Source organism: Glycine soja, chromosome 6 (genome assembly GCF_004193775.1).
Source record: "Glycine soja cultivar W05 chromosome 6, ASM419377v2, whole genome shotgun sequence".
NCBI classification, from domain to species: domain Eukaryota; kingdom Viridiplantae; phylum Streptophyta; class Magnoliopsida; order Fabales; family Fabaceae; genus Glycine; species Glycine soja.
The window spans coordinates 15,262,174-15,378,067 of record NC_041007.1 but is presented as its reverse complement, the minus strand read 5'-3'; the positions used below and the strand labels follow the sequence as shown (position 1 = coordinate 15,378,067).

General features: G+C 32.0%; 8 protein-coding genes, 3 long non-coding RNA genes, 4 other non-coding genes and 2 pseudogenes across 31 annotated transcripts; 14 read left to right on the top strand and 3 right to left on the bottom strand.

Annotated features, from left to right (window-relative positions):
- The first annotated feature begins 5,973 nt into the window (after nt 1-5,973).
- On the top strand, nt 5,974-11,893 carry LOC114416433. The gene is made up of 7 exons (XM_028381292.1): nt 5,974-6,726; nt 6,867-6,953; nt 7,115-7,333; nt 8,015-8,179; nt 8,478-8,531; nt 8,610-8,756; nt 11,308-11,893. Exons 1-7 carry the CDS (start codon nt 6,337-6,339, stop codon nt 11,683-11,685), a joined length of 1,440 nt encoding a protein of 479 aa, XP_028237093.1. The 5' UTR covers nt 5,974-6,336; the 3' UTR covers nt 11,686-11,893.
- Nucleotides 11,894-13,930: 2,037 nt separating this feature from the next.
- LOC114416432 lies at nt 13,931-17,463 on the bottom strand. Of its 2 annotated transcripts, none has more exons than XR_003667472.1 (4): nt 17,155-17,463; nt 16,281-16,979; nt 15,858-16,015; nt 13,931-15,735 (listed from the first exon to the last, which is right to left on the bottom strand). It is a non-coding gene; the product is annotated as an uncharacterized LOC114416432 (long non-coding RNA). The 2 variants fall into 2 exon arrangements; XR_003667471.1 differs by having other exon boundaries at nt 16,879-16,979.
- Nucleotides 17,464-23,187: 5,724 nt separating this feature from the next.
- LOC114416429 (cell division cycle protein 48 homolog) lies at nt 23,188-28,086 on the top strand. Its single transcript, XM_028381288.1, has 9 exons — nt 23,188-23,373; nt 24,173-24,338; nt 24,409-24,637; nt 24,717-25,483; nt 25,582-25,803; nt 26,034-26,105; nt 26,196-26,477; nt 26,743-27,102; nt 27,538-28,086. Exons 1-9 carry the CDS (start codon nt 23,321-23,323, stop codon nt 27,829-27,831), a joined length of 2,445 nt encoding a protein of 814 aa, XP_028237089.1. The 5' UTR covers nt 23,188-23,320; the 3' UTR covers nt 27,832-28,086.
- A 3,414-nt stretch (nt 28,087-31,500) lies between these two features.
- Nucleotides 31,501-36,791, top strand: LOC114416431 (kinetochore protein SPC25 homolog). 4 transcript variants are annotated; one of them, XR_003667470.1, is made up of 9 exons: nt 31,501-31,861; nt 31,952-32,001; nt 32,148-32,294; nt 33,256-33,369; nt 33,449-33,538; nt 33,624-33,746; nt 34,553-34,761; nt 35,480-35,842; nt 36,472-36,791. XR_003667470.1 is itself a non-coding variant. In XM_028381291.1 (8 exons), exons 1-8 carry the CDS (start codon nt 31,738-31,740, stop codon nt 36,481-36,483), a joined length of 885 nt encoding a protein of 294 aa, XP_028237092.1. In that variant the 5' UTR covers nt 31,501-31,737; the 3' UTR covers nt 36,484-36,791. The 4 variants fall into 4 exon arrangements, 1 of the variants encoding a protein (XP_028237092.1); XR_003667469.1 differs by having other exon boundaries at nt 31,952-32,017; nt 33,265-33,369; XR_003667468.1 differs by having other exon boundaries at nt 31,952-32,017.
- A 280-nt stretch (nt 36,792-37,071) lies between these two features.
- On the bottom strand, nt 37,072-41,078 carry LOC114416430 (short-chain dehydrogenase TIC 32, chloroplastic-like). 2 transcript variants are annotated; one of them, XM_028381289.1, is made up of 8 exons: nt 40,898-41,078; nt 39,828-40,059; nt 39,588-39,667; nt 38,284-38,437; nt 38,105-38,183; nt 37,897-37,984; nt 37,763-37,809; nt 37,072-37,535 (listed from the first exon to the last, which is right to left on the bottom strand). In XM_028381289.1, the coding sequence occupies exons 1-8, from the start codon at nt 41,025-41,027 to the stop codon at nt 37,353-37,355; spliced, it is 993 nt and encodes a 330-aa protein (XP_028237090.1). In that variant the 5' UTR covers nt 41,028-41,078; the 3' UTR covers nt 37,072-37,352. The 2 variants fall into 2 exon arrangements, with proteins under 2 accessions (XP_028237090.1, XP_028237091.1); XM_028381290.1 differs by having other exon boundaries at nt 37,394-37,603.
- A 5,898-nt stretch (nt 41,079-46,976) lies between these two features.
- LOC114416428 lies at nt 46,977-49,155 on the top strand. Its single transcript, XR_003667467.1, has 2 exons — nt 46,977-47,689; nt 48,704-49,155. It is a non-coding gene; the product is annotated as an uncharacterized LOC114416428 (long non-coding RNA).
- Nucleotides 49,156-53,568: 4,413 nt separating this feature from the next.
- LOC114416427 lies at nt 53,569-55,686 on the top strand. Of its 2 annotated transcripts, none has more exons than XR_003667466.1 (2): nt 53,569-53,697; nt 55,329-55,686. It is a non-coding gene; the product is annotated as an uncharacterized LOC114416427 (long non-coding RNA). The 2 variants fall into 2 exon arrangements; XR_003667465.1 differs by having other exon boundaries at nt 53,572-53,726.
- On the top strand, nt 53,788-53,946 carry LOC114417541. The gene has a single exon (XR_003667803.1). It is a non-coding gene; the product is annotated as a small nucleolar RNA Z112 (small nucleolar RNA).
- LOC114417560 lies at nt 54,000-54,159 on the top strand. The gene has a single exon (XR_003667821.1). It is a non-coding gene; the product is annotated as a small nucleolar RNA snoR2/U65 (small nucleolar RNA).
- Nucleotides 54,240-54,316, top strand: LOC114417550. The gene has a single exon (XR_003667812.1). It is a non-coding gene; the product is annotated as a small nucleolar RNA snoR77Y (small nucleolar RNA).
- Nucleotides 54,994-55,077, top strand: LOC114417528. The gene has a single exon (XR_003667792.1). It is a non-coding gene; the product is annotated as a small nucleolar RNA Z159/U59 (small nucleolar RNA).
- LOC114417529 lies at nt 55,346-55,422 on the top strand (annotated as a pseudogene).
- A 3,721-nt stretch (nt 55,687-59,407) lies between the features above and the next one.
- Nucleotides 59,408-67,463, top strand: LOC114416426 (FKBP12-interacting protein of 37 kDa-like). The gene is made up of 14 exons (XM_028381287.1): nt 59,408-59,691; nt 59,775-59,814; nt 59,902-59,969; nt 60,103-60,167; nt 60,269-60,305; nt 61,065-61,152; nt 61,280-61,344; nt 61,443-61,520; nt 62,128-62,175; nt 64,588-64,641; nt 65,351-65,512; nt 65,654-65,723; nt 65,900-65,955; nt 67,092-67,463. The coding sequence occupies exons 1-14, from the start codon at nt 59,665-59,667 to the stop codon at nt 67,263-67,265; spliced, it is 1,032 nt and encodes a 343-aa protein (XP_028237088.1). The 5' UTR covers nt 59,408-59,664; the 3' UTR covers nt 67,266-67,463.
- On the bottom strand, nt 67,332-70,117 carry LOC114416425 (annotated as a pseudogene). Its single transcript, XR_003667464.1, has 6 exons — nt 69,783-70,117; nt 69,498-69,693; nt 68,872-69,144; nt 68,374-68,592; nt 67,798-68,016; nt 67,332-67,653 (listed from the first exon to the last, which is right to left on the bottom strand). The product of XR_003667464.1 is annotated as an uncharacterized LOC114416425 (transcript).
- A 6,535-nt stretch (nt 70,118-76,652) lies between these two features.
- On the top strand, nt 76,653-83,001 carry LOC114416423 (galactinol--sucrose galactosyltransferase-like). The gene is made up of 5 exons (XM_028381286.1): nt 76,653-77,431; nt 78,046-78,638; nt 80,852-81,029; nt 81,416-81,783; nt 82,355-83,001. The coding sequence occupies exons 1-5, from the start codon at nt 76,702-76,704 to the stop codon at nt 82,916-82,918; spliced, it is 2,433 nt and encodes an 810-aa protein (XP_028237087.1). The 5' UTR covers nt 76,653-76,701; the 3' UTR covers nt 82,919-83,001.
- Nucleotides 83,002-85,922: 2,921 nt separating this feature from the next.
- LOC114416422 (tryptophan aminotransferase-related protein 2-like) lies at nt 85,923-94,677 on the top strand. The gene is made up of 5 exons (XM_028381285.1): nt 85,923-86,420; nt 89,555-89,858; nt 91,448-91,728; nt 93,428-93,729; nt 94,284-94,677. Exons 1-5 carry the CDS (start codon nt 86,173-86,175, stop codon nt 94,466-94,468), a joined length of 1,320 nt encoding a protein of 439 aa, XP_028237086.1. The 5' UTR covers nt 85,923-86,172; the 3' UTR covers nt 94,469-94,677.
- A 1,174-nt stretch (nt 94,678-95,851) lies between these two features.
- Nucleotides 95,852-105,292, top strand: LOC114416421 (putative pentatricopeptide repeat-containing protein At1g64310). 10 transcript variants are annotated; one of them, XR_003667461.1, is made up of 4 exons: nt 95,852-97,685; nt 103,812-103,936; nt 104,863-104,932; nt 105,028-105,292. XR_003667461.1 is itself a non-coding variant. In XM_028381284.1 (2 exons), exon 1 carries the CDS (start codon nt 95,990-95,992, stop codon nt 97,643-97,645), a length of 1,656 nt encoding a protein of 551 aa, XP_028237085.1. In that variant the 5' UTR covers nt 95,852-95,989; the 3' UTR covers nt 97,646-97,685; nt 103,812-105,292. The 10 variants fall into 10 exon arrangements, 1 of the variants encoding a protein (XP_028237085.1); XR_003667460.1 differs by having other exon boundaries at nt 104,863-104,956; XR_003667456.1 differs by adding an exon at nt 104,188-104,400 and having other exon boundaries at nt 104,863-105,292.
- The last annotated feature ends 10,602 nt before the right edge of the window (nt 105,293-115,894 follow it).

Here is a 115,894-nt window from a genome sequence, read left to right as displayed (position 1 = left end):
AGAGCTTTTGTTGAAAGTACAAAACGCGTTTCTGTGTGGCTATACACAACACATTTGGTTTGGGTTGATCATTCATTCAATTTTGCATTAAATGTAGATCAATATGCTTGGGCAGGTTTTGGGAAAAACAAGAACTGAAAGGTGAACAATCAAAGTAAAGCCACCACTTTAAGAGCCCAATGCATGCAGCACCCATTGCCATCAATATCAACAACCCCACATAAAATTCAGAAGTTCCAATTACACTGTGTCTCTTCCTTGTCTAATTAAATTTCATCATCAGACGCGTTCAAAACCATGCTCAGCTATGTCACAGCCTTTATTTAATCAAAACCAAGCAAACTGTTAAACCCTGAAAAAACAAAAGAAACTTATTACATATTTCTGAACTATATCTAATGTCTGCCAATATGCCTTAAAACTTTTTAAAAAAAATCATCTTGCCTTTTTTATATAAAAAGTACTGGGAATGCAGATATTCAAATCCATTTCAATTAATAACTCCTTCTTGGATTGTATTTACCGGTACCTACTTTTTGAAGGGGCATGGTTTCAGTATATATTTATAGAAAAATTTAATAAATCCCTTTAAATTTGGTAGGTTTTATTTTGAAAGTGACTCGGTAGTACGTGTGTCAATAATAGTTGTAGTGATTGCAACAGTTTTTCTCAGGGGCAGACCTAGCTAGAGAATTTTCTTTAAGGGGCAATATAAAAATTAAAATTGAATTATAATTTTAAAATTAATATATTAAATTTAATTAACAACTACGAAATTCAGAACAATCGGCTATATGTGACGAAAATTACAATTATCTAAATTAAACAAAATATACAAAACTATAATGTTCTAGTAGGAGAAAAGACATTCGATTTTTAAAATCCAAGTAAGTAATTCTAATGATAAAAGATCTTTATTATATTTTATTATCATGTTTAAAATTTTAAAGAACATAATTGGTCCTCGAATTTTGAAATAATAAGAATAATACATCCATGTTTAAAAAAAAAAGAAAAATACCACAATGAAATAAATTTTTTTAAAAAAATTTATTGGTGTGAAGTAATTTTTCATTATTTTAAAGTGATTATCATAAGTTATGATTAGATGACAGTATAGAGTTGTTTTACAGTGTTGATGTATGATTATTTTTTTCTTCTTTTAATTTTGTTTTTGGTCTTGATCATATAAATGTTTTAGTGAAAATAGTCTTATTTGAGCTTAATGAAATCACCATAGACAACAAAGTCTTTCTTTTGAATATTCATTTAATTTATTTTTCATTAAAAAACATTTACGGGGGAAATGGTGAGGCCTTACAAAATTATGGAAAATAATTATATATATTTTTTGGGAGGTATACCTATCTTGATTATTGAGTAACAAAAGAGATAGAAAAGTAGAGATAAATTTTGAGTTGTGATAAGAGAGGGAAGTAGAGAAACTATAAGAAATAGTAGTGTAAATATATATATATATATATTATATTTCTTTTTTGATAGCTTTGTAAATAGATATTTATGTGTGTAAATTTTCTTTGGGAGGGCCAAGGCCACCCCATTGATACAATTAACAAGAGGCTCCGCCACTGGTTTTTCTACTAATATTCTTCTGCCCAACGTACGAGTAAAAAAGATGAGAAAAGAGAGGAAGCCGCCTAAATAGGAAGCATCACCCTTGCACTCTCACAAACAACCCTAAAAAAGACAAGTAGTGCAAGGGCCCATGTTTTTGTGGTTCAAAACTTCACGCAGCTTAGTTATTTTGTGACTCGAAAGAACTTTTCATATTATGGTTCAATCCAACCTTTTTTTTTTTCAATAACACACCTGATAAAAGTTAATATTAAAAATTAACGTGAATTACTAAAATGGAACTCTAATTAGTAAAATAAGTTTCTTATCTCTTTGACACTGGGTTGTGAATTGTGATAGACAAAAATATATATGTAAATTACAATTCACACAATTAAAATTAAGTTTTATGCTTCAATTTATGAAAAGGTTAAACAAAGAAACTTTTGAAAATGTTAAAATGTATTAAGTAACTTTAACTTATAACAGAAAATTCTCAGTAATTCTTATTTTTTTTCTCCTTTCATGTATATATATATATATATCAAATTTTGTCCTAATTAATATGAGATAAAAATTAATTTCAAGTTACCACTAATAACACCATCAGATCTCTAATGATGGCGTTAGCTAAATTGTTGACACCGAGAGGTTAATGACTCATTTGACCATCCGTTGACATCAATTATATCTGATATACGCCTATTTTAGTTTGTCGGAGAAAGAGATAAGTCTAAAGAGGAGTTAAATTGAATGTTGTTATATCATCATGCAACATTCATATTATTATTATTATGTTATAAAGACAAAAGCTAATTTGATTCTTTTTGAAGATTTTAAAAATATTGATTTTTTTAGAATAATAATAATAATAATAATAATAATAATAATTTTAAGTTAATTTTCAAAAAAAATTATATTTTAATATATAAAATCATTATTTAATAACCAAATAATATCTAATAATTTTTCAGTAAGAAACTTTTGTATTGTTTATAATAAACACACTTGACTCATACAAAATTGTTTCTAATAAAAAAAAACCCATGTTCTATATATACCCAAAAATATACATACATATAGTATAATACATGTTCTAAACTTGACTTACTCAGATACAACCAATACCTAAATCAATCATAGACATACACAATTAACCTGGTTTAGTAGGCCTAAGCCGAATAAAATTGAAAACAACTAGCAAAGGGATATAAGCCCCTTAATGGATTGGGGATAATTCAAAAGTTCCTACTAACCTTATCATATCAATACCTTAAATGGACAACACATATAAGATATGACTTATATCCTAGTTATCACACCTTTAACTGACTTGAATATAAAAAATTTACTGGTAGCTCTTCTCATTTAACGGAAAGCCTAGATCACGAAAAAGATAATACATAATTATTTATTTTATTTAAAAATTTATAGTTTTAAAATTATTTATCTTTCATAATTTTAAGTGTTCTTGAGCTCTTGAACACAAAAAAATCCAAACTAGTAGTAAGATTTATTTATATATTTATTGGGGTGGAGGAGTAGTAAGAGTTTGTGATTGATAAATGTTTGGTCATCATCATGGCGTAGTGGAAATAATTATTAGGCATGGCCCATAACATTTTTTCGCTATCTTTATTATGTAAAAATTTCTTGGGCCGTATGCTGCATTTAATAAATAAGAACAGAACAAAAAGTAAAAGCTGATATAAGCAGGCGAGACCGAGACAACATTCCGCGAGCCGGAATAGGATGACAGCACAAAATGATGAGTTAGACAAGACCTTCAATTTATATATATGGACCCAAAAAATAAGATATCCAAGTTAAAGAAAAATTCACACATTATGTTGATATAATGATATTACCAACCTTTGCACACACATTAATTCATAATTGTACAACATTTATATTTATATGCAAGAGTTTATATCCATAGAATATATTGGATGAAATTAGTTGGAAGTTAAAAATTAATTGATAATGGAAAATTAGAAGTTAATAACTAAAAAGTTAATTTATTAAAAATTTAATTTATTAAATTATAAGTATTTGATAAAATTAATAAATATTTAAAAAGTGTAAAATAAAAAAAATAATAAAATTATGATTTATCTTAAAAAATAACAAGAAGAATGATAAATATATTAAGAATAAAAATATAAAAAATATAAAAAACTAATAACTAAAAGTTAACGTTTTAAAAAATATTATTTTAAGTAATGCGTTAAAAAATATTAGAAGCTATTAAAAAAATTTATTTATTAAATAATTAAATAAATTTTTCAATTAGTAAAAAAAATTAGAAAGTTGTTGAAATATGTTCAAAACGTACTCTTATATTATTGAATTTGATGTTTTAAAGCATTTAATATCAAGAAGATGTCAATCCATTGGCAAAGTTAATTGTAAGAATTAAAAAGTAAATTTTAAGATTAATTAAATTTTTATTTTCTTAATTTTTTTATATTCTAATTTTTAGTCCTTCTAAATTTATTTTATAAATTTTAATTATTTATTAATTTTCTATCAGTATTTTTAGTCTCTCATTTTTTTTTCTATTTTTAATCATTTATTTATTTTTATTATTAAAATTAGTTCAAAAAAATATAAAATAATGGACTAAAAATAAACAAAACAATGATTAATCTTGAGAAATAAAAATAAATGAGAAACTAAAAATAGATTAAAAATTTGTTAAATATGACTAAAATTTGTTAAAAAAATTTGAAGAACTAAAATTAAAATTTAAAAAAATTAAGAGAATAAAAACTTACTTAACCCTAAATTTTACTTTTGTTTATTTCCTCTTCGGTGTGTGCGCAAGTACAAAGTATTTATTGCTTGCAAATTATTTTTTTCCCCAAATAAACTCTTTAAGACAAATATAAAGGCCTTTGATGTTTAATCATGTGAGAATGTAGATTCCTTTAAGGGGCCTTTAAGGAAAAATTTTCCCATGAAACCATTTAATTCCACGTAAAATCATTCCATACAATGTTTCAGAAGCTCAATTCAGAGAAAATAACTATGAGCAATAAATTAAAGAGTGAACCCACAAACACGTATTTTTTAAAAAAAAAACGTATTAATAGTTATATGAATAAAAAAAATATGAACATTAAAATATATTACATTCGATAATGTTTGATTATTAAGGTGGGTCAATAAATAGTGTTATTGAGTTAACTTAAAATGAAGATATAACGTATTAGTAGATATATGCACATTTGCGTTAAATAAAAAATGTACACTTATAATAAAGAGAAAAAGTTATACAAATGAAAGTATAAATTTTTTTAACAGTTATTCAATCATATATAATAAATTTATTGATTTTTAAAATAATCATTTTAAATAATGATTAATAATTAGATAGTTGTGTAAAATAATTTTAGACGGTAAGTATATAAACATTAAACTTTATAATAAATGAGTATAATTTTCATCTACCGTCATTATAAACATTTTTATATTATTAATTAAATATAAATAGCTTCAAATATGAGATCTAAAATAATTATTATAAACTTTGATAATTTTAATCTTATCATATCATCCATAATAATTTATAATTAAACAATTATATAAAAATATTTACATGGTCAATCCATTTAAATTATGTGTTTATTAAAGGTTATAAATTACTTTATGAAACAAATTTGCTTACACACAAAGAAGAATTTTAGTTAGTAAAATAAGCTTTCAATTAGATGAAAAGTGTTACGACACACTAAATATTTTATTTAGTTTTTAAAATAATAGAGTGCCTTGATATTTTTTTTAATATGTAATCATTAAATAAGTTCATAATAATTAAAAAATAATGATTCATAGATAGTCTTTTATTTTTCATGATTAGTTCTCTGGCATAAAAAATGAAATTAGTCTTCTTCTATTTTCATTTTAATGTCATGTGTATACTATTCATTTTTTGGACGAATAGTTAGAGCAAAAGATTAATTTCTCAAAATATAGTGTTTTTCTTTTTAAAACAATATATCTCAAAAGCTCATTTTCATTTTAATGTCATATTTATACAAATACGTAGCAAAAAACCAATAACAAAGCTACAAAAAGTCGGTGTTTTAATGTAAGACCACTAGTATCTTTCGGGGAGGCCATTCTATTCCAATTGAAACACATGATAAAAACCAATTCTAGTGAGCATTTTTTTCCCATCCAATCCAAGAATCGAATTTGATAATACTTTTAGTTAAAATAAATAAGACAGAAAATCGGTTATGTTGTATCTCAAGTTATGAAAATAATAAATTTAATTTTATATGTGTTTAACCTACAAAGTAAATATAAATTGTACTTTATTTTCTAATTCTATATTACTGGTGTGCATAGCACGTACGAGTTGGAAGAGAACACCAAACATGGAAGTACAACCCCACCATGGGGATCTATTTTATAAACCAGTTTATGAATGTTCTTGGTGTGGGCATGGAATCATAAATGCAGACCACAACACTTTCTCTCTCTCTCTCTCTCTCTCTCTCTCTCTCTAGGAAGCTGTTGAAGACTTGAAGTAGTAGTTAGTTGTTGACAATTTTGAAAACGAGAAGGCAGTGAACAAACTTTGAGTTCTTCTCTTCATTTGTTTTCGATAAGTGTTAATTGTTAATTTGTTAGTTTTCTTTATCAGCAAGAGAGATTGAACCCACGACCTTTCATTCCTTCCCTTCTTTCTTAACCCTTCAACCAATCTTATATCTCTTCTTCTCTTCATAGTCATAAAATTCTGTTTTGGTTATGGGCATCATGAAAAGACATTCACAACACAGCAGCAATGATCCATTTTGTGAAGCTCACAACAGAACAAGACAACAACACCAATGCATGATGATGATACAACAACCAAACAATGATGTTGTTGTTGTCCCAGAACACACATGTGCACAACAACACCAAAACCAATCTCCAAAATTGGCTTCTTCTTCTTTCACTTCCCAAAATGCTACACCTGTGCTACCTGCTTTTGTTGCCTTGCTGCTCCTTGTTACTTCAATTGCCCCAACAGCATTGTGCCACCCCTTGCAGGGCACTAACCACACTTTTAGGCCAAATCATGAGTTGCTCAAGTTGAGGAGAGTCAGAGCTCACTTGAAGAAAATCAACAAGCCTCCCGTCAAGACAATTCAGGCATCTTCATTTTATTTTTTTCTTTCTCTACAACCTATGGTGACTGATGACAGTGACACACACTGTTATTTATGTATTTATTCTTTTCTGTTTGTTTCTTGTGGTTTAGTGATGTTGGGGGTTTTGTTATTTTGTTGCAGAGTCCAGATGGTGATTTGATAGATTGTGTTTTATCTCACCAGCAACCTGCTTTTGACAATCCTAAGCTTAGAGGCCACAAAATATTGGTAATTTCAGCAACTCATTCATGCCAAACCAAATGGCCTTGCCTTTTAATTTTGTTTGAGTTAGGTAGGAATATTGCAAGCAATTTTTTTTTTTTTTTGAATATTTAACGCATTGGAACTTGAATTCAAGACTACTTTAATTTAGGCATTGGATTTTACAGGATCCCCCAGAGAGGCCAAAGGGAAACCACACCAATGGTGAAGCTGAAAGGGTAATTGAGAGCTTTCAGCTGTGGAGTGATTCTGGTGAAGCATGCCCAGAAGGAACTGTTCCAATCAGAAGAACTACAGAGGAGGATATTCTCAGAGCAAGCTCTATCCAAAGATTTGGAAGAAAACCAAGACCTGTACGGAGAGACTCTACTGGCAGTGGTCATGAGGTTTGTGATTTGACAAAAAAAAAATTGACATTTCCTTTTACAGACCAATTTTAGATATAGATTTTTAGGTGTTATCTGTATTTTAATCAAAATTAGAGTTTTACTTTGATAATTTACATAATAGAAATTTGTATTAAAGATTATATGAATTATTGAAGTGAAATTTCAAATCTAACTCCATAGAAAAAGAAACATAAAAGAATTTGTACCTGGGTTTTTTTTCCTTGCATTTACTTTCAAAGGAATCTTTTTTTTCTTTTTTCTCTTCATGTGATTTTTTTTCCATATCTTATTTGATAGTGCTTTGATTCATCTGATAGGTTTCTTTCATTTCCCGCTATTTTCCACCTCATAAAGAAAAAAGAGAGACACTGCTTTTCCGTATTTATCTACAGTTTCAACATGAGTTCCAAAAACAGCAGGAACAGACAGTGAATGGACACCACTAGTAAAAGTTTGCCTCTTGTTTGCACCGAAAAGTAAAATCAAAATCATGACATTATAGATGAGGAGTCTCTCCTTTGTATCTATGTTCCTTAGTTGATATCAAAACATTTACAATTCTCCAGCAAAATAAAATAAAATAAACAAATTAATTGCCCTATGTTTTTTGCATATTGAATTGAAGAATTTCTGTATTTATTTATTGACAAATTGACATGCACCTTAATGTTATTGCAGCATGCAGTTGTTTTTGTAAATGGGGATCAATACTATGGAGCAAAAGCTAGCATAAACGTGTGGGCACCCCGTGTAACTGATGAATTTGAATTCAGCTTGTCACAAATGTGGGTTATTGCTGGCTCCTTTGGTAAAGATCTCAACACCATAGAAGCTGGTTGGCAGGCATGTCCCTACTTTCTTAATTATCCCACTATATATGCAAATATCTCACTTCATAGTTATCTCATTTATAAATTTTCAATCTTTTTTTTTTATCGACAAATATTAATTGTTAGTATTATAAATTTTTTTATTAGCAGGGAGATCTGAACCTTCGATTTCTTCCTTTCACCATAAGACTAACTTTATATCTCCTATATATATAGATAGTAGTAACACTTATGGCAAATGCATTTCTTCTTTCTTATTTCCTATAACTTTATGGCTAATAAGTATCCAATGTTCTTTTATTTTCCTTCAGGTAAGTCCACAGCTATATGGAGACAACTATCCAAGGTTCTTCACTTATTGGACTGTAAGTATTACACATTTTCTTACATGCCTCTTTTTTAATTCTCTCATGCATCTGACTGATATATATGTTGTTTAACAGACTGATGCATATCAAACAACTGGGTGCTACAACTTACTCTGTTCAGGCTTTATTCAAACCAACAATAGGATAGCAATAGGTGCTGCAATTTCCCCAAGATCCGCTTTCAACAGAAGACAATTTGATATTGGCCTAATGATTTGGAAGGTGAGTGTTATTATTTTTTAACAAACCATCAATTTTGTCCTTAAACTTGGATATTAAAAAATTTACAATAAATCACACACTATTCAACCAACCCAATTAGATTATCTTAATAATTTCATCCTCTAATTATTATTCTCTTTCTTAAAAAGTCTCTAGAATAATAAATTTATTTAAATAATTTCTAAAATGTTAAATATTTATCCCATATTAAAATTCAAAGATCAATTTGAAGAGTTTTATACTTGAAAGAGTACCTAGTGTGATTTTTAATACTTTCAATATTACTAAAGTGATTGATTTTACTTTTTAAGGGGCTATCTAACAGAGATATTAATACTTCAATAATGAAATTGACTATTTACTCTATTATTTTTCTCTATTCAATTCAACAACAATTAAGGACAAAAGAAACCGGCATCACTTTTCTTTGCTTAACTCACAAGTCACAAGGTTTAATTAATTTATGGTTTGAAAGTTTGTTTTTTTTTTTAAAGTTGAGCTTTCTGTTAGGAACTAAAGTATGGTCAAACAATAATTTAATTGGTTTGCTTTTTCTTATTCTCCTTTATGAGTTTTTTCTACATATCACTGTTATTGCTGTTTAAAATGGAAGATTCCGTTAGTTACCTTCATGGGGTCTACTTTATGTATGTCTTTTCCTTTCCTTTTATAAAGCTATAGTTTCACGCCTAATTTGCTTTTGTTCCAGTCTTACCGAGAACCAAAAGCTACACTTGACCCTTTTGACCATGATGTTTCTTTTTCTCGTTTCTACTTTTATCTAATAAACTAGAAGTTTTAACGTGTGACTATTAGTAACCAGCACTTCAATTTCTTGTTACTATTTAATTAAATTGGATTGATTTTGAAGAAAAAAATTATTTGATGTAATCATTTTGGTTTTATTAATTTATTATTTGTTAAATTTAATTTAAATTTTTAATTCGATTTGATCTAATATAATTTAAAGTGGTTTGAATTAAATTAATTTTTAATTTTAATCTTTATTTTTTTTTATTTTTTTTGGAAATACTAACTAAAAAGGTAAGATGTATAATAATATAATAACAAATAATTTCAAATATCAAATAGTTTATTTATGTCATTATATAATTAATAATAAAATATTTATGAACTCAAATAATTAGTAAAAATATCTTTAATTAAGTATATTTTTCATAAATACATATAAGTTATACAATAATTTTATAAATATATATAAAAAATATAAATATAAATAAGTGATATTATAAATTTATGAATATATATATATATATATATATATATAAAAGTTGAATTTGGATTGATCAAATTTAATTTGAAAAGTTTCATTTTTTTAATTTTTTATCCGTTTGATTTTCAGTTTATTTTTTTGATTTTTTTTAATTCACATTAGATTTGATGGGTTTATGAACAATTCTAATCGTGGTGGCTACTCCACGTAGCGTGGGTATTCGTGAATGTGTCCCTCTTAGGGAAACACAAATGGTTGCTTAAAGCTAAAGTCGTGTATAACTAGGACGAATATGTTCTGTAGTTGAATGATAAAGACATATATGAGTGTGTAATACTGGGAAAAAAAATATCAATAACATTTTTTAATTCTGAAATAAGTTTATTCGGGCATATTTGTCCTAATTAGACTTTCGTATCTTAACATCTTTCATATTCTGAAATATATGAAAGTGTTGTTTTTTTTAAAATGTAATTTTCGTGAATCTATTTTTTTAAATTTGTAATTTTAATTCTTTTATTTTTTAATTGAAACATTTCATCTCTTACTTTTAAAAAATTTATAATTTTAGTTTTCTATTTTCTAATTGAGACATTTTATCTTATATTTTTTTAAAAATCAATAATTTTAATTCTTGTAATCACTCAATTAAAAAATAAGAAAACTAAAATTGTATATTTAGAAAAATTAGGAGACAAAAATTACATTTTAACCTTTTTTTACTCAAAAAATATATATGAAAGTGTTAAGATAAATATAGTTGGCTTAAAATAATTATTAGTACTCCTAAACTATTATAGATGAAAAAATGGAAATTTAACGACGTATTTACTTTGAAAAAATGTTATGTTTTCAATTCATTTCTTATATTTGGTTTTAATTAAAAAAAATTACATTTTTATTTTGTTTTTTTAAAAGATTTATATAAGAAATAATGGAAATTGGTTGGGGGTGGAGTTTAGGAGTTTCAATTGCCTCCATGGGAGTTGGTTTCTTAAGATTCTAGATTTTATGTCTGATATATAAGATTCTAGTTTTTCTTTTATATATTAGGTATTTTGAAAAAAAAACCCTTAAATTTTATAATTTACACAAAAAATAATGCTTAATTATATGTATCTATATGTCAGAAGGGACTATGATGTTCTCAGATTACTTAATAATTTGTTCTTTTTTTTCCTTGTACCAATATATATATATATATATATTAAAGCATGACAACTCATTCATGAAAATTAGACACAATTATATTATCTGTATCCCATTTCCTTTCAAAGATCCCCATATACTAAATATGTTGAAATTCTTTGTGTATAGGATCCAAAGCATGGGCACTGGTGGCTGGAATTCGGGTCAGGACTACTAGTAGGGTATTGGCCAGCAAACATGTTCAGTCACTTGAGGAACCATGCAAGCATGGTGCAATTTGGAGGAGAAATTGTGAACACTCGTTCAAGGGGTTACCACACTGGCACCCAAATGGGGAGTGGCAATTTTGCTGAAGAAGGGTTTAGAAAAGCAGCATATTTTAGAAACTTACAAGTGGTTGATTGGGACAATAGCTTGCTTCCTCTTAGAAATATTCACCAGTTGGCTGATCATTCCAATTGCTATAACATAAGGCAGGGAACCAACAGTGTTTGGGGCACTTACTTTTACTATGGAGGGCCTGGAAGGAATGTGAGATGCCCATGAAGAAAATATAGCACCCCAATAGAGATTATAGAGGTTTTTCCCTATTACATGAATGTCCACTTTGTTCCATTTTTTTGTTGTTGTTGAATTATTAATTTGGTTCTTATATTTGTCTGTATTTATTGTTTTGGTTCTATACGTAAAAATTGTAACTTTTTAGTCTTTAGATGAGTAAATTTAATGTAGGAAAAAATTTATTTTTGGTTCCTGTATTTTTTGTTAAACTTTGTTTTGACTCTGAACTTTTAAATTGATGAATTTAGTTTTCTAACTTAAAAAAAAAATATGTAAATTTAGTTTCTCTTCCAATTTTGTGACAGCTAAAAACTGTTTCTAAATGTTAAGTTTAACAAAAAAAGGGACTAATTAAGTTCATATGTTTTTAAAAGTTAAAAAAATTAAATTCATCCATTTGAAAATATAAATTAAAATTAATTTTAAGCAAAAATATAAGAACTAAGAACACATTATTTTCCTTTAATGTATTTTTATTTCTGCCACTAATTATCTTTTAACTTTGTTAACTGTGGCATTTCTGTTTTCCCTTTGTAACAAAAAAAAAAAAAAAACTATGACATTATAGTGTAAAAATTCAACAAATTTTCTTAAAGTTTTAAATGATCAGAAAATTTATAGTAGTCTTTATAATACAGTTAGTAATGATGTTAATAGTAAGATCAAAGTGCATTAAATTTACTCTTTAGACATTAGTAAAACTTATAATTTTTCCGTAGAAAATCAAAACAATAAGGTAAACAAGTAAGTATAGAGAATAAACTAATGCAGTAATTAAACTCTCTTATTTTAACTTTAGGGGTTTTACTTTCTTTACAAGCTCCACGTGCTTTGCTAATATAAAATATTTTTTTCCATAAATAATACTTTAATTTTTACTATGACAAATTAGAGAGTTTACTTTGACTTTAGGACGATGTAAATCTAAGAGGGGGTGCAGTGTCTCTTACTGTTCCTATTCCTATCCCCTGTGGAATTCAAAACATATTCTGCATAGAGTACTATACTTTGATTTTCGGGATGATGTAACTCTACGAGGGGGGGTGCAGAATCTCTTTCCCTTGTGAAAATCGAAAAGATTTTAATTAAACATTGTAAATTCGTAAAAATGTAAGTTGACTTTGACCAATAAGCCTGGCATGCATATTGCCTCGCATTGGTGCATGATGAATTTTCCATTCTTATTAAACAAAACCCAATGCGAACTACTGCTTATTTTGCTGCCATTATCCATCATTTGTGGCTTTGCATGTGGGGGGAACATGAACAAGCAAGCATGGTAGTATTAAACAAATCTTCAAGACTTGCAACTGAAGCTTCTATTCTTTGTTACAAGAATTTCAACCCTAAAAAAGAAAAACCAAATTAAAAGAATAATTTAACGGGCCGGCTAGGATAATCATTGAAGTTTTGGTAGAGAACAACGTTGGTAGTTCTTCTTGGTACACATGGATGTTAGATTTGATGTCCAATTGTCCACAGTCCACCCTCTTTGTGTCCCGGTATATCTTCTTAAAATAGAAAACTTAAAATTCTAATTTAGGAAATACAATCGTCAGAATAATAAAGAATTTGTCTTATTTTGAATATGGGCTTACTGATAGTCTAAGCATTTAATAATTTAACATTAAACTCTCAAGGGATATGATAAAATTAAAATGTATAATTTTTAGTTTGAATTACTTGAACTCGTGATAATTTTTACATCAATTATGCATATAATAATTTATGTAAATATGATGTTTTTTAACATTAAGTATATATATAATTGATGCAAAAAAATATATGTAAATTTAAATATTTAAATCTTGCTCTAAACTTAAAAATGACATTTTAATTTTATAAAAATGAAAAATATATTAAAAATTTTGCAAGGATAAATTTCAGATTTTTTTATATTTATGAGAATAAAGAATATATTTTAATCTATTTTTTATTGACTAATATTAATTATTAATTTTTGTTAATAAAAAAATTTGAATTTAGGATCTCTCTCTTCTCTTTCAATTCTTTTGCCATCAAGTTATTTATAATAGTTATTTTAAAACTCAACAAATTTATCATGTAAAAACAATTCTAATTGATTTACTCTGATAATCCTTTTACATTGTCATAAAAATTCATCCCTGTTTTAAGAGTAAAGTCAGTTTTAACTTATATAACCAGCTAAAGCATTCTCAATAGTTTAATTTATTTTCTGCGTGGTTAGGCCAATCAAGTGAAATTAATATTAAAAAGAATACCATGATCCTTTCTTTATTCATAGTTGATCATCAGAAAATTCCTTAACAATTAACAAATCAACCTAGGATGACCACTGATTTTTATACTATTGAGTTAGATCTTTAATTTAAGATGTCCACAATAGTTTGCCCCAACAGAATATGAAAAATTCAATCATCACATATATCCTTGATGTCTTCTATATATTCCTTGGCCTCATTGTAGTCCCTTAAAACTAAATTCCGCTGTTATAGAATGAAAATTCATGAGATAAACTTAGTTCAATTATATTTATTGTAGAGCTTGAGTCTCAAATATGTAGTTCATTGCATTTCTCAATTTACCACCCAAGAAAGGTTATAGGCATTGAACCAATTGTGGTTTATAGATATCGTATCCTCCTGAAAGAGGTAGACACCATCAAATGATTAGATCATATCAAATATCATGGACAAAATCATCTGATGATAAAGCTGATGTAGACAGAAATCTATTTGTTCTGAAAATAAATGTTTTCAAAAGCTACATCAGTTTCTATCCGAATAGTTTTATTGTTATGCTTATAGACTCTAGCGTGTGCAGTTCACCTTATTTTTGGAGAAATAGTCACTTATTTTGTCAGTTTCCTAAAAAAAATTGCAAACAACCATTTCAAATAATTGTTTCTGAACATAAACCTAATCCAATCAATCAACTAACCATGAATTTTTTAGGCTCAGTGGGAAGTTTTCACTATATGTCAATGATCCTAATAGAGAATTCATGGAAACCACATCTTTTCATCACTAGTTCCCATGGGTTTTCTAGCTTCCTTGAGAACATTAGATTTATCAGAGATGCAATAAATCAAACATATGTTCCATTTGGAACACAGCAAAATATAAACAGCAAGGGAAGGCTCTTGTAGTCTGCACAATCTAAGAAGCTAATAGTGTCAATACAATTTTCTGGGGCCAAACCAAGTGGAAATGTAAGTATTACACGGTCATTACTTATTTGGTATATCAAAATGTTCCTTGTTGGCTTGTTTAAAGGGACTGCAGGACAGACTTCCAAAATCAAGCAGAAATATAACAGCAATTCAGATAGTGAACCAGAACATACCAAATTATGAAATTGATGATACCATCCACTGGGAACAAATATAATTTCACCTGCATCTTCTGTGCATTCTAACCAGATAGCCAGCACACACATACAAACCAACTGAAGGCTGAAGCAGAAAAGTCTAATCGAAAACAATAAGATTGATGAAAAAATGGAAACTAGAAATTTACCTTCCTAAAACCAGGAAACTTTGAGTTAGATACTTCATCAAAGATATTGTATACACAATTTTTCATATTCCTGAATCAAAGTTGCCAAGAACTTAGTTTTGACAACTAAGCAAAAAGACAACACATCAAAGCAATCCAAACCCACCTTCCAAGAAAAACCAACAAAAAAAAGAAGCAACAATGATTCCTTTTATGCAGAGCGAACCCAAACAAAGAAAGAATGTGAGAGGAATAAGGGAATGTCATCTTCTAAGAATAAGAAGTTTGGCAAAGATGGGGGGTAAATAGTAAATCATAGCTGATAGGTAATTTGGAAAAAGACTAAGTATTGATGGATCCAAATAGATTTTTTTATCCGTGCCCAAATTCTTATTTGGAAAAGATGCCATTTATTTCTATTTGGTAATGCATTCATGCCTGTCAAATACAAGATGACACTGGGAAGGATCTAGAAAAAGCCATCAATTCTTTCCACAGACATTTGCTTACTAGCTATAGGACCTAAAAACATCAGCATGAAGAGGAGTCCAAGATCCTGCCAGAATAATTGAAAGAAAGACGTTACTGGTGGGTTTTTCATCTCTCTGTAAAGGGAAGTACAGAATAATCTGATATGCATTGCTCTACTAGAAGAATTTATGAAACCTATAATCACACCTTTCACCCCCATGAAAACAAATTGATAGTCAGAGCAACATATTTCCTCATTTGGTTGGTGTGCGTCAGAAGAATCCCTGAAGTTGTCAAGATACAGGGTTGAGCCAGTCATCAGAAGAGAACATTGGAGTGACGTATGCTACATATTCAGGGTACTCCTGCCAGAGTGAGTAAAGAGAAAATCACTAAGCAAAATCATCATCCTTATGACAGCTCTCGCATAAGAAGAAGATTCTCAATGCATAAGAACCAAACATCCTAGTCATTTATTAAATTCCATTTGCTCTTGCTGCTGGTGAGCATATTTATCTAAATAAGCCACATGCTCACAAAGTGATTACACAATACAAAAGGAGCTATCCCTAGCAAAATGAACACCTAAAAATTATATTTACAATTGGGTTTCAGGTAAAGCAACAATACCAATGGAAAATAACTTAAAAAGCCTTGATTAAGAACCAAATGTGAATGGGAATGTTAAGTGGTCAACTTTTGTTATCCACAAAGCACAACCAGCCCTGCTTCCCAAGTCCAAGCATCATTCAGATTGACAATATGAACCATGACACTTTTGAAAAGAAGAGATAATGTAAAAGTAAAAAACTTAACTTTTACAGTAAGTTTGGTACCTCCTTAAAAAATTGAATTGGATCCTTGCATTCAGGCATCGGAAGTCAGACCCATCAGATGAAGATCAGATGGTTCACATTTCAGATATATATTTTAAGTTAGATTTTTTTAGATAAAATATGAGTCTTTCATCCTACAATTCTGATTAGCTAAAATGCGAGAATGCAGGGAAAATGAGTTAAAAAAAAAGGACGGGTGGTTTTCCATCTCTAAATTTGTGGCGGGACACCAAATTGACCCATCAAAGATTACAAAACTCAGGAAAGATAGGATAAATATGAGGAACATTAATCAATAGAGAAGTGACAAAAAGCTAAAAGACACACATTTACAAAATGCCAATCCTTCTAATACGGTATAGGCACAGAGGCAGCATTACTTGAACGATTACCATCATTACACAGAAGGCAACGTGCTACAAAATCTGAGACCAACATCTCCTCTCTTTTCTGATCAGTGAATTCTCTGGTGTCACAATCAGCAACCTTCCTCCTGCAAAAAAAATTAATCAGCATTCAATCATTTTCCTTTATAATCATATTAAACTTTGAACACAAATAATCACTATCCAACAATAGAAATTAGACATTCCAAAATGAAGAGTAGTACTAGTATGTAAAAATTAAAACATTACAACTAATGAATGTCCTTAAATTAAACATTATACCCGTATTGTATGGATGGATATATAAACCTGAACTTTAGAAGCACCAAAATGAGTGGAGAAAAATTGAAAGTTGCGTTGGGAATTATGTGTGACCCAATCAGTAGAAGCCCTCCAATGAAGAGGGTCCATTAGGCCCATTAGGCCAGTGAGCACCACAGGCTGGTTCTTCTCCATATATCTCTCCACAAATTCACTGTAACTCAGTTCCTTCCCAATCAACTCTCTATTTCACCCCTTATGTTGATGGGACCCATACTCCTCTCACACTTCACAACCTGCTTCTGCCCCAAGAGAACCACGAAGAAAGAAGAAGAAGAAGAAGGAGAGAACTTCAAGATCTTGCATAAAACTGGGCCTCGTTTCTGTCACTGGGCTTTAACCAGAACTATGATTGCTAACTCTGGCTGAGTGCAGGGGCATTGCTTTGTGCACCCAGCAAACACAACGAAATTCCATTTTTACCCTTCCGTAAAGCTGATTCTATGTTAGAAGCCTCTGGCTACTCTCGATACCCTTACTCCGGAATAGTCACACTTCCCAGTCTCTCAGCGAGTTCGAAGGCGATTGAGGAGCTTTTTAATCAATATCCGCTATTCTGCATCTGATCTTTCCATAAGCCCTCCTAATCCCTAAAATTGGCCTTCTTGTAGGGATTTTGTCACTTTTGTCCCCTTTGGTGTGCCCCGCCCGCGTGGAGCTCTTGCATTGCTCCAGGTATAACCAGGACTAGTTTGCTTTCAAGTCGTCGAAAGATTGAGAAAGCAGCTAATTTATGGAAGAACAAAAATGGAATTTTACTGTATTTGGCTAGGTGTACCAGCAATTGGACTGGGTGCACAAAGAAATTCCCTGGGTGCAGCTATCAGGATTCGGCTAATGATTTGGGCTGCATCAAACCAAATAATGAGAGGCTTTAGAGTGTTGCTAGGTGCACTCAGCATTATTGCTGGTGCACCCAGCATTCTAAAAAAATGACAAAATTACCCTTGTTTGGTTTTCCTCTTCCGGATCAACTTGATCCGTAAGAGGAAAAATAAAAATTTTGTTAATTATACAAGATATTTATTTCATTAATTATAATATAATTAAATATATTTATTTATTTTATTAATTATAATATATTTATAAATATTGATTTATTATAAATAATTCATGTTAATCAATCATAATCATAATTCATGTTAATCAATCAATCATAATCATAATTCATGCTAATCAATCATAATTCCCTAAAAGAGGATATAAATAATTTCAGAGTTAGCAATTTTCAGAATCAATCAATCATGCTAATCAATCAATCATAATCATAATTCATGTTAATCAATCAATTATGCTAATCAATCATAATTCCCTAAAAGAGGATATAAATAATTTCAGAGTTAGCAATTTCCAAAACTGCATTATGATTGCTAACTCTGAAATTATTTATATCCTCTTTTAGGAAATTATGATTGATTAACATGAATTATGATTATGATTGATTAACATTAATTATTTATAATAAATTAATATTTATAAATATATTATAATTAATAAAATAAAAAAATATATTTAATTATATTATAATTAATGAAATAAATATCTTTAAATATCTTGTATAATTAACAAAAATTTTATTTTTCCTCGTACAGATCAAGTTGATCCGAAAGAGGAAAACCAAACAAGGGCAATTTCATCATTTTCTTAGAATGCTGGGTGCACCAGCAATAATGCTGGGTGCACCTAGCAACACTCGAGGCTTTAAGTAACATCCCACGGCCCACACTTAGGCTGCTTGGAAGTTCATTCCCAGCCGAGTTCTGTTATTCTCCCACTCCTTATTCATTAAGTTCACACCCTTATTCATGTTGACAAAATTATTGACACAAACGAACTTTTATAGGCTTAAATATGTGTTTAGTCTCTCAAATTTAGATAATTATCTTTTTAATCCTTAAAAAAAAATTGTTCATATTAGTCCATCAAAATTTAAAAAAAAAACTATTTTTTAGTCTCTCTTTTTCATTGTATTAAGGGTGTCATAGTTTGTGCTGATTTTTAATGTTAGAATTTATTTTTGAATTTAATCTTTAAAAAAAGTTTATATAAAACTTAATTTTATCTTTTGATAAATTTATGGAGTTAACGTAGTTCAATATGTTTAATATTCTTTAAAAAAAAATACTAGTACTTCCTCCGTTTTTTTTATGTGTTTTAAGATTTGTATGTAGAAACAAAGAAATGCGATCATTTTTTTAAAATAGGTGCAAAGTTTTCTATTTTATCCTTATTTTCATTTCTATCGTTTCACAGTAAATATATGTACAAATTAATTAAAGATTAGATAAAAAATAAAAGTATAATTGATAAAAAGAGTAATTAATATAATATTAAACTTAGAAAATGATAAATAAATATAAATAAAAATTTACTAAAAATTGAAAATTTAAAAGGAATGAAAATAGTAATACATTCTCTCATTTTTTGAGGAGGGTCACTATAACAGTGATGTCAACACGAAGTGTCCATTAATTTTTTTTTTTTGGTAAATAACTACTTTTGTTCCTTAATGTGTAATTGGTTGACAAATGCACCCCTGAAAGATGAAAATACAAAATTTAATTTTTGAAAGTGTAAAAAGTGCGATAAATATATCATGCCGTTAACTTTCATCCATCACCGTTAATATTTGTCATAATATTTTCATTCACCAACGTGGATTGCCAGCATAAGGGCATGTTTGTCATAATATTTTTTTTTTACTTTTCATCTTTTCACTATGATGCATTCCTGGAAGATGACAATACAAAATTCAGTCCCCGAAAGTATAAAAGTGCGACAAATATATCTGAGTGTTAATAATAGATTGTGACTTATTATTATTATTATTATTATGTGTTTATAATTTAATACTCATATTTGTTTAGCACTTATGTAATATTTTTTTTAAATTACCTTTTAATATATATATTATTTTGATTTCCTTGTCAAACCTTAATCTTTACCGTTAAAAAAAACTTTATCTTATATCCTATAATTTTATCAAATTTCTACTAAATTTTTCATTTTTAATCTTTAAAATTATTCCATATCCTAATTTCAACTTAATTAACCTTATATTTATATTGAAAATAATATGTCAAGAGTTTTGAGTAAAAAAAACACAATCGGTTACGAGACCAAATTTATTTATTTTAGAAAAAAAATTTAATCAACTATTTTTTTTATAAAAAAAGTCTCACAAAATTTAAACTAGATAAAACTAAAGTGGAGTTTTTTTAAAAAAAAAGTCTCACAAAATTTAATGAATTGAGTTATCATTTTAAAAAATAAAAGTATTTTATTTCTTGAAATTTTTTGTTTTTTCAATTAATTATTAATCTTTATTATGTGTTCTTCCATGATATGTCAAATAGAATGTAAGGTCGTTGCAGCCTCTAAATCAGCGAGAGATACAACTCTACATTTCGCAAGTAATAAACCTCTGTACTAGTTTTCTTTTTTAAGTTAACCTCTGTATTTGTTTGAGCATTATTGTATTTTTTATTTAAATTTATTTGGGTTCTTTATTTGTTAGTAACTATTTTTTTCATTTCATTTATATTATGTATAATAAGTGTTATCTTGAGTGGAAACACATCAGGTTTATCCATGGGATTTTATTGATTAAGGAAAAAGACTTATAATTTCACTTTAGTTCTATCTAGTTTAAATTTTTTGAAACTTTTTTTAAAAAAATAGTTGATTACATTATTTTTTAAAAATAAATAAATAAATAAATTTGGTCATGCAGCTCGTTGTATTTTCTCTACTCAAAACACTTGACATATTAATTTTAATATAAATATTAGAGTACTTAAGTTAGAATTGAGATATAGAATAATTTTAAAGATTAAAAGTGAGAAATTTAGTAGAAATTTGATAAAATTATAAAATATAAGATAAAGTTTCTTTAATAGTAAAGATTAAGGTTTGACGAGGAAATCAAAATAATAATAATATATATATTAAAAGACAATTCAAAATATATTGCATAAGTACTAAACGAATAACAATAAATTATAAACACATAATAATAATAATAATAATAATAATAATAATAATAATAATAATAATCTATTATTAACGTTCGGATATATTTGTCATACTTTTTATATTTTCAGGAACTAAATTTTGTATTTTTATTTTTCAGGGACGCATTGTCAGCAAAGTCAGAAGACGAAAAGTAAAAAAAAAATATTATGACAAATATGCCCCTATGCTGGCAATCCACCTTGACAATTATTTCAGTGACAAATTTGTTCTTCTGTGTCACGTAGACGACTTTATTAATGTTGATGGACAGAAGTTAATGACAAGATATATTTGTCGCACTTTTTACACTTTCAGGGACTAAATTTTGTATTTTCATCTTTCAGGGGCGCATTTGTCAGCGAATTACACATTGATGGACAAAAGTGGCTATTTATCAATTTTTTTATGTGTAATTTTTAATAAAAAAAACCTAACTTGCCACCTTTTATAAGATATCCTGTCTTAACCAAAAATCTTGCTTAAAAAATCAAAATTTGTTCTTCCTACTACCCTCTTTCTTATCACAAAAAAGAACTACAATTTTTTTAACTTAGTTGTTATTTAACATGTTCATTTTCTTCTAAATTTATAATTCTTAATAAAATTTAATGAATAATAAAAATATATAACAAAGTCCGTTTGGAACTCAATAAAGAAAAAAGAAAGTGCATTGTTATTTTTTTTATCTTAACTAGATTAGTACCCGTGCGGAAGCACGGGTAAATTGTAAAATTTGATGTGTATATACATTTAGTTATACTGTTGTATAATTTAGTAAATGAGAATTAAAATTAATATAAGATTATCAAAAAATGTTAAAACTAAAATCTCTAAAATGTAAAACAAAGATACAAACATTACACATGTTATTAAATATTTATGACCAAGTTGAAAACCAACTCTAATCATACATAACACAACTTATCATTCAAAGTTGTAAAAACTCTAAAAATAAAACATAAGTCATCCTTGAAAAGAAATAAATGAAAACTAAATATAATAAGATTGGAATACACAATATATTTTATATAATAAACTGTTTGTTTACAAAATGATAAGTCATCATTGAAAATAATAATTGAATATAATAAGATTGGAATACTCATTATATTTTATATAATAAACTGTTTATTTATAAAATGATAAGTTTATAAAAAGATTGTTAACAGAAGCATTTCTAACATCATTCCTCATAAAATACACTACCAAGAGTTGTAAACAAAAATGTAAAGATATTAATATAGTATAATGTAATTAAATTATAAACATATCTATAATAAAACAAAGTTAGATGCTATATAATTTGCATTCCAACTTCCAAATTTTGTGATTATACAAAAGACCTTTATCCACAACCAATTTTTATAAACTTCCTCTTGTAAATAATATTTCATTCTCTAATCCGTTTCAAATTCAAATAAGTGAATCTGTGCGGATATACGGATAATTACAAAATTAAATGGGTAAAACTTATTTAATGAAAATCAAAATTAATATGATTGAAATATATAATATGTTTTATAAAATAATAATGTTTATTTAGTTTCGATTATATTCATAATTATTCATATTTTAATATTTTATAAACAATGAAATATATATTTATTTTATATAGATTATTATTGTTAAATATATTATTAGTATATTATTTATAAAATACTAAATTATGAAGGAAAAATCTAAAGCTATTAATATATTGAAATGCATGATAAATAAATTCGTCCTAGTAGGAGACAGTGAGGGAGTGCCACTGCATGCGGTGCTGGTAATAAAAACTACGAAAGAGACACGAAAGCATAGCAAAGTGTAAGAACAAGGTGATGCGTGGCCACTCCCAATAACCTTAATGGACACTCGGACGGACTTCATTGGAGTTGCCAATTAACATCATGCATGTCAGTCATGTCCCAAAACTCCAAACATGATCTCTTGTTTTTCTTTTTCATTTTTCCATTTATGTCCCATGCCCATAAAGCTATAAGCTAAGAGCTTATAACACTTCCCTTTAGACACTGTCAGTTTGGACTATACTAGAAGAGCATCATATACCTTTTGCACACAAACTAAAAGAATAATCATCACCACTAAGTAAAAGCTTTCACTCAACTGAACCATGGCGGATCCAACCTCATCTAACCCTGATAAGGATCAATCCTCTTCGGACTCGTGCGTTTCTCTCACTCTCTAATTTACTCTTATTATTATTTATTTTGAAAACAACTGAAGTATGCTCTTTTCTTTGAGACACGTACGGCAAAGAAATAAGAATTTTCTTTGATCTTGCAGCATGAAGTTTCTGCAGTTAATTGTAGAGTTGTAGCTGAATTGAATGGTGTTATTTGTGTCTGATTTTCTGGTTTTTACTTTTTTTTTTGTGTGTGTCAGTGTATTTTCCCAGCTGATATGTTCCTCACAAACAATCAAATTCTATTATGGTGGTGGCTGATGAGTGTTGACAGAATAATGGTTTGGAACAAGGATTACATATAGTTTGAAACGAGAAATTAGATTGTGTAAACATTCGAGAGTTGCTATGGTACCCTTAGAAATCTACTAATCTAAGGGTTTTGGTACTGGCCAATAATTGAATGAGTTGAGCACACCAAATGAGAGAGGACAGAGGAGTGGAGAAAGAGTTTCTGAATAACAAAACCAAAACCATTGAATTTTCACGGGTATCATAGAATTTCTGTAAACATAATTCTATTCATTGGAAGCATACGCAATAGCCGTATTGTTTTATATTTAAGATGTTGATATTATTCTGCTGGTGCATGATTTGGCAGTGGAGAAGCACTTTTCCATGTCATTATAGTTTTTAAGAATGCTAACTATACACATCAATAGTAAGTGTAATATATAGCTGTCAAAGTGGTGTTGATTTGGTTTAAAATTACATTTGCAAATTTTAATTGATAACCAACAGTGGTCTGATTATGCTGTTGAAAATGTATGCTTGGTTCAGGAAATGTGAAAAGAAGGATTATTCCACATCAATATTAGAACGCAAGAAGTCTCCTAACCGACTTGTTGTTGATGAAGCAATTAATGATGATAATTCCGTGGTTACTTTGCACCCTGAAACAATGGAGAAGCTTCATTTTTTCCGGGGGGACACTGTTCTGATAAAGGTACCTAGAATCTTCAAAATTTTATGCTAATGCAAATAGAATGCGATTCTAAGAATATCTTTTATTGCAGGGAAAGAAGCGAAGGGACACAATTTGTGTTGTTCTTGCTGATGAACAATGTGATGAACCAAAAATAAGGATGAACAAGGTTGTTCGGGCTAATCTTAGAGTGCGACTTGGCGATGTTGTCTCTGTCCATCAATGTCCAGATGTGAAGTACGGGAAACGAGTTCACATCCTTCCAATCGATGACACCATTGAGGGTGTAACTGGCAACTTGTTTGATGCATATTTGAAGCGTAAGTAAATTTATTTTTTAATAGCATCACTTTCCTTTCTGCCTTTCTAATGAATGTGACTTGTGTTCTGGCTTCATAGCATACTTTATGGAGTCATACCGGCCAGTGAGGAAAGGGGACTTGTTCCTTGTTCGGGGTGGGATGCGCAGTGTTGAATTCAAGGTAATAGAGACTGATCCTGGTGAATACTGTGTTGTGGCACCTGATGCTGAAATCTTCTGTGAGGGAGAGCCAATCAAGCGGGAAGATGAAGAGAGACTAAATGAAATTGGCTATGATGATGTCGGTGGTGTTAGGAAACAAATGGCTCAAATTCGTGAGCTGGTAGAACTTCCACTTAGACATCCGCAGCTCTTCAAATCAATTGGAGTTAAGCCCCCAAAAGGAATCTTGCTTTATGGACCACCTGGTTCAGGAAAGACTCTGATTGTAAGAGCAGTTGCTAATGAGACTGGTGCATTCTTTTTTTCGATTAATGGACCAGAAATCATGTCGAAGCTGGCCGGTGAGAGTGAAAGCAATCTGAGGAAGGCATTTGAAGAAGCTGAAAAGAATTCCCCTTCTATCATTTTTATTGATGAATTAGACTCGATTGCTCCAAAGAGAGAAAAGACACATGGTGAAGTGGAGAGGCGTATCGTTTCACAACTTTTGACTCTTATGGATGGCCTCAAGAGCCGATCACACGTTGTCGTTATTGGAGCCACAAATAGGCCAAATAGTATTGATCCCGCTTTGAGAAGGTTTGGAAGGTTTGATCGGGAGATTGACATTGGTGTACCAGATGAAGTTGGAAGGTTGGAGGTTCTTAGAATTCATACAAAGAACATGAAACTTTCAGACAATGTAAGATTCTATTCATTTGTCTAGCCATAAAACTGTTATCATATTATGAAGGCAATATATCTTGCACTTCCCAATTCCAATTTTATGGTGTATTTCAGGTTGATCTTGAAAAAGTTGGCAGAGATACTCATGGTTATGTTGGATCAGATCTTGCTGCTCTTTGCACAGAGGCTGCACTACAGTGTATCCGGGAGAAAATGGATGTGATTGACTTAGAGGATGAAACAATTGATGCTGAGGTGTTGAATTCCATGGCTGTGACCAATGAACACTTTCAAACTGCCTTAAGTTCTTCAAACCCATCTGCCCTGCGTGAAACGGTGAGTTTGGCTTCTTTACTCTTAACCAAGAAAATTCTGAGCTTCATTAATATTATTGGGTTTCATAAGCTTTAAGACAGAAAAGACCATAGTTTTCCAAATGAACACCTGCTTTCATTTAGCTTATCCAATGTGTTCAAAAAGCTCATGCAATCATTTCAATTACAATTGTTAACTTTTCTGAAGCAATTGTTTGCAAGAACCATAACGTGAGTTATTGCTATTGGCAGGTTGTGGAGGTTCCAAATGTTTCCTGGGATGATATTGGAGGCTTAGAGAATGTCAAGAGGGAGCTTCAGGAGGTTCAAACTTGCTTTTGATATTCTGTACAGTTTAATTTAGTTACTTTTCTTATTTGCAAACTACTGTAAGAAATCTTTTGCTGCTTGTAGACTGTTCAATACCCAGTGGAACATCCTGAGAAGTTTGAGAAATTTGGCATGTCACCTTCCAAAGGTGTTCTCTTTTATGGACCTCCTGGCTGTGGTAAAACCCTGCTTGCAAAAGCAATTGCTAATGAGTGCCAAGCCAACTTTATAAGTGTTAAGGGACCTGAGTTGCTGACAATGTGGTTTGGTGAAAGTGAGGCAAATGTTCGCGAGATATTTGACAAGGCTCGGCAGTCAGCTCCATGCGTGCTTTTCTTTGATGAACTTGACTCTATTGCAACTCAGGTATAAAACTTCATTTGCATATTCATGGTTAAAGCAATTTATTCATGACTTGTTTCTCATTGTTAATTTTATAAGAGATATGCTAGAAGCACATTCTGTATTATTGGTCCATTCTTTATAAGGTTGATACTTGTTTTAAAAGGTGGTATATGTACCAGATAACTAAATTGACTTTTTAGAAAATAAACTAAAGATAGAGAATGTGTGAAAGAGTGTGTTGCTAACATTGATTATTTCTAATTCTTTGAAAATTTCCGATCTTCAGCGAGGCAGTTCTGCAGGGGATGCTGGTGGTGCTGCAGATAGGGTGTTGAACCAACTGTTAACAGAAATGGATGGTATGACAGCTAAGAAAACAGTTTTCATCATTGGGGCAACAAACAGACCAGACATTATAGACCCTGCATTGCTCAGGCCGGGACGTCTGGATCAATTGATTTACATCCCTTTACCGGACGAAAGTTCACGTCTTCAAATCTTCAAGGCATGCTTGAGGAAGTCACCGATCTCAAAGGATGTTGACCTTGCAGCTCTTGCCCGTTTTACTCATGGATTCAGTGGTGCAGACATCACAGAAATTTGTCAACGAGCGTGCAAATATGCCATTAGGGAAGATATTGAAAAGGTATGATGGGATGCATATGTTCAAATACTATGTTGTAACTACTAAGGGTTTTGCCTTGTGTTTGCCATGGATCATAAACTCATAATTATTATAAAGTCTTGGATATTGCTCTTTAAATTTTCTTAAGTCCAAGTCATTAGATTTTCTGACCCTAAACTAAACCATCGATAACATTCATATCTTTTTTCCTTTGAGTATATTTTCTTAAAATATGTCTGCAAAAAAAAAAAAATTCAATTTCTGCGACTGCTGTAAAAAGAAAGTTTCATATGTCAAATTAACATGTATACTTTAATGTAATATTTGTAGGGTAACATTTTATTTGTTGTTGACATATATAATTTTTTTCTTAAAAAAAATGTCTCTAACTTTTAGTACAAGTTAAGAGACTCCTTTGTGTAATTTCTATATATACTTAATCCTCTGCAATAACAGGATATTGAGAAGGAGAGAAGAAAAAGAGAAAACCCTGAAGCCATGGAAGAAGATGACACTGATGAGGTCCCTGAGATAAAGCCTGCCCACTTTGAAGAGTCTATGAAGTTTGCTCGCCGGAGTGTCAGCGACGCTGACATCAGGAAATACCAGCTCTTTGCTCAGACCTTGCAACAGTCTCGGGGATTCGGATCCGAGTTTCGGTTTCCAGATCGAAACGAGAACACTGCAGCAGATGCCTCAGACCCTTTCTCATCTGTTACAGCTGAGGGAGATGATGATTTGTACAGTTAGTAGCCATGTGAGTTGAGTAATGCGGTTGTTTTGCACTTTTTCTGCCATGACTTGTAGCAAATATCATGGTAGCTTTGGTTTTGCATAGGGTCAATAATGTTTCTGTTTCATGTTAAACGAGCAGTCTATGATGCTTTTTTTGGTAAGTTAAGACTGATATATGTAACATAGTCAAACCTGTATGTTTGGGTGTAAATAATTTGACTCTTGTGATCTAATCTCAATAAAAATAAAATAAAGGAAATCATAGTAAAAGTGGAGGTTATGGACTAATAATTGGTTCTATCAATGTAGAATGTTGGATGCCAAATAATATAAATTTTATGGATGTTAGTTGGCTTTTGATGATGTTAACGTTTATTATGCCCAAAGCTCCTGTTATTTGAAAATTTATATTTTCAATCTTTACTTTGCGGATTGCTTTTACACTTTAATATCCTTGTTTGTGTGAGAAGCTAGTTGACAATCTCTGTCCCATTGTAAATAACAAAATATCAGAGGCAAATGTAATGATCAGACAAGAGGTATGAATGTGACAGTGCTAAATTCATAAAGTTGTTTCTCCCATAACCTTACAAGATATAAGGGTGACATGGCAACATTGGGACGGATTTGGCATTTGCAACTTGGTGCTGAGTCACTTGAGACTAATCTGTCAATGTCTTTTTATTCTCCATTAAGATACAAAGGTTACATTTTTTTCACTCACCTTCATTAGAGCGAGAGAAAACTTGTGTCTTTTCTTATTTTCGTCATCTTAGAGTGAGAGACACGATTCTGACGACCTTCATAGCCACCGTGATGAAGCTTTTTCATTGCATCATTTGAAGACGAAGACAAACCTGTGTCGTCTACGCCACATCGCAAGGTAAAGTAACGAATCTGGTACCCCTGTGTCGTCTACGCCACATCGCAAGGTAAAGTAACGAATCTGGTACCCCTAAAATACAACTCGCTAACAAATAAGTCCTTCAATAATAATACTTAAAAATGTTGTGCTTGAACAATACCTCTATAACTGTCAATATAGTCCACAAAATTAATTCAACCAAAACCCACAATATGGAACCAGTTGCAATATCCACCAAATAACAACTTACATTACAATTTTAACAAATCACCACCGACATACATAACAAAGAAAAAAGTGAGTATTTTATAATTTTCAGCTCTTTGTGCAACCAGTCAATCTGCACTCTAATCTCTTCTTTCCACTTCTTTACTATAGGATTCACCCAATCAAAAAAATCAAAGCTTCCAACATGCTGCACATCAAATCACAACTTCCAGACTCAGTCACTGCATAAATTTTTCATGACACAAAACAGAGCTACAACAAATAAAATCTTATGACATAAATGGAACCAACTTTTCACGAAGGGTGCCTTCCTCCTACATTTACATTCCACATAACACTCATTGCATCCACTATTGTTGGAAGACTCAAAATCACCATAGCTGCCATAACCATGCAATTTCATTTTGCTTCCAATAAACCCAAATGCTGACTCTCCAATCATTTGATATCAACCAGAAAGTTTGATACAAGCCACTAATCAACTGAAAAGAAAAAAATAATTGTTTGAGAGAAGATGTGTGCAGATTGATTCGTTAGGAAAAACAGAAAAAAGATTATATAAAGAGAAGAAGGAAGTAGCTATTGACAATCAAAATTGACAAAATAGTCCATAAAAAATTAGTTCATCTTATTCATCCATTGACGAGGTCAACATTTGTAAACATAAACTATCACATAACTAGTTAAAATGTCATATGTGTGTTCATGTTAAGGTTATGTGGTCATTTTTTCACATTCGAGGACTAAAAAATATTTTTTAATTTTTCAGAGATGAGATTGTCGGCGCTTGACACTTTCAATTTATAATGAATTTTACTTCAAAATTAATTCTAACAAAAATCATTTAAATATAAATCATATTACTTTAAAATCAATTCTAACCGAAATCAATTATGTTTATAATCAATTCTACATTATATATGTTTGGAAATGCTTTGAGAGGCGCATTTGATGTGAAAAGTCACGTCTTAAATGTTCCCAAATCCCTTCCAAACACACGCTTGAATCTGCACCACGGCGTGAACGCCATTAGCTACTGACTTGTGTAAAGCTGAGGGATGGAAAATTGGTAAACAAAATTAATGGTCAATAGAAAGAAACAAAAGCAGTACTGCAATAACCTCGTATCGTGTTTATTGGTGATTAGTTGATTTTATGTTTAACTGATATTTCTAACCAAATTAACGAACCAATTTTTATCAATAAAAAAAAACTAGTTATTTGAGCTTTGCTTATTGCTTTCCCATTTTAGTGTTACTTGATTCATACAGAATGCAACTACTTTAAAATGGAGCGGAAGATGGTTAGTTGAACAAAAGACAGTCCCTGTTGCCCTCTTTTGAAGAATTGATGGAAGCCACGTATATATAAGTTCTCCCTCAAACATGCAAGCTAGCATGCACACATATAATGTAAATATGTAATGTTAAGAGAATAAAGTACACCACCTTCACGAGAGGCGAATATCAAATGAGAATGAATGTGAGAGAGAATGAAGAGATTGGAGCAATTCATGAGAAAAAAAAAGTTTATCCACAAAAATTGTGTAAAAGTTATCTAATTAAAATTGATCGTTTATTAACTTTTTAAATTAATTATTTTAAAGTAATTTAAATGATAAATTATAATTGAATGATATTTTAATAGATATTAAGCTTTAATTATATTTAATGTTATTAAATATTTAAAAATTAATAATTTTATTTATGTATAACAATATAAACTACCTGCTTAAGATAAATCTTTTTGATTTATTATATATATACCTTTTATTGATTATATAAATTTATTTTTATATCTTTTTTCTTGTAAAATATCTCAATAATCTAGTTTAGGTCTTTATGTCAGTGTGACACGTAAAGAAACGACCAATCATTATTTTAATATCCTTTACAATCAAGCGTGAGAACAATCCTAAATGTTTTTACAAAAAAAACTTTTTAAATTAAAAAAGCCAAAATTTAAATATCTTTGTAGTTATTTGATATTTATTTATAAGCAATTAAAAATGTTTAATGAAATTTATATTCTCAATTTACTTCTAACATTATATACATGTATTTACATACTCAAAATATTATTGAGTATTTACATTCTCAATAATATTTTTTTACATATATAAATTTTAAATAAAAATAATAGATTTAATAAAAATTTATATATCTAAAAATATGTATTATTAGATCAAAATTAATTATTATGAAATTTATTATGTGAATTTATATGTGTATTAAATATACATTATAAACTTTAGTATTATATATATTTATATTAATTATTTTTTAATATAATTGGTCTATTAAATCAGTTGATTGAAGTGTTGTGTTAACAATTTGAAGCTCACAAATTCAAAACCTGTATGAATTATTACTTTTAAATTATTTTATAAAATATAAGTGTAAAATAAATTTGAGTGTTGAAAGAATGAATAGGACATGAATTTCACATTTTAGGCCCAAATTAAATTCAGGCTATTTTTGGCCCGACCCGCTCTAGTTTGCAACCTGTATTGTTCCGGATAGTCCGTTTTATCACCTATAACCAGAACTGTACTGTAGCAACCGTGGATGTAGTTACTGTAATTATGCCGTTGCACTCGAAAATTCAGTTTTCTCCCGCTCCAACAAAATCAAATTAATAAAGCGACTGCGACATAAATAAATAAATCATGAATCCTTCAAAGTTAAACCCCAAACCTTGCTGCTGCGTAAGTTGTTGAAATCCCGGTATCTGTCTTCGATTCCAAGTATCAAAAACCTTCGCATTTTCTCTCTGCACTCTGCAGTGTCGAAGGCAAAGTGAAACGGAGAGAGTGCGAACGAACGAAGATGGCGTCAATCTGCGACACCTATATCCCTCTTCGACTACAGAACATCGACGCTTTCACCGCTTCTTACAGAAACTCTCTCCAATCACTGAGAACCACCGCACTCGAAACCGCGCGATCTCAATGTCACACTTTCCACTCCGCACTTTCCAATCAGTAACTTAGGGTTTACACTCTCCAACGTTCTTCTTAATCTTTCTCTTTTTCTTTTGCAGCCGAACTAACAGAGATTCAAGCTAAACTCAGAGAGGCTGAGGATGATTTGGTAAAGGCACTTGCAGGCACTCACACTTACATCTCTCTCTTTTTTCACTTAAATTCTGTTTTGTTTGCTTTTTATTTTTTTTTTTTAATTTGAATTTTTCTTTTTACAGTGTTTTGGTTTGGTGTTGTGTTTTACTTTTCGTGCAGTTAAAACTCGGAGAGAGGCGAAGCGAATGGCGTTGAAAGCCGCGATTGATTCTGTGAAGGGAAGAATTGAAGATCTGAAGACGAGTATTCCGCAGCAGAGAACAAAAAACAAGGAATGTGCTACCGTTGTATCGCAGCACCGGCTTGGTAACAGCCTGTTTCTCGGCAATTGCAATTTTTTGTAGCTATCTACAGTTACTATTGTTCAATAGCAGTTTCTGCGATTTTTGTTTATTTATTTATTAACTTTTTCATTGACATTGCAAAACTAGTCTAATTAATTAATCTGTAACTGAACTAGGCAAACGCTAACAAGTAACAACACTTGAACTATGGTAATAGTATAATTAACTCTCATACTCCATACGGGCGCCGGTTTGATTCCCTTGATGCCACTAAAATCCCACTTAGTGGCAACCATCTTCACTCTTCAGGGAGATCCCCTAGCATCAAGGGGCTAGTTGAGCAGCTACGAGTAGGTAAAACTACTTGCTGTTTAGGCCTGTGCAGTAATCCTCTGGATGGATCTCTGCAGGCAACCTCAGCATGCCATTGGTGCTCTGCCCGGTAGCCTGAGGTGTCTCCCCATTCTACCAATTTTATTCAGAAAAAAGAAAAAAAAAGTGTGCAAGTCATGTATTTTAATATGTGTGCTTTCATATTTATTTAGATACTTTGACATGCACCCGATATGAAGGGTACCGAGTTGTCCTTAATCATATATTTTTCTGAAGATTGAAATAAAACATATTCTGGATAACTATAATCTGATAAAGATTAAACTTACTCAAGGCTAAAACAATTGGTCCGGTTTCAGCATTGAAATGACATTTTAAATCATAATTCATGTTCAGTTTCCTTTATCGTGGATTAAAGAACGGACTTCTTCCAGGAGAGGGATTAGCGAGGCCTGAACATTTAATCTGTATATCTAGTTCTGCACTTGTTTTTACAAGACCATATTTTGGACATCTTTTCCTGTCTCTTTTTCTCTTTCCTTTATTTGCATTTCTGTGCTTACTAAATTTGAAATTTTGCATTATGAGAAATATTGTGAACTATTCTAAGCACCTCTACTTTTCCCCTATTCTTTTTTTCCATAAAAAAGTTTTGGCAGTGTCTGAACAGGAATCAAATGAAAGCAGTGAGCATAGAGATGAAGTCCAGGAGGCCATATCTTGGTACAATAGGATCCTTGGTTTTCATGTTGAAGGTGGACGTGGTAATTGAAGTTAATTGTTTTTTGTCCTTGTATTGCTCTTTCCAAATTTGATATCCTTACAAGATCTTCTTCTTGTTAGGGGTAAAATTCACCTTCAAGAATATTAATGTGGACAACCCAAATGAGGAGTTCTTTTTTACCATCCGCCTTGAAGATGACATTTATACATGTGAGCATCATATATGATTTGGTCTATAATCTTAAAAGTAGACTATTTTGCATCATGAAATCTGAAATTAGTCTTTATATTTCAGTGCTAAATTGTAAACCATCTGTCAAAGATACTGACGAGGTGATCCATGAATTAAACAAGACAAATGGTCTATTTAAATTTGTCAGAACAATGAGGAAAAAGTTTCAAGAAGCAGTGGCACAAGGTACAATTTTAGCTCTTTCGAATGATTCCATGCATGATTGGGGGGGCGGGGGGTCTGGCCCTTTGTCCATTCCGATCATTATTTGAAGCTGTGACTTCTGAAAGCCAGGGCTGAATCAGCTGGTTTTTGTCAAACTGGTAAACTATTTCCAATTCAACAGGTAGAAGTTAGTGATGTTGCAGAGTAGCAGGCTATGTCAGGGGAAAGGATCCAACCTGGCTCTTAGTTCATGGCTATAAGTTGTTGTGGCTACCATTAAGTGTAATGGCACCTATGGTGGTGCCATAGTGTGATAATTGAAAAACAAATCAATTTACTTTATCATTCATTAGCTTTCTAGATTGCAGAATACCTTTTTTTTTTTAAAAAAAACTTACTAGAAAAGTACTAAGTTATTATCATGACCACATTTCTAGAATTTATATCCAATCAATTTAACATATTTTTTTACAAAAAACATTAATTAAAAAAATCCATTTATATAATTTAACATAAATAATTTCAAATAAAATGTTATAATGAGATTTTTTTTTTATTTTCATTAACTGGGGGAAATTAATGTATTGATTGCTTATTATATGTATCATGAAATTATTTGAGCATGTTTTTAATAATTTTTTGATAACTTCCATATTTCTTCATCATTGGTTATTTCTTTATGTATTTTATTTAAGATAAAAATATATTCAAACCTGGACCTCGACTGAGCTTGTATCCCTTCTCTGGTTTGACGATCCTCTAGTTTTGAAACATTTAAGAAAGTGGGGCTTATAACTAATGTCAGTTTCTAAATTACAACTAATCAGGCAGTCTATCTATGACAACAAATGAACATCAAGAATCTGCCTTTATGTCTGCATCTGCTCCAGTTTTATCAATATCAACCATTACTGAAGGAAATGAGAATCAAGATGAACCCATCAAAGGCAATGCACATCTCCAGAAACAAGTCAATCGAAGAAGGGTAAAATCTCCTGGATCTGCATCATCTGTTTGTCAATCTCCTCGTTTGAAGGTAAGAATCAAATTGGTCTTATATTTATTGAGTTTAATTTTATGTTTCTGCACAAGGTGTTATCACAATAGCAGGATTCTCCTTATGAGAATATATTTTTCAGTTGCTGTGTTGTCTATTATTCTTTCAACACGAATGTATGATTGTGGAGTTCCTTCATCGGTTCATAGCATTTTTTCTAATCTTCTCTTGGTATGACTTAGCTATGTAATAGCTGAGAGAAAGATGGTTTTGGTTAGGCTTATTGCTTGACTTGGGCTTCTGCTTCCATTTAAGATTTCTGCCAACTGCCATAGGCAATTTGTGAAGGGAGGCCTGCTATGGTGGCGCCATAGACTGTAATGGCTCATTTATATGATAGAATTTTGGCCTTCCACCATTATGTGTGACATTCTCTGTAGTATGGCATGTTCTTTTATTGTTACTTCCGAGTCGCATTCTTCTTGTCTCTTGTTAAAAGTTTCAATGCATATATTCAGTCTTCCGCTTACTTGAATGAAATAGAGACTCAAATGGAATGGGATGAAATATGACCAGCATATGAAAGATTTAAATTGATAATCAACGTTTATATATTCTTATATATTTGTCTTTCTCTTATGATAACAATTCTCACAAAGAGGCATTATTTTTTAAATATTTTATATTATATTTTAGGTGAACTTTTCTGAAAGTTAAAAAAATTAAATAATATTAGTGCGCATCTATCCATATGTAGGTGTCAACTCAAATACTCAAGCTGTATCAGAAAGTGAGTTTAGGTAACTCAAACGTTTAAAATCGGCTTGTAAGATGAGAATTGTTCCCGACTTATATAATTTATCTCAGCACTATCTTTAGTCAATGTGGTACTTCAACATGTCCTCTTTCACCCGTAGGTATCTGCCATATGGGACTTTCAACACACCTCTATCTAAGGGTGACCACAATTTAGGTGGCTTTTTCCAACATTTCCCCTCATTCTCAAGGTCACCTGCCTATAGCGTGACAAACACAATGACCAATCTAGGATAGGCTCTGATACACCATATCATAAAGTGAATTATGAGTCTAACTCAATCCTACAAAATCGATTTTTAAGGTGAGGATTGTTCCCCACTTGTATAGTTTATCTTGACACTATCTTTAGTCAATGTGGGACTTCAACATATTCCCTTTTCTCCTCATTGGGACTTTCAACACACCTCCACTATCTAAGGGTGACCACAATTTAGGCGACTTTTTCCAACAAGGAGGCATCAATGTTGTAAATATGTTTGATGTCGTGACACTTCAAACAAGAAGTGTTTGTGCTTCAGAGGCTTTAACCGGTTTTGTGTTGCTAAAGCACTCACGTGACGCTACTGACTTGGTTTGTGCTGTATAGTACTTGGCAAATTTTAACCACTTTGTTATCTAGCTTAGCTTTCCTTCTTTTCGATCTACACTGGATCATCCATTACCTGATTTGGAGGCAGGATCGCTTACAGGAACAGACTTGATAAACTTTATGTTGATTCTGCCCTTAATACTACTCATCCTTTTCAATTTTTCATCAGATGCATGGGATCATCACCACTAATATTTTTCCTGGCATAATTTAATCATAAAAAAACTTGTGTGGCGGAATTTCTAGATGAGGAAATCAAGAAAATTGTATGTGATTATTGCACATATATAGTATTTAATGTGTATATAAGATCAATTTTGCTGAGGTTTAATATATGGCAGGTCAGGAAATGAAGCGGTGTGGGGGATGCTCACCTGCTCGGTACCTCATTTTGATGAGACATGCTGGTTCGTGTAGGGCATTAATTGCTAACAAATTGACATGTAAATTAAGACATACCCAGGTTCTGGATGTCTGAACCTGTATATAATAGACCAGAAGATCCCTACGTTTTTCGTTTATGGTCCATTTGATATTTGTGTGTGTATTTTAATTTTTTTTTCCCATTGTTGATATACTCGTATTGTTCAATAAAACATCAGTCATTCTAGTGATGATAGTTGTTTTGGCATTGTAAATAAAGTATTGATCCTTTTATTTATTTTATCTTCCCGTATGTTCTAAAAATCTGCATTTCGACCATGTGGATGAAGTCTGAAGTGCTGGACACACATCTATTTAGTGGGTGGATGGTTTTTCCTTTTCCTTTTCTGTCATGTGGGTTTGGCTAGTAACTTGTTAATATCTATATTCCTGATCACTGGGAAGCACCTTACCTGACTTGAAAATTTTGAGTTGCTGGAAGGAGGGTCACCTATCACGCCGCAGTCTTGATCAGTCATATAGATGCTTTTACCAACAATAAATAATATCAGTTCTCCTTTGAGTTTGAGACTTGGATAGTAATTGATTATTGTGAAAGTAGCCTTGGCTTTCATTTGCTTTATAGAGCATATCAACTATCGCTTTGTTATTGTAGAGAGATTTTATGTTTCATTGCTCTCTTATTTGTACAATCAACATGGAACTACACAGGAAATGGGGTTACTAGCAGGAAAGCGCCATGATTATGTTGTTTTAAGACTCAAATCTTGAGTTGAGCCTGCAGGTTAACGCAAATGAATAACCTAATATACATGGTGTCTTGAAAAGGAGAAATGCTTCAAATTGTTGCTTGACGCAGTCGTTTTTGAAGCAAGGCATGGGTGTTGTTCCATAGCGTTTGAGCTTCCGATTCGTCGTTTGCAAGGCTCGAGCATTTACTCTCATTGCAATCTGCAAAGTATTTTCCACTTATCCCTTCTGTTTTGGGGCTCAGTGCAACATAACACGTAGTTGATGCACCCTGCGCACACGCATTGACATTGTTACCTCCCTCATAATGCAAAATTATTGCATTACTAGTTCAGTCCACTACAATTTTACACAGCACGTTATTTGATATCCATTATAAAGTAACTTTGCCTAATTGTTGTGATTGTTTTCCATTGATATCTACGTCAATAATTCTACACCAATGCAGCATTCAAAATCACTGCAAGTGTACTGAACTGAATGTGTTTGTTTACACACCTGCGATGTCGTTTTGAGTAACTTTGATGCGATAAAAAATAGGGAATCTGCATGGAAATTTTACCAATTCTTAGTGATGTTGATCAAATGAAATTAAGACGCGAATTATAAAACTTATGAAACTTTTTACCTACCTGTTATTAAGCCCTTATGAGCTCTAATAATTCCTGTCTTCACAATGCCTGGATGCACTGCATTGATTGTTACTCTTTCATTCCTTGCCTGTAATTAATTATATTCCAATTTTCATGAATATTTTAGTGGGTTATTCAGAAGCATGAAAATCACTATTCACAAGGTATGAGAAGTACTAAAAAGTTTAGAGTTATTTCTCATTGCAACCTTCAGTTGCTTGGCTATTTCCTTTGCATGCAAAATATTTGCCAATTTTGACTGAGCATAAGCGCGTGTGCCATTATATCTGCGATGGTTACCAGATAGAAATAGGGAAATACTATAAGTATCCAAAATGTAAGGCAATCAGAATTGTTATAATTTTGAAGAGACCAAAGTAGCTGTACTTTTTTCCACTGAGTATGTCGTTGAAACGAAAACCATCTTTCTTCACCCAGCTATGTATGACAGAAGAAACGTTTATTATTCTTCCTTGAATACCTGTCTTCTCTGCCGTCTCTATCATTTTGTCTAATAATATTTCTGTTAACAAGAAATGACCTGCAATTGAAAAGAAAAGAAAAAAGTTCAATATGTTGGGAATTTTGAAGAGGTTAAAGACTAAAGAGATTTTCACCTATGAGTTAACCACATAAGTAAATTTAACTGTACACATTAATCTAAAACATTAAGATTCAGGTTTATGATTCTTCTAATAACTTAAATGATGGTACTCAACCACTTTAACACAATAAAACAGTTTAAAGTGAATATTTTCTCCCTAAATTATGGATCACTTGATTAACGGACACAAGTTACCACCATTTGTGTGAATGGTTGTTGTCAATTTTTAAATATCTTCATTCTTCCATTCTCTTCTGCCATTTATTTTGTTAATTTATCGAAGGACAAAAATGGAAACAGAAAATTTGATTCCAAAAATAAAAGCGTTGTTGCACTTTAGAAACGGGCCACTAAGGGCTTTGGACTTTGAGCCCATAAAGAATAACGCATGCCTAGTGCTCAGTGTTTGTGGACCAAAATGAAGCCTCAGAGTGATGTATAAGCTTTCTCCATGTTGTGGTCGTGGACCCTTAAATATGGACGATTGTGTATTTTATGTTTTTGGGGGGACCTTAACAAACCAAGTTACTTTTTAGATATGTGATAATGTAAACTTTTTATCATCAAATAAAATAATATTAAAGGGAATAAAAAAAATGAAAAGAATCTTGTCTCTGGTGTAGATAACAGTAATGAGCACTTAGTTCAATTAATTTTTAACCAAGTTTTGGGTATCTCACTTAAACTTTATTTTAGGTTAAATTAAATTATAAATAAATAAAACCAACCTATACAATTTTAGGATTGAATAGAAGAATTATGATAACATGGTACCTTAAAAATCAGAGTGACGACAAATTTTAAAAAAAAATTGGAATGATTTATTTATTTTATTGATATCATAATATCGTTCTGAATCTGCTCAGTGTCGCCTAATCTAAATTAAGGTGGTCTCCAAGGTTATCTTAAATTTGTTTCATTTCTTTGTGCAATTGTCCTGTATTAAGGAACTCGATCAGAATATTAAATAGTACCATCCACATTATCTATGCTGAACGATGATGAGTACTTATCAAAGAATATTTAACAACAATGATTTCAATCTTAATGTAAACCCTAAGAAAAGATCAAGAATCAGAAAAAGTACCTAAGTAATTTGTAGCAAATGTCATCTCAATTTTATCCTCAGAGAACTCCAAGTTTTGAGAAAACATCCCTGCATTGTTTCTGCAAAATTAATTCATTCTAACTATTAGTATTAGTATATATACATCATGTATGTAAAACATGAATGACTTTGATTGTCCTTGTTCTTTCACAATGATAACCATCATTACTATGAAATGAAAAAAGGTGGAACGATATGATTGTAGATCAACAAACTTACATGAGAATGTTAAGGGGAAGTTCTAAAGCCAAAAACTCGGAACAAAATCTCTGCACAGAACCAAAAGAGCCAAGATCAATCTCCAACAGAATAACCTCAGCTTTTGGAGTCTCCTTTTGTATGTTCTTTTTCACTTCCTTTGCCTTCTTCAAGTCCCTTGCAGCAATCACAACTCTCACTCCTCTCTTTGCTAACACTCTTGCTGTTTCAGCTCCAATACCAGAACTCGCCCCTTCAATTAAAATTAAAAATTCAATAACAATAACAATAACAGAATTAATTAAATTAAATTAAATTAATTCCACATATGTATCACGTGCTCTAGTTTTAACCGATATAATATAAAGTATTTAAAGATTATGGCATTCTTAAATGAGGGTAGATTAGAAAATGAGGGAAGGATTTTCTTAATTTTTATTTTTTAAAAGGATATATATATATATATGATAAAAATTATTATGAGTTTGTGCCTTTGTGGTGTACGTAGTGTAGTGTAGGTAAGGGATCATGTTTGAACTTGATGAAAGAAGGGTGCACACAAAAGAGACAAAAGTCACAAAACCACATCTTGCTGCGGCTAAAAACAACCACACCACATCTTAAGTGGCACAGTACTCATGTGATGTGAGAGAACTCGCATGTTTGAAACTTAGTCTCTCATCTTCCCTCAATGAAGCAAAAACAATCAGAAAGAAAGCACCATATATACAATTACTATCGAATTTGGCTAAAAATTGGATAAAGATATTAAAGTAAATTTTCTATTTTTCCTTGACAAAAAAAGATGGAAAATTAAGTAGAAATGAAATAACAAGATATGGTGCTTCAAGAATCACCAAAACCAAGTAGCACAGCCATGCATACTCAAGCACTCAGCTTCCTAGAGAACAGACTCATCGCTCAAACAAGTTTTGAAAGACCACGAGGTAAAAAAATAAAAAATAAAAAGGGCAACCTTGTTTAATTATAAATTTTTGGTGAAGAGGAAGTGGAGGATGAAAATTAGTTAAGCTTAATTTTCATGGTTATTTTCACCCCCTAGCTTTTAGAAGCTGTGTTTTGAGACTTACCGGTGATCAGAGCGGTTAGAGCAGAAGGAAGGAAGCAAGAACAATCTTCAGTGACTTGTTCAGCTGTTGAATTTGAGCCAAAACCACTAGGGCCTGCCATTCCTGCTAAGTATCTTAGTGTTGCCTTCATGGCTTTAGAGTGTTGCAAGGACAAATGGCGTTTGAAGGTGAGACTGCAAACACATGCAGCTATTTTTATAAACAGCATATAATATATGTTTAAGTATATTTTTACTTCAGTTTAAGTTTTTTTAATTTTGGTCTGTAAGTTTTATTTATTCATTTTTGTTCTCTATAAATTTATATTTTTCAATTTTTATCTCTATAAGATTTTTTTTTTCATTTTTAGATAATAAAGAAATGCATGTTAATTAAAGTTTTGAATTTCAACCTTGGGCATCGAAATAATCTTTCTCTAAAATAACTTATCATAAATTAATGTTTGTAGCTTGAATAAAATTTCATATAATCTTAGAAAAAATTAACAATAATTAAAATCGTACTTTATCATTTTATAATGTATACTAAAAAAACAAAAAAAATCATTTTATAATTTATTAATCTCCTCTGAATTTATTCCTAGGACCAACCTAGCTAAGCTACCTAATAAGTTGTTTCTCAGAACGACAATGTTCAACAAAATCATTGGTCGAGACACCTAGCCGGGATGGTCCACAAACTACGTGATTAGAACCTACTAAAATGGTTTAGCATATCAATTTTATTATTGCCCTTTATTTTTGGCTTTTCAGTTTTTTTTTTCCTTCCTCATAATTAATGTTTGTTCTTATTAAGTGGCTTGCATTTTTCAGTGGTCTTCTTCGGTCACTGATTTGATATTTTCTGGTAAAATTTGCGAGAGCATAATTAAGCTTTTGTCCTAATAAAAAAGTGCATAATAACACTTAATTAAGGTAATTCCACAAATCATTACGTGAAGATTACCACTAAAGTAAAACTAAATGCCCTTGTTTGTTTTTTCCTTTCACCTTTTATCGTGGTAATCAATTTGTGTGGATCCAATTTGCTGTACTTTCTAATTTCCTTTTAAAATATCATCTTATCATCTTTGTCATCTTTTCATGGAATTGAAGTCAAGCTCATGACCTTATCCCTTTGTCATATTTCCATAGATTTGAAGCTAAGACTTCATTTTTTTTTTCCCTTTTTTTTAGAAAAGGGTGGAGGAACAAAAATTATTACACTAGTTGCACAAGAAATGTAAGGAGAAATAAAGCCTGAGTGCCAAAAGTTTAAATTGTCTTAGATTTGGGGACAAAGTAACAACTCTCAAACGCAATTCCACAAAAAGTAGTAGATCACTTATTCTACCACATTAATTCAAAACTTAGATATGGACCCCTCGATAAATTCAATACCTGAAGGAAGAAAAAAAAACTTAGTGAGAATGACCCACCTAAACAAATATTATTCTAGACTTGTGAGAAAGACCCACCCAAACAACACATGAATCACAGTGAGAAGACCTACATAAATGTTCCTGATTTAGAAAGAAAGGAAAAAGACTTAATTAGATAGTTGTTGCATAGCCTTGTGGTCCTAGAATATACTTATTGAGAAAAATCAAGACAAATATGTTGCAAACTTATTACCTTATAATAAAAAAAGAGAAGAAAGATCCAAACAAATTTTGCAAACCTCAAGTTTAGGAAAAAGTATGCACGTTCAAGACTAATGGCCAGTGTGGCCACCCCATCACATTTTTCAAAAAGGGGGATTGAAATTAAGGTTTTAACCCACTAATAAAAATGTAGTTGCGGCATCATATCACCACCAGAAAATGGGTTGTTATCTTATAGTGACAGAAATTAAAGTCACCTATGAGAACCTTTAGCCATAACTATTGATTAAAAAGACAAAGCAAGAAAAAAGTCTCCGTTATTTTAGAACGTGCCACATCCATCTACAGTGTGTATAACTATGTGAAAATAACTCACCAAGATTAACACCAGTAATAATGATTTATGTCATTTAATCAAGTAATTAAGAGTTTGGTTAACAAAAAAAACTATCTAAAAATAAACAGTCATTCGTATACGTATCAGTTGAAATTTTAGAATAATAAAACCTACCACCAATGTGATCGAATACTTTCAACATATACGAAGAAATGCCCTAGCTAAAAACCCTGTTGTTTGTCATAACTGGAATGGCAAAGATAAATAGACCAGATTCTCTATTGATCGTAGTTACTGCTACTCCCTGATTAAGATACGTGATCTGCTTTGCCTAACTTCTTGTTGAAAAGGCCGTTTGACGTTTTACTCTTAACAAAAGTAGTTTTACACTCAACAAAATTAAAATGCATTTTCTGTCACATCTACTCTCAATAATTTTATTTTATTTTCTATCGTGGGTTACAATTGTTATTTTAAAATTAAAAAATCTAAATTTTCCTACTATGTTCTCTTACTAATTATTTTTCCTACTTCATTCATATGGTAAGTATTGAACGTCTTTTATACTTTCATGGTATCATAAAAATTAATTCTTCATTTAGTACTTTTATAATTAGTAGGAAGATATATACTAGCAAGGATCATTAAAAAAAATACTATAAAGGAGTTTGTCACGAGTAAGTTGTGTAAATGGTTGTAAACTCAATTCTTATGGATAAAAAATAAATATATATTAATATTTTTAAAAATTTCAGCAAAAAGAAAATAGTAATATTTTTTGAAATTTTAAGGATTTTTTGTACTGTTATAAAAAAAAGTGGTTGTTAACTTATCCCAAATAAAAAAGAAGTTAATTGCAACCACGTCTTAAATGATCTAAAAATCCTCATTAGAAAACTCATTCAAATTTGCATTAAAATCCTTAAATTTTTCTTGTATGTGGAAAATGACCCCTTTATTTTGTTTTCCCTGAAGATGCATGCATGCACACTACTGATACATATATGCAGGAATATGATATGAATGCTCCCTTAACACGTGTGCATATAGAAAAACCAATGATAACATGTAGCATGCAATTTAAGTTTTGATAATTGAAAATTTGCACATACTATACGAGTGAGAAAGGAATCAAAGCTAGCACGGACACAGACAAAGACACACATAGGAGTTGCAGAGACAACTAAACATGCTTTTGCTGCGTGCACACCGTTGCCATTCTCTTCTCTTTTGTCCATATGGCGCTCTGAGAAAATGATGGGGGCGGTGTTGGAGCCTTGAAGGGTAAAAAGATAGGCACTGAGGTTGACCCTTCAACAAGGGAAGTGGTGGGAATAGCAACTATGTGTTGTGTATTGGGCCCCATTGTGTTTCCCAACTCACCAACACCATCTCATCAACCTGCCACACCTCTTACCAAGCACTACTCATTCTCTTGTTGTTTCACATGTGGCATCTTCTTCATTCTTCATATGCATCATGGCTAGTGCCAAGAGAAAAAGTGTGTGTGTGCGTGTGTTTTTATTTATCATTTAATCATGAGGTATCTCACCATCTAAGGTTTTTTTATTTAATATTCAATTAATCTTTGATCCTTCTCACCGACTTTTTCTATTTTGTAATAAAAAAATATAAAAAAAATTATTAACTTTTTCACGGTGTATTTCATGGTGTATTTCACTAAAAATATATAAAAAAAATTCTTTGGAATTTTGTTTTCAACGACCTTTTAATTTTTGTACTATGTATTAATGTAAAGTGTATATTAGGAAATTGATTAACTTTTTTATTAAGATTATCAAAATTAAATAATGTTAATTAATTTTTTTATGATTGTGATTTGTCCTTTTTTTTATATTTTAGTCCGGAAACTATCTCTAATTGGAACTTTATACCTAAATGGAGGATCTAACATCAGATCTTGAATAAGAGACCTAATATTTAACTACTTTTCCCAATAACATTTAGTTAAAGTTAAATGGCAATGGCATGATCATATATACTACATACATATCCAGAACTAGCTAGATGCTTGTAGGACACAAAGCTCCTTCATCAATTAATTACCATCATTCAAAAGCGAAAGTCATGGGCTTGCTTCCACTCATACCCTTCATTTCCCCCTAAAATTTATATATATAAAAGCTAATAAGCGGACAATTATGACTAGTAGATTCTGATTGTGCCAAGTGAACTGGACTGGAGCAATTGTTGTGGTGTTTCGGTAAGTAAAGGTTGAAACAGCCAAAAAATGAAAAAGTTGAAATATAAACTAAATTATTATCTTTGTGGAAAATTCTTCTTATTAACGTATTAAAACACATATTATATAATATAGGGACATTGATCATATAGATTGATTAATTATGTCTTGTGTGAAAGTGTAAACAGTAAAAGAATACTGTCTTTCTTTCTTGTTTAAAGCCTTTAATAAGTCACTTTAAACATTGATTAACTCGAGTTAAATCAATTAGGTAGAACCAATTAACTTGACTCAAGATAAAATGTCTTAATTAAAAAATAAAATAACTAAAATTACATATTTAAAAAAATAAAAAGACAAAAATTATATTTTATTCAAAATATAGAATCACATACAGTCAAGGTGTTTTTCAAATTAATCTCCCATGTTAAAAGTTATATATATATATATATATATATATATATATATATATATATATATATATATATATAAAATTTATCATGATATTAATATGAAATATTTATTATAAAAAAATAATGATTATTTTTAGTCAAAGATCATAACATAATATTTCTATTTTTACATACAAAATAAGTATTTCTATTTTAACATAATTTATTTCATTATCAGGATTCAAATCTTAAACAATTTCATTAAATAATACAAATCGTTATCTTTGGATCAGTTACTTACTGTTGGTTAAAAATAATATATTTATTTATGCCGAGAATAAAATATTTTGTGAAAAATGAGTAGCCACTCGAGTTAGTCTTATCAAAATTTAAGTTATTGCCACCTGAATGTAGTCAAACATCATGATGTTACACTCGACTAAATAATAAGAGAGAGATTAATAATGTCAACTAGTAAAATAATAACTAAAGTGGTTTTAAATTCAGTTCCTAAATGCTGCTGTCTTTGATTTGATCAGCTATGGCTTAATCTCCAACCAAGCCTTAAAATCATGCCATCTACAAAGGTGTTGGTAGATTCGCAACATAGTTTAGCTTGGAAATTGATTTACAACCAAACCAGCATTCTCATTTGTTAGAAAGGCATAATTGTCAAAATGTTAACGAAACCCCATGCAGAATTCAAAGAAAATTGGTAATGTTTCACTTTCTAATATTTTCCTGTTATTTATAATGTCTCACATGCAGGAGTATAACAATAACCAACTTGTTACCTTTTTTTTATACGATATATGTATAACAACCTACTTGTTATTTATTAAATAATTGTAAGTAGTAAATTTATTAATTAATCTACTAAAATTTCTAACACAAATGGGGGCATAGCGCTAATCTTGGATATACATGGTTGGATGTACAAAATTACCTATATACAAGAAAACAAATTAAGAATCATGGTGTATAGCAAAGTTAGATGTCTTATGTAATATTTTTAGCAATAATTGTTAGAGAACTTGTCTTTCTTCCACGCATACCAAATAAATATCAATGAATAATAATAATAAAAAAACATTTTGGGAAGATGCAAATATGGTATTAGATTATAGGTATTTCAATGCTTTTATTTCATTGGATATTACATATTGCACCGATTGGGTAAATAAGACACTTTGTTTCCTGTTTAAGCCATCATATAAGGGTGCAATTATTTTCTGTTGAAAAATATCAGTACTATTTTCTTATTTATAAACTTAAAATAAGCACTAAATGGAAACGAATAAAAATCACTAAACCAAACTAATAAATATTTTCATTATACTCTCTTAGTATAAGAGAATATCTCTCAATCTCACCCAACAAGGATGAGTTACAATATGGAAATTAGAACTCTCTTTCTGACCATCATTCTTAAGATGGATACTTCAACTCTTCACAAGAGCCTCCCTATTTGGATGAGAGGGGTGTGACTTCCTTCAAGAATGAGTGTTGGATACCAATAAATGAGTTACATTCACAAAATTTCTTATAACTCCAATCTTCAATTTCCTAAATGGAGTGTGTAAGTCTCAAGATCAAAGAAATCAATTTCAAGCCCTTGGAAAGTGTTCCACAACTTCCTTTGCTTGCTTTGAAATGTGTTTTTCAATTTTTCATGTATTTGAATTAGCATGTTTACTTGAATGTGAATCAATCTTAATTATGGAGAAATTTCCAACATTTTCAAAGTAATGTTGTCACTTGTGGTATGATGATACAATTGAACCATTTAAATATTTATTTTAGGCATTCTTAATTACAATATACAGCAACAAAAACTCATACTATATGTATGAAGTCGAATCTGGATATTATTTAATTTTTCAAATACTTTGAATGAGTTGTTGAGGACTAAGAAATGCAATTAGTTGAGTTGTGAGTATGATACTTGTCATAAACTTGCCGTTGAGATATAACTTGTCACCAATATTAATACGTATGGCAAAAGTATACACACAATGTTTTTTTACTTATTCAGAATGAGTTAAGTTTTTCTTAGCTTCGTGCATATATGAGATAGATGAATCTTAATCTCTATGCCAATATGTTATTACTAGGGATCAACCATGAAGGAGCTCGAAGAGTATCATTTGATCGTGCTTCAACCTACGTGCATCAAGTCAATCATGAGAAGCTTAGAGTTGCTATTGGAATTAAAAGTCAATTTTCTTAAAAGTTGCTTGGGAGGAGGAATTGGAGTGGATTCTCACCTTGTTCATAGGTATGCTCACTTGTTAAATTGTTCAGTTATGTCCATGCCGTTTACATATCTTGGGATTCCCATTGGGGCTAACCAAAGAAGAGTGAGTGTGTGGGAAAATATCTCGGGTAAGTGTAGGAATAGACATAATAGTTGGAACCGTAAAACACTTTCTTGGGGGAGAGGGTTACTTTGATTAATTCAATTTTTTCTTTTCTTCCACTTTTTTTTTGATCTTTTTTTAAGGTTCCAGTTGAGGTGGCTCATAAAATCACTAGACTACAAAGGGATTTCTTATGGGGAGAGGAGGAGGGTAGGAGAAAAATAGCATGGGGGAATTGGGAGGTGGTTTCCACCAGGCCGAGGGAGAGTAGAGGCCTAGGAATTAAAAATATTGAACGATTTAATGTTGCTTTAATTGGAAATGGAGATGGAGAAGGAGTCTTTGTGGTATTTAGTGCTAAAATCAAAATATGGATCCTTGGGTGACTTGCCATGTAGGAGAGTTTCACACTTGGATTCCATATGGTGGAGGGATTTGGTGGAATATTGTGGGGGAAAAGAGGGAACCTTCATGGTTTGGTAAAAATGTTAGGTGGAAGGTAGGGGATGGAAAGAAGATACAACTTTGGCATATTGATGTGACAACGAAAAGTTGGCCTCTAAAAATGAGAGGTTGTTTTTAAATATTTGCCAAAAGGAGGAATTAGTGAGTGATGCTGGTGTGTGGGAAGATGGTAATTGGTGTTGGAGGTTGAGCTGGAGAAGGCAATGGTTCACATGGGAGTTACCTTTTGGTGGAGGCATTCATGAAGGATTTAGAAGGGTATAAATTGAGATATGATAGGGAGGATAATGTTTTATGGAAAAGTGGTTCAACAGGAATATATTCGGTTAGAAGTGCAAATCAGTATTTCTCTTTTAACTACGATTTTGTTGAAAACCTTTTCTATAAGAACCTTTGGAAATTATTCATTCCTAAAAATATTGCCAACCATAGAGAATCTCTTATGGCGTGGAATTGAGTTTTTACAGATAGGAGTTACTTCTACAAAGAAGAAAATGTGGAAATCAGTGTGGTGTGCTTGGGTGTGGGCTCTATGGTGTCACAGGAACAACATCATATTCAAGCAACAAATCATTGATTTGGATTCGGTGGTGGGAAACATTAATTATAAATCATGGATATGGTTGAAAGCTAATGTGAAGGAATTTCATTTCTCTTTTATTGAGGGGTACTCTAACCCGGCTACATGCTTACAATGCTTAAGGTTGTGAATGTATATCATGAATCTGCTAACCTTTTTTGGGAGGGCAGTTTCGTGTTTTTGGAAACTCAAAACATATTAGAATTGTAGTGGATATAACTGGTGTACAAGAAGGGATATGTCATTTAGCTTCTCTGTAATAATATACTTTGTAAGGGATATGTTTTCCTGCTTTTTTGTCATTTTGCTGGTTGTAATGATAATTATGTAATTATCACAGGTACTTCTGGTACCCAGTAATACAATCCTTTTTGCTAATCCAAAAAAAAAAGTGAATGACATTAAAGCTAGCTTTCAGAGTATATTTCAAAAAGGTAGACAAGAGAAACTCGTAATAGCATTGTGCATAATGTAAAGGGATAGAAGGTTGAAAGAGATCCAAAATTATTCAACACAAGGTGATTTTTTTCGTCACAAAATTTCATCTCAATTGATTTTTTTTTTCTTTCAGTAATTTGACAATTAGTTTGAAATTAAAATTTTTAATAAAAAAGTATTTTTGCACATATAAATTATATTTTATATATATGAGAAACAATTTATACCTTGATACAAGATTAGTTTTAGCTATTTATTTTCAAAAAAAATATTGAAATTAATTTCAGAAATAAAAAAAAAATGAAAAGGATAGATTCAAACAGATAACAAGTTTAAAAAAAATTCAAAAAACTCTCTGGTTGAAGAAAAACTCCTAAAAACGTTCTTAATAATTCCAAAAGATGTTCAAGTTTAAAATAACTATTCTAATTTATATAAAGAGAGGATATTATTTTTGGAGAAAAATTAACTTTAATTTTATTTAAGTTCATTCTACTAATATTTGTACCATGCATATTTTTAAACGAGAATGGTTGGAATAGTGAGAAAAGAATGATAACTTGATAATGCATCTCCAAAGTCCAATGTAACTGTTTTTTTTTTTTCTTTTAAAGAAAGATAAAGCTTAAAAGTAATGTGCAATTTTGCCTTTGACGGGAAGAACTATAAAAATGACAGGACCTTTGGGCCCGAGTGTCAAAACAATGTTCCCTTTGGTATTAGTCAAATTTTTGTAGCTGAATTGATGCATTCAACGGGGCTAAAATCTAACTGACAATTCCTAATTAATGCATTATCCATAGCATTAATTAAAGATCACTAGAAAAAAAATACAGTATGATTTTTATTTGTGCTTAGCCCACGTGCCATATGCCAATTACATGGTGACAAATGGCCCCCAAAATAGAAAATTCATATCAAACGAGCCAATCACGGAAGACATGGAAGTGGCACACATCAATGTTAGTTTTCCCTCCTTTTAATTATACCTCCACACATATACTACCATTAAGAATAAGATATTATTATCTTAGACTAGATAATCTAGATTAAGCAATGACGAGAGAATTGTAGCTAGATTATTTTTCTGTAGTTGGGGCCCTTGTATACGAAGATTTGAAGAAAAAGTTGTTTGTCTTTATGTTAATGAGCAAATGTAACCAAAAAGATGATTATGTATGCATAATCCAAGGTCAGAAATCTAATCCTTCATGTGTGGTAGCTAGGAGGACTTGATTAGTGATGATGGGCATACCTCCTCCTCAGCAACACCACAATAAAATAATAATAATAATAATTAAATAATAACAAAGTTGTTCTTTAAACGTGATTATTATGCGAGTTGTCCCTTCAAAACACCAAGAGTGGTGGCCAAGGGAGACACGAAATTAGAGAACAAAATTATTCAAAGACAATAATATGTGTTTGCCATTGTTGGAGAGTGGATTATTCTGTGCAGAATGTATAAAGCAAGCAACATGAAGTAGAGCTATGTGGATGAGAATTGGGCTTTATACTACTAAGTTTGCTTCCATTGGACATTTTGACACGGGATATGAGCTAGAGTTTTCAAAAGGCTTTTCCCATTTCTCAGTGTTGTTAACATTTGTGTCCCCAGTGAAGAAAAAAAGCCTATATATAATAATAAATCTATATTAAATACTTTTTAACTTTTTTGTTTATCCGCTTGTGCTATAATATGCTTTAAATAAATCAATGTTTCTAGTTTTTAGCGAGTGGATTTTTCCAGTAAAAAAAACCGATATTTTCTTGGTATGTTTTCTGAATCAGGGGGAAATATTTAGCATGAAATATAACATCAATTTTTTATTCCAGCATGGGTATGATTGAGTTGGATTAAAGAGATATTTAATCATTCGTGGAATTACAATACTTCTTCATCAGATTCAGTTTTGATAAAGAAAATCATTCAAATAAGGGACTTTATTATCTCCAAAGAACTAAGTACGGAAGAGGCCAAAAAGAATATTCAATCTTGGAGCACCAATGAACAATTGCTTGTTGGCAAAGTCTATGAATACATTAGAGGTGTCAAACCTATTGTTAGTTGGTGTTCTGTTATATGAAACCTAGCAATTTCCCCTAAGATGTTTTTCATTCTGTGGCTTGCTAAAAGGAATCGGCTGCTTACTCTTGACAAAGTTGCTTTTTTGAACAAGGGTTCCCTCTGCCCTTTATGTTCAAATGAGGCTAAGTCAAATGCTCATTTGTTCTTTTCTTGCAGGAAATCTCTCCAAGTTTGGGCTCACATTCGTGATTTGACTCCTTTCCGCAGGCGTTTCACTTCTTTATAGCGCATTACTGACTCTTTAATTAGGGGTAGATCCACATCAGGTGTTCAAGGAAAATTACGTTGTCTGGCTATAGCAATTACAATCTACTGTATCTGGCTGTCTAGGAACAAGCTAATTTTTGAAGATTATCAATTTTTTGTAATAGAAGTTATTAGCAAGATTAAGTTTACAAGCGCACCTGTTGCATTTGTTTTAGCATCTTGATATAGACCTTCTTATATTAGGGAGACTTTTGATTTTCTCTAGCTGTGGAGTATGCCTCGTTTATTGTTGTATCATTTTAGATTTAATATAATTTACATTTTTCCCAGAAAGAGATATTTAAATCTAAATAAATCAATATTAATTGGTTTAGGTTGATTTACTTTTTGTTATTAAAAAATTAACAACTTAAACTGAACTAATTCAATCATATTTATTTTGGTTTAGGTTGGCACATTGAGTCTATTAAGGAAATAATAACATAATAGAGGATTAAAATATATTAAAAAGTAGTAAAATAAAATAGAGAAAAAAAAGGAAATCATGATAAAGAAAAAAAAAGGTTAATGAATAGTCACAAAAGTAATAATTATAGAATTACATAACTTAAAAATTATAGAATTATGAAATTATATAACATTTTTTAAAGAAAATTTAAATTAGTGTCAGTTCAAATCCAATAAGATCATGTTTTATATGCCAAAATACAATTAGGAACGACAAGGTGGAGTAGGCATGGGTAGTAGCCCCCCACCTCGTAAACAAAAATTCACGTTGTATCTATCCATATTCGTGCAAGTATCTAATAAGTGAATACTCATAAATTTGTATCAATATCAACAGGTTTTCATGATCATCCATAGATTTTACTTAAAGAATTAAAAAAAAAACAATAATTGCACCATTCAACACTTCACTCATAGTAATTAAAAGTAAATCAATTGATCAATACAAATAATGAAGTACTAGTGAGGCAAATTTTAGGAGTATTTTAACTTTTAAGTAATCTTATAACAATGGATACCTACTGACACAAGTATTTTGATACTTGTGGTGCCTTATTAATAGACGGGTAGGAAAAAATATGTTCAAATTACTTGTATGTACCTGTCTAACTATCTAAATTGTATTTATTATGGATTTTACCCGAATAATGATGGATGCACATTGGTGGGTGTGGGACAATTGTTCCCACAAGATTTTTTTTACATAATATATATACTACATTTATTTTCTGCCTCATAAAACATTTTTTCTTTAAATGAATGTCAAAAATTATAAGAGATAAAAGAGAAAATAAATAAATATTAATTTTATCACTTTACCTTTCCAAAAGTATTGACAATAAAAAAATATATAATATTTTTAAAATATCAAAATGTGTATAAACATAGGTATTTAAGATTTTTTAGCTTACACATTGTGTATTTTGTAAATTTTTATAATATTTTTTTAAAAATATTATAACTTTTTGCCCCCAACTTTTGAAAAAATATGAATTCATCACTCACTGTTCACAAATATTCGTGAACATAAGGATTTTTGTCATCTTAAGGTCCAATATCTAAGTTGATGTTATTGGGTTTGTAGTTTTAAAATTTGAACTGAATTAAAAGGTTTGAAGTTTGAACCAACTCAAATTTATTTTAGTTTGGTTTGCATTAACTTTGAGCTATCGGGTCGACCCAGACCCAGACCCAGACCCAGACCCAGACCCAGCCCAATTTTCATTCCACGAGTTCTTCTGTATTATTTTTATTTTGTTCCAGAAAACCGTGATAGAGTCCACCCTCCGTCTCTTTTTATTTTTGGATGTAGGAAATTACTTCCTGCACTCTCTTTTTCTTTTTCACCTCCAAATGTTTTAAGAGTCCCATTTTAGCCTCCCAGATATAAATAAATGCCTAAACGGCCTCCTCCTAACACAAAGCCCAAAATCTGAAAAATCCTTCTTTATACATCTTCGTTTGGGCCTCGTCGGGTCATACTCCAACACTTGAAGAACAGAAAACCCCACGCTCCAACCCTAACGGCCCGCGCAAATAAGCATGCCTATAAATATCATCTCCAAAACCCTATTCTCTCATGCCTTCACTTCACAGAATCACAGTGTTTCTGTTAGCCGGCTAGGATTGGCATGCCTCGTGTTAGTGTCTTGGTTCTGATTCTGCTATTGTATGTTGTTTGATTCAGTTCATTATGTTTTAGTATTTGTTATTTGTTGTATGGATGAACACACCCTATGAGGAAAGAACTCCCAAAAATTGATAGGAAGTGCCGTATGACACTCTAAACACAGCGCCAATTTTAAGAACGCTCTCATCCACCGATGTCATCGGTCGAGAGCGTTCTTTGTGGTGCTGTGTGTGTGATTTGAAACGGGTCTCTGAGGGTTTTCTTTTCTTTTTAATTCTTTTACTTTTAGTTTTGTTTGTTATTTTAGGGTTAGGTCCGATGCCACGTCGCTGATAGCCATATGTGAGCATTGACCAGCGATGCTATGATTGGACCAAAAACAAGAGTGAAATCCATTTGTTTCGCATCTTGATAGGAACCTGCGGATCTCATACTTTCATGATCTGCGGAGCCGTTTTATGCGATTACATCTCTAATGCTGTCTTATCAAAACTTTCTGATGTTTTGTTTTAATTATGTTGCTGTCATGTGTGTTTGGAGTTGGTGTCTGTGAAGCCGATGAGGATTAGATTTAAATTGGAATTACCGTCTGATCTTTGATGAGAATTTCTGGCTGACTGAGGCTTCGTGGTTGGCTCATGATATAATGGCATGCTCGTGTTTTGTAGTTTTTGGATTTTCACATTTTTCATTCTAGGTTACGATTTTCAGGATGGTTTTGTTTACATTCTGGTTGTTTTAGGGACTCAGGAGGTATCATTGATTTGTATTATTTAATTGTAGTATGCGCAAAATCTATAATATTTAGAAGAGCAGTCTCAAGATGTTGATTGTGTGCTTGTTAATCCCTTGGCATTTGTATGGAAATGTTAATCCAAAATGTAACATAGTTTTGTATTAAGCCAAGGATTAGTGGGGCATTGGCTCAAACTCTAATTGTCCTTAGGGTGGAAGAGAGTACTGTAATGCATATGATGTATTGGTAATGAAAGCCGAAAGATGAGCAAACCACGGTTTTACCCAAGAGGCAGATGTTAAAAATAGTAACATTTGAGCTGAAGCTAACGATATTATTTTTTAAGTATCCATGTCTGATGTTTTATCAAGCAGGAAATCGTTTTTTTTATTCTGTCATGAAAACTTAGTCAAAGCAAACCTTTTCTGGCTATTAAATTTTCGTGGCATCAAAACCAAATCTCTCGAACACGTTCACCGTTAAATTTGTTAGTTTAGCTTGGATTTAAAATTTGTATGATTAGGTGCTTTGAATTTTGTTATTATGTAAATAGCACAGACCAACAAGTTAGCCTCTGATGATGATGAAAAATATAACTTTCGTTCTTCCGATATTTCCATGAGGAAAACGTTTGGAGACCTGAACTGAAGAGGCTTTCTTATGCTTGACTTCGTATTCCTTCTGCCCAAAGAGGGTGAACTGTTATTTGTCACAATATTCAAGTGTTTTATGTTTTGTTGTATAGATATTTTCTTGTTTGCTCGTAGCTTTATCTACATATTTCCACTTTTATTTGGCATCAAGTCTTATATGTTTTCTTGTATAGATACTATGAACGTCAAAGCTAGTTCTAGCTTAAGTATCAAATAGCCTTTTAATGTGAATTTTTGGGGTGGAAGATGCAGTTCCAATCATGCACTTAGCCTCTGAGGATGATCAGAAAAATACCTTTCCGAATTGTTTATGAGGAAAATACATGGAGACCTGAACTGAAGAGGCAATGGCTATGTAGTGGCTTCTTATACGTAGGCATTCTGGCTTCAAAATATTAACATGTACGTCTAGTGTTTGTATGGAATAGTTTCAAAATGTGTAGTTCTTTATGTTCTTGTTCTTTTGTCCTTGTGTAATTACGCTGGATTATTTATTATTGTAGAATATAGATTTGGTCCATCCAAATTAGATGATTATTGGAGACTATCAATGTTGTACACTTTGGAAGTGAAGAAAGCAGGCCCCTATGGTTTGCCCGTGCTGCTCCAATGTCCTTCTCAGTCATTCCCTATTTTGCAAAATAGAATTACCAATTTATTATACTATATATAGAATTAATGGACAAAAAAGCTCACGTCATTAATATAGAATTACCAATATATACATCCCCTCCCCAAATTTTTTTTCAATATACACTAGTTTGACTCTTATTTTGCAAAGTGCATCATTTGTATGTAGTGTGTCAACTCGACTTCTACTTCTAGATGATGCTTTTATTTTTTTTTTAATATAAACTTTATTTTTAAATTTGTTTTAGTTTAAATTATTAAAAATATTTTAAATCTTGAGTTTCGTATTTTTTACTTGAAATATTATATTATATAAAAAAATTTAGTTGATTTTGAAAATATTTTTTTATTAAAATAATTTTTATTTGTTTAAGAAAATGATGTTATTAAATATAATTTTTTTTATATTTAATTTTTAAAAGTTGATAATAGACTTTGTTTCTTATGCAAGACTTTTTTTAGTTAACGTTAAATATCATTTTTGCATTAATAAAAAATTAGAACTTCTAATATTATTTTATTAAATATAATTTGTTTGTTTATGTCACTAATTTTTTTTTAAAATGATAACATTTTTTTGTTTAACCATTTATTTATAAATGGATATTACATTGTAAATAAAATATTTAAACAATAATATTTGTTGAAGGAAAGAATGAAGATGAAGGGATGAAGGGACAATTGGTTATCTTTAACATTATTTGCTTTGCTAATCATGTTTTTTTTTTAGGATGAAATATAATTCATGAATGTTTTGATACTTGTAACATTTTATATTGTTGGGTTTGTTTTGACACCCTGGTTATTGATGTGATCAAAGAATTATTAATCCTCATTAGTAATGTGATCAAAGTCATTTATGTTTTTTTTCTTCATGAAATCGTATAATGAAATTTTCATTAGTAATGTGATGTTTATTTTGGTTTGATATTTGTGTTTGTGGTTGTTGTGAGGGTGATGTAAAATATTATGATTGAGGATGATTTTATTGATCAAAAAAGGTTTGTTGGACATCATAAAAGACATTTTGATATAATAGTTGTGTGTATGAAGTATAAATTTCAAAGGCATCTTGTGTTTCAATGTTGTTGTATGAAGACATTGGATCATTGAGGTCCAAGTTGTACATTAATTGTTGTGGATGCGGTAGTTCTAGTTGTGGACACGAGGAGGGTTGTGGAGATGATGATTGTAGTTGAGGGTAATAAGGTCAGTAACAACATATAATTTGGTGCATTGTTCTGCATCGTGCACCGAGCCCACATGGATTATTTAGAACCATATTAATGTGGTAAACGTATGCATGTGAGATAAGAGTGTGCAATACCGCACATCAAAGGCGACAGTCTATTCACTGAATCATGATTGTTGACCGCATTATTCTGTATTGTGCACTGGTCCCACACAAATTATTTAGACCCACATTAATGGGGTTCCCGGTGCATGTGAGTGAACAATGTGCAATAGGGCACATTAAAGGTGATAGATTGTTTGTTGCATCATGAGTGTTGACTGTAGTGTTTTGCATCGCGTGCCAAGTCCACTTGGATTATTAAGAACCATGTTAATGCAGTAAACGTACGCATGTGGGCGAACAATGTGTTGTAGCATACATTAAAGGCGATAAATTATACACTGTTCACTCACATGCGTACGTTTCAGATCGTTGTATTTTGCATCGCGCGCCTAACCCATGCTGATTATTGAGAGCCACGTTAATGCGGTAAACGTACGCATGTGAGTGAACAATGTATAATAACACACATTTAAGGTGACAGTTTGTTTGTTGCATCATAAGTGTTGTCCGTAGTGTTTTGCATCGTACGCCGAGCCCATACAGATTATTGAGAACCAGGTTTCAGATGGAGTGGTGATAGATTATAATATTGGACCACACTTCATGGTGACTTGGTTGGGTATAGATCTCATATAGATCATATGAAGAGCCATGAGGTATAATACTATCATGAATTGAACCATCAATATGTATATATTAACATTTACTAATGTTGCATTGTTAGCATATATTTCAATTTTATTGGGTTTCATATAGAGGATTTGAAGAACACCTACCGAGACATGCATACAAAGACAGAGAGATTTGGTATACATGTATTGTAATTATTTGTTTTCTGATTGTAGAATGACATCAAACAAATCGGGTCAAACTACAATTTGGACTAAAATAAGATATCCTTGTTGATCTCATGAATCTTGATCGACTTCACCAAATTGGCATGCAAGGCAATCATTATAGTGATTGGATGAAATATCATGCAGAGTGAATTAATATATGGAAAAACAAACACAATGATGTTTTGATTAGACAATGGGTTGAAGGAATAGTGACACATACATCGGAGTATATGGAATGGTATATGGAAAAATTTAAGATGGAGATATTTTAGGACAATTGTTTCTGTTATGATCATATTGTCGACAAATTCCACATATTTTTTTTACTTTCTTCTTCGTCCATCTTAATCGGAATGCGAGTTGAAACGGGACGACCCTTTGCAGTCCTCTTTCTCCTTGGATTAGGACCCCATTGATCTCGTTCATATTCTTGTCACATTGATTCGGGTGGCAGTAAATCAAAGGAGTTATTGTGGACGTGCAAAATGTATTGTAAAGTGAATAGCATTGACACATAGTTCATGAGATCAACATTGACAGATCTACAAGCAGCCATGACATGAGAACATGGTAAGTGTTTAGCTTGATATTCACCACAATCATACTTTTGGTATTGTAACATTACTCTAAACCTTCTAGGTAGTCTAGGTGTTTGAAGTGGGGATTGAGTCTCTGTTATAACAGAAGTGTGATTGTGTCTGTCGAATTCATGTACAATGTGTGTATTAGATTCTTGTTGACCGTTATTCATTGCATCACGACTTCAGGAGTCGGAGTTGATCATTGCCTGAGTTTGTTGACCTCTAATAGCAAAAAGTTGTACGATTTTGAAATACGTCTTCTCAACCAATGATGACACCGGTAAATGTCGTGTGTCTTTTGGATATTTTAATCTTTTTCTTTTCATATTTGTAAGCCATAAATAATAAAAATATCAATTTTTATCACTTAAACAAAAAATAACTGCTAAATAAATATTTTTAAATATATTTTTAATATAACAGTTACTATTCTTTGAAATTTTATGTCTATTGTATAAGATAGATGTATCAATTATATTTTTACTGTGTTTTTTAAATTAGTTTAATACTACTAACTAATTTTTATATTTTTTTAATTAACGAACATAACAAAAGAAATATTAACAACACATAAATTTAGCTACAAAAGTACATATAAAGTAACTGAAAAATTATACTCTAATTTTATCCAATTATTTTTTATTTATCTATATATTTTTTCTTTTAAAAAATAAAAAACAAAATTATAAAATTTAATTTAATAAATAAGTAATTTTAAAATCAATTACAAAAATTATATAATATAAAATTTATATTTTATAATATTTTACATTAAAAAAACAAAAAAGAAGAGAGAAAATTCTAAATAGTATATATTAAAAATTAAATTGTAAAATAATGTATATTGAAAAAAAAAGGAAAGAGAAAATATATTTACCAAAAAAAAAAAACTTGGTTTGCCGCTCACTTAACTTATGTGAAAAAAATAGTCCAATGTTATTATAGGAAAACAGCACAAACGCTACATAAGTTACTGTTTATAAGTTTTGCCCATATCAAATATGGGATGTGTAATTTTCATAGTGTGTAGGCTTCTAAGAGGATGAAGCTGCACCAAAAATCACGTACTCGCTGCATCTCCGTTCAGCACTGAATCACTGATCAGAGATCGCTTACGAACTCGAAAAGGTTAATGAACGAGCACGTCATTGCGCTTCTACTACTCTTCCACTTTACCTTCCTTCGCAGATAAACCGTGTTGCATATTCGCGCTGCTTCCTCTCTAGGGTTTCTTCAACCTCATGGCTTCCCCTACTCATTTCGACGATGTAAGTGCCAATATCCCTCGCCATTTCCTCTCCTTCGCTCTCGCAATTTTCCTTAACCTCCGTTTCGCTTCTGCCTAACGCAGGACTTCGATTTCGGTGACGGATTTGGCGGAAGGCATTCAGGTTTTGATTTATTTTGTCGCCAAACGCTGTTTGAGTTTGACTTCTTGTTGTGTTGAGTTTGCTTGTTTCGTTTGCTCGGAAGTTTAGGTAATAAGAGGTCATCTCCTGATTACGACGATGAGGATTATGACAACGATCCTTTTGCACCGAAGAAGGTAATGTATTTAGGTGCAGATTATTGTGTAATGTGTTTTGTTTTCCTTCAATTTTTTAGATTGAGGTTGTTTAAGAAGTGTTTAGATTGAGGAAAGTTAGATAGATAGCTTGAATGATGTTATTGTGTTGCAGTCTAAAACAAAGGCTGAAGAAGCTTCTGGTGTAACAACAGGAATGATCTTGTCACTTCGTGAGAGGTATTTCACAATATAGATGATGTGGGATATATTGTACTTTGCCGAGATTGCAGTAAATTATTTGAGTCTAAAATATTTGCTTCAACTTTGTATTTTTGCAGTCTCCAGAACTGTAAGGAAACACTTGCGACATACCAAGTACGTTTTCTTTAAAGAATTGACATTGTTTGCTCCCTAGTTCTGTTACTGGTATCTTTTTCGTTTTTCTTTATCATTTTGAGTTTTTCTTTATGAAAGAAACTGAACTTTTGTTATTGAAGTAAGGGAACTTTAGTTATAATTGATATGATTTAAGACTTGGATTCATGAATGATTTGCAATGAAAAGGCTTTGATGTTCATATATAATGTTTGGATGGTAATGATTAGGATCCAAATGTTCTTGCAGCATTCCCTTCAATCCTCCATTTTCATAGCTCACTCTAATCTGTTAGAAACTTAGATTTGAGGTTTGTTGATAGGAACCCAAGTTCTATTGGTCTCAACCAGTGGCCCAATACAGAGAAGCCTATTAAGGTGTGCACCCGAAGGCCCAAACACCCAGACATTAACTCTCGCCTTAGGCAAGAAGTGGAATGGGAGGGAAAAGTTAGTTGCGGGAGAGAGAAGATAGTAAAATCTATTATATAGGGGAATAATGGAATATTGGGGATAGGGGCTTTTATTTGAATTGTAAATGGAGCTCAGAGTTTCTCTTGCTTGGGAGCTTAGCCCTTTCTTCTTGTATTGCCTATTTTCATTGCATAATATACTGAACTCAATAGGAATATCATTGGTGCTATCAGTTGTCTTGCTTTTTGTACAAATTTCCACATATGATAGTCATATTCTCATATCATAGGTTTAGTTGTACTTTTTCCTTGCTTCTAAACATTGACCAGATCATTGCATTTTCCAGAATGAACTTGAGGCTGCAAAATCTGAGATTCAGAGTTGGCATTCTACACTTAAAAATGAGCCGTCCATATCTGCTGGGATCACTCCAGGTTTGCTTGTACTGTGTTTTACAAGTGACATATACTGCATTAATTGTTCAAGAACTAAATATTTTTACAATTATTTTGTGTTCTAAATGTATGCCTAAACAACTATTTAATCTTTTTTTCTTTCTAGAGCCCAAGATGTTGATTAATTATCTTCAGACCTTGAAATTCTCTGAAGAGTCTTTAAGAGAGCAGGTTTAGAATCTAATTTCCCATTTTTTTCCTTTGAAAATAATTCATCATCCATTGATCTGGTTGCATTGATCCTTTATCATTTTCCTATTGGATATCAGCTTGAAAAGGCAAAGAAAAAGGAAGCTGCGTTCATTGTAACATTTGCAAAACGAGAACAAGAGATAGCAGAGTTGAAGGTAATTACCTCAAAATAAGGCTCTTGTCTGTTATTGCATTAGCATAATTTGTATGTATGTGTTTCTTTTCGGCATCAACCATGACCACCTCAGTAAATTCTATCTTTCTTCTTCAAGAAAGTATATTATGAAGGGAGTAGGAAGAAATGTGAAGTTCAGTCTTTCTTTCTCTCACCCTTTATCATTTACATCTAACAACAAAGAACATCAAATAATTGTCTGTATGAGGTTTCACTATATTCCGCTTTACACCTGCAATGCTCTTCAAATGAAGGTGCTGTAAGTTTTGTAGTCTTGAATGTTATATCTCTTATTGACCTAGTCGGGAGTTGGAAAACATTTATTGTGGTCAAATTGGACATTTCAGTAGGAATTTACCTCTCTTTTATTCTGTTCAATTGTAGCGTGTTTGGGTACACCTAATAAATGGTCGCTTAATAATTTTCAACTGCGTGGCCATCTCCATCCTATCAATATGCTGTTGGCTGCTCAATCACTAGAGATGAACATACTTCCTAGTCTATTGTTTTTGTTTGCTGTTGTTCTTTTTACTTTTGTTATTATTAATTTTTCTTTTTTGTTTATGTTTGTCTGTAAACTTCTCCAGTCTGCTGTGCGAGATCTGAAAGTGCAACTCAAGCCACCATCAATGCAGGTGAGTTTATAACATGAGGTTTAAGTGGATCTATGGAATCAATTTTTTGCTGATGGTTCTTCTTTACGCATTTATCTTAGAACCCCACTGGTTTTCCAGCTTCTTTTGAGGCATTGTACAGATTGCTCTTGATTCCTTTCTCACTTGCTTGTACTGCATCTAGCTTAGAATATATGTACATGTAATTAGTATTAAAGAGCATGGGTGATGAACTACTGCATCATTTATTTGATTATTTTCATATTGTTTATAACCTAATTGACTTGTTTAAAACTTCAGCATATGTAAGGAAAATGTTGTATTTTTTTCTACCTTACCAACGATGATGACATTCCTAATATATTCACCATCGTTAGGCTAGATGCAATATTTGACAGTTTTTTTTTTTAATTATAATATTATAGTAATTATAAAATCAATTCAAAATGTCCATGTCTACTAGTGGCTGATCTAGGACCTTAGATTAGTGGGGCCAATTTAATAAAAAAAAATTGACAAAAATTATTATAATATGAAGATAAATGTATACATATTAAAATCATATAAATTTAATATATAATTTAAAAAATTACATAACTGACAAGTTACAGTTAAACTCTGCATGATTTTATATTTTGAAATTGTTGAACCATTTACTCATTGTTAATGTTGGGGAAAATCTCTCTCCCTTTTTTTGGAACTCTTGTTTTTTGAAGCTTGCAGCTCCCCCTATTCCTTCTTCTTTCTAGTGTCCGTATCCTTTTATCGACTTTCATATGTTCTTCATTTTATCTCTCTTTTGAAAATCTGAATTCTTTTATAGACAATCTTCACTGTTGATATAAATTAAATAGATTACCATCTTTTCTTCCTTGGATTTAATACCTTATCACCATTACTTTGATCCAATAACACTCAAATTTTAAAATCCTTGTATAGCTCCACATGTTGATAAAAATTGAGCAGATTAACATCCTTTTGTATCCATTAGATCAAATTCCATATGATTTATCACTTTTGTTCATTTTTTAAAATATTGAATCTTGTTATTTTTCTATTTTTCCTTTTTCTTTTCAATGCTATGAACCTGTACAAATTTGGATATCAACACACACATTCACATTTATATAACAGAAATGTATAAAACATCAACACCACCACCAACAAAGTTTTATCCCACTAGGTGATGTGGGCTACATGAATCATGTGATGCCATTTGGCACAGTTCGAAACCAAAGCTTCAAGAATATTATTTATTATAAGATCTCCCTTCAGAAAAGAAGAAAACCTCATGATATTTTTTTTATTATAAATTATCAAAATTTGAATTTAATGGGTTCAAGATCTTAAATTTATTGGGGCAAGCCCTCAAGTAAAAGTACTAATGCGTGAAGATTTTTTTTTTATGTCAAATATCATGCGTTTAGGCATAATAGGTTCAAGATTATGAGTAAATAACAATAGCATTATGCCACTTGGTAGGTCAATTACATGGATTACACAACGCCATTAGGCTCAGTTAAAAAACTATTTTTTCAGGGATATTATTCACCATGAGATCAGAGAAAAACATAAAAACTTGTAATATCCATTTACAATTTTTCCCAAGTTGAGGGGGGTGCTTTTACCCACCCTCATCAGGGTTGACAAACTATGAAATTTTATAGGTGTCCTCCAATTTTAAATCTAAAACACTGAGCAGGTAGGTAGGTATGATGCTTCAAACAATAAACCTTTAGAAACAAGATTTCTGCATTTTACAAGTTTTTCATGTCATGGACGCTGCACACAGCAGAAAATGTGCTACCAAGGGCAATAAACACCCACATCACAACAGTGGGGCTCTTATCTCGTTGGTGTTGCCCTGTGCTAATGTGCCATACTCCACCATTAACATCATTGAACATGCTAGTGTTTTTCTTCTTACTTTAATTTAATTCATTGTAGCATGTACCATTGTACCTATGTATTGACTCTAGGGATAGAAGATGTCGGGATATTACTTCTTCAGGTCAATATTGGGTGGTCCACTTGAGTTTTGGACCACCAATGGTCCACTCTGTATAATAGGTTACTGTATTATTGTAATATAATTTTTTTGCATGATCATATATTCATATCCAATGGCTATCAATGTAGGATCACTGGTGGTCCAGGGCCACCTTATATGTTTACAACTTCACTAAACATTGACAAATAAGGAATGGTAATGAATTTTTGTCCTTATAGTGGTACCTCTGTACTTTCACAGCATGGTTAGGTGCTATTTTTATGTTTGTGGCGTCTTTGTTTATATCATCTCACATGTTTGTTGAAAGTTAGTCCTGCTGTACAACTTCCCATCAAGTTGGTTGTATCTTGTATTCTATTTTTGTTCTTTTGGTTCTCCTCATAATGATAATGCCTTGATATCCTTTGGAATATAATTTTCAGTCTAGGAGGTTGTTACTAGATCCAGCTGTTCATGAAGAGTTCACACGTTTAAAGGTTTGTTATTCAACTTGATGCTTACTTTTATTGAATAAAGTTTAATCTCCTTCTCTGTCAGACACACGGAGGTGTGAAAAATTGAGTGTGATAACTCATGTGGCAATAGGAAAAGGTCAGTTAGTCCAAGTAGTCTACTCAGGTTTTTTACCAAGAGATATAGTGAAGAAACATGTTACTGTGTTTGATGAACAGTGTTCTCACATAATAGCAGTTGCATCCCTTGTTCACTGGGGTAAGAGTAAGATATTTTTGTATTTTAGAGGTCACAAAATGAAATGAAACAGAATTAACACAAGATGGAAAAGGATAGCCAAGCTTTGTGCTATGGGTATGTGATGCCAGACAGTTCTTGTAACATGAGGTAAAGTGGGGGATAACTTTGATGGTAGAGGGTGGTTATAAATGTGATTTTCAGATGGCATGTTAGGCAAATTTCAGAGACGAATCCAGAGCTGGCTTCCTTCTGAGATGTGTTTGGCTCATTATACAGATGCTTATAGCCGAGCTCGTACATGTTGTCTTGATTGTGTTTTCTTTTGGCACAAGATACTTGTTTTAGTTACATGTTTCTTTTCTTTCATATACATCACATATCCTCACTTCCTACGTATATTAACAATTTCTTTCAGTTGTTATGGGACATTTTATTTGCATTCATGGTTGCCCCTTATTATTAGTTCTTACAAGATTTCTCATCTGATAATAGAACTTAGTTGAGGAAAAGGATAAAAAAGTAAAGGAGTTGCAAGATAACATTGCCGCTGTAAGTTTTACTCCCCAAAGCAAGATGGGGAAGATGCTGATGGCTAAATGTAGAACCCTGCAAGAGGAAAATGAGGAGATTGGAAATCAAGCTTCTGAGGGGAAGGTACTTCCATCTTTGCTTATGCCTCTAATTGTCACTTTTCCCCTTATTTGTGTTGTATTAGTAACAGGAAGTAATGTTACACTTGCATGCAACCCCTCATTTGTCTTCATTTTCCTTTTTTATTTCCCTCTTGGTATGCAGATGCATGAATTAGGGATGAAACTTGCATTGCAGAAGTCCCAAAATTCACAACTTAGAAGTCAATTTGAAGGTTTGTAGTTGAATGGAATTCTTTTAATGTTGTTCTGCCTCTTTAATCCCTTGATTTACACCAGCTACTCAGTAACTGCAGTTTCACCTTTCTTTTAGATTCATATAAGTGCATTATCTATAGACCTTTATACATTAGCAACTTATTTAAACACTAGTTGTTGATATTGACTACAGGGTTGCAGAAGCACATGGAAGGACTGACAAATGATGTGGAGAGATCCAATGAAATGGTGTTCACTTCTTTCTCCTTTACTATTTTTTTTGTTATTTAAAGATTTCTGTTCATGTTCTGTTATAAAAATGCCTCATGGGTCATTAGAAACAGATGGTGATTTTTTTTTTGTTTGCGGATCCTGCAACTCAGGTGAAAACATTTAAGGAACTCGACTATTGTGTTGGGAAAAAGGCTGACTAAAATAAATGACTGCTGATATGACTTTAAATGATTTTACAGATTAAAAAACTCTACCACAAGTTTCTAGAAACTGTTTATATATTTTCCTTAAGTATAGAGTTTTGAATATAAAATTTTGAGAGGATGATATTTTTTTATTACTATGTAAAAGAAAAGATAAATTAGTATTTATGTTGAAATTTTTATGACATGTAAGTCCTTTGATTGATAGAAATGGAGAGCTGATTTGAAATGGAAACTTTTTGTATACTTAGAATCTGTTTATATCCGACTCAAGCAAACTTTTTATACCATCTTATCACTGATATCATTTGGTTCTGTATCATTTTGGTGCTGTGTGTGTAATGGTAGTTTTTTTTTTTAAAGCTCAGACTACCATTTCTTGGGTTTTTTGGGTACTTATGGAAGATTTTACTGGACATATTTATTTAGGAAATTGAGTGGCTTACAAATTAACAAATTGTAAATCTTAAATTATACATTTGAAATACGAATATTGTGTAGATTTTAATCTCTTTGTACTTGTTCATGGAAGATTTTACTTTGAAATGTTTTTTAGGAAATTGAGTGACTTAGAGATTCAAATATTAACACATGATATATATCAAAATATTGTAATTCAATTATAAATATGAATCTTGCGTAAATGTTTCTCTCTCTCTGCGTACGTGTTTTTTCCATAAAAATTTATTATATCTTAATTTTTGTTTAGCTCAGTTCGTTTAAATTTTATTGTCATTGTCTGGGCTTCATAGGTGCCAATTCAATACCGCATTTTCTGAAACTAACATTGCCCCCTAGAGCATGGTTTTCTGTATGAATGCGTTAAAAAATTGACAATTATCCGAACGTGGTATTTTAAATTTAAAACCAAGAATAAACAGTAGTTTTCTTAGCAGATACATGCAAATTGATATTTGAGAATCCAACCTAAAATGGATTTAATTGCAGGTTCTTATGTTACAAGAGAAATTAGAAGATAGGGATCGGGAGATCCAAAGACTAAAACATGAGCTTCAACAGAAAAACTTGGAGGATCAAAGACTAAAACATAAGCTTCAACAGAAGAACTTGGAGGATGGAAATGACAATAATGAGACGATAGCCGGGGAGGCTGCTAACTAATTTGAAATTAATTTTTTGTTTTGTCTTGTAGTAAACAATTTATTCATTTTTTCCCTCTTTTTAATGTCTTTTACTGTTGTATATTGTATTAATTGTTTTTGCGAAACTGTGGATATTTATGAGGAACGATTATGCTTCTGCAGTATAGTCCAGATGGAGCTACTTTTTAATACAACTCATGAGCATGGTTGGATAGCGTGTACTTGCGTACTGTATTGACTATTGAGCATGGTTTTCTCTGTATGAATGCGTTAAAAAATTGACAATTATCCGAACGTGGTAGACCAATTTGGCAATGTGACGCCACTGCCAAGTTCAACGAGACCATCCCAAACCAGAAGTACCAACGTTTCCAACTGGTTGAATAGGTTCCACCAAGCCCTTCCCCCTGTACATTGATATGAAACGATTATTATATAATGATAATTTCTTGTAAAAATAAATGTGCTAGGAGTTGAAATTATATTAACAATTCTTAAGAAATTTCAATTAAAACAAAAAGGAATAATTTGATGAAAAGAAACTAAGATACCTCCTTCCAACCCATGCTTTTTAGAAGTTTTCTGGCACAACTACCTGCTCCAAATGACACCTCCAAGGCCTCTGCCGTAGCTTCTTGTAGACAATCATCAACAGGTGAAGATGGTGTATTATAAATGTCCGGCAGATTCTTCTGTCCTGGACCCATGCCAAAGCCACCGTGCGATATTCTTCTTTCAGCAGTCCTATCTCTGTATTGATGTTTTATTTTCTGCTAGAGGAAACAGCAAATGAGTTGTTGAAGACCAACAGATTCTGGAGATATCCTTATGTGTAGTCAATTATTCTATAAAAAGGTTGATCATGTGTAGAAGAGAAATACAAGCTTAGAATCCTTCTCCATATTGTTATATTCTTTCAACTTCCCTAACCGGCAACTCTGATTGAAGTAATCACTTTTCATGCAGTTACGAGTAACGAAAATTTAATAAGCCTAAGCAGTCAGTTACTATAGATATCTACGAACTTCTATCATTCTATGTGGTTTCTCAAGAAGTTGGATATCCATTTATTATAATATATGAAGAAAATGCAGCAACTTGTTTGATTTCTAAATCAGAATACACACCTTAGATGCAGAGAGCTGACTTGTCGATGCAGACAAATCCTTCTCAATAAGGGTTTCAACCGAAGCTGAAGCAGAGCTTTCGCTGGACTTAGAGTGATGTGTGATTTTTCTATAAGGTGATAGCTGGGGAAAATCCCAATGTTCTGTTGGATTCGAAGAATCATAAGTTGATAATGAAGTCACATTTTGCGCTAGGATTTCGCAATCTGTACACTCGTCCTGATAAAAGAACATGACAAGCAGCCATATTCAGTCCGGGGAGTACTTCTAGCACTACAATTTTTCTGAAAATCCCAACACTGCTTCATTTTAAAACTTACTCATCCATGATTTCAAAATGAAATTTACGACAGGTTCTATGGGAAAGACATACAACATACAAGCATGAAATTTTTTAAATTACATATGCTTACATCTCTCTAGTATCACTTCATAATAGCTACATCTCATGACATGGAAAAAGACATTTACTAACAAAAACGAGAGTAAAATGCAAACCTGTTTTAACTCGTACCAGATCGAGATGTGCTTCACAGATGGGAGCAGATCTTAATTTCCCTCCTCTAGAAGGGATAGATGGAAGTTGTTTTGCAGATGGTTTCGCCAGTCTACCAACCAACCTTGCCACCTTATCTTTTCCATCTCTTTTGGATCCCGTAACCATTTCCCAATCCCACAAGTCCACAACTGGAACCTCCGAAACCAGATCTTTCCCTGATTCAGCAACTTGACCATATTGAGCTCGCCATTTCTCTTCATCCAACAAGATAGCTGTAAAGGTATACATCAAGTATATTAATAAAAGTGGCATGCAATTTCATAAATGGTATGGAAACGTATGATAATGTCCATGCAGAGAAAGAAAAGCAGGAAACAGGAATCTCAAAGCAAATAATTGCAGAATTAAAACAGACAGGGAAACAAGCCCGTGTTAGATTATTTGGGCTTTTAAGGAAACATTACATTGATTCTGGCACTATATTCAAGGTGTGCATCATAATGATTTTTCTACAAAACACAATTTATAAGTGTATAGAGTATATAGACCTAAATCGTTATTTATGGACACAAGCTGTCTGATTAATACATATGAAGCAGACAAACATGCAAATCAGTGGTAATACCTTCATCTATGGAAACTTCTATCAGCTATGCCATATTCGTCCTCCATGTCTGGGATCCACTCACCTTCTTCCAGTTCATAAGTGTTGCTGTAAGGTATACCTTCATCCACAGTGCTTCTAATATCATCAGCTAAGCCATTTTCATCCCCTGGTTCTGGGATCCACTCGCCTTCCACTTCATAAGTTTTGCTGTAAGCTATACATTCAGAAAACAAATTCATTTAGGAGCTGTATAAGATATCACATCAAAACAAAAACTATAGATGTTGTGTACAAAATACAAACCATCAGCTGCTAATGAGTTATATCTATCATCTGTCTCAAATGGCACTGTCACTGCATCAGCTTCACTAACTTCTACGTTCTTGTAGCCAGATAAGTAAAGATCGATGACTAATTTACATGGGTTAACTTTGAAGGTAAAGATCATCAATGGAATAAGGATGTGTAAGGTGGATACCATTCTGACGGTGGTGGAGGGTTTTCACAAGTTGGACTACTCAAGGAATTTGTGGCATCTATTACAAAGACAGCCGCTTGGATAACTGAAGTTACTCATATTACCTACTGCTGCATCTCTGAAACAGCAAAACGTTGAAGCTCCAAAAGTAGTAGAAAATCAATTGCGTATTACATTAATACAAATAAAGTGTAAATATTGGGGGACATGACAAGGCAGCACTTGCCATTAAGGTTCGGCACGGCTTGTTTACTATAAAGGTTAAACTCAAATTTTTTAAAAAGTCTTTTTATTTAAAAAGATTAAGCTCAAACTATAAAAAAAGTTTGTTAAGGTTGATAAGCTGACGTGTTTAACTAATAATAATAATAATAATAATAATAATAACTTTATTCTATCAAATCTTATATTTTATTTCATCTAAATTTTATTTTATCCAGATTTTATTTCGTCTAGATTTTATTTCATTCAATCTTATCTTATTTTTTCCAGATTTTATTTTATTTCATTTATGGACTTGGACTTAAAATATATTTGTAAACTTTGAGGTTGGGGCTGAGGACTTAATCCATACATTTTTTAATATTATATATTTTTTTTTATTTTCTTTTGATATGCTTTGTGTTTTAACGTCTTGAATTCAATATGATTTTGTTTATCCAATTATTTTTGGATTTGTACATTACTTATACTAAATTTTATAAGTTTTTTTTAGTTAATATTTTATTAGGTTTTAAAATAATTAATTAATCAAAGACGTCTTTAAGCAAGTTTTTAAATAGGCTCGTGGGTCAAGTCAGACTCTTATGTAAGCCGAGCCGAACTTTAAAAAGAACTTATGACAGGTAATGAGTCAAACTCAAGCCTTACTTATTCAACTCAAATCGAAATTAAATTTAATAAAACTTGTCTTGACTTGACTCATTTTCACCCTTACTTGACAGCAACCCCCTGTCCCTTGCTACAAGTTGTTGTTTCCTATCATCATCGTACTGTAATATTGTTGACAAGACTATTTTTGATAGCATGGTCATCGGGAATTAATGCAAATACAGTTAAGAGGTTAATATTACTCACTAGCAGGTGCTTCATCAACCAGGGTTCCTGCCTGTTGGTGAGTTCCATATTTACTTTCAAGGAAGGAAGGGTGATCCTCATCATTGTTACCATCATATATTTGTTGAGGATTTTCTGTTGTAGTTTCGTCGCACGGATACGTTTCTACGTTATCATCCTGAGATAGCAATGCAACAAAACTTAAGTTTCCAACATGTGATGATAGTGATTTAAGAGTTAAGCTCTGAAAAATCAATGCAGTATAGATTAGTTAGAAGTCCAAACCTACCTTATTGGAACCTAAAAGTACATAATTCCCATCCTCAAATTTGCAACCATCTTTGCTGCTATAGTACCAGCCAGCATTAGGGTCATGGTAGAATCCACTACTGCACAAAGTCAAATACATTTTCCCCAACAAATAAAGAGAGGAGACAAAGTTAGTGGCTACAAAGTTTTTTTTTTTTTTTAAAAAAAAACAAGCATTTTAACATATTCATGATTTACATGCAATCTACAAACTATCACATATATTTTTTTTAAAGGTCAATGTAAGTAGTTAATTTTTGTTAGTAGGAGAGATTCCAACCCACGACCTCTCCCTCTCTCCTTCTCCCTTCAGCCACCTAACCATCCTTATAACTCCTGCACACTATCACATATAGCTCGTAGTCATTCTCATACATCCGAACCCAGAGCAAACCAAAGGAAGGATCTGTTTGGTTGGAGGGTGTGGAATTAGATAAGTCATTCTCATGATTGATTGGGTTGTTGGAAAGAAATAGTTCCTTCGCAATCCGGCAATTCCCATTTAATTTCATAAAAAAAAACAGAAATTATTTTCCAACATATTTTCTTTTGATCAATTCTAATTTCTAACACACCATACTATAATGTAGAGTAATCATTCCATCCATACTCATATCAAAGAAAAAGAAGGGAGGTGAACATTCCATTCCCATTCCATCCCCATCAAGCATTACAAGTTAAACTGAATAATGAATAAGAGCAAACAGAATAATCATTCATTCATTCATCCGTGAGATGTTTCGAAATGGGGGGAAAGGAAAATCTGGCGTGGAAGTAAAGTTGTGATTTCTCATCTCAAACAAATGTAGAATCACTATTTTGACGATACTCAGAATCTGCGTCCACGGGTTCTGTTTCTTTCTGAACTTCATTCAATTGCTGAATCTCTCTCCCTTGTTGTCGTTGGAATCTTCTAAACAAAGCAAATATTTCCCATCATGCTTCTTGGCCCAGCCCAATATTTCCCTTTCCCAAATTCCATAAAACAAAATTCTTCTCCATTATCATATTTTTTTTACTAGCAATAATTGTATGGAATTTAATCGTGTATTATGAGTGTAAAAAAAAAAATAGATATAAAGAATTTACAGTTTACGCCGTCAGTTAATTAAATAATTTTTTTGAACTTAATAGCTACGCACTACCAAAGTAATTTTTTTATACTAAAAACTAATAAAAAAATATAAATATATTTTAAGATAATTATTGTAAATGTTAATAAATTCAAGATGTTTGCTTGTCCATCATTTTTCATCGTTTTCTTCTCAAGATCTTTATTTCCTATGTACTAATAGGTATTCAACCCAAGATGTCGAACTCTTGTAAATAAATGAAACACATTAGAGAAGTTAAATAGTTTATTAATTAGTTAGATGTTAAAACTTTTTCGAAAAAATATTTTGCAAGAAGTTCATAAAACAAGTTTGTAAAGCAATTGTCCAATGATGAGTTCAAAAAGATTTTTTTTTTTTGAAAAATAAGGTTTTCAAGAACTTGTACCTATAGAAAAAACAAATGAAAAACACAAGAATACAAGAATCCAGAAGTAAGAACAGTTATTTTTATATTGATTTATTCAATCTTGAATTACATCTAATTTTCGTTTAATATTGGTGAAAATCTAACTTTTTCGAATTAAAAAAAAGTTTTACTACGAGAAAAAAACCATATAATTCTTTTAGTAGATTATTTAATTTGGTAAATAATTACAATTTTTGGTAAAAATATAACTTGCTATTTGATTTTCAAGAGATTTATATAAATATTTTTTACCAACGAAATAAATTTTGATTATTCTTAAAAATCATAATTATCGGAAAAAAATTCTTTCGTACCGAACACTCTAAAAAATATTGTAGGATAAAATGTAGGCACACCATTTATTCACACTACCATGAGTTATAGACCAAGGATGAAAAGGAAAAATAAAAGAGGATAAAAGGCAAGTATTCATTTCATAATTTACTTAATCGCTAATTTGATTGTTGGTGTCTTTACAAGTAGGATTCTTAATACCAAAATTGGATCAGGAGTTAAAAATACATGGCCATTTTTAACTCCACACCTTACTAAAGAAACAAATAAGACTACTATTATTGGTTCCTATCATAATTATTCTCAGTCCTTGTCAAATTTTAAAAATCCTAAAAAGATCATTTTGTTTTTCAGTTCAAACATTTCACCCCTCATTCTTTCACCCTTTATCTTAGAGTGTCTTCCTTCTCCTTATTCCTGGTTAAATATACAACAAAAACATGATCGATGATGTTATGATATTTGTTGAGATACATATGGAATTACATTTTCATTTTATATTTTTAAAACAAAAAAATAAATATACAATAGAAATATTTTATTATGATCTTCGTTGAAACACACGATAAAATTGTATTTCTGTTGTGTATTCTTTTAAACAAAAAAATACAACTAGAATTATCTTTCCGTTATTTTTTTATCATTTTTTATTAATTATAAATGTAAGTTACCTTTTAAAATAATCAAATTAATTTTGATATAATTTATCATTTTTAATAATACTCCATCTTTTTTTAATTAAAATTAAATTAATTGAATACAAGTTATCATTTATAAATATAGTCAATTTAATTATTATAATAATTACCTTTATTAATCATAATTAAATCAATTCATGATATTATTTTAATTACAATTAAAAAGAGTAATTTATGTAATCATTAATTTAAATTTAAATAAAAATATAATTTATGTAACAAATTTTTTGATTATTGTTAAAAAAAGATAATGTGTGTTGTCATTAATATAATTTCTATCAAAATTACTTCAAGTAAAAAAAAAATCACTTAATTCTGAAATTAATTTTTCGTGAAAAATACTTAATAGAAACACATTTTTATTGTATAAAAAGAAAGTACAAAGAATTATCCAACAAAAATATATTTCTATCGCAGAAACATATTTTCATTGTATAATTTTTCACACTCCTTGTTATATAATAAAATTGTATTTTCGTTATTATAATTGAGTGAAATATATATATATATATATATATATATATATATATATATATATATATATATATATATATATATATAATTGAATCACAAGTCCGTTATAATAAGATGCATCTATAAAAATTGTATAATAACAAAATCATTTTGTTATGTATTTTATTTAATAAAATTATGATTATGTGAAAAGAATAATTTAAAAATAAACAAAAATTCATTTTCTTAATAGGAGGCCAGAATAAATTGCATGATGCCAATTAGGCCAATAGTAACTCCCAACCGTTAAACTTGGGCAAACTGTTTTCCAATTCAGTTTGGTTTAAGGGAGAATTGTTTTTCAATTGGCTTTAATTCGATTTTTTGTGTTGAACTGAATTGTGAACAAGCCTAACCAAAGGTAATGACCCTTTTCTCATTCCTAGTTCGGTTCAATTTAGAGAGGAAAAATTGAATTCAATTGTCCCAAACTAATTTGATTCGAATTTTAGAATATAGTGCATCGAGCCAAAAAAATAATTCAATTCGGTTGAACTATTTTCTAATTCAGTTTGGTTCGATCTTCTCTACTGAATCAAAACCATGTACATACTTATTTACAAGTAGTAGCCCCCCACATCTAAACACAAAGGATACATCAAGCTTAATTTTAACCACACATGAAGAATCATTTCCTAAATTAACGCACACTATTGTCAGAGAAATCACAAAAAAAAAAAAAAACACCATTGCAGAGTTGTTAGATATATAAAATTATCGTTTTAGATGAGACTATATACAGAGAGAAAATATTTTTTTAAAACCTGAAGAATCCTCTAATAAAGAGCAATGTCTCTGAGTATTGAATTTATTTAATGGTCCAAACTCATTTAACATATGTTTTTTTTCATATAAATAGATCATTTATGAAATCATATTTATCTTTAAAAAAATAATATTTATCTTAAATTTTCAATAGAAAATGTTCTGATAAATATTAAATTAAAAGCAAAATACATTTTACTTTTTATTTAAGAATAGAGCTACTTTAAAAAGATTCTTTTCCTTTTACGAATAAATCATTCGATATGACTACACTTTTGTGTTTTGTTTTCTTTCTTTCTTTTTACTATGAAGTTTTTCTGGAACTAGAGATCTCTAGAGTTTTCTAGTGGGACAAAACAGTGCTGCCGTGCGGGTTATCCATTATAAAACTATTGTTCGATGAACCAAAAAGACTATTAAAATATGTTTTAGTATTCATTTTAATATGCTTTACATTTAAATTTATAAACAAACTCTTGTATAATAGTTTTTTCATGAAATAAATGTTTAATCAACTTTTTTTTTTACATTTTTTTTACGGAATAATACTTATCTCATTTATTATAAATTAAATATTCAATAAAAAAATTATAGGATCGATAGAATAGAGACTAATGAAGAATGAAATCACCCTTACTAACATATTTATTATTTTTCTTCATCACTTTACTTATTGCATCTTTTATTTTCCCCGTTTCTCTCTATATATATATATATGCAGGAAATGAGTGTAACAAACTAAGAATCGTCCTTGAAGAAAACATACTTAGCATATCTAAACACGACAAACGGTGCCTTCTGGCTTCTACGTAGATAGATAAGGCTTGATTGCCGAGGGATAAAGCAATAAGTCTCCTCTCGAATGTGTCCACCGAAACCATATTAGTACTAATTAAATATAAGACCCCAAGCAAGGCCAAAAAGAGCTACCCCTTGAAAACAAAACAAACTCCATATTATCAAGCATTTAAGAAATAAGATTTGTTTATATCATGTCTAAGTTTTTAATTAAATAAATTCAACACATGAAATTTACTCTAAATCTTTATATTTACATATGATGCAAACAAATCTTATCTGAATATTTAATTTAACTAATGCCTATTATTTTTAGTCAGATTATACAATCTAGCTAGTACTTTATTTTTTCTATCACGTACATCCAATATCATTTTTTTCATAGCAGTTCATGAAATATTTTATTAAATATTAATTAAAGCATAATTTGACCTTTAATGTGTGACACGTGTAACTAATATAGCTTTGATTTTTTTTATTATGGTTTATTTTATATTAAAAAATCTATCCTGATTTAAATTCTAAATAATGGATTAAAAAACATAAATTACTACACTAATTGAGTCAACAATTATTACTGTCGTCGGTTCAACTTTGAGCTTTTAAGTATATGAGAGTGGTTGAATTGCTGCCTATATGAATAAAACAATATTTGTGGGGGATAAAAATGAGTCTCATATTGTACATGGTAGTTTGACTTTGACACATATACCCTTTGCTCTGGCTGTAACTAGAATGCACTAGGCACAATTAAACAAAAATAAATTCTCCTTCTCTATATAAACCCACCATGTCACCACACCCTACCCAGCAAAACCAAACCATAGCAAACCTAAGCACCAAACCTCTTTCTTTCAAGATCCTTGAATTCAGTCCCATGGCTCCAAGCATAAGCAAAACTGTGGAACTAAATTCATTTGGTCTTGTCAACGGTAATTTGCCTTTGTCCATAACCCTAGAAGGATCAAATTTCCTCGCCAACGGCCACCCTTTTCTCACGGAAGTTCCCGAAAACATAATAGTCACCCCTTCACCCATCGACGCCAAGAGTAGTAAGAACAACGAGGACGACGACGTCGTAGGTTGCTTCGTGGGCTTCCACGCGGACGAGCCCAGAAGCCGACACGTGGCTTCCCTGGGGAAGCTCAGAGGAATAAAATTCATGAGCATATTCCGGTTTAAGGTGTGGTGGACCACTCACTGGGTCGGTAGCAACGGACACGAACTGGAGCACGAGACACAGATGATGCTTCTCGACAAAAACGACCAACTCGGACGCCCCTTTGTGTTGATTCTCCCGATCCTCCAAGCCTCGTTCCGAGCCTCCCTGCAACCCGGTTTGGATGATTACGTGGACGTTTGCATGGAGAGCGGCTCGACACGTGTCTGTGGCTCCAGCTTCGGGAGCTGCTTATACGTCCACGTTGGCCATGACCCGTATCAGTTGCTTAGAGAAGCAACTAAAGTCGTTAGGATGCATTTGGGGACTTTCAAGCTTCTCGAGGAGAAAACCGCGCCAGGTATATACTCGCCGCTAAAAATTCATCACCAAAATTACTACTGTTTTGTTTTGTTGGAGTTTTTTTTTTTTTTTTATACATATAATAAGGAGGTATTTTAGACTTTTATTGAATCTCTCAACTATTTTTTCACTCTCTTTTTTTTACTTATATTTGACTCATAAGAAGCATCGAATTGCTATCAAATTATATTCAGGCCTGCAAGCTTTGAGGGAGTGTGTTTATGTCATATAATAGAAATAGGGTATATAAATAAAGGAGAATCCTAACTTTTTTTGGTTGACATAAATTTAAATTTAAATCCTAAAACACGAGTAATTTATAATTTTAAGGATTAAATATGTTTTTAGTTTTTTTTATTTTGGTTGAATGTTATTTTTAGTTTTCTTTTATACTGTCTAATTTAGTTCATAAAGTTTATAAAAAAACGTCTTTTTAATTCCTCTTTGCAACTTAAATTTTTAAAAAATGGTGCAAAAATTAGGCAGTAGTTCTAGGAACTAAAAATAAGATTATATAAAAACTAAAAACACAATATTCACTAATCTTAATGAGATTTTTTTAAAAAAAATAGTAAAAATTTATTTTGTAAACTGATTTATTTTATTTTGCAGTGATCATAGACAAGTTTGGTTGGTGTACATGGGACGCGTTTTACTTGAAGGTGCATCCCTCAGGTGTGTGGGAAGGGGTGAAAGGGTTGGTGGAGGGAGGGTGCCCTCCAGGGATGGTCCTAATCGACGACGGGTGGCAAGCCATTTGTCACGACGAGGACCCCATAACGGACCAAGAGGGTATGAAGCGAACCTCTGCAGGGGAGCAAATGCCATGCAGGCTGGTGAAGTTGGAGGAAAATTACAAGTTCAGACAGTATTGTAGTGGAAAGGATTCTGAGAAGGGTATGGGGGCCTTTGTTAGGGACTTGAAGGAACAGTTTAGGAGTGTGGAGCAGGTGTATGTGTGGCACGCGCTTTGTGGGTATTGGGGTGGGGTCAGACCCAAGGTTCCGGGCATGCCCCAGGCTAAGGTTGTCACTCCGAAGCTGTCCAATGGACTAAAATTGACAATGAAGGATTTAGCGGTGGATAAGATCGTCAGTAACGGAGTTGGACTGGTGCCACCACACCTGGCTCACCTTTTGTACGAGGGGCTCCACTCCCGTTTGGAATCTGCGGGTATTGACGGTGTTAAGGTTGACGTTATACACGTAAGTCTCTACTCTGCATTTTTGTTTTCTTTTTGACAGTATTGTCTAAGCTTTTAATTTATTTAGATGAAAATTACTCATTTTGATTTTGATTTTAATATGGTGTTTATAGGCTTCAGCAAAAAAAATAAAAATATTTGGTGTTTATAGATTAGTAATACATATAGTTATAGATTATAGATGCCTGTGGAAGAATTTAAGAAATAATTGATGATCAAATTGACTACAGTTTAGTTACTACAGACTACAGAGTACCTTAGCCATGTTTATGTATATCAGAATTACTTCGTAAGTTTAATTTGTTGTCTTTGGCTACATTTATTCTTGTTTTCTAGTTTGCTACGATACTTGTACACGGCAAGCCATATTTACAAATATTTGTATGTGGTGCTTAAAAATTTGAAAGGCAAATTATTCAGTGAAGTGTGTAAACCGAAAGTGAATATTTTCTTTATTGGTGTATATTAAAAAAACTAAGAATTTTTATAGTATTGATGAATTAAAAAATTTAGATTAAAAAACTAATAAAAAATAATGTTGATGAATTTTAAAATGTAATTATTGTATAATTCGTTTCCTAGGTTGGAGAGAATATTGCTTAAGTTATATAAAGTAAATAATTAGACCAAAATTTGTTTGACACAAGTAATTTGACACTTGCACACTTGGGAGGCTTAATCAAGATTTGAGTTTCAATTTTCAATTTGAGTATAGAGTCATAACGAGAGATGTTACTTTATTACAAAATGAAATGAGTTAACCCGGTGGGAGAGAAATGAGTTGGATCTCAAATAAAATACCCTAGATATCTCTTGGTTACATCAAAAGAATTTTTCTTTAATTGTGACATATAATGGTAAGATCTATTTAAGTGGTGTAAAAAGAAAAAAAAAGAGTTGCTAAGTTAAAGATCTCTAATATTTAATATAATAATATATACCAATAGTTTTAAATTAGAAAAATGATATATGCCTTATTGTTTGGTATATAAAATCAAAAGGAAAAAATAAAAATAAAAGAGATAAAGTGAAAGAAAGATCTAATAATTAATAAATAATAAAATGTCTTTAAAAGATATATAAAAAATAATATAAAAATAAATATATTATATAAGTATATAAATTATTATTACTAGGGGAAAGAGATCCACGTCTTTCTAAAAAGAACTTCTTTTTTTTTTAAATAAAACACAAAATGAAAAAGGAAAAGAACGAGAAAAAGTTGAAAAAAAATGGAAGTGTGCAAATGTGCAATTAACTTTATAAAATGATATATAGTTAAAGATGATTTAATTTTTTTAAAAAAAGTAAAAACCAAAAACTTCGCATTGTCTTTATTATTAATTATAGATTATTTAGATTAAGAAAAATAAATACAAATACAGTTTTCTATATGTTAGTGAACTTTGTTGTAAAAGGTTACATGTTACTAAATACACACTAGATGCTCTCATTATGTAAATATTTGCAATAAACTACATGTTCTCATAGTGATATTTTCTTTAATACTCTATATAATTTGTTTAAATTTATTAGAAATTAGTAATTTTAATGAGAAGAACTCATCAAAATGGATGATTTTTAATAAATTTCAATAAAAATGGTTAAGAAAAAGAGTAAGTATTGTTAGCATTTCTTATTTTGAAAATATAATAGACGTTAGGTTAGCAACATCAGCACGTTCAATATTCTTTCTGTATTTAAGTGTTAGTCTAATAGGACCAACCATCTACATATATACACTACGGTTGTCATAATTGCAGGGTTGAAACTTGAAAGCCAAATTCTCTCAACTAAAAATGATTTATCATGAGATTGAGAAGTGTCTCTTCCCTTGGCACTTGTATCCTTCGTAGGACCGCATCAGGTGAGTATACGAGGATCTTGCTAAATTAATATTACAACTCACAAGTATCAACGAGGTTTCCAACTTCGTTTGATACTTGGAGGTATCATTTTACTATAAAAAAATGCCATTTACTAATAATTTAATGTTGGGTTTGAGAATCAAGTTGGATCATAATCAGCTATGAAGCCCAAGACTCTATAAAGCTAGTTCTACATATTAATTGGCCTCAAGTGGTGGCTATACACAACGGATTTTTCAATATTTCTATTATTATAGCAAAACACTAAACTAAACATAGATCTTGATTAACCATGATTACTTAGATGATTTTCAAGTTTAATATTTCGTGATTTGCATTTTTGCAGTTGCTCGAGATGCTATCCGAGGAATACGGTGGCCGTGTTGAGCTAGCCAAAGCTTATTACAAAGCGCTCACTGCTTCGGTGAAGAAGCATTTCAAAGGCAATGGGGTCATTGCGAGCATGGAGCATTGTAATGACTTCTTTCTCCTTGGTACCGAAGCCATAGCCCTTGGGCGCGTAGGTAATAATCATTCCAAATTGCAGCCCTTATAATAAACAATAACATTAGTAGTCAAAGTATTTTAACTTGATTGGTTGAATATTATCTCTGAGTTATTGTAAATTTTTTAATAGTGTCTTTAATTCTCACGGAAAAAAAAAATATTAATAGATCTTTCCAAAACATCAAAACTTTAACATACACAAATTTTTTGGAGTTTAATTATCATGTGTCTTACACCTAATTAATCAAAAATCATGTTTGACATAACTTTTAAAAAATTTGTATTAAAAGTCAATAAATACGATAGTTTGAGATTGAACACAAAGTAAAATTAGTGTCAATGCATTGTCTATTTTCTGAATTCTCCATCAAATTTTCTAACCCATAACAATACATAAATTCAGGAGATGATTTTTGGTGCACTGATCCCTCTGGAGATCCAAATGGCACGTATTGGCTCCAAGGGTGTCACATGGTGCACTGTGCCTACAACAGCTTGTGGATGGGGAATTTTATTCAGCCGGATTGGGACATGTTCCAGTCCACTCACCCTTGTGCCGAATTCCATGCAGCCTCTAGGGCCATCTCTGGTGGACCAATTTACGTTAGTGATTGTGTTGGAAAGCACAACTTCAAGTTGCTCAAGAGCCTCGCTTTGCCTGATGGGACGATTTTGCGTTGTCAACACTATGCACTCCCCACACGAGACTGTTTGTTTGAAGACCCCTTACATGATGGGAAGACAATGCTCAAAATTTGGAATCTCAACAAAGTAAGCTACCCTCTTTTTTAAATTAGTTTTTTCTTTAATCCGGTAAATTTTTTGTCAGTGTTAGGGACTAATCATCTGAGATGAAAAAAAACAATTCAAGAGGTCGGCTGGGAATTAAACTTTTGATCACATATTTAAGAAGAAATTCTTACATGATCTAGACTTTAAACTACCATGATTGCAAACAATCTTTGTCCCTATTGATTATTTTTTTAATTGGCAAATGTTAGTTTTGTTAGAAATGTCAGTTTGGAAGATTTGATATCCTTTCATTTTTCCTTCTTCTTTCATCTTTCTTTCACCACTGAACCAACCTCGTATCTTTACATCTTATTAAATTTTATTTTATTTTTAATCGACAAATGTTAATTATTATTATTGAATTTTATTAATTGTTTTGAGTGAAAATTGGTTGAAACCATGAAAAAATAGTGATCATGCAACTTCTAATATTTTTTTTCATGTTATGAAGCATGCTTATTTGTCAATTATATCAGATCAATTAATTTTTTAGTCACACCATAATGACATTGGAATTATTAATAACCTTTTTATATTTGTTTTGTTACAGTATACAGGTGTTTTGGGTCTATTTAATTGCCAAGGAGGTGGGTGGTGTCCCGTAACTAGGAGAAACAAGAGTGCCTCTGAATTTTCACAAACTGTGACATGCTTAGCGAGTCCTCAAGACATTGAATGGATCAATGGGAAAAGCCCAATATGCATAAAAGGGATGAATGTGTTTGCTGTATATTTGTTCAAGGACCACAAACTAAAGCTCATGAAGGCATCAGAGAAATTGGAAGTTTCACTTGAGCCATTTAATTTTGAGCTATTGACAGTGTCTCCAGTGATTGTGCTGTCAAAAAAGTTAATTCAATTTGCTCCAATTGGATTAGTGAACATGCTTAACACTGGTGGTGCCATTCAGTCCATGGAGTTTGACAACCACATAGATGTGGTCAAAATTGGGGTTAGGGGTTGTGGGGAGATGAAGGTGTTTGCATCAGAGAAACCAGTTAGTTGCAAACTAGATGGGGTAGTTGTAAAATTTGATTATGAGGATAAAATGCTGAGAGTGCAAGTTCCCTGGCCTAGTGCTTCAAAATTGTCAATGGTTGAGTTTTTATTTTGATCCCTGAAGGTGAATTTGGGATACTATGATGTTTGACTCTCTTTTTAAGTAATAAGAGTCATATTTTTCTGTTGTAGGTTTTAGTTTCCCATGCGTATTCTTTGTCCAAGATGATTTTATTTAAGTCACGGTTCGGTATTAAATATGTGTATATTTTCTCCTAAAGATTTAAATTCCATTTTCATACCTTGGTTTGTCTTGAGAAGATTAGCTTTTTATGCTAGACTTAGCTCTCATTTGTGAATTATTTTATTTATAAATTATAAATCTTAGTCCTCATTTTTAAACATTAGTGTTTTTATTTTCACATTTTTGTTAGATCGCCTGACTTCTTCAGTGAGCATTTACTTTTTATTATTTTAAAATATCATTTTTAAATTGACTTAAAATTTAAAATTCATGAGTTGCCTAATAAGTTGATCCAGAGTGATCATTTAATGAATTTGAGTTGCACTACAATCGTACGTGAGAGTTGTAACACTAAATAAGTGTTTTGTATAGACAATTTTGTCCATAAGTGTTTTGTATAGACAATTTTGTCCATTAGGCAGTTTTTTTTTTTTTTTGGTTAAAGGAACTATTTTCTGATTCTATTACTTTCTGTTACCTTATTAGTTCTCTTTATTTATTTTTATGTATTTAGGACAGTGCTTGGTTCTAAATTTGGGGAAGAGGGTGCATTTAGGATAATGCTTAGTTTGTATTTATAATGCTAGGTAAAATTAACAAATATTCGCCTTCAGATAATGATCCTGCGTCAACTATTATTTAAAATGCTTGAGATACTCACATACAAGAGAATTGGGCTTTTGAAATTAGGATGAGCAAGGTTTGAATTTGGACTTGTAGTAGCCTAGCTTAAAAATGATCAAGTGTCCAAAAGTAAGTGGAGTTTCCTATGATTAAAACTGACCCAGAGGTTCGAATTTTTTTGTAGCTTGAAAAAGAGCAAGTGTCCAAAATTGATAGAGGAGACTTGACTTGAGTTAGGAACTTAGGATCACATGAAATGTTGATTCACTGTTCTTTGGTTACAGTAGCATTAGACTTGGACCAGTCCACGTTCTTGCAGATATAGATAGGTGTTATTAGACCAGTCTACATTCATGCAGAGACAGGTAAAGGTAATGGTATGACGGTGACCATCACCATTTATACAAACAAAGGGGTTTAATGTAAGTTATTAGATTCCAAAAAATAAATAGCGAAAATGGTTACTTTTAATGTAAGTTAAGTTGATCTTTATATATATATATATATATATATATATATATATATTCACTAAAGGGTAATAATATATAAATATTTTATCATTTTAAACATTCACTAAAAGAAATCACTATTTGTATCTGGCTTCCAATTTATTAAGTGAATACGGAGGAAGAGGTGTTCGCACACTGCTGTGTTGTGATCAAAATATCTTTATTCATAGGACCGACGTTGCTGCTTAATTACTACAACAAAGGCATTATCTTTATTTATTTGATTTTAATTCAGAGGTCTAATTCATCCCAAGTAAACATGGGTTAATCAATTCCATCAAAACTAATTGGTACAATTTTCTTTTGTACTTAAAAGATGATTGGTTACATGTATTAATTAGTAGTTAGGCAACTATTGACAAGAAAATATTATGTACTTCAACCATGGAAATCTTTGTTTTTTTTTTTTCATTATCATATTGGCTGTGGATAATTAATTTATGTAGGAGAATTTAATTAATTATCTTTTAATGTGGTTATTTTTTTAATTATATTTTTTTTATCTACAATATTCAAACCCGAATTCTTATTTAAGATATCTAAATCTAATTTCAATCCAACCAATAAAATGTTATAATAGTTGCTACCATGATCATGGAAAATATATGAAGTGCTTAACTTAATTAATTATTAATCAATTATATATTGAGATGAAAAAAAAAGAGTTGTATGATATGAATGAGGATTCTATCTCTGATAGGCTAAGTACTCACACCAGGTCATACCTACTTCACCCATCAATCTTCACTTATCATGGTAGTCATAGTTCTTATATTATTCAACTTACATATATTCCAAGTATTAAAACATTAAAAGTCTCTTAAGAAACTAAAATAAAATTACTAATTATGTTACATTTATGCTCAACCATACTTAACTCTTGTCTAGCGAAAAAGACTTACTTAATTAGATTGAACTCTCTCGCTAATCCAGTCAAGTTCACTAAAAGAATTAAGTTCTTTGTGGCTCACAATTTGCTTGGCAAGATATGCTCACTAAGCCAAATGGTCACCTTTCTCGGTCAAGAGCCAAAATTAGTATATCACAATTTCAGCATAGTCCCTTCCCCTATAAGGATTCTCAAACACTTAAAAATTCACTCTAAATTTACCAGATCAAAACCTAACTAGTTCCTACCATTACCAAACATGGAAAACACATGAAAACATGAATCAAACACATCTAACATCAAGTCATGGAATTCATTCCCAAATATAATGAAAGGAGTAAAATATTAAGAACACCCAAACAACAAATTCATCACTCCAAAGGTAGAAATTGAGGTGTTTTGATGTATTAATAAGATTAATTTTATAAAATTATTACTCTTTTATTTATTTGTTTTACTTTGTCAGAGTCAAGAAAACTAAGGCGATCCTTGTTATAGGAAGAAGGAAAGTATTGTTATATATATATTTCTAAAATGAAAGAGATTACCTTCGGGGAAGAAAAAAAATTATCCTTGTAATGTTTGGATGACTTCTAATAAAATTGATTTTGATTAAAATTAAATTTAAAATAATATGATTTATTTTTGGAATTTTTTATTATAAAATAAGTTAAATGTAAAATTCAATATTAAATTTTCATCAAACGTAAAAGATATGAAAACCGGTTATAACTTTCAACTCGAAATCAATTCTTAAACAGAATCAATTTAAAGTTCTTGTGAGGTGATATCAAACGTATAAAAATTTATTTAAAATGAATTTTGAACTCGAAATTTTTCAAAAAACGTGAAACAAATTCCTCTGGAAGTGCACATGTGTTAGCACGATGTTCAAGGGAAGTAGGGAACTTTGCAATGCAAACTTGATTTTATAGGCTATATAGTACCTCTTGAAAGGTCCACTCCAAACACACTTTATATTAGTGGCAGGTGTACATCAAGGAAAGCAGTTTCAGTAGCTACTTCCTCCCCACAGACCCTCCTTCCTTACTCCATCCCTTCACCTTAGCTTTCCTTTCTCTCTTTTCTTTTCTTATTACGCCATGTTCTCTTTGAGGCACTTCTTTGTACTCTCTCTCGCCTTGAACGTCAGCCTCATACTCAGATTAATGATGCACCAAGCTCAACAAAAACCTCATCACAATCATTCTGTAACTCATCACGAGGAGCATAACAATAACATCCATAAATCACGCATGCTTATATCATCATCATCATCTACTTCGTCTTTCGCCAATTCTACTTCCACAACAGGAGCTAGCAGCAATAATAGAGTGATCAACCTCGACCAGTAAGCTATACTAGCACGAACTCTATTTGGTTATTTAGTTTAATTTGTTCCCTTCATTTTATGATGATGTCTTTTTTAGTATCATTTTATCTCTGCTATCACTTTTTGTTTGAGTCAATCGTGGCTCTGTTTCTGGTAACTTACTTGCGTCTTTGGTACCGTTCTTTGCTTTCTTCCTGCTATTGTTCCCTCAGAAGACAGGGACAAGTCATCGTCTCTAACGTGACTTTCTCTTACCAAATATGTCAGGAATATAACAGCAAGTTCAGTATACAAATTTGTTTGATTCTAGGACTGTTTTAGTTATTTTTTGTCCCAGGGAGTCTCTTTCAATTAATTGTGAATCAAAGATTAACTATACTCGTAATTTATGATTATTGTTCACCTCAGGAAATTTTAAGATAAGAATCAAACATAATTCTCCCAATAGATAATTCTTACTTATGCTAACAAACCTTACATCACTCCCACTCGGTTAGAGTATTTGGGTTTAGATAAGTGCTACATATTTTTTTATTAGTTAAATTTTATTGAAAATTATAAAATTAAAAAAAAAATTTGATTTTTATATTTTCATTCTGCATTTTTAGTGGAAAAAAAGTGTCCATTGTATGATTTCGGTCCATTGCATGGTGTTGATCAATCTTTATAGACTCGTCTTATGTTTATTTAAATATCTACTTGACATGTAATTGATTTTTACTAACTTTTTCTCGTAGATAGTATGTTAGGTGTAAATTGATAAAAAATAAACTGTATTGATCTGAATCATGTAATAGTTTCTCTTATCTACTACCAAGTTTAAGGTTCCTTAATCTCCATGTTACATAATAATGTTGGTCATTTTGTTAGTGTATGCTTTTTTAACATATATATTTTATTGCTGTGTGTCGGGAGCATGTCATTTTCATCAGTGTGTTTCATATTCAATGTAACAAAAGAAAAATCATGTCTATTATGTACTCCCAGTTCCGGAGTTGGAGGGTCGAAATTTAGTTAGGAAAAGTAGTTTCCTAGAGCATGCTCGATGGTAGTAGTGAAGTAGGAGAGTCCAACTTTAGTTCCACTGCACCAGCACCATTGGCGGGATCCTCATTGACATTGTCTATCTCAAAATCATTGTATACATTACCCTCGTCTTAGATTTGTGCTTTGCTCAGATTTTTTTATTGAAAACATGAAAACACCTTTTTAAAAAAGTGATTACTTTATTTAACAAAATTAGTTTCTTAAGAGACACTTACTATTGCTATAATATAGTTGATTAAGGAAAAAGATAAGTGACATAATTGCAAAATGAAAGTCAATTTTAAAGGTGGACACCAATTTCAATTCAACTATGAAACTTATAGGAACCTATATATTTTTATAGCAGTTGTTTTTAACTTTTTAAAGCTAGAGGGTATTTTTAACTTTTTAAAGCACAATCTTTATGATAAATTATTATATGATCCAATTGTATAATATTTGATATCGATCAATTTCTATGTTGTAGATAATTGAGTTTTCATTCACTTTCTCATAAATCAAATTTTTTAGCTATATATCCTGTGATGATGATTGATTGAGACCATAAACATATGATAGTTTCAGATCATCATGTAATAATTTTTCTTTTAAAACATATTTATCTCTAAAACATATATAAATAATAGTATATTATCTTCAATTTAAGTTAAAATTCATCAATTATAAATTGAATGTTATAAAGTTTAAGACTAAATGCATCAACATTTAAAAATCAAGCTTAGTTTTAAAATATATGCTACAATAGTGGTTGTTGGTAGTTGGAAGAATACCAAAGAAGTTGGTGGGGTCACATGCCCTAGGTGCACACTGCATAAAGACACTCTTTCGGCCGTGGCCACAACACTATTGTACAAGCTCTTCTTTGGTTCCCTCAGTGAAATGAGATTTTTACAACTTTTTGCCGCCCCAATCGTGAGTCACTCAATTGCATAATAAGCATATATATATATATATATATATATATATATATATATATATATATATATATATATTCTTTGTTTTTCTCGTTTTTCATTTTTCCTTTTTTCGGTTTCCAAATGGGCCCTTTGGAATCTGGATCTTACATATCAACTGCATTGTGGGCCCCGCGTAATTGGAAATCCACCTCCAACATATTTTGCCCCTTCACTCTTCGGCTGTGCATGGCTCCCATTTATTGATGTAATTGTAAATGCATACATCTACCCATATCTTTCAACCTATCTAATCATTGTTTTGGCTAATTCAGTTTCCTAATTACTTTTTTTTCCATAACTTTACACATGCAGATGCAGCCCTTAGTTAATTCAATGCCCTTTCTTCAACATGTTCATTGCTCCTTTTTACCTAATCGGTGGAGATCTTACAAATGTATAAACATAATTATTAAGGCTTAATTTATTCAAAAGAAATTGGGATTAGAGTTAAGTGATTTGTGTATACTTGTGAGAAGGGTAAAATGTATCTGTCTAGGTTCATTAAGTGTTATATAATCTTTCATTTGCTTTATACTTTTAGTCTTCTTACTATAATCATTTTATAAATTTAATCTGCATTTTTTTCTTGAATTTGATCCTCTTATTATTTTCATTATATTTGATAAATACTGACGTAATAGTATAAGTAATGTCATGTAAATATGAATGTGCTAATGTAGTTATATAATAGAATATCACGTCAACATTTTAAGTATTAGATGTTTAATAAATATATAAATTAAAATTGCACAATTAAAATGATGAAAATCAAATTTGCATAATGGTGATAGTAAAAGAAAAAAAAATGTAATTGAGTCTTTTTTATTCTTAAATTCATCTATATTTTTTTAGATTGTGTTTTTTATAAAAAAAAATATTTGAACAGAAAAAAGGGAAAACAGTAAAGATTGTTCAGGGCAGAGACAGTACATGACCCCTTCTTTCGAAATTCAGATCATGGTCTACATGGGAAGGACAGTGGACTAATGTATTTAATATTATTTGGCATTATAGAAACCATGAATTGATTCTTACATAAATGTTTGTTCATAGTTGGACATGATGATAATGCATGAACAGATTAATTTCTGACCAACTATATGTTACATTAAACTAAAAGATTTTAACATAAATTAACATCTTTTGCAGTGGAGACCCGACAGCGTATGAGAGGTTTTGGCGACAAACGGGTGACAAGAGCACGATCACAATCCCTGGATGGCAGTCTCTGAGTTATTTTTCTGATGTGACCAACATTTGCTGGTTTTTGGAGGCAGAGTTTGCGAGGGAAGTGGTGAGGCTGCACAATGTGGTTGGAAATGCAGTCACGGAAGGGCGTCACATTGTGGTTGGAACAGGTTCTTCTCAGCTATTTCTTGCTGCTCTTTATGCTCTCTCCCCAATTGATTCACCTGAACCAATCAGTGTTGTATGTGCCTCACCCTACTACTCGGTGCGTAAGGATTTTCATATACTATGTTTTATATCTCTATCTCTAGTATTTATTCCCTCGGTTTCATAACAATAATACATAAAATAAAAGTATCAATGTTAATGATATTTCTAAATCGACAATGCAAGTTGAATTTAATAGAAAAGACTAGTGTGGTAACGTGATAAAATGATGTTTGAATCTTTGCTGAAAGAGACATCTATACTTATTATGTAGTGCATAATAGTACCTCAAATAGGATACTTGTGAGAAATCAACGATGATATTCCTATGCCTATTTCGTGAAATGCTATTTGTTACAAGTAAGTTTAGTAAAAGAGTACTCTATCTTCTTGTTTTTTTATATTACTTTAAAAGTTTAATAACATAAAACATGTCCAATTCTATTTTTTTTTCATTTTATTAATATGAAGAATATTTCTAAGAAGACATTGTGGCAGAATTTACAAGTGTTCAGTAAAAATGCATACATATAGAAGTGGATGTTTTCTTTTTTTTTATCAGTCAGAAATTCAAGAGTGGATGATTTAAGAAAAGCAAATTCATTCGTGAATCTGTTTCTGATACCTTTTTCGTAATACTTTAACCACTTTGAGTGATATATTGAGGGAATTCTTGCATAGTGAAGGAACTTAAAGTGGTTTAAAAAGGGAATGGCTAGGACAAGACACATTTATTACAACAGTTGGAAATTAATAAATATTTGACAACTGAGTTAATTATGTCCGAATTGATTCCCCTCTCTATTTCTGAGATTCCTCTGAACTCTAAAGAAACACTTATTAATTCTAGCATTCAATGGTGTTGCTGCCATTTCTTGTGTATTTGTATCCCGTAATTAATTTTCTGCCTCCTGATCCAAAGATATTTTTACTTTTTAATCCTGGTCGATGTTTATCACTGACTTCCACTCGTTATTTTGCACACCTGCTCCTGATCACGTGATAGTTGATACTTTTTGTTGAACTGTCGCTTGTGTGGAACTGTCAGTAAATTAGCTTTGAAGATATAGAATAAAAATTAGAAACAATTAGATGGTTCAGGACATTAATGCATTCACTATTTTTTTTTCTTAATTTAAAAAACTCAAATATGCACTATTATGTAGATATTGATTAGAATAATAAACAGTTAATAATTCTAGATTACCTAGTAATTTCTTTCAGATGAGGCAGGTCATTCATTCAATTCATAAACAAAAAGGAGGAAAAAGCTGGCATCTGGCTTCATTACCGGTTATGGTATAATTGACCCTTTTTGCACTTAATATGTGAATGGTTTATTAAAGGGATTTAGTTTAATTGATTTAACAAAGTGTGTTAGTTATTGTAAAATTTTTAATATCTGTCTTTCAGTTACACTTTTACAGATAAAAAAAAAAATATGTTGGTTGTTTATGACAAGTTACCCACATGTGAATTTAATGCAAATTTTCTGATTAAGACAAGTGGACACACATTTCAAATTGCATGGTTGTAACTTTCTAATTAGGCCTCACAGGACCATAAATGATGTGAAGAATTGCTGTTTTTGGTTTGATTAGTTGATGGTTAGGCATATAATTGACGAGTAAAGTAACTACTTTGCAGTCGTACCCATCAATGACGAATCACTTGAAATCAGGGCTTTACAAATGGGGTGGTGATGCAGAAAGTTATGAGAAAGAGGGTCCCTACATTGAGCTGGTTACTTCTCCCAATAATCCTGATGGACACGTAAGAAGATCTAAGGTCAACAGAAGCCAGGGATTTTTGGTCCATGACCTTGCCTATTACTGGCCACAGTACACTCCAATATCAGCGCCTGCAGATCATGATCTCACGCTTTTCACCGTCTCAAAAAGCACTGGCCATGCAGGAATGCGCATAGGGTAAGTTGACCCATAACTTACAGACTACCTTATCTACTGTCCTACTCAATTATTTCTTTTCTTTTTATTATAAAGTTCATAAGTACTGTTATTAAATACTTGAATTTCACCTTCATAATTAGCATAATTCTTTACTATAAAATTTTAGGTTAAACATGTTATTCAGTCCCTGGTATGCGAATTCTCAATTTGGTTCATGTACATACAAATTTATTAAATCGGTCCCTATACGTGTAAATGTTACTGGTTTGATCTCAACCACTGTCAGTCCCATTATGCATGCATTCTTAATGTAGTCCTTATCTTTAGCGCATTCTTAACTTGGTTCCTTATATATAAAGATGGAATTAAGAATGTGCTAAACAAGATTAAATTATTATTTTTTTCTTATTTTATCACTCTTTAAGACTTTTTCTTTTTTACTTATTAAAAAGGTATTTTCATATTAAAAATATAATAAATATTTCTTTAACAAAAACTTATCACTTACATTCCCCTTAAAATCCCAAACTTAACAACATAAGAGAGGATGTAATCTCTTTTGGTTCCATAAAAAAAGTTCAGGAAGGTAGAGAAAATGTAGCCTTTCAAGTTTAAGCATGCCCTGATGTAATATTTAGCATCCCATACTACTCAAGTGAGACTGGTCAGCCCTTTCCTAAAGGAGAATTGATAGGGAAACCACAGACCACAGAGCAGGGGTACAAATAGAACATTCAGCAGAGGTGCAAGTAGACCATACCAAGGTGCAGATTAAGGAAAAGCCCAAAAGAAGAGTCATGAGGCCAGCTTACCTTCGAGATTATGCTTAAGGGTAGAAAAGGGATTTAGTAGAAATCCTTATGGTATGATGATGTTGTTAGAGCAGAGGACAAGCTTAACCGAATTGATTCTGTGATATTCCTCTTGCACAAAAAGATAAGAATTCTGTTATTAGAGGATAGTATAAATAAGTATGTAAATAAGCCAGAATCATGAATGAAATATATTCCTTGCCTTACTATTCTCCTCTCTTCTCTTCTATGGAGGCCCTGGTCCTCGAAACCAGCTAATTCGATCCCCTCCCCTATCAAGAATCAAGCACTTAAATATTTCACTGAGCATCTTATGCTACTCCACGTGGAACTTAGACACCTCATAATACCTAAGTGTCTATCAGATACTTGCATATGATTGCCGTAGTTGGGGATTGTTTGACGTGAAACTTAATAAGCAGAGAGGTTTAACTGTTTAACTAATATTGTTTGACATTAGAATCAGAAATAAGCCTAAGTTACAAGAAAACAGCTTGTTAGAATAACAGATTTCACAAAGTATCAATGAAAAGATGAGAGTCACTTGGCCATGGTATCTCGTGAGTAGAAATTTCTTGTTTTTTAGTTTTTCATCAGGGTATCACACTGACATGTGACAAAACACTGTTTTTTGTAGGATTTATATCATGTTTCAAAACCCGTTGAGTAAGAATGAATCATGTTTAGAATGTGAAAGCTATAACTATTAACTTCTTATTTTCATGTCTAACATGTGAGAAATCACACCTGGAACATGAAACCAAACACATTATTAATTTGGAAGTGAGACTAGTTGGACTCGAACCCCTTTGGTTTCTGACAAGTGTTTGATCTATATGAAAATAATGTAAAGAAAGATCATATCACTTAAATTCCTAAAAGCTTCCACTTTGTATTTTATATAGGTGGGCTCTTGTGAAAGACCAAGAGGTAGCAAAGAAAATGACTAAATTCATAGAGCTGAATACAATTGGAGTGTCTAAGGATTCTCAACTCAGGGCTGCTAAGGTCTTAAGGGCAGTTTCTGATAGCTGGGAACAAGGAAACTCCAAAGAGAGCGAGTCATTCTTCAAATTCAGCCACAAACTCATGGCCAACAGGTGGAAGCAATTGAGACTAGTTGTGGAGCGCAGCGAGTTGTTCAGTTTGCCCAAATTTTCTCCAGCATTCTGCACCTTTTTCAATCAGGTCTTGGAGCCTCAACCAGGTACATACTTAAATTGATGACAAGTTTGATTTCATGCATGCCCACATGTTGGTTTCATGTCAAAATGTTTATATATACTTTCATTTCTTCATTCTCAAGATGGGTTTGAATTACTTATTTAATAAGTTATTATCAAATAAATAATTATCCAAAAACTTGCATTGAAACTTATTAAAATAAGTTAAAACATTATGTTTGATAGTTTCTTTGGTAAATAAAAAGCCTATAAAAGGTTACAAGTCACTTTAATAAATTCAAATTACACTAACAGTTAATCAAAACTCATTTTTAAGTATGACTTAACAATTATCACAAACTAAATTTATTAATTTTTATCATAATTATCTTAAAATTTATATTCATAATAATTTTTTATTAATTTACAGTGTGAAACTTTTTACATTTTACTGTACATAATCATATGAAATTTTTTAAATAATTATTATGATAGTTAACAAATTTATTACAAAGGAAGATTTTTGTTAAATTCAATTTAAATAAACTCTTGTATATTTTCTCTAATTCATTTCTTTTTTTGTATACATATTTGACAGCTTTTGTGTGGTTAAAGTGTGAGGGAAACGTGGAAGACTGCGAAAGCTTCCTTCGAGGATACAACATCTTAACGAGAAGTGGAATACACTTTGGGGTTAGCCCAAAATACGTAAGAATTAGCATGTTGGATACTGACGAAAATTTTAACCAGTTTCTGGATAGACTCTCTGCCATACAGTCGTGATATATAGGGGGAGTTTCCTGCTGGGTAATGTATGTATAATATTTAGAAGTGTTAGTTTTCTGTATGCTGGAAAGTGAAACACAGAAATGCAATTTTGCTCATCCATTTATAAGATATATATGGGTCTTGGGGATCATCCTTTAACGGAATGCAATTAGGAAAAATATAAGGATCTTACCATTAAACTAGTCCATTTCTAAATTGTGGAGTTACACCGAGTTGTTATTTTTTTTTATATATGTTATTTACACATAGTATTTAATTGTTTTGTCAATAATTAACCTTTAAGTGTTTATGTAAAAGTAAGAAGATCGAGTCTAATATTATTTGAACAATATATGGTACCCAAGTTTTTATTTAATCTTTGTATAATAAATAAGTAGGTGTTAAAATAAGAAAAATCAAATTAAGTTTTTTTTTCTCTACCAAAAAGTCATTGATTTAAGTAAAATTGAATTCAAATTTTTTATGTAAAATCTTGAGTTTAAAGATTTAATTTTGATCATATATATAAAGAAAATTTTACGAGGAGAGATAAACTTATTTTGATAATCTCTCTACTTTGAAATGAATTAGTTTTTAACTATTGATTGAAAGATATCTTTTTGATAAAAGAAAAAAGCCAATAACATTGTGCTAATGGACTTATCATTTGAAAACACAATAAAATATTTATAGACTAATTTCTTTTTTTTTAGCAAAAAAAGGAGATGAACTAGAAAGGTTGAAGGGGTTGACATCTCAATTATGTTGGCATCCCAATTCCTATAACCCCAAAAGAAAACTCATCCCAGAATGTATATTAAAGATAAGAAAGATCAATACACTTGGGAGGGCCAAACCTTACTCAAGGATGCTAAAACTTGTTAAATCTGTAAAATAGAAGATCATATCTATGTCTGAAACAAAAGGAATCCCAATAAAAATTTATAGACTAATGAGTAGTCTATCAATAAACATGCAATATGCTTTTAGGCTTATAGATTTATAATACTAAAATTTCTTTAAACTATGTATTTGAAAACTAGTTCAAGTTAGAAACATAATGTTTATTAGTTGTTAAAATAATAATAAAATAATTCTAGTAGGTTTTTGCAATCTAATTCAGTTAAATTTTTCTGTATACCAAAAGAAAATTGTTAACAAATAATAAATTCCAAAACAGAAAACTTAGAGTATAACTTATTTTTGTGAAAAAAGTTTAACTTAGTTGTTTCAACAACATGCATGAGAGTATTGTAAATTATCTGGTATTTTCTTTGATTCACGGATGAATTTTTCTTTGTCAATATACAGTTTAGTAAAATAAATAAAAATTAGCATATAGAATATTTATTAACATATTAAAAATAAATAAAATAAAAAAGGTGTATCCTCCTTAATTTGGCCTCTTTGAAGGCTAACTCTTGTTGATCAACTGAGGATGGATGATCACTAGTTTCACCCGTGTGTAGTCGTCGTTGTTGCTGTCAGTATCACAAAACCCTCTAAAAACTCTAACCTGTTGGAGACATATCCTTAATGTTGATTCCGTTTGAATGGCTCCATTGCGAACTCAACAACATTTGTAAGTCCCTCTTGAGGGCGAAGCAATTACACGCATTCCTTTTGAAGACCCATCTATCACAAGACCCCTTTTACGCTACAAAAATTGTTAGGCTCTATGCAGCCAACAACGACATTAACTCTGCCCACCATCTGTTCGACAAAACTCCCAACCGAAGTGTCTACCTTTGGAATTCCATGATTCGAGCTTTCGCGCAGTCCCAAAGATTTTTCAATGCAATCTCTCTGTTTAGAACCATGCTTGGGGCTGACATAAGTCCTGATGGTCACACCTATGCTTGTGTTATACGTGCCTGTGCTGACAACTTTGATTTCGGCATGCTAAGACGTGTTCATGGAGGTGCTGTGGCTGCAGGGTTAGGAAGGGACCCTGTTTGTTGCAGTGCACTTGTGGCTGCTTATTCAAAACTAGGCCTTGTTCATGAAGCGCGTAGAGTATTCGATGGGATCGCTGAACCGGACTTAGTTTTGTGGAATTCGTTGATTTCTGGATATGGGGGCTTTGGTCTGTGGGATGTGGGGATGCAGATGTTTAGCATGATGAGACTTTTTGGGATGAAGCCTGATGGATATACACTGGCTGGGTTGCTTGTGGGTATTGCGGATTCTGGAATGCTGAGCATTGGCCAAGGATTGCATTGCTTGAGCCAGAAGAGTGGGCTTGATTCTGATTCTCATGTTGGTAGTCTGCTGTTGAGTATGTACTCGAGATGTAAGCACATGGCTTCGGCATATAGAGTCTTTTGTAGTATTTTGAATCCCGATTTGGTCACATGGTCTGCTCTTATAGTTGGGTATTCTCAGTCTGGGGAGTATGAGAAGGTGCTGCTTTTTTTCAGGAAATTAAACATGGAAAGCAAGAAGCCAGATTCTGTTTTGATTGCCAGTGTATTGGCTTCTATTGCTCAGATGGCGAATGTAGGACTCGGATGTGAGGTACATGGTTATGCTCTTCGGCATGGATTGGAATTGGATGTCAGGGTCTCCTCTGCTCTTGTAGACATGTATTCAAAGTGTGGTTTCTTGCACTTGGGAATTTGTGTTTTCAGGGTAATGCCAGAACGGAATATTGTTTCTTTTAATTCAGTAATTTTGGGTTTTGGCTTGCATGGATGTGCTTCGGAGGCTTTCAGGATGTTTGATAAGATGCTGGAGAAAGGATTGGTACCTGATGAAGCCACATTCTCTTCTCTCCTATGTGCCTGTTGTCATGCTGGACTTGTCAAAGATGGCCGGGAGATTTTCCAGAGAATGAAACATGAATTTAACATTAGAGCTAGGCCTGAGCACTATGTTTACATGGTGAAGCTCCTTGGCAGTGCTGGAGAGTTGGAAGAAGCTTACAATCTGACCCAGTCCTTACCAGAACCTGTAGACAAGGCTATCCTAGGAGCCTTATTATCATGCTGTAATATTTGTGGAAATTCTGAGCTGGCAGAAACTGTAGCACATCAGCTTTTTGAAAGTAGTCCTGCCGATAATGTCTATAGGGTTATGCTTTCTAATATATATGCCGGTGATGGGAGGTGGGATGATGTGAAGAAGTTGAGGGATAATATGACAGGAGGCCCGAGAAAAATGCCCGGACTAAGCTGGATTGATGGCAGTTAGCCAGCTACTTCTGTCAGATATAGAGAGGCTTCACAGAAAGGTATTAGAATGTAAAACATAATTTTGTATATTTTTGCTTCTTGTATGTTTTTTGACTTCTTGGGATATGCAAAATTGGTCTAGATAATTATCTTTAAACCAAAAGCAGTGAAGTCTCGTATATAAAATCACATAATCGGGGAGTTGCTTTAAGTCTATTTCATAAAGTATACAGATTGCATTTGTAGCCTTTAACCTTTGTTCACATTTCAAAATTCTGTTACCACTGATCCCTTCTTGAACCTAGCTTCTCAGTGAGATTGCCTCCAGTGAACATCTTGGTGAATTCAACAACACTACCCTCCATAATCTAATCGCATGAGTTTTTCAGTTATTATAAAGTCACTTTTCTAGAAATTCCATGATCAATTTGTAATTTTTTTCTCTTTTCTTCCAATGATGCTTGTAGCTGTAAAAGTTGTGTTTTGTTCTTCTGATTGATGATGTGGTAATTCTGTGAGTGTGAGTGTTAATGGAACTTGAGATCGAGAGGATAAAGTCTTTGCTGTGATTTGGAATTATTCTTGATATTATTTAAGCCTTTTAGATGGGAATACATATGGGTTGTTGATATTTATGTGCTTCAATAACTTAAAGTGTATGGGGAATTTCATTTAGAAATGAATACTTAATAACTTAAAAGTGTAAGGTGAACTTGGTACTGACTAGATGAGGTTAAAGTCTAGATATGCCTCCATTCATCAGACCAATTTCTGTGCTTCAATAACTTAAAGTGTATGGGGAATTGCATTTGGAATTGAGTACTTAATAACTTAAAAGTGTAAGGTGAACTTGGTACTGACTAGATGAGGTTAAAGTTTAGATATGCCTCCATTCATCAGACCAATTTCTGTGCTTCAATAACTTAAAGTGTACGGGGAATTGCATTTAGAAATGAGTACTTAATAACTTAAAAGTGTAAGGTGAACTTGGTACTGACTAGATGAGGTTAAAATCTAAATATGACTCCATTCATCAGACCAATTTTGTGCTAATTTAGTCGAATATGGAAACTGATGAAATGATTGAACCTGAAAATGATCAACTTCCTTAGGTTATCATTATATCATGTTAATATTGATTCTGAAAGTGAATGCAATTTTAGACTTATGGTTCTTTTCGTATTTCTGTAATGGTACCCCGTTGATATGAGGATAGAACACCATTTGACTGGTTGAAGGTAAATTTATAGGAATGTTTGTGACTAAAAGATTTCTATTGTTAAACATCAGTCATTTGTGCTAGTTGTTGATTTTGCTTGTATGTGAAATTCATGGACAACTAGATGGTGATTCTAATAAAATTAACCCCTAAAAATGCTACCAACTAAGTTACTACAAATGGCTAAACTACAAGGATATTCAACACTCCCCCTCAAGCTGGAGCATATAGATCATATGCACCAAGCTTGGTACATATAGTCTGAATTCTGGGTCCTCTTAAGGACTTAGTCAAAATATCCGCTGGCTGATCATTAGAACCAATGAACTCAGTGACAATCTCCTTGGACAGAAGCTTCTCTCGAATGAAATGACAATCAATCTCTATATGCTTGGTCCTCTCATGAAAGACTGGGTATGAGGCAATATGAAGAGCAGCCTGATTATCACAATACAACTTCATTTGCAACTCTTCACAAAACCTCAATTCTTGAAGGAATTGTTTGATCCACATGAGCTCACACGTAACCATAGCCATAGATCGATACTCAGCTTCTGCACTGGACCGAGCGACAACAGTTTGTTTCTTGCTTTTCCAAGAGACAAGATTTCCTCCAATGAAGACACAATAACCTGATGTAGACCTCCTATCCATGGGACATCCAGCCCAATTAGCATCACAATATCCTGATAGTTGCGTACTACCCTTGTCTTCATACAACAACCCTTGTCCAGGAGCTCTCTTAACATACCTCAAAATACGCATGACAGCATTCCAATGGTCCAAATGAGGATTCTGCATAAATTGGCTAACCACTCCCACAACAAAGGAAATATCAGGTCTAGTGATAGTAAGGTAAATGAGTTTTCCCACAAGGCTCCTATATCTCTCGGGATCAGGATAAGCTTCACTTTGATCTGCCATGAGCTTCAGATTAGGATCCATAGGGCTTTCAACAAGTCTACAGTTTTGCATACCTGTTTCTTCTAAAATATCAAGAGCATACTTCCTCTGAGAGATCACAATACCATCTCCTGATTGAGCCACTTCAATACCAAGGAAATACTTCAAAGATCCCAGATCTTTGGTCTGGAAATGACTGAATAAGTGCTCTTTCAACTGGACAATCTTAGTAGTATCATTCCCTGTAATCACTATATCATCAACATAGACCATTAGATAGACACATTTTTCAGGAGATGTATGATAATAAAATACAGAGTGATCAACTTCACTTCGTTTTAGTCCAAACATTTGAACAACATGACTAAATTTACCAAACCATGCTCGAGGAGATTGTTTCAACCCATAAAGAGACCGACGAAGCTTACACACAAGGCCATACTCCCCCTGAGCAACAAACCCAGGAGGTTGCTCCATATAAATATCCTCCTCAAGATCACCGTGGAGGAAGGCATTCTTAATATCAAGCTGATGAAGGGGCCAATGACGGATGACCGCCATAGCAAGAAACAAACGAACAATGGTGAGCTTGGCTACAGGAGAGAAAGTATCATAGTAATCAATGTCATATACCTGTGTGTAGCCCTTAGCTACCAAGCGAGCCTCAACCTTACCATTGGGCCCAACTTTAACAGTGTAGACCCATCTGCAACCCACAGTCGTCTTACCAGGAGGGAGAGGAACGAGCTCCCAAGTACCATTATTTTCAAGAGCCTGCATTTCATCAACCATAGTTTGTCTCCAGCCAGGATGATCAAGTGCCTCACGAATAGTGGAAGGAACAGTAAGGGAAGATAAGGAGAAAACAAAAGAACTATATGAAGGAGACAAACAGTGATAACTTAAGAAATTATAAATAGGATGAGGATTACGAGTAGAACGAGTACCTTTCCTGATGGCAATGGGCCAATGTGAGTCAGAATGAGTAGGAGAAGAGGAAGGATCCATGAGTGGAGGACTGGGTGAAGAAGAACGAGAATCACTAGGAGAGGCTTCAGGTACTGGAGATCCAATCTGCCTTGTCCTGGGTTGATCGGTAACCAGAGGTGGAGAGATAACATCAGGTGAAGTTGGTGAGGGAGATGGGACAACACTGACATTATGGTCTGAGTTATCTAGAGGACAAGGAGAAGAAATAGGAAGATCCTCCTGGAGAGACGAAGAGTAGTCCATAGAGGATGAGAAGAAGGGTGTGTCTTCAAAAAAGGTGACATCTGTCGACATATAGTACCGTCTCATGGTGGGAGAGTAGCATTTGTAACCTTTTTGAAGACGAGAATAACCCAAAAAGACACATTTGACTGACCTTGCAGAAAGCTTGTCTAAACCAGGAGACAAATCATGAACAAAGCAGGTACAACCAAACACTTTAGGAAAGACATGAAAAAGTGGATCATGAGGAAAGACAATTGAGTGAGGGATTTGATTTTCAAGGGAAGAAGAGGGCATCCTATTGATTAGGAAACAGGCAGTAAGCACCGCGTCTCCCCAATGATGTGTAGGAACATTCGAATTTAGCATTAGGGAACGAGCAGTTTCAAGAAGATGTCGATTCTTCCTTTCTGCTATACCATTTTGTTGTGGTGTGTGTGGACATGTGGACTGATGTATAATACCTTTGGAAGACAAAAAAGAAGAAAGATCATGAGAGAAATACTCTTTAGCATTATCACTTCTGAAAATTTTGATTGTTTTTCCAAATTGATTCTCAATCTCATTGTAGAATGACACGAATATAGGCAAAAGTTCAGATCTGTCTTTCATTAAATAAACCCAAGTACATCTGGAGAATTCATCAATAAAGGTTACAAAATATCGAAAACCAAAAGATGTGACACGACTTGGTCCCCAAATATCAGAATGAATGGTAGAAAAAGTCGTGTCACATCTTTGTACAGTTTGAGGAAATGACGACCTGACATGTTTTCCTAGTTGACAAGACTCACAATCTAAGACTCGAAGATTCTTAAGACCAGGAACCATAATCTTCAATTTTGGTAAACTTGGGTGACCCAGACGATCATGCAAAAGTTTGGGTCTCGAGATAGCAAAACAAGACCCAGGTGGACTGGATTCCAAGTAATAAAGCCCTCGTGATTCATGTCCTTCTCCAATCAATCACCCCGTCCCATGTTCCTGAATAACAAAAGAATTGGCAGTAAAGGTTACTGAACAATTTAACGAATGAGTTAATTGACTTAATGAGATTAAATTATAGGGACACTGAGGAAGAAATAAAACAGAATTTAATTTTAAAGAGGGAGACAATGAAACTTGACCACTTCCTTGAGAAGCTACCTTGGAACCATTAACTACAGTAACGAGGTGAGGAATTTTTGGAAGAGAAAAGGATGAGAAGGAGGACTTATTACCAGAAATATGATCAGAGGCACCTGAGTCGAGTATCCAACGGCTGTGACCTTCAATGGATTGAGAGATACACGCCGTTGAAAAACATGGTACAGACGAGGGTTGAGCTTGATTGCTGGGCTTCTCGGATTTGAGCTTCAAATACTCCTGATACTCCTCATCAGAGAATCTGGACTCTGCTTTCTCTGATTTAGAAACTTGTGCGACCTTGTCGGGAAACCCATGTAATGAATAGCAAGTCTCTTGGGTGTGACCTATCCTCTTGCAATAGGTGCAATGAGGACGTCCACCCCTTCCACTGCGACCTCCTCTACTATTGCGGCCGCTTCCTCTCCCTCTAGATGCAACCATGGCTGACATCTCCACTCCATTAGTAGGATTCTCATCCTTCAGTAAATGAGGCACACGGAGAAGTCTGGTGATGAGAGAATCCATTGATGGAATCTGGTCCCCAACAAGCACTTGATCACACACATGATCAAAGTCTGAATGTAAGCTCCTCAAAATAAGAACCATGTAGAACTTGTCAAGTTTCCTATTCACTTCTTCCAATGAATCAGCTACAAGGAACTTTCTTAGTTCTTCCACGGCAGCCCGAGCCTTACCCACATGAGCGATCATGTCATGACCGGTTTGCTTGAGGGCTGTAACTTTCATAGTTGCATCAAACAAGCTTTGGATATCATTGGCAAAGATTTCCTGGGCTTTCTTCCAAAAAGAATGGCATGATTTAAAAGATCGGAGGATCTCCAAGATATCCGGCTCAACTGATTGCCATAACACGGCACATAGTTGATAGTCAAGCTTCTCCCATTCAGGTCTTTTATCATCTGAAACAGAATCGGAGGTTTTCTCCAAGTGGTCATGGTGGCCTTGACCAAGGAACCACAACTCCACGGAAGCAGACCATGAAGGGTAGTTTTTCCAGTTCAGCTTGGCAGTGGTGATGGTTGGGGTCCCGGAAAAGGAAAAAACAGGTCCAAAGGAGGCCATTTAAGAGGAAAAACAGCAAACCCTAACACACGAGAGGCAAACAAACAAGAGCTGACCAAACGGCTTGCCGGAAGCAGAATTTGAAGCCTGAAACAGGTCCAGAAGGTGACAGCGAAGCTGCCGGGACAGGATGAGACAGCTCCCGACGCCGGCACGGCAGCGAGTGAGCAGCATGCGCCGGAAATCGTGCAAAGGAGTGGTGGCGCATGGGGGCGCGTGCGGTGGTCTACGGCGATGCGAGTTCCAGGGGTGGGTCACGCTTTTCGAGGCGATCCGAACCCTGGTCTCGCCGGAGAAAACCGCCGGAGTTGGCGGCGGACGGCACGGCGGCAACCCGCTCTGATGCCAAGTTGAAGGAGACCAGAATAAAGCTTTCTTCCTTACTTTATTGAATTCAAAATAGTACATATATATAGAGTACAAAAGATAGAGGGAGAAGAGAGAGGCTATGACAGTGACAATGCACTGTAGTCCTCTGAAAAATGCTACCAACTAAGTTACTACAAATGGCTAAACTACAAGGATATTCAACAGTAAGCAAGATACTTGTGCTCATTAATGGATTTAGATTGATATTGTGAATTTATATTTAATTATTACAGGTGGGAATGTGTTATAATTTAAAATTGGTTGGCTGTAGGTACCAGTAGATCTCGTTATTGATCACCCATTTCAGGTTGATGCAGCAAGATTGGAAAATACTGCGCAGGCTGGCAATATTCGACATGTGTTGCTCTTCATGGGTGCAGTTGATATGTTTTGAGGGTAACTGGCAGTCTTTGTTTTTAACCTATAAACAAATGTTTTAAGCAAATAGAAAAAGGTGCCTTTGCATGATTAACAATTAGTTTGAACTTTGAAGTTTTTTTGCACACCGTATCTTATCTGTCTTGTGAAACATTTTCTCTCAGGTTGGGTTTTGTTGTTTGGTCTGGTAGTGTCTAATTACTTATGTAATGTGTCTTTTTGCACATCTAAGTAGTATCTTTCAATTTTTTATTGGGCCACCAATCTAGGTGTACAGGAGAAAGAAAAAGGACATAATTGAGTATACAAAACCACGCGTACCCTACTTCACCATCATGTTCCTATTTACCCTAGCAAAATGGACTGCAGACAGAAGGAGATTAGAGATGGTGTTGTGACTCTTGTGAGTCATCAAAGGGAATGTGAATATCAAAAACGATGAGGGGGCACTATGAGGATGGGTGTGCACTTTTTAGGAAAAGGTTTGTGGTGTGGATGATGCCACTAGGGCAGAGGAGCTTTCTACTCTGACATCTTTTCTTTTTCTGAATTTCCTTTCTATGGTATTTTTTTTTTCAAATCTTGTATTATCAGTTCTGATTCTGTATTTTCTATAATTCTCTAGTATACATCTAAGTTCCTACCAAGTATCCTTTCACTAACAAATAAACAATTCCCCTAAAAGACTGGGAGGAATATGTTTCTGAAATTGTAACTGACATTGAAAGAACAGAGCCCAAAAAGGTTTGCTTTTGATACAGTTTGCTCTATGTGATCTTTTGCGATGAATAAAATGTTGTGTTGAACCTTTAAGTTGGTCAAGTTTATGGATTGCCCACCCAATTGTGTAGTCAACTAATTTCACGTTTTAGTTGCTTATTTGGTTTTCTGAGTGACTTATGTGGTGTGCAATGTATCTTTCATCTCTTCATCTCATGTGTTAGGTTGTTTCAAGTTGGAGGAAAGCTGTTAGAGCGAGCTATTGAAGAAACTGGATGCAGAATAAAGTATGAAGTATGACGTTGAGCTGCATATTATGTAAGTGCCTTATCAATATTATGTTTCATAGCAGTAGCTTGAATTGATGTGGTAATGTCTTATTTCCGCAGTGGTCCCTGATTCTTCTTTCCCTTGATTGAACCCAAAACATATAATGCATCTTGGACAAAAGGCATTTTTTCACATTGAAGGTATTTTGACCTGATTGATTGTGTGTGATAGTCAAATTAACAATTATATTGTAGAGAAAAATGCAAATTAGCACCTGCAAGTTTAAGTCACGTGCTTCTTAGCCCTTGACCTTTAAAAAGGTGTGTCTTGTATTAAAACTTGGCACGCTGATAATGCTCGTAAATATTTGTCTTCTCTGTTTCAGTTTTTTTTGTCCACAGGGTATTTTTGATGAAACATCTCGTGTTCACACCACAACAAAATGGTTTTGTTGAAAGAAAGAATTAATACTTGGTTGAAACCACCCGTACCCTACTTCACCATCATGTTCCTATTTGCTCCCTGGGTGATGCACTTCTCACAACTTGTTATCCAATTAATTGCATGTCATCATTTGTTTTTCACAAGTAGGTTCCCTACTCTATCTTGTATTTCAATAAAATCTCTACCATGTTCTTCTCATTGTCTTTGGTTGCACTATAAAGTAAACTCTACCAAATCTCTCAAATGTATTTTTTTGGGTTACTCACCACCACCTCTAAAAGGGCTATCATTATTTTTGTCCTCAACTTCACCAATATATTGTTTCTATTGTCATTTCCTCTTTTGAGACCTATCCTTCCTCCTTTTCCACTGTACTTGATGCCCACCTTCACGGCAAATTGCAAACCCTCTGCATATTTCACTTGTTGTTTCGGCTCTAATCATTGCTTTTGCTCTACCTCCACTGCTTACTTACCAACAGCAAATGCAAATTTCAACAACAGTTCCATCCACTAATCATCTTGCCTCATACTCCAACCGTCCCTCCAACTACATCACTTACACCTGAACTTCCCCTTGCACTCACGTTAATATTGGCCATTCGATCTTGTCATGAATGCTTAAGATCCAAACATACAAAGTCATGTGAATTTTTTAAAAACTCACATGACATTCAATCTTGACAATCCATGCATAGGTGCATGAAGTAGATTTACTCCACACAAATAAAAATGGTCCTCTTGCTACCCCCCCCCCCTACACATATAAATGTGTGCATGCATACGCACGCGCGAGCCCTGGTGCAGCGGTAAAGTTGTGCCTTGGTGACTTGTTGGTCATGGGTTCGAATCCGGAAACAGCCTCTTTGCATATGCAAGGGTAAGGCTGCGTACAACATCCCTCCCCCATACCTTCGCATTGCGAAGAGCCTCTGGGCAATGGGGTACGAAGTGAAGTGAAGTGATATTAATTTTTTTATTTCATTTTTATTTATATATATTCTGTTTATATATTTATATATTATTATATATTTGTCTTAACTTGAGGAAGAGTGTTAGATAGAAATATGGAAATAAATATCACTAGAAATAAAGGATGTTGTTACTACAATTTAGGGGTTTAATTTATTCTTATGTATTTATGATTGATTTTGTTGTAACCTAATGTGAGTATAAATAAGATGCTTGTTTGGACATACAACACACCATTCAGGTATATTCTTTCTATATAATAATTTAAAAATAAAGTCCACGTCAACTAGTTGGGTCATTGTTCTGCAGGTTTAAAAAAATGTTACCCGAATCAAAGGACATCGAGTTTGAACAGGTTGAGTCTGGTACTAACCAAACAACATCCAAATTTAGATCATGGTGCTTGGGTCAATTCGGATTCATGGGGAACCCAAACCTACAAACACCCCTACACGTGATGCATTCCTTTAATAATTAATTGAAAAATTAACAAGGGTTGTTTTGTTTCACACACTTTACAGACCTTAAGAATTGAGATACAACTCTTTAAATATTAGAGACAAAGAGGTTGTTTCACACACATGATGCAAAGTTGCAAACCTTGAGAGTGTCAATTTGCATTTTCTCCTATATTTTATGAGCATGAGTACCAATCATGGCAATTCTTAGAGTCCCTATCCATATTTATTTAATATATATTATGGTGGGACATCGATGGAACCTTGCCAAATGGTCACCAAACTCATCAATAAAAAACAAAGTTGATTATCCCTGCAGACATATAATATAAACCTTATGCAGAACACTACATTATGCAATAATGTACAAGTGCAAATGTAAAACTATTTGTGTCCCATAGAATGATAGACATGGACTTAAGACCAAAGTGCAAAAGGGATATAAAACTTAGCCCTTCAAGATTACAATTTTCATCTTAGATTTAATGTTGTTTAACCTATTTTGTGAGTTTATTGCATAAAGGCATCCTTGAGATACACTCGGCAGGCTTCAGTATCTTTTGTCTTATCTGTATTGTTTTTGGTCCTATAAGAGTTTAAAAGGCACGTGAAATTTGGGGCCTCAAAATTGTGCTTGATATAGAAATCTCATCTTCAATTCGTTGCACCACCTGTGTAAGCCATGTTTTTACAGCTGAACATACTTTGCTCCACCTGCGTTAACACTATTTGAAATATGAAAGAGTGAATGGATCCTGAGATACACTATTGATACAGTGTTGGTGACTGGTGAGGAATCAAAAAATTAGATGCTCATGTGAATTTTGCTTTGGGGAAGCTTCCTTTGAAACGTGAAAAAGCATAGATTACCCCTGATATGAAAAAACAATAGGTCCTTTTTTACTTGGGAAACATGTGTTGCCTTCTAGGCTCATACAAATTCCATAATTTTTTTTTTCTGATTGTCCTATGGAAGTTAAGCAAGGTTTATATTAATAGGTTCATTGCTGTAAATACAACAGATTTTCAATGAATAAATGCTGCAGTGGTACTAAAAGTACCTGCGGAAATGAAGTTCAAGTATTGATTGTTGGCACTTTCTGAACCTTATATTTTTGGGACAACCATATGTTTCTTCCTAATGTCATTGTGGTGTTGGTACCATAGTTATTGGTATTTTTACCTCTATAGAAGTAAAAGAAATAGTGTAGAACTGTAGATAGAAGATCAAATATCACTTTTCTGTGCCTCTTTCTTTGGGCTCAATAAGCTTACGATGCTCGTATATTCTTTTCCATGATGGCCCCGCTATTTGGTTAACCACTTGCTTCTAACCAATTTTGACCAGTTCTGTATTTTCTCAGAATTACAAGGCAAAATTTTCTTTCCATTATACTATTGTCTAGCTCAAAACACAGTTTTTAAATATTTACCCATTTAGATTGTTTTTGACCTTTGAAATAGTTCATCACAAATGTGTTCTGAACTAAGTGTTATATACGATCATAAAACGAACATCTATGTCTTTTCCCTTGATAACTGTTGGATATACTTTGTGTTTGGTACGCGAAATGGTGATTTCATTAATTCTATGCTTCATTGTATTAAATCAAAAATCATCATACCTCTCCGAAGAGTTGGGATCAATAATGTCGTGCTTCGCATAACGAGATTTTATTTCCTTAATATATCATTGTTTATTTTATAGAATAACAAATATGGCTCTCTGTTAAATTTTGTTCTCTTTTAAATGTTATTTTATTTTATTTTTAACCTACATTTCCTGTCTTACAATTATTTTAAAATGCTCATGTAATTTTTTAAAATGCAATGATATAATTCTCTGAAAGAAATGTAAAAGTATAGTAATATTGTGAAACGAAATTATTATTCAAAGTATCATAAAATACGGAGTATTTTATCTAAAACTTCAAGCACATTTTCTATTTTTTATCATTTTATTATTAATTTATAAAAAAATTTGAATGCAAATATTTTACATGAGGAAAGCGAATTTTCTTTATTTTTCTTTGAGGGGTATTTATGCCCGTTGGTTAACTTTGACTACTATACTAGACTAAGAAAAATTGCACAAAATCTAGTTCTTAATCTAATAAGCCAAACTTTTTCAATTGTATCTTTTTTATAAATATTTTATCATGCCTCAGATTATTTTCAGAGCTAAAACCATGTGCGGTTTAAAAAAAAAATTCATCCGATTCTATTATGCATTATTCCCATTGAAGGGCTTAGAAATCATTTCATCCCGGAGTGACACATTACATTACAAATTGGGAATATCATTCTATTTGTGGTTTTTAACTCATTCCGATTCTATTCATATCCCGAGGAATTATCCGGCATTAGTTACCCTGGTAGCAATATAGTATTAATATGCTAAGATAAACTTTGAAATCACAACTGGAAAACCCACAAGAGACTAAACAATTCAGATGCTGCAATTTTTTAATTCTTGAAAGGAAAAATTATTGCAAATGACTCGACCCACTTAATCGAATCAATACATTCTTCTTATCTTTTTGTTAGTTTGATTCCAAAATGCATTTTCCGAAGCTGGGAGAAGTAGAATTAGGATATCTGGCGTTCCACCATCGTGCTTCTACAACAAAAGCAAGGATTCTGTTTTCTGCTTTTCTTTGGTGCTGGTCACGTAATTACTAATAATTCCTTTCAGTGATTTCTTGATAAATCATATAAATGCTGCTATTATTTCCTCTTCTATGGTTCTAGTCGTGGAAACAACTTTTTTCCTTAACGTGTTTTTGGGTAATAATGTCATTGATGTAAAATATCTTTCAATTTTTTTATGACGACGGATCATCATTAACCGAATCTCTCATTCCAAATACTTTTATTCGTACATAAGACTTGAACTAAATTTTGCTTAATGAAATCGAATTCAGTTTTACTGTATCAATTGGTCTCAGTGTGATGTGTTTTTTTTTTTTTTGAAAGTAAGTGTGTGATGTGCTTGCTTACATTTTGAATTTTTTTTAAAAATTTTTTCATTCACAACAATAATGAGAGTCCTGTACAGTTGGCGCCAATTAGATTCCATTGTTACAGTTTTGCATTTGGACGTTATATTATTGCCCCTAATCTTGTTATTCTGCAGCTGCACGTTGTCATCCCTTTTGTATCACGGACTTGCATTTTTTGCTTGGCCCAGTGGCCCACCCACGATGTGTTTCCTCCCAAACCTAACAATTTGAAGGTCATGTTCGGACCAAGGATGAAAGTAGTCTTACTGTTAGAACACATTATACCTGCATCTCTTGAGTATTTTTTTTTAATTTCTACATTAATTCCCTTAATGTTTAAAAAACATTATACTGATATATCCTTATATATTACACTAATCCTCTAATTGTTTGAAAAATATTTCATCAAGTATCTTTATGAGAGAAGTTGTTGTCAACGTTAAACAAAAAAAAAAAAAATTATTGCGTGCAATCTGAACAAAAAAATCTCAGGAATATTAATGTAATTTTCTCTTATTGTTAACAAGAATTTTGAACTGAGCCATCTTACCACCATCCAAGTTATTTAAAATAATTCTGGGGACATGTAAATGGTAATTAATCATAGAAAATTTGAAGATTTTAGAGTCATTACTTATTATACACACCACAAGTGAGTAAAGCAGTAATAGGTGACTAGTTTAAATAGTACACACATAATCTTTTTAACTAATGTCTCGGTGGTTTTATTATATGCTGTATGTTTATAGTTTAAATGATAATAGTATGTGGATAGAAGAGTGCTAACAGAACAGTTTGTAATACACTTTTTCTAATACATTATACTACTGGTTGAAATTGATTAAAAATTACAAATTAGGAGAGACAATTATTCAATAAAAAATAAGACCAGCAAAAATTTATAATTTTAATAAATTTTAGTCAATATTAGATAATGCATTTAAAAAGGTATGTTAAAAAAGTGTGTTGCTAACATTTCTTACATGAAAATGTAGATTTCTAAGTTGGCTGAATCTTATATATGAAGTATTTTTCTAGAAAGAATATAGCCCTTTATAGTTTTTCTTTAACTTCTCAAACTTCTTATAAAAGGCAATACACTTCCGTGTCTTATTTATCTTTCGTAAATTAGCAACCATTCTAAAGTTTCCATCCTACCCGCTACTGATTGCGAAAAATATATTGTTTAACATGGATTAATTCAAAAATTGCAAACTTAAAAAACCTCGTGTTTTTCTTTTTCCCGGGAGAGAGTGAGAGCGGGGGGTGTTGAAAAAGAATCTGGTGAAAACTATCTCAATTGATTGGATTATTCAACACAGTGAGAAGGGCCCCTCTTAGTTTTTAAGAATTTTATGATTCAACTCACCAATTTTTTAAATTGTATTGGACGGGGTGGCTGGTATTGTTGGCATAACAGTGAATGTGACGCAAATGATTCTGCTCTAAAACAGAATCAGAATCTTGTTTAAATTGTCACATCTCTTGCTGGCTCTCAAAAACCTTCAAGATATTGGTTGCCTCTTAAGTTGGCTATAAGAATGACCCTTATTAGATTATTATTCTGATATTATCTTTCCGAAAGCAAGATTGCACAGTACAAGTTTATATGTTCTCTAATCATTAGGGCCAATTTAAATTAATCATACACATAAAGGCACAGGCACTCATTTTTATCTATCACATTGGATCGCACACCGATTTGGAACTTGCGTATTCGTCCAAACATCGAATTTGGAACACTAGCATGTGGCCTCAGTAGTCCACTCCACTAAAGAAAATCTTTGTTTTCCCTCTCTCATGGACCAACTAGAAGAAAATTGACTGTATTAATGATGAGGGACCGAGGATAAGGTTATAGGAAGAAATATAAAGTATTTTTTTTAAGACCACATATTTTTCATTAGAAGTAAGTAATCTTGCTGTCAATGTGGGTAAATACAAAGTGATTAAAGATTTAGTACGAAATATTCATCTTTCTTGTAAGTGTGGGTTTGAATCCTTTTGATGCCACTTTTATGCTTGTGGACAACTCTCCGAGCAAAGTTGAGTAATTGCAACAAGATAAAACTGCTTCTAAATTCGGGCCTGGTAATAATTTTTTAGGTGAGTTTTTATTGACCATTCTAACATGGTATTGATGTCCTTGCCCGGTAATTTGGAGATGTTTTTCCACTCTACCAATTTTTTATAGCAAAAAAAATTATATTTAAACCTGATAAGATTCTTATGATTGATAAAATTTTCTTTGAATATTTAATATAACTGCATGTTTAGAACTGTCCTTCAAGATCACTAGTTAAATTTTCTTTATATATATATATATAAGTATCAAAGTAAATTTTTTAAACTTAAGAAATTAAACTGAAACTAAGAAAACAAGATGGGAACAAAAAAATATTTTATCATAATAAAAAAGTGTGTTTTTTTTATTATTTCTGAATACCGAACCTAAATTCCTTAAAAAAATACCGAACCTAAATATGGAATAAAAAGAAGGTACGGCACACAGATTTAGCCATGAGCACACATTAATTACAGACAACCTATTTATTATTGATTCGTGGGATGGTTCTGTACTCCGTATACTAACTACTCTCACACTCTCACATGTTTGTATAGTAAGGAATTAACAGTGTGTTGATGCACAAGGAGGAATATCACAACTGTTCCAAACATATTAATTATTAAGATTACGTGTTCCCACGTGTACACATATATATGCACACTGTTTCCGTTGCATAGAAAATATAATGTTTCTCTAGAGTCATAATCTTTCCCAGGAATGTATGGAAAGGAAAGATCAGTAACTAACGACATTGAAAATGTTCATCCTAGAGTCATAATCTTTCCCAGGAATATATAGAAAGGAAAGTGCAGTAGCGACATGTCGTGTCGTGCAATCTCATCATGCCACACAAATTATATTCAAGAAAGATCAAATTAAATTGCTATACGAGTACAGGGTTTTCCATTAATTCCCCATACGAGAATAGTACTTCATTCCTATTCGTTGTATATGAAATAATTAATTACATATATAATTTTTAACATTAATTCAATATTATGTGAATTAAAATAATGTGAATCTAAGATATTAAATCTAAAATTGATACTTTTTTGGTGAGCCATGCAACTTTAATTTGCACCTAGGGAGAAAAATGCAGGGATAAGAGAAACAAATATCTGTAGACTGTAGTTGTGTGAGAAAGATAGAAAGGGTATTGCATTACTTTACTATTAGTATGTATGTGTTTTTTTTTGGGAAAAGAAAATAACGCAAGGTATAAAGTTACGGCAACAAGCACATCACAAGTCTGAGTAGCAGTGCAGTGTGTCAAAATCAAGCCCTATATTGACTAGTGCCATAGGGTAAAAGAAAATAATAATAACAATAATAATAATAATAATAATAATAATAATAATAATAGTGTCATCTCATCGTTAGCTATAGGATCTATCTGCTACTGCAACACATGGGGTCCGAACATTGGGGAGGGACTTTCAAATTGTGGTTGGGGAGAATGGGGACTGAAAGTGATGATAAATTAGTGTTGGGAAAATGATAAGGACTAAGGGCAGATGCAACAGTAGTACAACTGGACCACTTCTATATATTTGCACTCTATGGTTTTCTCTTTCAAGTGAGATTGTCTAGGTGAATTTATAATAATTGATTTGTTATGTGCTTTGTCTATCAATTCTCAAGGATACTCCTTCACGTGACTATTTCTTTTATGTTTATTATTATTATATATACCAATAAATTATCTATATATTAATTATACTAATAATAAGCAACACTGTATATATGGGATCGCAAAAAGAAGAAAATTGAAAGAAAAAAAAATCAGCTCATGCAACAAAGGACATTCTGTACCAAAACAAAAAGGACATTAAGAGGTAATATATTAGAAAGTAAGTAGTATATCTATATTCTGACTCCATTGCTAAATCAGGAAAAACTGATCATGATATATAAAATCCATCAAAATTTATAATTTTTAATAAATTTTTATTAATCATAAAAAGATATTAAAAAGAAAGTATTAGAGAGAACGTTGCTGTGTTTCTCTCTAAATTAAGTTTGGAACTCTTAACAAGAGTTTGAATCATTCATCAAAACTAATTATAGTTAGTTTATATAGCAATTGATGGTTAAATATATATAGAGATTTTCCAAATGATTGAACAGAAAGCATACAAAATTTGAGGCGATCGATCTAGTAATGAGAAATTATTATTTTTTGCTCAAAATTAAATAATTTATATGAAATTATAAGTTCAAATTTTATTATTGTTATAACAAAAAAAAAATTACAGAGCCATTATACTATGTTGAAACTTGAAAGAGAGCCTAAAGGCAAAGAGTGAGTTAGAGGGGGGGGAAACCATCCAATGATCCTAATTAACATCTTTACCTTTCCTTTTGAAAAAATAACATCCTTCCTGCTCACCATAATACTTTGGTTTCAATTAATCTAACATATTACCGACTTTACGTACAGGAATCTTTTGAATTCTCTATTGGAAGACCATTTTTTTTTTCTTGACAAATGGAAGGGCATATGATGCTACACGAACCTCCTATTATAAAATGTTTATTATTGTATAATACAAAAACCCCATCTTGCTTGATTAAGACTGTGATCAGAAAGCAACAATATTTCCACTTTTAGAAAAACATTTTTTTTAAATAAACCTTTTGCTTTTAAGTTCCCTATGCGGCTGGGATCATCTTTAACTAATCATTGCATCACGAAGTATGCAATCAAACAAATTTTCCTTACCTTTATATTTCATTTGTGAGATTAACTATTATAATTTATAATGTAGCAATAACAACTAGAAAGCAATTTATACATATATGGCAGTCAGGTGATGGGTGATGTATGTAGGTAGGTGGGGGAACTCTGCCATTGCTATCAGCTATTGTTGTATTATGTAAATATAGAGGTCGCTATCATGTTGTCACTTCTAATATATCAAATAGTTCTTTTGTCGAATGATAATATAATTGATAAAGCTTTATTATAGTATCACTCTTAAATTAAGACTTAAGTGCTAGAGTGTTTGGTTAATTTTTCTGTCGTAATAAGTGAAACCTTATCGAAACTAGATTGTATATTACAAATGTGGAGATAAAAGACGAAACTATACGAATGTGGGGATAAGTTAATTATGTTTGATAAAAATATTGATAAATTAATCTAAAATTAAAATATTATTTTCAAACTATATTGTTTTAATTTGTTAAATTAAAAATGTTTGATAAAATAAAAAAAAATATTTACTAAATATATTTTTTTGTAATAAATCAAATTTATAATTTAATTTGAATAAAATTTACTATAAGTTAATCATATAGTAAGTTATAAATTAATTAAAATGACCTGACAAATATCCATAAGAAAACCTTCACATTAAATAACACAACAATTAGCGAACTAAAAGCAAAGTTGCTTCACTAGTTCTTTTAAAAATAGGAGAATGTAAAAGAAAAATTGTAGCAACACAGTATCATGCATAGATAAAAAAAAAAACTTAAAACGTGACATCCGCCGGTAGAGACATAAAATTGAGAGCAGTTGCCACAGCAATTAACATTTGACGTTCAGTACTTATATGTTTTTCTAAGGTTAAGAACATGTGAATGCCGAGAATCAAATAAAAAAGAAAAATTCAAGACTAAAAGAAATATTGTCAGTAACAATTTGGTGTGACATAGCATTACTAGTCCTTCAACAGCACATAGGATCGAATTATATATATATATATATATATATATATATATATATATATATATATATATATATATATATATATAAAAGGAGTATCAGCAATATTTTCTTTTAAATATTCTTTTTATTATTGATTGGAATTTATTAAAAATCATTAATTTTGAATAAATTTAAGAGAGAGAAAAAAATACTAATTAAAAAATAAAATTTATCAAAATTGATAATTTTTAATAAATTTCAACTAATTATATTCAAAAAAGAGTGACTAACACTCTTCTGTATATATACACACACGAAATGATTCGTCCCTCTAATATATATGTAGCGAATTTCTGGCTTCACTAGAGTGCCTGCAGATTATAGTGCCTTA

Excerpts from the sequence above, each read along its gene's own strand:
- LOC114416433 (XM_028381292.1), top strand. The coding sequence starts at position 6,337 with ATGGGCATCATGAAAAGACATTCACAACACAGCAGCAATGATCCATTT. Across the intron at positions 6,954-7,114 it reads TTAGAGGCCACAAAATATTG|GATCCCCCAGAGAGGCCAAA; the intron begins GTAATTTCAGCA and ends TGGATTTTACAG. Across the intron at positions 8,180-8,477 it reads CCATAGAAGCTGGTTGGCAG|GTAAGTCCACAGCTATATGG; the intron begins GCATGTCCCTAC and ends ATTTTCCTTCAG.
- LOC114416429 (XM_028381288.1), top strand. The coding sequence starts at position 23,321 with ATGGCGGATCCAACCTCATCTAACCCTGATAAGGATCAATCCTCTTCG. Across the intron at positions 24,638-24,716 it reads GTTTGATGCATATTTGAAGC|CATACTTTATGGAGTCATAC; the intron begins GTAAGTAAATTT and ends CTGGCTTCATAG. Across the intron at positions 26,106-26,195 it reads TCAAGAGGGAGCTTCAGGAG|ACTGTTCAATACCCAGTGGA; the intron begins GTTCAAACTTGC and ends TGCTGCTTGTAG.
- LOC114416431 (XM_028381291.1), top strand. The coding sequence starts at position 31,738 with ATGGCGTCAATCTGCGACACCTATATCCCTCTTCGACTACAGAACATC. Across the intron at positions 32,295-33,255 it reads TGTATCGCAGCACCGGCTTG|TTTTGGCAGTGTCTGAACAG; the intron begins GTAACAGCCTGT and ends TCCATAAAAAAG. Across the intron at positions 33,370-33,448 it reads TCATGTTGAAGGTGGACGTG|GGGTAAAATTCACCTTCAAG; the intron begins GTAATTGAAGTT and ends TCTTCTTGTTAG.
- LOC114416430 (XM_028381289.1), bottom strand. The coding sequence starts at position 41,027 with ATGAAGGCAACACTAAGATACTTAGCAGGAATGGCAGGCCCTAGTGGT. Across the intron at positions 40,060-40,897 it reads TCTAACCGCTCTGATCACCG|GGGCGAGTTCTGGTATTGGA; the intron begins GTAAGTCTCAAA and ends TTTTAATTGAAG. Across the intron at positions 37,985-38,104 it reads AAATAGCCAAGCAACTGAAG|GCAAGGAATGAAAGAGTAAC; the intron begins GTTGCAATGAGA and ends AATTAATTACAG.
- LOC114416426 (XM_028381287.1), top strand. The coding sequence starts at position 59,665 with ATGGCTTCCCCTACTCATTTCGACGAT. Across the intron at positions 59,692-59,774 it reads CCCCTACTCATTTCGACGAT|GACTTCGATTTCGGTGACGG; the intron begins GTAAGTGCCAAT and ends TGCCTAACGCAG. Across the intron at positions 59,815-59,901 it reads ATTTGGCGGAAGGCATTCAG|GTAATAAGAGGTCATCTCCT; the intron begins GTTTTGATTTAT and ends TCGGAAGTTTAG.
- LOC114416423 (XM_028381286.1), top strand. The coding sequence starts at position 76,702 with ATGTCACCACACCCTACCCAGCAAAACCAAACCATAGCAAACCTAAGC. Across the intron at positions 81,030-81,415 it reads CATAGCCCTTGGGCGCGTAG|GAGATGATTTTTGGTGCACT; the intron begins GTAATAATCATT and ends ACATAAATTCAG. Across the intron at positions 81,784-82,354 it reads AAATTTGGAATCTCAACAAA|TATACAGGTGTTTTGGGTCT; the intron begins GTAAGCTACCCT and ends GTTTTGTTACAG.
- LOC114416422 (XM_028381285.1), top strand. The coding sequence starts at position 86,173 with ATGTTCTCTTTGAGGCACTTCTTTGTACTCTCTCTCGCCTTGAACGTC. Across the intron at positions 86,421-89,554 it reads AGAGTGATCAACCTCGACCA|TGGAGACCCGACAGCGTATG; the intron begins GTAAGCTATACT and ends CATCTTTTGCAG. Across the intron at positions 89,859-91,447 it reads GTGCCTCACCCTACTACTCG|TCGTACCCATCAATGACGAA; the intron begins GTGCGTAAGGAT and ends ACTACTTTGCAG.
- LOC114416421 (XM_028381284.1), top strand. The coding sequence starts at position 95,990 with ATGTTGATTCCGTTTGAATGGCTCCATTGCGAACTCAACAACATTTGT.